Raw genomic sequence first — 142,830 nt, 5'->3', positions numbered from 1 at the left:
TTCTCCAGCTTTAGGTAGTTTCTTTACATGTATTCACTAACCAGTCCTCAGCTGGAAGACTCAAGGAGGATCCTCTGCAGATATCCAGAGCTTTCTCTATATGCAGCCCTCTTCTCTCTAGTACTTTGTCCTGTGAATTTTAGCTGTCTTGTCCTCCCTGGACACCCAGCTCTCTCTTCTCAGCTCACAGAAACTGCTAGGTTCTGCTTAGATTCCACCTCTCTGCACAGTAGCCTAGACACTCTCTAACGATAGTATGCTAGAACAGTCATAAGACTCAGCTTGTTTGTTTCTCCTCTTTCTGTGATCCTTATCATGTCCTGCCTGAGGTCCAATACCTGAAAACTTGTTTAATAGTCTGTCTTTTTGTCTTTGCGGCAGGAGGGTAAATTATTCTATCTTGGCCACAAGTCGAAATCCCTTCTGGCTTTTTGTGAGACTGTGGCATGAGATTTCAGAAGTCTTATTTTTCTAAGCAATGAAGAAGCCCAGGATGTGTCTCTGAGAATGGAGGCTGAAAGGGGATGGAGATCAAAGTTCCTAGAGTAAAGGCAGAATAGGAACTGGAAGGCTGGATTGTTAAATGAGTCATTCATATGGATGCTCAACTGGCAAACTAAGTGGGGGTGGAACTGGCATTACAGACAGAAGGAGGAAGATGGCAAAGGGCCTGGAGGAATAAATTAGCAGTAGCTTCAGAGAACTGTAAAATATTTCTTATAGCTGGAATATAAAGTACCCAAGAAGCCATACCAGGAAATAAAGTAGACTGATGACTATATTTGAAGGATGCTGTCTGTTATACTAAGAAATTTGGATATTTTCTTGAAGGGAATTGAGAAAGGAAATTGGGAAGCCAGGGAGTCAGATGCTCATCCAGATTAATTCAGGAGTTGTCTAGCTGATGACAGGACATGAGGTAGAGAGGAAAACTGAAAGCTGGAATCAAACATTCTTACTGAATAAACGAGGGTGGGATCATAGGCTTCCACCGTGGCTCAGTGGTAAAGAATCCACATGCAGTGCAGGAGTCGGAGGAGGCGCAGGCTGGATCCCTGGGTCAGGAAGATCCCCTGGAGGAGGGCATGGCAACCCACTCCAGAATTCTTGCATGGAAAATCCCATGGACAGAGGAGCCTGGTGGGCTACAGTCCACAGAGTTGCACAGAGTCAGGCACGACTGAAGCGACTCAGCATGTATGCACACTGCTGCTGCTGCTGCTAAGTCTCTTCAGTCGTGTCCGACTCTGTGCGACCCCTTAGACGGCAGCCCAACAGGCTCCCCCGTCCCTGGGTTTCTCCAGGCAAGAACACTGGAGTGGGTTGCCATTTCCTTCTCCAATGCATGCAAGTGAAAAGTGAAATTGAAGTCACTCAGTCGTGTCTGACTCTTCACGACCCCATGGACTGCAGCCTACCAGGCTCCTCCGTCCATGGGATTTATCCAGATACAGCCTCAAAGGAACAGAAATGGTTCACCCATGAGTGGTGGACTTGACAACAGAGAGCAAGGAGAAAGCTTTCCCTCATTTGCCCTACTCCTCCTCACCTTTGTGGTAATCAGAGTGTGAGAGAAGCAGCAGCCTCCTTCTGGAGAGGAAAGCAGGAGCCTCAGGAGACAACCCCAGATCAGTTAAGACAAGGACTGAAAGGAAGAGCTCAGCAGAGAAAGCAGTGTGTAGGGCAGTTAGTTTCTAATGGAATAGGACCTCCAGAGGGCACAGTGGAAAGGGCTCTCAGAAATCAAATGGTGGCAAAAACGTGTTTCGGGTGTATGTGGAAGAAACAGCATCTGGGACTCTAATATTAGTCTTCACCTCTTTTCCAATCTTGCAAAGGTGGTAACACCTCCTCTACTGTCATTTGTTTTTAATGCCCTTAATGTGTTCCATTATAACCGATTTTAGTTTCACTTGAACATATTTCTAACTCTTTCTTTCTGTTTAAAATTCATATGATCAGATTGGTGTATTTCCAAGGAGATACTTTCTCTAGCCCTCATGAAATGTGCTCTCTCTGTAGCAAAAACCTTGTCATTCTGATATCTTAAGTCTTGGTCCAAAAGGCCCAATTGCTTTCTCTGACCCTGAGAATTTGATATCCTCCCTGCTCTTCCCAGAGCCCTTCTTTTAGTGAATGAAGAAATGGCAGTGCCCCCTTTCACTCCCAAGATCTTCAGCTTTTGCCCAAGCATCCTTCCACAGAACTGCTTTGCAAGTTATTTGTAGATGTGCCCTTCAGCCCTGTTGGAGGTACCAGGAGCAGATAGAAGTCAGAAAGTTAGGTGGATGCTATGACATACTCCATATTCATAGTGGGAAGATGGCACTGCTTTCAACATTACTTGACATACAATATTAATTTTTGTATACCTAATAGTACAAAAATTAAAATCTCCAAAAATGTATTTGGTAAAGAGTAAGTTTGACTTCTTTCTGTATCCCCAGTTCACTTCTCCTCCCTGGAGATAACTACAGTTATCAGTTTCTTGAATATGCTTCCAGAAATATTCTATACATTATCAACTTATTTCCTCTTTAAAAGCCACAGATTGTAGCATCATATACCCACAGTTTTGCCTTTTTCACTTAAAACTATATCCTGAAGATCTTTCTAGGTCAGTCCCTATAGAGCTGCTCGTTGTGTGACTGTGTAGTATTGCACTGCTAGTTATACCATAGTTCATTTAACCAGTTTCCCACTGGCAGTCTTTTAGGCTACTTGCAATTTTTTGCTCTTGCAAACAGTGTTTCAGTGAATATTTTTGTACATGTGTCATTTCAAACATACAGTTATAGAGTATATACAGATTAAATATGTAGGTTATATATAGAATACATCCCTTGAAGTGGATTTTCTAGATCAGACTATGGCACTATTGCTTTTGATTGGCCCCTGAGGAAGCTTTATCCAGTGATCTCTTGAACATGATGGCAGCAAGCCATCCACTTCCACAGTCTCCCTTACTGCTGCCAAGGGCAACTGTTTCCACTTTTTGTTTCCACTTACAGAATCCTCCCTCTTCTTCTGTGGAGAATGTGATAAAACATCTTGTCTAGTGAGTGTGCAAAGCCTTCATGGAGAATGCTCTGTTTCTGTGGTGTAATGTGGCTGGTTCAACTTGTTTTTCTTTTCACATTTTTCTACTTATCATCATAACCTTGGTTATGAAACCCTCTGCTGACCTCCTGGTGTCTTCCTTCTCCTTTTCCTCTTTTTCCTACACCTCTTTCTCCCCTCCCCCTTTCTCTCCCTCCTCTTTGTTCTCCTTTTCCTTCTTCTTTTTCTCTTCCACTTCTCCCCTCTTCCTCCTTCCTCTTTGTGATGGTTTATGATGGGTCAAGTTGCTAGGCTACAGTCCCCAGTTATTGAATCAAAATAATCTTGTTGTTTGCAGATGTGAAGTCCATAAGTAGTTGGCTTTAAGTAAAGATTATCCTAGATAATCTGGGTGGGCCTCATTTAATCAGTTCAAAGGCCTTAAGCTGGGGCTTCCCTGATGAAGAAATTCTTCCTGTGAGCAGCAGTTCCAGCCTGCCTTTCTTGACCTACTGTCCTACAGGTTTTGGACTTGCCTAACCAGCCCCTATAACTGTGTAAGCTTGTTTCTTGCAATAAATCTCTTAATATATATCTTCTACTGGTTCAGTTTCTCTGGTTGAACTCTGACTGATACATCCTTCAAAGTATTTTCTCCATCCAGTCTGGGAAGTCCTCATTTCATTGACAAGTGTAAGAAGGTACTCCTCAAACTCTTTTATCTGTTCCTCAGGGTGGAAGATGAACTTCAGTAAGTACTTACCGAGGGCCATCATTGCCTGTGATTGGAAGGAAACCATTCTTCAGGCCCCAGGAAGGGTTCCCCAGCATCAGGAACAATGTGCTTGGGTTGTCTTATTGGTTGATTGGTTGATGTCAGATCACTGTTAATTGCATTAAGAAGAAAGTAAAAATTATTGAACAAAAAAAATGAGAATGGGCAAAGTATAAAATAAATATCTCTGTGTCCATACTGATATAAATAAGTGATTGACTGAATAAACAGATAAATAAATGGAAGAGGCAAATCCCCCAGGCAGAAGAATTTCAAATAATTTACATAGGTAATCTGCCCTCAAGGAGGTGGATCATTACTCTCTATTTCCTAAGATTGGGTGGGCATAGTGACTTTCTTTCAAAAAGTACACTGTGGAAAGAGGGAGGGAAGACTGACTCTATAGTGTAGAAATCTGACAAATGCTACCTCAGTCAGGCTATCAAGTTCAACATCAGTCGTGCAAAGTCATGTTGATACTACGTATCGCAGCTATGATGCAATGAAAAGGCACTTTACCTTTGTGGACTTCTCCCTTAAACCCATAATCCTAGTCTATTCATGAGAAAAACGTCAGAAAAATCCAAATTGAGGGACATTTTGCTAAGTAGTTGACCAGCACTTCTCAGAACTGTCAAGGTCATCAAAAACAAGAAAAGTCTGAGAAACTATCATGATCAAGGAAGAGCCTAAGGTAAGACATGATGACTAAATGTGATGTGGGGTCACGGATGGGATTTTGGAACAGAAAAAGGACATTAGGTAAAAACTAAGTAAGACTGAATAAAGTGTGGACTTTTATTCATGATGATGTATCAATATTGGTCCATTAATTGTAATATGTGTCACACTAATGTAGGATGTTAATAATAGGGATGGATGGATGTTGGGCATATGAGAGTTCTCTGTATTATCTTCTCAGTTTTGCTACAAATGTAAAACTGCTCTGAAAAATAAAATTTATCTCTGGAGACAATAAAAATATCAGTGATTGCCAGAGGTTCTGGGAAAGAAGGAAGAGAGGGTTGAATAGGCAGACTGCAGGGGCGTGTAAGGCAGTGAAATAAAACTGCATGATACTGCAATGGTGGATAAGTGTCATACACATTTGTCAACGCCCACAGAATGTGCAACAAAAGAGTGAACCCTACTGTAAACTATTAACTATTAGACTTTGTAACAGTGTATCAACATGGGTTCCTTAACTGTCGCAAATGTACTACACTGTTCCAAAATGTTCATAATTGGGAAAATTGTGCATGCCAGAGTTGGAGTGTTCAGAGAGGGAGAGGTGGGTGGGGTGAGGATACAGAACTCTATGTAATATCTGCCTAATTATTCTGTAAACCTAAAAACTGTACTAAAACACTGTCTACTAAAATAAATGAAGAAAGAACTTGACTACCATTTCTCCAAAGAAGATATACAAATGACCAACAAACACATGAAAAGATGTTCAATGTCACTAGTCATTAGGGAAATGCAGCTCAAACCTACAGTGAGATACCACTTTGCACCCACTAGGATGGCTATAATTTTTTAAAAGTAAAATAACAAGCGTTGGTAAGAATTTGGTAAAATCGGAACCCTCGTGCATTGCTGGTGGGAATGTAAAATTGTGCAGCCACTATGGAAAACAGTTTGACAGTTCCACAAAAATCTTTTTTAAAGATAGAATTACTGTGAAAAGTGAAAGTGAAGTCGCTCAGTCGTGTCCAACTCTTTGAGACCCCATGGACTGTAGCCTACCAGGCTCCTCCCTCCATGGGATTCTCCAGGCTAGAGTACTGGAGTGGGGTGCCATTTCCTTCTCCAGGGGATCTTCCCGACCCAGGGATCGAACCTGGGTCTCCTGCATTCCAGGCAGACGCTTTAACCTCTGAGCCACCACAGCAATTCCACTCCTAGGTATTAAAATAATTGAAAACAGGTATTTAAACCATAACTTACCAAAACTTGTACACAATTGTATCTATTTCAGTATTCACAATAGCCAAAGAGTGGAAATAACTCAACTGTCCATCAATGGATGAATGAATAAATAAAATGTGATATAGCCATACAATTAAATTTTACTTAATCATAAAAAGGAATGAATTACTGATGTGTGGTACATAGATGAAGCTCGAAAACATTATGCTATGTGAAAAAAGACAGACATAAAAGGTCATATATTGTATGATTCCATTTTTATTAAATATCCAGAATAGATAAATCCATAGAGACAGAATGAAGATTAGTGGTTGCCAGAGGCTGGGGGGCACTGGAGGAATGGGAAGTGACTGCTTAATGGGTATGGGGTTTCCCACTGGGATGATGAAAATGTTTTTGAACTAGACAGAAGTGATGGTTACACAACATTTTGAATATAGTATATGCCACTGAATAGCACACTTTAAACTGCTTAATTTAATGTTATGTGAATTTTACCTCAATTTAAAAACCAAGGAATGTACAAAGTACATAGAGAAGGAAACCACTAGCTGCTTTAGGAGAGGTCAGAAGATGGGAGGATGGGAAGGTTTAAAGCAGTTTTCAAGAAAGTATTGTTTGAATTGAGTTGAGTCAATCAATGTATGAATCAACTATCAAACATTTATCGTGTACATGCAAATGCCAAGCACTAAGGCATTGAGGATATATATGTATATGAATGAATATGAGTTCAGGTCTCATTTGCCCCCTCAGGGAGCTCATAATCTGGTTGGGAGAGACAGACACATAAATAGGCAATTGCAGGGCCTTGTAGTAAGTGCAGTGAGATGTGTGCACAAGGTATTGTTGAAACACATCCTTGGAGTGTTTGAAAGGATAGGTAGGTAGTGTGAGTGAAGAGGGAGAAGGAAAGTAATTTTAGTAGAGGGAACATAACAAGCAAAGGCATGGAACCAAGATAGAAAGGGTGTGTGTGTGTGTGTGTGCATGCGCACATGCGTGTGTGCATGCGTGTGTGTGTATAGTGAGTAATTACAAGTGGTTCCATGTTGTAATAGCAAAAATTTTCAAAACAGGAAGTGGCAAATGAGGTTCAAAGCAAGAGGATGACAATCGGGCTTATATTTTAGATAAATCCCTCTGTTAACAGTGGAGACTGGGATTGGAAGGGCATAAGACTAGAGGCAGGCAGACTAGTAGGCTGTTGCCATAAGTCTGGTTGAGAAATTATCTGGGCCTGAGCCAGGGAAGTGGTAATTGGGATAAAGAGGGAAGATCAGAACCAAGAAATGCTTAGGAGATAAAATGAACAAGACTTGAGGATTGAGTGGATGTTGGTGGTGAGGGAGAATCAAGAACAACTCTAGGCTTCTCTTTTGTGTGATGGTATGATATTTGTCAGAGGTATTAGTTGATAGCTAATAGAGGCTGACTCCAGTTGACTAAAGAGAAAAATCAGTTTTTAAACGAAAGAGTATTGAGGTGCTCCCACAAGTGTTGGGAGGGTTGGAGCTTGAAGGCTAAGCTTCCAGGAACAATGCCCCAAACCATTGTAGAAGCAGTCAGATGATACAGGTAATACACGTAGAGCCCAAAAGGAAACTGCTACTGAAGCTGCTGCAAGAAGTCAATCCTGAAAACACTGGGAAATCTCTGATAGCAAAACTGGAAGCTCTGCGTAGAGCTGGTTTCCCCATGGTGCTCAGTTCTGAATCAGTCTCATGCAGATGCTTCTGAGTGGAGAAGTGAGGGGGGCCAGCAGGTAGTCCTGACTCTTACACAAGGGAGGCAGAACTCATAACGTGCAAATACTTCCATATGTAAAAAGGTATTCCAACAATGAGGACAGCCACAAGTATAACACACACGGTGCTGCTGTCAACTAACGTAGAGGATGCAAGAGTTTGAGATTTCCCCTATGGTCCAGTGGTTAAGACTCTGCCTTCCAATGCAGGGGGCATGGGTTCAGTCCCTGTTGGGGAACTAAGGTCCCACATGCTGTGAGGTGCAGCCAAAACTTTTTTTAAAAAGTTTTTGGGGATGAGGGTAATGAGTTCCATCTCAAACTTGTGTAGTTAGAACACTCAGCTATAGACGTCTAGAAGGTGGTTGGGGTATTTGAATGTCCCAGCATAGAGGTAGCAGTTAAAATAACAAAAGAGGTGGGATGGTCCAGGGAGAGCATGTAGAGTGAGATGAGAAGACAGAGGACAGAATCCTAGAGTGGGAAAGAAAACTTGCCAGGATTTCTCAGTGCCCCTGTAAAAAGCCTGTAACACAGGAATGTATACAATGTAAAGACGGACAATGTTTGCTCTCACTTCCCCTGCATTTCACTTTTTACATACCTTGAGGATATTTCTAGTCATTTGTCTAGCTCACTGCTGTGATCCAAAGGGATGATAAAACCTCTCTTATCTCTCCAAGAGCTCCAAGCAGTGACAGCCTGGACCAGGTCCCCAGGTGAAGTGCCCAAGATTCCAGGAAGACTGAGCACTATTTCCCTAAGTATTAACACTTCAAAAGGGATAAAGCCCAGACTTTGGAGATGTCTCTAGGCTGTAAAAGCTGGAGACACAGGACTTATCTGGCTTTTGGAAGAACATACTAACCTTACAAAAGATTGGTGTAAGAACGAGGACTCTTTCCAGCTCCCCTCCCAGGAACAAAGGGTTTTCTCTTTCCTTTTGGAGGGGAGCAGGATGGCTGTCTCTTTCCAATATATAAATGGAGAAAATCCACTGTTCTCTATCCCTTATCTTGGGGGTGAATCCACCATTCACATAGAAAGTTTCCATCAGTTCTCACCCTGTTGCCTATGGATCTGGGTGTGGTGGATTGACATGGTAATATTACTCTGGCTGTTGACCTGGTTGTGAGTATTAAAAAAAAACTTATCCCTGATCCAGGTGTATCCTGCTTCTTTAGTATCCATACATATATATAATGTACATAACTGTGCAAGTGGGGTAACACCTCAGACCCCTTGACAAAAGTTCTTGGCAAAACATTGGGAAACATAAGCATTTAAATGGTGGAAGGAGGAAGAGATTTTAAAAAGAGAGTACAAATGAAATAATGCCATTTGCAGCAAAATGGATGGACCTAGAGATAATTATACTAAGTGAACAAATAGCATATGATATTACTTATATTTAAGACCTTAAAATGATACAGATGCTTATTTACAAAACAAAAATGGATTCACAGATATAGAAAACAAATTTATTGGGGACTTCCCTGTCAGTCCAGTGGTTAAGATTCCATGCTTCCCATTCAGGGGCCATGGGTTCAATCCCTGGTTGGGGAACTAAGATCTCAGATGCTGTACGGACCAAAAAAAAAGAAAAAAAAAGTTTATGATCACCAAAGGGGAAAGGAGGGGGGATAAATTAGGAGTTTGAAATGAACAGATACACACTACTATATATAAAATAAACAACAAGAATCTACTGTGTAGCACAGGGAACTACATTCAATATCTTATAATAACCTATAATGGAAAAGAAACTGAAAAAGAACATATATGTGTGTGTGTGAATCACTTTGCTATATACCTGAAACTATCAGTTCAGTTTAGCTGCTCAGTCATGTCCGACTTTGCAACCCCATGGACTGCAGCATGCCAGGCTTTGCTGTCCATCACCAACTCCCAGAGCTTGCTCAAACTCATGTCCATTGAGTCAGTGAGGCCATCCAACCATCTCATGCTCTGTCGTCCCCTTCTCCTCCCGCCTTCAATCTTTCTCAGCATCAGGGTTTTCCAATGAGTCAGTTCTTTGCATCAGGTGGCCAAAGTATTGGAGCTTCAGCTTCAGCATCAGTCCTTCCAATGAATATTCAGGACTGATTTCCTTTAGGATTGACTGGTTTGATCTCCTTGTAGTTCAACGGACTCTCGAGTATTCTCCAACACCACAGTTCAAAAGCATCAGTTCTTCAGTGCTCAGCTTTCTTCCATCATAGCTCAGTTGGTACAGAATCTGCCTGCAATTTAGGAGACTCTGGTTTGATTCCTGGGTCAGGAAGATCCGCCTGGAGAAGGGATAGGCTACCCACTCAAGTATTCTTGGGCTTCCCTGGTGGCTCAGCTGGTAAAGAATCTGCCTGCAATGCAGGAGACCTGGGTTCAGTCCCTGGGTTTGGAAGAGTCCCTGGAGAAGGGAAAGACTACCCACTCCAGTATTCTGGCCTGGAGAATTCCATGGACTGTATAGTCTATGGGGTCGCAAATAGTCAGACACAACTGAGCTTCACTTTCACTTTTCAGCTTTCTTTATGGTCCAATTCTCACATCCATACATGACAACTGGAAAAACCATAGCTTTGACTATGTGGACCTTTGTTGGCAGGATAACAACCTCATTATCCTCAATGAGACCATGAGCCATGCCGTGTAGGGCCACCCAAGATGGACAGGTCATGGTGGACAGTTCTGACAAAACATGATCCACTGGAGAAGGGAATGGCAAACCACTTCAGTATTCTTGCCTCAAGAACCCCAGAACAGTATGAAAAGGCAAAAAGATGTGACACTTGCAACTGTCACAACATTGTAAATCAACTACACTTCAATAAAAAGTAAATAAAAGGAAATGCCTGAAAATAAAAATAATATTACCTACAAAACCAACAAGGATCTACTGTATAGCACAGGGAACGATACTCAGTATTTTGTGATAATCTAGACAGGAAAAGAATCTGAAAAGGAATATATATATATATATATATACACATACATACACACACATACATACACACACATATGTATTTATAACTGAATCACTGCGCTGTATACTTGAAACTAACACAATATGGTAAATCAACTATACTTTGATTAATAAATAAAAATAAATTTTAAAAAAGAAAGAGGGACTTCCCTGGTGGTCCAGTGGCAAAGACTCCATGTTCCCCATGCAGGGGGTCCGGGTTTGATTCCTGGTCAGGGAGGTAGATCCCACATGCTGCAACTAAAGATTCTGGATGCCCCAATGAAGACTGAAGACCCCATGTGCCACAAAAAATAAAATTGCCTACAAAAACATAAAAAGAATAGGAATGCTCAGAAAGGGACTTCCCTGGCAGTCCAGTGGTTAAGACTTCATGCTTCCACTGCAGCAGGCATGGGTTCGATCCCCGGTTGGGGAATTAAGATCCCATATGCTATGCAGTGTGGCAAAAAAAAAAATAAGGAATGCCCAGAGAAGTATACAATAACCAGGCAACTGAATGAATTCCATGTGATGGAAACCTAAGAACAAGAACGTTTTGAGGGGGAGGCAATTATATGCACTGTCAAATGCATAGAGAGGTTCGATAACATCAAGACTGAAAAGCTTTGGCAGTTTGGAAGTCACTGGTGACTTTTGCCAAAAGAAAATTCAATAGAAAAATTTTTCAGTAGTTTGAGGCATGAATGAATTTGAGGAATAGAGGCAGCAAACATAGGCTACTACTATTTGGAGAGGCTTAACCTGAGAAGGTAAGGAGAGTAAGTAGCACCTCATAGAGATTTCGGGTCAGGAAACAGTTTTGTTTTGTTTTGTTTTGTTTTTTAACAGGAGAGACCCAAGCAGGTTTAAGGATAAGAAAAGGTATTATAGATAGAAATCAGAGACAGAAGGGATAATTGATGGGGCAAATTGCTAAAGGAGGTTGAAAAAGATGGCACATAGGGCCCAAGTGGGTGTGTGGATCTTGAACAGGAAGGTGGGATGGAGACAAGGATGGTTGAGAATGTAGGGTTTGTCTGTAGAAGAGATTAGACAATGAATTTAATAACTAGGTGGAGGAGAGAAGGGTGGTTGGTAGAACTGACAGAGTGAGAAGTTTGTGGGGCTGGTTTGGCAGACAGGAAAAGGGAACTGAGGCTGCTGGTGAGAGAGTAGTTCAGGTGATCAAGCATGACATTAAGAAAGGTTGGGAAGAGAAGGAAAAGAGGCCAGGAGGGGCTGGGAGATTGGGAGAAAAAATGGAGGGTGCAAAGGACTAAAGGGGTAAAAGAGGTATATGAGGTAAAAGAACAAGTGTCCTGTGAGACCCTTACTCCTGAGGGATCAGGTGGAGAAGAGATTGTCTCAGAATGGAAAAGTGAAGGGTTAAATGTTAGAGGTGAGCAATTCTAGGCCACAGTAAAGTTCAAGATGTGGTGCTTTGGGTGCAGGTGGCTGAAGTGGAATGGGGAAGGTAATTGAGAGGGCCAAGGGACCCAGAGGTTGCTGGTTGTGTCATCTCCATGGACAATGAGATTTCCTAGTATGAGTACCAGGAATTAGGGAGGAGTGGGAGGTCATGGGCGAGGCACCAGTCTCCTTATTTAAGAAGGGAGGAGTGAAGGATACCTAAGAATTTTCTCAGCAGACTGAGATGGAGAGGATGACCAGTCTAGATAGAACAGATTAAGAAAAGGCATGGCTGGAGGTGTGAAACAGCCTGATATTTTCAGGGAACTGAAACCAGTATGAGTGTGAGCACAGAAATGTGGCAGCAGATGAGGCTGGATTAGCAAGTGGGGCTGACATTGGAGGCACAGCCACCGAGAGGTCTTAAGCAGAGCATTGACATCATTCTGATTTGTGTTTTAGATTTTCTAAGGTGAAGTGTGGAAAACTAGAGTCAGGTAGGGTTAGAAACCAGTTAGATATAGTACTGTGCTATTTATAAAATAGATGACTAATAAAGACCTACTGTATAGCACAGGGAACTCTACTCACTATAATTGCCTATATGGGAAAAGAATCTAAAAAAGAAGGGATGTACGTATACATATAGCTGTTTCACTTTGCTGATTTCCTAGGCAAGAATACTGGAGTGGGTTCCCAATTCCTTCTCCAGGGAATTTCTCCGACCCAGGGATCAAACCCATGTCTCCTACATTGCAGGCAGATTCTTAACCATCTAAGCCATCAGGGAAGACCCATGTGCCATGTCACTTCTATATGGGAAAAGAATCTGAAAAAAAAGGGATATATGTATACATATAACTATTTCACTTTGCTGTACAGTAGAAACTAACACAGTATTGTAAATCAACTATATTCGAATAAAAATTTGAAAGAAAGAAAGAAACCAGTTAGAGGGTTCTGGCAATTGCCTGGGCCAGTACCAGGGAAGTGGCACTGACAGAGGAGGTGGAAGATGAATTTCAGAGCTATTTTGATATCACATTTGTGTTTTTGCAGCTCTGCACCCTTTCACCTATTTTCGGCATATGCAGTATGAAGCCTGCTAGGTTTATCCTTTCAGTTTATGTATTTTATGGTCCAGCTCTTCATCATAGAAGCTTTGATATTATCAGTAATGTCTCCATTTTGTCCACTGTATAGGACAGGGTATGCACTTATCAAAGGATTTTGGTCTCAATGAATTTACTTGTCTTTGCTTTCCCCACCCACTACCAAATCTTTCAGTTAATCTGAGGCTAGAATTTGGTATCTTGAACATTATGGGATTGGGCTGTTTCCCTCTTTTGTGCTCTATTGCCTGGAGCTCACATGTGGCGAATACGAAGGGCTAGTATGGTATATGAGAGTTGAACTCAGTATGTGAAACTGACAGCCTCTAGTTAGCACTTTGTCTCCTTTTCCAGGGCTACTCTGCCATTTGTGGCAGGTAGGATTCTAATGTGGTCCCCAGGATTCCTGCCCTCCTGGTGAATACACACTTTCTCCCAGATCTTTGCTCAAAAACTAATCTAGGTGCTTCTGTGAGGGGATTATGCAGATGTCATTCAGATCCCAAATCATCTAACTTAAAAAAAAAAACAAAAACCCTAGATTATCCTATGTGTGCTAACCTAACCAACTGGTCTTTCTTTAGTCACAGAAGACAAATACTGTATGATTTCACTCACATTAATGTAGTCAAATTCATAGAAACAGAAAGTAAAATGGTGGTTTCCAGGGGCTGGGGAAGGGGGAAATGGGGAGTTGTTTAATGAAACTAGAGTTTCAGTTTTGGAAAATTAAAAAGTTATAGAGATCTGTTGCACAACAGTGTGAATATACTTAGCTAGCACTACTGAACTGTACATTTAAAATGGTTAAGATGGTACATTTTGTTATTTTTTATCACAATTTTTAAAAAGTGGGAGAGATGGGGCTCTTTCTGGTGAGTTTCAAAGTGCAAGAGGAATTTGACCTGAGGGAGATTCTCCATTGCTGACTTTGAAGATGGAGGGGACCACGTTGCAAGGAATCTGGGTTGCCTCTACCAGCTGAGAGTAGCTTCCAAGATGACTACCATCAAAGATGTGGAAACTGTGGTCCTATGACCACGAGGAACTAAAATTCTGCCACAACCACATAAGTTTGGAAGAACATCTGAAGTCTCAGATGAGCCTACAGCCTGACATCTTTATTTCAGCTGATGAGACCCTAAGCAGAGGACCCAGTTAACCTGTGCCTGGATTTCTTTCTTTCTCTCTCTTTAAAAAAAAAGTATTTATTTATTTGGCTGCACCAGGTCTTAGTTGTGGCATGTGGGATCTATTTCCCTGACCAGGAATCAAACCCGGGCCTCCTGCATTGCAAGCACGGAGTCTTAGCCATTGGACAACCAAGTAAGTCCCTGTGCCTGGATTTCTGATCCATGGAAACTGAAAAAATAAATGTGTGTGTTCTGTGTGTGTTTGGTATATGTTTTTAAATGAAAATTTTATTTATACACTGTATATAGAAGTAGATACATAAATTCTTGTACAATTTATTTCCAAAAGTGTGCAAGAAATTGCTATTATTTATTTACAAACCAAACCACATATTGCAGTCAGTGGACTTGGGATGATAAGTGAGGTACTAAATACAAATGGTTTTACACACCTAATTTGAAACAGAGAAAAAGTATAAACTACAGCAGTCTGGTTTGCAAGTATTAATCTCATGACACACCATGATTATAAAGTTTCTAACCCAACATGTGTACTTATCACAAATTCCATAAGGATTTTTCATCATGTATAGATGTAGAGTTTGTAACACTTTTCAGAAACAGCAACTAAACATTTTGTCATGTCATAATTGATTAATAAAGGGTGATTATAAAAAAAAAAAACTTTCTTTACCAGATTAAAAAAGTACTAAAAGAAACGAAATTTGTGATTACTAGCATATCAACACTTTATTTTAGAAATGCAAAGTTATTTATGGAACTGGCAATTGTTCTTTATTGAAGTATTCAACAGAACTGTCACTGCTGATAGTATGATTTCATTTTTCAAAGTAAGAGTTCACATTTGAAAACCAAGGACCTACTGTATAGCACAGGAAACTATATTCAATATCTTGTAATAACTTACAATGGAAAAAAAAACTGAAAAAGAATATATATATATATATATATATATATATATGTATGTATGTATAACTGAATCACTGTGCTGTACACCTGAAACTAACACAACACTCTAAATCAACTACATTTCAATTAAAAAAAAAGAGGATTCACAGAGTCCCCTGGTGGCCTAATGGTTAGGAGTCTGAGCTTTCACTGCCGTAGCCTGGGTTCAATCTGTGGTCAGAGAACTGAGATCCCACAAGTGGAGCAGTGCAACCAAAAAAGAAAAAAAATGTTGATGAAAAGCCATTACAATATCCTGCTGCTGCTGCTAAGTCGCTTCAGTCGTGTCTGACTCTGTGCGACCCCATAGATAGCAGCCCACCAGGCTCCCCGTCCCTGGGATTCTCCAGGCAAGAACACTGGAGTGGGTTGCCATTTCCTTCTCCAATGCATGAAAGTGAGAAGTGAAAGTGAAGTCGCCCAGTCGTGTCCGACTCCTAGTGACCCCATGGACTGCAGCCCACCAGGCTCCTCGGCCCATGGGATTTTCCAGGCAAGAGTAGTGGAGTGGGTTGCCATTGCCTTCTCTACATTACAATATATGTGTATAAATACCTATTATTGAATCATTCATAAAGCAATATCTCTCACAACATGAAATGTACAATAATTAAAACCAATTTCTGAAGGCATTTATATATATATATAGTTTATATTTATTTATTTGGCTGCATTGGATTTTAGTTGCAGCACACAGGATCTTTGCTGCCTCACGTGGAATAGAACCCTAATTCTCTAGCCGGGGCATGCTCAGGCCCCTGAGTACTCAGGCTCAGTTGCTCTGTGGTGTGGGGGATCTTACTTCCCCAACCAGTAATCAAACCCGTGTCCCCTGCATTGCAAGGCAGATTCTTAACTACTAGACCACCAGGGAAGTCCCTCTGAAGCCATTTTATAGAGGAAATTATTGTTTTAATTAATTAATTTATTATTTTTGGCTGCCTTAGGTCTTCGTTGCTTTTGTGCTGACTTTCTCTAGTTGCAGTGCACAGACTTCTCATTGTGATGGCTTCTCTGGTTGCAGAGCACAGGCTTCAGCATCTGCAGGCTTCAGCAGTTGCCCCATGCATGCTCTAGAGTGAGGGCTCAGTAATTATGATGCATGGGCTTAGTTATTCCACTGCATGTGGGATCTTCCTGGATCAGGGATTGAACCCTTGTCCCCTGCATTGGCAGGTGGATTCCCAGGGAAGTCTTCTGAAGGCATTTTAAACAAAATGTTTGAACTTCTACCTCTAGCAGAGACATTGCACATAATCTAATTAAGATTTTAGTAACATATCTTTTTATCCAGTTTCAATAATACTGGCCCAGAAATTATATACACACACACACACACACACACACACACATATATATATATATATATACTTTTTTTTTTTTACTTGTTTTGGTCACATAGCTTGCAGGATCTTAGGTTCCCTTACCAGGGATTCAATCTGGGCCTTTGGCAGTGAGAGTGCAGACCACTGGATCACCAGGGAGTGCTCACTTCAGCAGCACATATACTAAAATTGGACCACCATGAAATTCCTTCCCTTCCATTTTTAACTAGACTCTTTGAGTATCATGTAAAATTAACCTTTTACATTCTGTTGTACTACCTATGTTTTCAGTTCAGATCAGTCGCTCAGTCGTGTCCGACTCTTTGCAACCCCATGAATCGCAGCACACCAGGCCTGCCTGTCCATCACCAACTACTGGAGTTCACTCAGACTCACGTCCATCGAGTCAGTGATGCCATCCAGCCATCTCATCCTCTGTCATCCCCTTCTCCTCCTGCCCCCAATCCCTCCCAGCATCAGGGTCTTTTCCAATGAGTCAACTCTTTGCATCAGGTGATCAAAGTACTGGAGTTTCAGCTTTAGCATCATTCCTTCCAAAGAAATCCCAGGGCTGATCTCCTTCAGAATGGACTGGTTGGATCTCCTTGCAGTCCAAGGGACTCTCAAGAGTCTTCTCCAACACCACAGTTCAAAAGCATCAATTCTTCGGCGCTCAGCCTTCTTCACGGTCCAACTCTCACATCCATACATGACCACAGGAAAAACCATAGCCTTGACTAGATGGACCTTTGTTGGCAAAGTAATGTCTTTGCTTTTGAATATGCTGTCTAGGTTGGTCATAACTTTCCTTCCAAGGAGTAAGCGTCTTTTAATTTCATGGCTGCAGTCACCATCTGTAGTGATTTTGGAGCCCAGAAAAATAAAGTCTGACACTGTTTCCACTGTTTCCCCATCTATTTCCCATGAGGTGATGGGACCAGATGCCATGATCTCTGTTTTCTGAATGTTGAGCTTTAAGCCAACTTTTTCACGCTCCACTTTCACTTTCATCAAGAGGCTTTTTAGTTCCTCTTCACTTTCTGCCATAAGGGTGGTGTCATCTGCATATCTCAGGTTATTGATATTTATCCCGGCAATCTTGATTCCAGCTTGTGCTTCTTCCAGCCCAGCATTTCTCATGATGTACTCTGCATAGAAGTTAAATAAGCAGGGTGACAATATGCAGCCTTGACGTACTCCTTTTCCTATTTGGAACCAGTCTGTTGTTCCATGTCCAGTTCTAACTTTTGCTTCCTGACCTGCATACAGATTTCTCAAGAGGCAGGTCAGGTGGTCTGGTATTCCCATCTCTTTCAGAATTTCCCACAGTTTATTGTGATCCACACAAAGGCTTTGGCATAGTCCATAAAGCAGAAATAGATATTTTTCTGGAACTCTCTTGCTTTTTCCATGATCCAGCTGATGTTGGCAATTTGATCTCTGGTTCCTCTGCCTTTTCTAAACAAGCTTGAACATCAGGAAGTTCATGGTTCACATATTGCTGAAGCCTGGCTTGGAGAATTTTGAGCATTACTTTACTAGCGTGTGAGATGAGTGCAATTGTGCGGTAGTTTGAGCATTCTTTGGCATTGTCTTTCTTTGAGATTGGAATGGAAACTGACCCTTTCCAGTCCTGTGGCCACTGCTGAGTTTTCCAAATTTGCTGGCATATTGAGTGCAGCACTTTCACAGCATCATCTTTCAGGATTTGAAATTGCTCCACTGGAATTCCATCACCTCCACTAGCTTTGCTCGTAGTGATGCTTTCTAAGGCCCACTTCACTTATATAGTGTTAGAACCTAATAATTTCAGATTGTATTATAACAGGGCCTATTTCTTTAAAGTATTTTATAATACAGCTTCACAAAGACACAATAAAAATTGTCTTTCTGAATAGAACAGTATTGACATTTTCCCTCTAAAACAACACAAAATTTAAAAAAATTTAAACATTTAAACAAATAATCCATGTAAAAAATGGGCAGGTGACCTGGACAGACATTTTTCCAAAGAAGACATATGAACAGGCACATGAAAAGATGCTCAACATTGTTAATCACCAGGGAAATGCAAATTAAAACTACAGTGAGATATCACCTCACACCTGTCATAGTGGCTGTCATCAAAAAGAACACAAATAAATGTTGGCAAGGATGTGGAGAAAAGGAAACCCTCATACACTGTTGGTGGGGAGAGGGGAGGGGAGAGGCAAGAGGTAGGGGATTAAAAGGTACAAACTACTATGCATAAGATAAATAAGCTACAAGGATATATTGTACAGCACAGGGAATACAGTCAATATTATACAATAACTATAAATGGAATATAAACCTTTAAAAATTGTCACTATATTGTACACCTAAAACCCTATATAATATTGTACACCAACTATGCTGCTGCTGCTAAGTCGCTTCAGTCATGTCCGACTCGGTGGGACCCCAGAGACAGCAGCCCACCAGGCTCCCCTGTCCCTGGGATTCTCCAGGCAAGAACACTGGAGTGGGTTGCCATTTCCTTCTCCAATGCATGAAAGTGAAAAGTGAAAAGTGAAAGTGAAGTCGCTCAGTCATGTCCGACTCCTAGCGACCCCATGGACTGCAGCCTACCAGGCTCCTCCGTCCATGGGATTTTCCAGAGAAGAGAACTGGAGTGGGGTGCCATTGCCTTCTCCGACATCAACTATACCTCAATAAAAAAATAGTAAAGTAAAATAAAAATGTGTTTCAGGGAAGTCCAAAGACTTCTGTGCACCATGGTTTCACACAAAGCACATGTAAATGCTTCTAGAACATGGAAAAGTCATTCCAACAGTTACTATTAATATACACTGGCTCTCTGACAACACGTGCCATCTAATATAGATGCACAAGATTTTTAACTCACTCTAGATACATTTTAAATTGTTTAAAAATAAATAACTTTCCAAAAGAATGGTTTAAATGTATTACATTAATTTGATAACAAGACTGTGTAATAATTCTTAATATGAATAGCTTATAGTGAACACAAGTGGTATTATTATAATAGTCTCCATCTTCTTATTAGGTGAAAACATATCAGAAAATGAGAGATGAGTTTCCACAACAAGGTATAATCAGCATCTGCCAAAACTCAGTATTTTCCTCTCAAGTCAAAAGAAATAGTGCCATGATATTATGGCTTTGTGCCTTTTCTTGGTAATATCTCAATTCTGACCTTAAAGAACAAATAGAGAAAAAAGTAGGGATACAGATATGTTTGAATGACAAAGCAAATAAATTTGACTTAAGACTTTTACCCTTGTGGTTAAATGAGGCTAGGGAAAACTTAGTGACAAAGGAAGAAACATCTTGAATTACATGTGTCATCTTAGATAGAAACATTTTTCTTGTGCAAATGGAAACAGGGCAATTCTAGACAGGGCAATATCAAAAGACTATGTTACAGCATTGTGCAATGAATAAACACTCTGCATTTCAAAATAAAAAAATATTAGGGATAATCACCCCCATGACTACTGAATCAGAGGTAAAATGTTTAATGATTCCAAATTACTCAAGACTTGGCTAAATTTAAAATAAACAAGTAAAAAACTTTCAAAAATGGCAGTACATATGATAGGCAATAAGACTTCCATATATCTCATATGGTTTAATATTTTTCTTACACAGTGCTTCAGAATTTCCACACTTTTTTCCACTAGAGTCTTTGGTGGGAGCAGAGGTCAAATCTAGCACATTTTACTAGTGACTACATTAAGGAGAAATATAAATCCAACGGCAAAACAATGTTTTCTTTTTATCTAAGTCAATTCCAATCCTAATGTAAACTTCAATATTGCAAGAGAATCTGCCAATCCGTTTATGCAAATTAGTGGTACAATCAAGTTCTACCAAGAAAATGTTGACTAAACTGAAGAAATTGAGATAAAGCGTTCACCAGAGGAAAGTACAGATGTAAAAAATTGCTATCATAGGAATCTAAATTCATGTAATATTTATTTAATAATAGTTCTAGTTCCATAGGTCTTTATATGTTATGTCAATTTGTATCAGTGTTTATAAAGACAGAAAAGGCAACAATTTCTAAATTGGCAGGCTACATTTCTTCAAGATTTTTAAATGCAAGGCCATTTTTATAAAATATAGAAATCATTGGATGAAAATGAAGGCAACAGAAAAACTGAACTTTTCACAACCAAAAAATTAGCACAACCTTAAAAACAATCTAGAAAAAAATTGTCATAAAAGATAAATTGCAGATCTTCATTTTATTACCCAATCTATGTCAATTCACAATTCTAAATCTTTCTACAGTATAAGATTAAAGATCTTTTTTAGTGTATATGTAAATTCTACATTTTATCACATGGGTATGTTTCTTCAACGCTATCTTTTGAAAACAGGCCACTTAAATAGACCACAATTTTTATTCTAAAAATTTCTTTCAGCTTAACTTCAGGTTGCACACAGGTGAAATGTGTTCTCAATGCATAAAAATCACAATGAATAGCAGCAAAGGACTTGGAGGGGCATAGATTAAAGAGAATCTGATAATTTACATTGTCATTGTTTTGCATATGATAGAAGACAACTCACACTTCTCAAACCTTTTGGTTCTTTTTAAAGAACCAAAAATAAACTCAAGACATGTTGGCAATACTTCCTCACCCCTAAACAAATTGGCTATTCTTTTCACTTTAATCTTGAACAGGTATGGCAGCGAAAGATTTTGATAGTAATGTAAGTTTATAAACTATAGTCCAGTTTCATTTCTGGAACCCAAAGTGCAAGATGGAGGGTTCTCCTAATCTTTCAATAATCCTTCATTTTGTTTGGCAAAAGCAGTTTTAAAAATAAATCTATTCTGATATGCTGACATATAACAAAACAGCACAAAGAATGCACTTGCAGGAATCTTGATACTGATTGGTCAGTCTGACAGGGTAAACTGCATATCCAGGTAATGGAGACCTTGAATAACAAAAAGCTCTATTTTCCCAGTCTCTGGCTGAATGTTTAATTAGATCAGCAAATTGTCCATCCACATCTGGTTGTTCATAAAAGCAAAACCTAACATTTGAGCGCTCAATTCTAGTGTAAAGTGTTTTACTATGGAAGTGAAAGCTGGAGCTTAAAAGATAACGGTCATCAGAACTAGCTGGAGCAAGAAAAGAACCATCTGGCATTTTTGCTCGATTTCCTTCCTTCTCCCAGCATGTGATTGGTCCCCAGCACTATCCTTATTTCGCAAGTTTTTTCAACTCCTTTGTAAAGCTTGTCACAACCATAAGACCACTACTTTCCATTGAGTCATAACTCTTGCAACCACAGGAGCAGAGTCAGGATCAAAATTCATATGATAGCACACATGCTTTCAGACACATGGACATCTGTGCTGGTAAGTCCACCGATGTTCATTTGGATTTGATTATTCTGTAATGGTGAGTGTGGAGGGACATCATCATGACTCACTCTTGGGCTTTGCAACATGACACCTGTGGTGTCAATGAACAAGCTATACACAGACGGATCCACAAAGTTCTCTAGGGCAACAACTAGGTCCTCCTCTTCTGGATTTTCATTTTGGGAGAAAGAGTTCTCTCTGGGTTGAGAAGGAACTGCAGAAACTTACATGGGAGAAGTATCCAGACAATAGCTAGGCAATCCTTCCAAATCATACATTACCTCATTTCTAGACACAGAATATCAAACGCAGTATTTTTTAAAATAATTTGTTTATTTATTTTTGGTTGTGCTGGGTTTTCATTGCTGCCGAGAGGGCTTTCTCTAGTCGTGGCAAGTAGGGACTGCAGGGTAAGGGAGTCAGAGAAGGTGAGGTTCGGAAAAAGAACAAGAGCGGCACTTTACAGGAACAGATTACTTTTAATGAGGCGAGAAGGGACAGTAGTCAGATTAGTGAGCTGCTGCACTAACCCAAGAAAAGAGTAAGTATGTATAGGCATATATGTGGAAATCTACTGTCTTAAGGGGGCCTGTTCTTCTCCAAGGTTGTTCGGATTAGTTCTCTCTTAAACAGCTGGGGCAAGGAATTTGGAGATACGCCAGAGGCTGGGACGGGCTGGGAGCTGGGCAGCTTAATCAACCTTAATGTCCATTTTTTTCTTCAGGTGAGAGAGTTCTTTGTTTTGCACAGAATGGTGGGGAAGCCGGGAGGGTATTTTGAGCTGTGTCACTTTCCTTCAAGGACTACCCTCCATTGTGGTGCCCTAGGTTCTCATTGCTTCTCTAGTTGAGGAGCACAGGGCTCTAGGTGCATCCGCTCAGTTGTTCGGAGGCAAGTGAAATCTTCCCAGGTCAGGGATCAAACCTGTGTCCCCTGCACTGGCAGGCAAATTCCTAGCCCCTGTACCAGGAGGGAAGTCCCAAGCGCAGCCTTGAGGCGTAAGTCCAATAACTACAGGTTCGTGTTCATTGAGGGAAGATGCAAATCTCCATTCTGAGATTCTGAACTCTTCGATTATTTTGTTCTCAGCATACAGTTTCAGTCTGAAGACTGAAAATATTTTCAGACATCATTCTGTGTTGGATCTGGATTGGAAGAATGAACCAAGACTTTGAATCTTACTTCCTCCATTTTGATACAGGCCTCCTCAGAGTTTGCCAGTCAAGAGGCTAAGGGGTAGGACTATAGTGATGATTGCTAAGGGAAGTGGACCTTATTGATCTTTCAGAAGTCACATCTTTAAAAACTACTGGTGCTGAGGAGAGGAAACCGCATCCTCATCTGGCAGAGCTCCCAGAGGATGTGATCCTCCTGCCTTTTTGCTTTTGTTCTGCAGAAAGCCGCCTTTTTAAGGTACCCATTAGGCTTTCACTCTTTGATCTATTTTGTTCTACCTTTTTCATCTTCCCTGTTGCTATCCCAGCTGGCCATGTCTTTACCATAGCAGCTACCAAATAAGGAATCATGTTTTCCAAACTCACTGGCTAGTGATGGTTGCTGTGCTACCATGAAATCAGTTTCATCCTTTTATTCAGGTTCAACGATTTCTGGAAAGTTTTAAAACAAATTTTCTTCGTTATGACTGGTTAGCTAATCCGGGAGGTGGAGGCCAATCTCTCTCTGGAACAGTATCCACAAACATCTGATGAACCTGCGGTGGTACATCTGTGTATTCTTACAGCTTCATTGAACCGTTTGGCGGCGGTGGCCAGAGCGTGTCTCAGGCTCCCTCACTGATTGCTGGCGCAACTGCTGCGAAATATGTATTTGTTTCAAGCCGCTAAATTGGTGGTAATTTGCAAGACAGTAACAGAAAACTAATACACCATTAGCGGTGTTATTAGGGTGGCAAAGTTTGGGATTGCGGTGGAAGAAGCATCTGGTTTGTTTTAGATGATTCTGAATTTTGAATTGCTACCCATAAAAGGGAGAAAACATAACAAAACACTAAACAGAAATCGGTGTGAAAGAGAACACACAAAAGCACCCCCTTCAACGCCTAGATCAGGCCTTCTTGGTCACCCTTCTCCAGCCTGAAGTGACTGTTCCCTCCTCAGATATTTACAGACACTGATGTATTTTATCACCTTTATAATGCTCTTCTTTTTTATGCTCTAGAGGCTGTCTGTGTCTAACTAACTGGGTTTCAATTTCCTTGAGGGCAAAGATCTTCTCTTGTTGATTTTTCCATCTCCCACAGTGCCTTGCACAGACTCTAGTAAATGTTACTTGATTGGCCAAAGAAGATGGTTTTATCTGATAAGTCCTTCAAACTAAACCCTCCAGGTGCTACTCCTGGAAAGTACCTGGAGGGGGTTCTTGAGATTCCAACGGCGGGGGGGGGGCGGGCGGTGTTTCCTTATTGATTCACAGTGAGCCCCACCACCCAGCTTTCCCCAGAAGCATCCCTTGACTCCTCTCTCAGGAGAAGGAAACTTAGATACAAGTATGGATGGGCCAAATAGCTGGCCCAGCTGGCAACATAACCTGGCATTGAAGGAGAATTTTACTTAATTAGCTAAGCACCCTCTAATCAGGAAGGCCTAAACATCTGCCAGTGGAATTTGAGAAGTCTGTTATAAAAGTTGAAAAGCTGATTTTATTCACCACAGATCAAACACTTGTACTGAGGGTTGGGGCACCAGGGGGGAGTCAGGAGTCGGGGGAAGGTTTTACCAGTTAAATCAAATTAAGAGAAGAAGCTGGTATCCAATTTCCAGGAGAGTTTGTGTAGTGAACTTTTTCACTGCACCTGACTTTTAATTATGGATATAATAGAAGAAACTATCAATATTAACATTTCTTCTGCACTCATATCCATAATTAACAGTATGTGAACTGTCTCAAAGAAATTAAAGCAAAATTTGAGGACCTAAGTTTTTTAAAAAAATAAGTGTGGTCAGATGACTAGGTAGTAGAAACATTTTGAATAAACTCACGGATTTGTTGTCTTAGATCAAGGACTATTTTTTTTGGAAATAAAAAGGCTCTGAGAGACCCAGCTTCTTGCCTTCATTGGTTTGTAATTTCTTGCTAATGTGGCAAGCTACTTTAATCCTTTCTGGAACAAGGGATGCAATATAAATTAATACCAATGTGACAAAACGTCTGAACAGTGGACTTGAAACTGCAGGAGGATCATAAAGAACTGATTTGTTCAAGGAAGCGGAGCAGTTTAGTCTCTATTTAGATGTGTGGTTTAGGTAGATGGCAAATGAATCAATTTATCATTGTTGAGCTGCCTTGAGTTAAATGGTATTACTGATTGTAATAATTTGCAAAGCAATGTGGTGGAAATGAAGTCAACTCGGAAGGGTCATGGATTTCGAAGAATATGAATCTTTAACATTTTTATGGCTGTTGCCTTTGCAGTGCAAACTGTCAGCATGTCCCTGAGTTGTGAAGCATTTGCCATAATACTGTGGGCAAAATTATCGTGAATAGCAAGAGGATTTGGAACTTTCGGGCTATATGGCCAAAATCTGAGATGCTTGGGTTCATTTGGCCCTGAGAAACTCAATCCTTTTAATCAAAGCGCTTAAACCAATGGCTGGAATCAGAACTAAGACGTGTTCAAATTGGAACTCTCCACTGTTTTGAATTCTAGCCTTTGAAATATAACCATTTACATTTACTTGCTCAGAATTGATTCATCATCTTGCAACTATACGAATGAAGTTGATGAAACTTGTATACCCCTTTTGCATTCCTATTAAAATCTATGCTCTTTGCTAGGTAGTAGACTATACCACGGAGAAGGCAATAGCAACCCACTCCAGTACTCTTGCCTGGAAAATCCCATGGACGGAGGAGCCTGGTGGGCTGCAGTCCACGGGGTCCCTGGGAGTCGGACACGACTGAGCTACTTGACTTTCACTTTTCATTTTCACGCATTGGAGAAGGAAATGGCAAGCCACTCCAGTGTTCTTGCCTGGAGAATCCCAGGGACGGGGAGCCTGGTGGGCTGCCGTCTATGGGGTCACACGGAGTCGGACACGACTGAAGCGACTTAGCAGCAGCAGCAGCAGACTATATCACTGGCAAAATTATCATTCAAGTGTACAGTTTCTTTTAAACCATCCGCTTCGCTAGTAAAAAAAAAAACTTGGTCGCTCCCGTCCCAGACAGTGCCCTAACAGCCAGTCGGGCTGACACGGCTGCTCGCATGCGCTCTCGACATAATCGTGTTTGTCGCAATGGGCCCTGCGCGGAAGGTTACATAGGACCGATTGACTTTGATTATAGTCATTTTGTTGGTAGCACTGGTTACCGCGCAACTTCCGCGCTGGTACTTGATTGTAACAGAAAGTAGTTCCGGTCCGTGTTGTTTCGGCCGAGGAGCCGTCGCCGCCATTTCAAGACCGTGAGAGGTAGATGGCCAACCAGAGTTCTAGGGTTCGAAGGCTGTAACTGTTACTGCTGCTTAAGCCTGCCAAAGCACTGGTAGGGCTGCTGCCTTCGTGCTACTACCTCTAGAAACATTGCCAGTAGTGGCGGCTGCAGGATTCAATCACCCACTTCTTGCACTCGCTCTAGAAGCTCCAGATGGCGTCTTCCGTGGGCAACGTGGCCGACAGCACAGGTACCGGTGTCTGTTCTACTTTGGCAGACGCCCCCTTGGGGTCTCGCGCCGTCCTTTGCCTCTCATCACTCCCTCCCCTCTGGCCATCCCCATTGCATCAGTGGCATCGCTAAGCTTTTCGGCGTCTAGCGGCATCTGATCTGGGTTTTCTGCTGTCGTCCGTTCCTAAAACATTTTCTTTCGCTTGCTTGCTTTTTGCTTCCTTTCTTGCTTTGTAATCCTATACATTTTCTAGCCTTCTGTCTCTCGGGACCCTTCTACACCTGCGCGCTTAGACTGTCTCAGAATGGACTGTATTGGAATCCCTGCCCTTCTCGCTGCCTTTCATTCTCCTTCGCAGTCGTTTTCTCCCCAGTTCAGCTCACCGCCCCCTTCTCTTCCCCCTCCACCCCGCTCCCCTTAGCCCGATTTGGTGGTCCTCTGTCAATCGAGGGCGGAGGTGCCGTTCCAGTGTAATCGTATCCTCACTTTGCATCACCCCCAAGGACGAGCGCAAGCTCCTGGGTGCGCTCCGAGTCACCTCTCCAACGGGGGATTTTGAGCAGCACCGCGCCTGGCAGCGCCTGTGTGCTGTGCCTTGGGTTGAGCGGTCCCGGTTTCGATTGGAAATTTCCAGGGGTTCTTTTTGCCATCGCCCAATTCCACTCGCTGCCCCCAGCCTGGATTTCCCACCCTGTCCTCCTCCCTCCGCTCCCGCGGGGAGCCACACCCTTTCCTTCTCGAGGTTGCCAGCCCTGCGGTCCGTTTCCTACCCTCGGGGAGAAACCACTCTAGTGCAGGGGCTTCGGCGTTGACCACCCTGCCCGCCAGATTCTCGCTTTGTGTTACTTTGTCCTTGTATTCCTCCGCCGCCGTCTCTGGGTCTTCCATCCCCATTCTTTAGCCCGGTATTTCTTTATTCATAGAGGGTATATTTTTTTGAGTTTTCATCCCTGCTTGAAGAGTTTGTAAAGCAACTGGAGTGTAGCTGCACAAGTGCAAGGCGGTTGCCCTTTTAGACAATTAGTCTGAGAGCATTTAGTACTAAAAATAAGAAAACTCCAAATTATAGGAGTGTCCTTCAGCTGCCTTTCCGTATTGAGGCTATTTGGGGCGGGAGGGAGGGGGGGATTGGGCTGCGGTTCTAAGGTTTCCCACGAGGTTATTTTTTTGTTGGTTTCTCAGTTGAGATGTCAAGGGTTTTATTGTTCTTGGACATTGTGCACTAAGAGATGAATCTTCAATTGTATCTTATATTTTGACTGTAGGTAGTGAGATTGGTAGTGTTCCCCTCTCGCTCAGGGATTTTTTTTTTTTTTAAAGATTTAAGAGTCTGTCCTAGATTCTCTTGTTCTAGCTTGCCCTTTTCTTTATTTTTTGGCCGCACCATGCGGCTTGCGGGATCTTAGTTCCCTGGACCAGGCATGGAACCTGTGCTCCCTGCATTGGGAGCGCAGAGTCTTAACCGCTGGACTACCAATGAAGTCCCTGCTTGCCCTTTTCTGCCTGTTATTTTATTTGAGAAAGTTGTCATTTCTAGTGTTAAAATAGCAGATAGGCGGCTTTTGAAAAGTTGATAAAGTATGGGTTAAAAATAAAGAGCAAGGAAGGGAGTTCTAGAGACTTGTTTAAAATGTGATTTTCTAGTTCCTGTAAGAGGTATAGTGAATAGTGAGGTCGCTCAGTCAGTCGTGTCCGACTCTCTGCGACCCCATGGACTGTAGCCTATCAGGTAGCCTCCGTCCATGGTATTTTCCAGGCAAGAGTGCTGAGTGGATTGCCATTTCCTTCTCCAGGGGATCTTCCCGACCCAGGAATCGAACTCTGGTGTCCCTCATTGCAGGCAGACGCTTTACCGTCTGAGCCACCAGGGAAGCCCCAAAATAAATGGAACCGAATTGACCAGGAGCAGAGTGAGCTGGGGAACAATAGCAGTCTGGAATTCTCCAGGCCAGAATACTGGAGTGGGTAGCCTTTCCCTTCCCCAGGGGATCTTCCCAACCCAGGGATCGAACCCAGGTTCCCCACATTGCAGGCGGATTCTTTACCAGCTGAGCCACAAGGGAAGCCCATAAGAGGTATAACAGTCCACAAATGTGGATGCAGGTCTCTCTGCTCTTCACATTAGTGGTCAGCTAGCTGTGCCTTGTTAGGAAATTTACTTGGCTTTCCTGAGTATACAGTTCATTTGCCAGGTCTAATGAGTGAGGGTCTGGGCTCAATATGAGCTTCTCACTTGGACCTTGGTAGAATTTAAGTATTTAATTTGTAGAAAGTTTCTTACTCTGTCTCGTGAAAGTACTGTGGTCAAATTCCCAAATAATGTATCATTGTTTAAGTATTTACACTTGAGACTTAGGCAGCTTGTTGTTGTTTTCCATCTTTGGGCCTTAGCTGTATATTCTTTATCTTTTTGTATCTGAACAAAGTTACACACAACAAAGTGCATTCATTTATTATTAATTTAGTTGCACTTTATCAGATGGTTTTATATTTTAGCATTTCCCCATTCTTTAAAAAATTCATTGCAGTTGTAGGTAACTGCTTAGTTTATACAGGGTTGTTCGCAATGTTTTAGTCCCTTTAGTCAGTATCAGAGCTCTTTGGAAAATGCTAGTGTTAAACCAGCGTGGGTGGGATTTAGCTAATTTGGTCTCAGTGTGAGTTTGGAATGGTACAGGAAGAATATAATACAATCTTGGGTTTTGATTTAAAATGTTTGACCGCTTTAAATATTTTGGCTCTTGACAGATAAATTCATCTTGTTTATCAGCTGTTTTAAAAATAGCACCTTGACTTTTAGTTTTTTCTCCTTATGCCTGTTTCTAGTGTCACCCTTTAAATAATTTAAAAATTGAGTTGTGAAATAATACAAAAGCATGAATATAATTTAAAGAGTTAACCACACATCTGGTGTCCCCACCCAGCTTAAGAGGTAGATTGTTACCAGTACCCCCCCTCCCCGCCAAATCCAACCTAAAACATGGGACAAAGTATTAAGTTTCCCAGGAGGTTATTCTGACATTATTACATCTATGTGACCTCGCAAATCACATGTTTTATATTTCGTTTCTCTATGTTAACTGAAGTATAAGGAATAATGTTTAGTAGTGCATCTTTAGATGCTACATCTGATTTGTAATTTAAAATACCAAGTATTTTTGGTCATAAAATATAATCTCATTTGCAAATAAATATTTCTGTCTAGGTGGGGAATTCTAAAAATGCCAATTCTGCACCTGCTGTTAACTTGGGGGTATCGATAATGTGCAGAACATTCTAGTGCTTTACATAGTTTCAAGCGTTTTCATCTTTAAGTTTAATATACCATATTTTTACATTTTTTTGTTTGCATTTCTAACTTTTTGTTTTCCCCCCTCCTTCCCTCAAATGTTTTGATGATTCTCCAGAACCAACGAAACGTATGCTTTCCTTCCAAGGGTTAGCTGAGTTGGCACATCGTGAATATCAGGCAGGAGATTTTGAGGCAGCTGAGAGACACTGCATGCAGCTCTGGAGACAAGAGCCAGACAATACTGGTGTGCTTTTATTACTTTCATCTATACACTTCCAGTGTCGAAGGCTGGACAGGTAGGAGATGTGGGGGTGATGCTGGTGATTGCTGCCTCTGAGTGCTGAGCTTGAAAAATGTTACTTAAATATCTGAACTTGAAATTTTTCCAGTTCTGGGTTTCACCTGGAGCCACCAACGCACATCTGCTCTCTTGCCCACTTGTGATAGGCCCAGCTGCCAGTTTTCCTCCCTTCTTTTGTGGTGGTGGTTGTATTATTGGTATAACTAGGGACCTTTTCTAGATTTTTCCACCTACGTCGGCTGCTTTTTTAGAACTCTTTTTCAGGTAATAAATTATTCTTAGTCTACATCTGAGCATCCAGTCTCACCTTTGTAAGATGTGTCACCTTGAGGGACAGAAGTGTTCAGAGATAATAGTGTATATGTTGTGGTAGGAGGCGCATATGTAGTTCAAGTTGCAAATGCCATCATTAAATCATTATGATGTACTACTTTTAGCTAATCAGTTGAATTAATCAAAAGGGAAGAATCTGTGTTCTTGGCCTTTTAATAAATTGTCACTGGCTTATTTAGACATTTAAAGATGTGCATCATTGAATCTTATCAGCAAATGGAAAATGAGACTCATGCACATAGCATTTTCATTCTTGATCTTATTGATCATTGTTTATAATGAGGCAGTTTGGTAATGAGACTAGCTAAGAATTTTATCTCTTAAGAAAAAAGTGTTCCGATTTGAACTCCAAATGCCTCCACGTCTGAAAAACTTTGATTTCCACAATTTTTCCTTCTGTGAGCTAGTTAAAAGATAATATATTATTATATAATGAGCAATACACAGGATCTTCAAAAACTGTTGCATAAGGGCCATACCTTCTTTCTGTAACATGCATACCCATGCATCAACACTTTTCCCCTTTTCCAGATCTGCCCACTTTAGTACTCTGGCAATTAAACAGAACCCCCTTCTGGCAGAAGCCTATTCAAATTTGGGGAATGTGTACAAGGAAAGAGGGCAGTTGCAGGAAGCAATTGAGCATTACCGGCATGCATTGCGTCTCAAACCAGATTTCATCGATGGTTATATTAACCTGGCAGCTGCTTTGGTAGCAGCAGGCGACATGGAAGGGGCAGTACAAGCTTACGTCTCTGCTCTTCAGTACAATCCTGTAAGTATAATTTTAATGGTTATTATTTTCCTTTCACAAAAACCTAGAAAGAAACATAGTTTGATACTTTAGACACTAAAATAGGTTTTTTTGCGTGGAATAAAGTCAAGAGTTTGGAAATGTTTAGTTTACTTAAAATGATGAAATTGCTTTGACTCAGAGCTGCGTTGTTGTCTTTAAAAAATTCATTTTATCTAGCAAGTTATTAGCGTAAAAATTACCTTACTGCAAGAGAGTCTTACATCTATTTTTAGAATGCCTGTAAAAGTACAGAACACATGATATTGTTTCTTTAGGCTCTTTTGATTAAATTTGGATACTTTCTGCTATAATGTATTCAACAGGTAATTGACTTTCAAGAAATAGTGGTAGCAGGGCCTTAATCTGTAATATAGACTAGTTAAAATGAGATGTCAATATATGGATCCATAACATGAAAACTAGGCTGCAAATTTTTTCCCTCAATATCCTATTCTCTCTTCTTTCAACATAATCAGAGGTGGTAAAATAGAGGTACTAGTATGCACACAAGGCTTTTGATTAGTTCTTAAAATTTTTTTTTATCTAAATTGCAGATGTTTTCTGGGAAGCAAGTGAGGCCCAGTTGGCGGACACGTTCAGTGTGTTAGGGTCTCTGAAAGGTACACAGAAAAAGTAAGACTTGCCCTTAGAACTTTTGATGTAGTTAAGGAAATAAGATAGATATAAATTTAAGAGGAAAGTGATAGAGAGATTATAGGAATCCAGAAAAAAATTTAGGAATATGTTTCTGAGCTATGTCCTCAACTTTTAGCTTTGCAGCAACCCAGGAAGTGGTAAATAGTTAGCTATTATGGCTACCATTTATTTAAAGTCTACTGTATGCTCAGACACTGCCAGTCAGACATTGGTCTTTCTTAATGCTCACAATGATCTTTCAAAGTAGATGGTATTCCAATTTTATCACTTAAAAGTAATGGAGGGGTTATGTAACTTGGGAGCAAACAGAATGATGAAGTGGATATTGAAACCTGAGTCTGAATATCTTGAAAACAAACATTGAAGAGAGAAGACAGACAAGATAAAAAGGGGAAGAGGTGCTCAGAGGGCACTCATTCCTCAAGATAGCCCTTGAGCACAGTGTGAAAACCATTCTGCTGCTGCTGCTGCTGCTAAGTCGCTTCAGTCGTGTCCAACTCTGTGCGACCCCATAGACGGCAGCCCACCAGGCTCCCCCGTCCCTGGGATTCTCCAGGCAAGAACACTGGAGTGGCTTGCCATTTCCTTCTCCAATGCATGAAAGTGAAAGTTGAAAGTGAAGTTGCTCAGTCATGTCCAACTCTTAGCGACCCCGTGGACTGCAGCCTACCAGGCTCCTCCGTCCATAGGATTTTCCAGGCAAGAGTACTGGAGTGGGGTGCCATTGCCTTCTCTGAAAACCATTCTCCTATCCCTTAATCCTTATTTTACAGGTAGGAGACTGAAGCTTAATTTAGTAGTTTATGCAAAGATCTGAAATCACTTTTTATCAGGACATCTATTAACAGTTTTTTTTTTTTTTTGAGTTAATTTTGAGTGTAAAATTTTAAACTTTATTGTTTTTTGTATGAATACAATGTATCCTTGGAGGTAGCTGATACTAGTTTCTTAGGTATCCTTTCAGAGATACTCAATGGATATATATGTAAATTTAAAGGACTTCTTGTAATTTTTATTGCAGTACTATCTAGCTAGTTATAGAAAGTTTTAGGTACCCCTGTATGTGCTGCTGCTGGGGCTTGGACCTTGTTCTTGCGAAGGTTCGGGGCTCACTTGTGCATCTAATTGTGATAGTAAGTTCTTTCCCTTTATTAATTAGGTTGGTCCCATCCTTCACTTGTTGATTGCATACACATTCATTTGTGTCCTCTTACCTAGCCGTGGGCCCAAACGTCTTGAACTCTGATCCCCTTTGCTCAGGTTTCATGTGTGGCAGAGCAGTCATTGCTGCTGACAGTATACCAAACTGCAGGAGTATGATGAGAAAAGAAAACTAAAGTGGGAGATGGAACCATGCATTTCAGTATCTAACCTGTTAACAGAAAGCTTATCATTGTGCCCTACCGAAGAAGTAAGATAATATGAAAATAAGTCATGGGACTACCCTTGAAGGTATTGAACAGCTATGCATTCCCTGGTTTTGTTTCTACTAGTGAAAGGTGCTGCTTTATTTCTCTGTCTTTACCAATGAGAATGAGAAAGAGATTGTGCCTACTGCCTTGATTTCATCTAAATATAAGTGATCATGCTTTAATTCATTTCAGGGTATCTTGTCTTAACTAGGTTTAAGAGCTTCCCAAGGCACTCTAGGCATGCTCAGTTGTGTCCGACTCTGTGATACTGTGAACAGCCTGGAGGCCACTCAGGCTCCTCTGCCCATGGGATTTTCCAGGCAAGAATACTGGAGTGGGTTACCATTTCTTCCTCGAGGGGAATCTTCCCAACCTAGGGATCGACCCTGCATCTCCTGTGTCTCTTGCATTGGCAGGCAGATTCTTTACCACTGTGCCACCTGGGAAGCTCCTAACTAGATTAAAGCTTACTGTCAAATGTCTTTGTCAATTCAGGACTGACAGAGAAACTTGAGTCTGTTCCTAAATTGTGCTTCTATGGCAGTGCATTGCTGGCCTGAATCAGAGTTGTAGTTGGCCTTCTATGAGAAATAGTTAAACTCAGGTTATTTTGGTTTTGCTGTAGTGAAAAAGTAAAATGTTTTGGTGGTGGTCTTGGCAATGTGTTTTTTCTTTTTCATTTGTCTCTTTAGGTTAATGGTATGTCAATTTGGAAGTTATTTTCTGACTTGGTTATAGAAATTACTTTTAAGACATAGAGCTGTTTCATATTTTTACATTCTGAATTGGCTTCCATTATGTTGGATGATTTAATAATTTCACTAAAATTTTAGTCCATCGTATTTGAATGTGCTATTGCAGCTGGTAATCTTCACATGATGACTCACAGAGTTGCTCATACTTGACAGTCCCTTTTATGAATTATGTATAAAATGTTCTTTGTAAAATGGCTGTAACCCTGAGTTGCTATAAGGAGCCCTGTTTCTGATTCTGTAGGTTGTACTTCTGTTTTGATTGTGGATGCATAGCACTGAGATCTGCTGGCATCCTGACCATCAAGTGTTATTGTCTTTTGTTATTTGTTACTGTTGCAAGCCTCACTCATACAGCTAAACTGTAGAAAAACTTATGCAGTCATCCCTTGGTATCCATGAGGGATTGGTTCCAGAATCTGTGGGTGCTCAAGCCCTTTGTGTATGTATACCTTACCACTTATATAAAGTGGTGTAGTATAGTTGGCTCTTCATGTCCATGGCTTCCTCACCTGAAGATGCGGAGGGTTGATTGTATTTCTGTCCCTCTCTGCTTTGCCTTTTTTTAAGTTTGCTGTGCATATGTCACATTTAAATATTTGAGTACTTATTGTATGTACAATACTTTGTTAGGAATTGGGGAGATGTGTTGAGGGGGGTTGTGGATTATAGCATGAGCAGGACCTGACCCATAAAGGAAAAAAGTTGTAAGCTCCTCAGATGATTATTATTAGAGTATTAATCATGAAGTTTTCTCGAGTGGATGCTTATAACCTAAGCATTCTGTAGGAAGGTAAATAGCAAGTAGACTTCCTTGTCTGAAGTGGTGAGTCAAGTAGTAACAAGAAGTAAGCGTAGTAAAGGAGAGTCAATTGGAAGATTTAGAAAGAATAGAGAGGCTGAGGAGTTTGAATTTAATTTGAGAAGCAATTGAGAACTACTGTAGGCTTTTATCCGGAGAAGGCAATGGCACCCCACTCCAGTACTCTTGCCTGGAAAATCCCATGGATGGAGGAGCTTGGTGGGCTGCAGTCCATGGGGTCGCAGAGAGTTGGACACGACTGAGCTACTTCACTTTGACTTTTCACTTTCATGCACTGGAGAAGGAAATGGCAAGCCACTCCAGTGTTCTTGCCTGGAGAATCCCAGGGACGGGGAGCCTGGTAGGCTGCCGTCTATGGGGTCGCACAGAGTCGGACATGACTGAAGCGACTTAGCAGCAGCAGCAGTAAGCTTTTATCAACCCGATTTTATTTCCCATCTACATAGATGTTGCGTGTTGGGGGCGGGAGGCTCTAGGAGGATAGGTGGGAAATAGATGCTATCTTAGGAAGGGTTGTTGTACAGGAAATTCTTATTCATTTCCATCTTACCTTTATTCATACTATTTTCCCTTGTCTACAGTGCCCTCCTCTTTTGTCTGTTAAAACCCTATTCTTCCTTTAAGGCCCAGCTTTTAATTTCTCCTTTGAGTTTATTTACTACTCTAAAATTCTTTACAGTTATGTGGCTGGTTAATATGTATGGTTTTAGTGTTGCATGGGTTTAGTGTTGCATGAACAAAAGTTTACTATAAGAAACATACCAGATTAACCATCATTAGCATTTGTATCTACTTTGTGTTTAAAAATCAGTTGGTAATTCTGAAATACTGTAGAATAGATAAAAATTATTTTGTGATCATAACTCTTTGTTGAACTAGACTATTTTTGCAGCATTCCCTGTAATCAGAAATACTTTTAAAAGTTTAAAACTAGAAGCAGCAGAAAAGTAGCTTGTAAAATTTATCCAAGTAGAGTGAAGGGTAGACTGTCTTGGGGAAATAAAAGTAAAACTCAGAGCAAGGGCTTCCCTGGTGGCTCAGTGGTCAAGAATCTGCCTGCTAATGCAGGAGACACGAGTTCAGTCCCTGATTTGGGACGATCCCACATGCTGAGGAGCAACTAAAGCCTGTGCACCACACCTATTGAGCCTGTGCTCTAGAGCCTGGCAGCTGCAACTACTGAGCCCACGTGAGGCAACTGCTGAAGCCCGTGCACCTTAGAGCCTGTGCTGCACAACAAGAGAAGTCACTGCAATGAGAAGCGCATGCGCCGCAACTAGAGAGTAGCCCGTTCTTCGCAACTAGAGAAAAACCCGTGCTGCAATGAAGACCCAGCACGGCCAAAAATACATTAAAAAAAAGCATTGTTTTACATGGGAAAAAATATGTATGTGTTTGTCTTTCCACATAGATTGTAGGCCCTTTGAAGATAAGGATTCTATATATTTCCCCACAGTTTCAGGCATATTGTTGAATTGAATAAAGGTTTGCATAGAAGATATTAAGTTGGTGCAAAAGTGTGGTTTTTCCATTGTTGAAATTTGCTGTTTGATATTGGAATACATTCTAAATAAATGTGGTTATGTTATATACATCATTTTAATGCACATTTCTTGCATTAATTTTTTTTTGCTAATGACTTGTTAGGTTGGTGAAAAAGTAATTGTGGTTTCAGACCATGGTTTTAAATCATAACTAGGCTCAAACACATTTTTATTAATCAAAATAAGAACAATTATAATCAACACATTTTTGCTAACGAGAAATATGTTTATTCCTGTAGCATAAAAATCCATGCTTTGGGCTTCAGCGAACTCTTGGAAAGCATTTTCTGCATTTTGCTGGTCATGGAAGCATTTTTCCCTGCAAAAAGTTGTCAAGATGCTTGAAGTGGTAGTCAGTTGGTGAGAGGTCAGGTGAATATAGCAGGTGAGGCAAAAGTTTGTAGCCCAGTTCGTTCAACTTTTGAAGCATTGGTTGTGCGATTTGTGGTTGAGCGTGGTTGTGGAGAAGGATTGGGGCCTTTTTGTTCACCAGTGCTGGCTGCAGGCATTGCAGTTTTCAGTACATCTCATCGATTTGCTGAGCATACTTCTCAGATGTAATGGTTTTGCCAGGATTCAGAAGGCTGTAGTGGTTCGGATGGGCAGCAGACCACCAAACAGTGACCATGACCTTTTCTGGTGCAAGTTTCGCTTTGGGAAGTGCTTTGGAGCTGCTTCTCGGTCCAGCCACTGATCTGGTTATTTCCGGTTGTCATATAAATTCCACTTTTCAGCACACGTTGCAATCTGATTGAGAAGACAGCACTAAAAAATCATGATTTTTTCAGTCAACTCATGAGGGACCTACTTAATTGAGCCTTTTCACCTTTCCAATTTGCTTCAAATGCCAAACAACCGTAGAATGGTCGACATTGAGTTCTTCAGCAACTTCCTCGTGTGGTTGTAAGAGGATCAGCTTTGATGGTGGTTCTCAGTTGGTCATTGTCAGCTTCCAATTGTCGACCACTGTGCTCCTCCTCTTCAAGGCTCTTGTCTCCTTTGCAAAACTTCTTGAACAACTACTGCTCTGTACATTCGTTAGGTGATCCTGGGCCAAACGCATTGTTGATGTAGTGAGTTGTCTCTTCTTTATGATCCATTTTGTAGTTGAGTAAGAAAATTGCTTGAATTTGCTTTTTGTCTAACATCATTTCCTTAGTCTAAAATAAATAAATAATACACAGCAAGTAATAAGTTATTAGCAAAAAACATAAATCAGGAAACACATTAAAATGATGTGTAACAAAAAAAATGATGTATAACATAACCAGATTTAAGAATGTATTCCAATATTGAATAGCAAAGTTCAACAGTGCAAAGCCACAATTACTTTTGCACCAATCTAATACTTACTGTTTATTTAATATTTATATTTATTATATACTTATAATTATGGAAGTGATGTTAGAAAGCAAATTAGAGTGATTTTCTTATTTGAGTTCAAAATGGGTTGTAAAGCAGTGGAGACAACTCAAAACATCAACAAGACATTTGCCCAGAAATACCAGTGCAGTGGTGATTCAATAAGTTTTGCAAAGGAGACAAGAGCCTTGAAGAGGAGGAGCACAGTGGTCAGCAATCGGAAGGTGACAATGACCAATCGAGAACCGTTGTCAAAGCTGATTGTCTTAAAATTACACGAGAAGTTGCTGAAGAACTCAACATCGGTCATTCTATGGTCATTTGGCATTTGAAGCAGATTGGAAAGGTGAAAAAGCTCAGTTAGGTGAGTCCCTCATAAGATGACTGAAAATCAAAAAAATTATCATTTTGAAGTGTTGTCTTCTCTTATTCTATGCAACAACAACAAACCATTTCTCAATCAGATTGCAACGTGTGCTGAAAAGTGGAATTTCTATGACAACCGGCAACAACCAGCTCAGTGGTTGGACCGAGAAGCAGCTCCAAAGCACTTCCCAAGGTGAAACTTGCACCAGAAAAGGTCATGGTCACTGTTCGGTGGTTTGCTGCCCATCTGAGCCACTACAGCCTTCTGAATCCTGGCAAAACCATTACATCTGAGAAGTATGCTCAGCAAATCGATGAGATGCACTGAAGACTGCAGTGTCTGCAGCCAGCATTGGTGAACCGAAAGGGCCCAATTCTTCCAGGCCACAGTGCCTGAGCACACATCACACAACCTATGCTTCAGAAGTTGAGCGAATTTGGCTACTTTTGCCTCACTGGCTATATTCACCGACCTCTCGCCAACCACCTACCACTTCTTCAAGCACCTCAATAACTTTTTGCAGGGAAAATGCTTCCACAACCAGCAGGATGCAGAAAATGCTTTCCAAGAGTTCATCAAATTCTGAAGCACAGATTTTTATGCTACAGGAATAAATAAACTTATTTCTCATTGGCAAAAATGTGTTGATTGTAATGGTTCCTATTAATAAAGATGCTTTTGAGCCAAGTTATAATGATTTAAAATTCATAGTCTGAAACTGTAATTACTTTTGTACCAACCTAATATTAACCTAGGAATGGATACAATGGGCCAGGTTTGAAAAATGTGATTCTTCTAGTAGATATTTTTTTGATACGACGAATGGAGCAGAATTGATGTCTTAGGTTTTGAACTTTGGGGGAGAACAGTGGTATCCTTGAATTTTGAATTTTCTAGAAATTAGTTATTCATGCATGAACGTTTGAATTTCCAATGGGAGAATTGGATTTCAGTGTTATCCTTGAATTTTGAATTTTCTAGAAATTAGTTATTCATGCATGAATGTTTGAATTTCCAATGGGAGAATTGGATTTCACTATGATATTTAATGTTTTACCTTCTAAAATTGCTTTATTATTTTATAGTGATCATGAAGATAATCTATTTTAAACTATGGGCACTGTGTTAACTTGATTTAGCATGTTGTAATGGATCTAAATGATGTAACTAAATATTTACATACACTGGGATGTAACTAAATATGACATACACTGTCAGTACTTGGATGGCATCCATCCAAGAGTTTATAGAAACTGGAGGTAAAATTATGCAACAGTTGGCCAAGATGTATAGCCCACTAGGGTCATTGTTGAAGTATTGCAAGACTTCTGATTACTATGTCTCAGAAAAGGCATAGGAATTGGTAAAAGTCCAAAGATGTATAACCACAGTAATCAGATGTAGTAGAAGGAGTTTGTATGAATAGATTGGATTGTTCAGTAATGGTCTGCCAAAACAGAAGGGTAACCCTTAAAGTTTAGGGGGAAAAGTCATACAGAGAAGATAGCAAGGTTATATAATTCATTACTTCTCAGAGTGTAAATAGGGTTAAAAAGTACTTAGACTTATTAGAGGAGGAGAAGTCTGTAATAAGATTAATGATACCTATGAGGATTAGTGTTAGCCTTTTGTGCTTGAGGTCACAGGAGACAACCTTTCTCCCCCAAAACACTGATCATTGTTCAATGGACAGACATACCACGTAGCTCATGGAAGTGACCCGGAATGGCCATCCATAAGGGTTTTCTGTGGCAGCCTATTCTTTGCTGGCTGACTTTTGGTTCACCTGACGGATAATAATATACAGTCACAAAAGCTGTTTATCAGTTAAATTAATCACCTGATTCTGGAAACCATGATATAGTTGCATATAGAATAATATATATGATGATACTTTGGCACAGTTGACTGAATTTCACTTTCTAGGCCTTAGTGTAAGGCTCTTAGTCCCATGAAACAATTTAGAATGATAAGCTTACTCCCTATTGCCATTGCCATTGCTTGTTGACTGACAAGGCAAACAAGAACAAATAAAAATTTAAGCTCACTGTCCTGACGTGTCTTTCATACTGATAAACAGACTGGTGAATCAGATGACTAGTAACACAATTGTGCTGCTAATAAAAAGTGGAGTCAACTGCTTTTCATTATTTGCCCACTCAACTCTAATGGCACTTAATACTAATGAGTAATCTAGTGCCAGGTGCCAGGATTAAAGCTTTGGTTGGATGGTAATCCTTTTGTCTAGAATAGTGAAATGAAGTCACTAAATAAGTTTCTAAATGTGTCTGACAGCCTTAGGGTCAGGTTTGCTGGTAACTAATCACAGCTAAATATTTTTTTCCACTATGGAAAGTTTTTGACCCTTGATATAGTAGTGGTTCATAATAACCTTGAACAAAATAGTTGAACAAACACTTGATGCTTTTTTTAAACATGACTACCATTTGGGGAGAGGAGAACTGTAGCAAGGCCCATAGTCTTATCTGAAACCGCTGGGATCTTACAATTCAGAATTTTTAGGACTTTAGAAAGATGATAATACCATATATAACCCCCAGGTGAGTCTGGAGCAGCACCGTCTAGTACAACACATATTTCTGCAGCAAAAGATATAAGTATTCATACTGAGTGGGACCGGTAAACTCTGTAAATAATTTCATGCCAGTTCAAGTCAGATTTAATCATCAAATGAGTTTTTTAAATTTTTGGAATTTGGAATTGAGGATGAGGGATTGTGGTTCTGTACTGAAATTTGTCAAGCAGCATCTCTAATTGACAGAAAAAAATAGAGCTAGATGAATAAAAGTAATTTCAAGATATCTTTGGTTGATGAAGCAGAGTGTAATTAATGCCAGAATCTCTCTGGGTTTCTAGGATTTGTACTGTGTTCGCAGTGACCTGGGGAACCTGCTCAAAGCCCTGGGTCGCTTGGAAGAAGCCAAGGTAGGTGTTTGATAGAACACATTTAAACATCAGTGTTATGGAAACTTGTACTTTTTGCCAAGTCTTCAACTCTTCATTGAGCTATCTTCACAAAACAGTCCTATGAAACTGAGGAAAACTGACGGCATGAATCGCCTCAGACTAGAGCAGGGCCAGGCTTTGGCATTTCTGTTCTAAATCTGGGGGTAAAGCAAGAACCTGAACATTTTGGAGCCTTTCTGCTGACTAGATCATCTTTATAACAATGGGCTCCGTCATGATCTTATGTGGGAATAAATAACATTCCATTAAATCTGAGGCTTGCCTGCTGGTGACAAGCAGAGCGCCTGTGATTTGGCTCAAGACTCCTATATGATGCAGGTGCCATTGAAAATGCTGCTCTTCTAAGTCCTTTGTGGCTTGTAAGTGGAGAAGAATTTCATCCAAATGTTACCCTATAATACTGGCATTTAAAGTTCTTATTTAACCTTCCTCCCTTCATCTTCCTCACCCTTTTTACAGTGGAAGAAAGGCTGTTAAATGATTACAAATTAATAATTGGAACATCCTCCCCCTTCTTGTTCCCACTCCCTCCCCCAAGTTCCTTTTTCCTCTTTTCCAATCCTAGTTGTTTACCTTCTTTTCTTCCTTACTTCCTTCTTTTATTCTTCCCACCCCACCTCCTTAAAAAAAAGTCAGAAGGACAAAGCTGGTTTGTTTGAGAAATGGACTGATCGAAAGAAAACTTGCCAAAGTGGAAAGGTGGCTTTTAGCATTGTGTTTCCAAATAATGAATTTGAACACCAGGTTGGGTTATTAAAGCTTTTGGTATAATTTTAAATTAAATTTGTAAATGAAATTGTCTTGTTACAAGCCACCTTACGCAACCGCGCTGCAGGGGTGAGGAGTGGGGAGAAACCAGAATGCTTCTGAAACTCCCACCTGTTGCTCTGAGCCCCACGCGCATGCTAATACGTGGAGTGTATGCGCAGCGTAGCTGTCTGTTTGCTTCACCCAGGGAGGGACAAGGCTTTCAGCGCTATCTGATGTTAAAAGGCACTAGTTTTAAGTGCATAGCTCATAAATTCTGCCGACACTTTGGATTAACCTTATGTAGGTTTCCAGCTAATGAATTGTAATTGATTTCAGTCTTAGTTGATAAATCTAATTGGTAATTTATAGAACAAATATTTGATAAGCTTCTATTAATTGTCACCCCACCAAGCGGACAGCTAACATGAATTGCACTTCACTGCAGCTTTAGAGATCGGTTTAGGCTGAGACATTGCGCCTGCCTTAGGTTGCTGACTTCTTTATTTCAGAGCTCTGGAGACACCTAGTTTGAAAAATGTTACTCTGTTTTTTGGTGAGAATTTAGTGAACAAGAAAATACTCTTGAGTGAAATGCAATGTATTTCTTTTGTAATCAGTGCATTTGAAAATTCAAGCCAGCATATTCCTAGTAGATGGAAGCAAAATTCAGTTGTCTTTGTAGAAAATAAAGAGCCTTTCTTCCAGCAAAATCCCTGCTGTATGCAATAGCCCTGATTAACCCTCTCCCTTCTGCATGTTTCCCATATTACAGACTTGAGACTGTCCTCATTCCCATATGTAATAGACATCCAAAGAATTTCAATTGCTTTGTTGAACTTTTACTAATGATCTTGTTTTTATTTTCTCTCTTGTTTTTGGTTTTTCACCATTGATATTGTATTTAGAAGGTTTCAGGTGGGTGAAACCTCCTATTCCATGCGTAAGGTGCCTCGCTGAAGGGAGCTCGAGGCCTGGATCTAGGGCAGACACACACCTCCTCCTCTTCCAGCAAGGAACGCACCGAAAAGTCACATGATGAGAAATATGGTAACGGGTTTGTAACTGCCACAGCAAAACAATTTGCCTCCATGCCTGAATCTTCTGTCTTGTGGCTTCAGAAACAGCTTAAAATAATTTTAATACAAGCAAGTTATGTAAGAAAATGTTTTATACTGTAGCCACAATTCTGTCAAAGATAAGTAAAAGTTAATTGATATTAAAAATTATTAGAGATAATTTACTAGTAAAAGCTTCTAACTCTTCTTGTTGTTCATTTTTTCCTTTTTTCTTCTTTGTTTGGATTGCAGCATTCTGCTCTTCTGATGATGCGCTGTGACCCTGCAGTAGCGCAAAGGCTGCGCAGCGTTAATGCGCAATGCGTGCAAATGAGCCCCTGTGAACGGTTGACTAGATGAGTAATCTGATTGACTGGCTCCCTCAGTCCTATTCTGTAGCCTTTTTGGATAAAATTGGGTTTTAACATACCTTGAGTCCAACTAATCTCATTAAGAAAATATTCTCTATGGGCCTGTCTAGTAGATTAATGGATCTGGTTGGCCGTTTGCTGCGTCTAGGGGTGTTCTATGTAGCGCAGCAGTTCGCAGCGATTGCGCAGTGCGATGCTGTTAGGTTGCGCAAGCGATGTTTGCGCTCGCATTACAGGGACCTCAACCTAGGTGCAATCCTGTCATATGAGGTTTCAGCTTCAGTCCCCCTTGGAGACAAGGGCATTGTGAGGATGTGACTGACAGCTTGGCCTTAATATCTGCCTTGGCAGGAAAACATTTTCCTACTCAGCATAGTTTGATGTTAGTGAGGAACAGTATTGTTTATTTAGAGCAGCATTTCCCAAAATGTGTTTTATAAGTATTATCATGAAATGTCCAATGAAAGAGGAATTCCATGATCAACTAAGTCTAGGGAACCCTCTGTATACTGTTAAAGGCTTAGGGAAGTCCTATAGTCAAGAAACCTATTTTCCGTTTTCTTATTTGATCATGAAATCTTTTTTTCCTGGTAATAACTATTATCACCTTGTAGAACACACTTTGGGAAACTTGGGTAGGGAAGATAGGTGGGAAGAATTTACCCTTAAGTTGTACCTTCTAGATACCATTTGAAAACAGTAGCAGGAGCCCTTGGGTGTTCAGATAAGAGAAGTCTGGCATAGCGTCTTAAGGCAGCTGACTTTCTGGTTAAGTCCCAGTGTAAGGGTTGGTTATCGGTTGGCAGAACTGAACATGGTGGTTTGCACCTGGGTTCTGGTGGCGCAAGCGCAGGAGCAGCCAGCTGTGGCAGCGCATTAGTTTTGGCGCAAGCGAGCCTATGCTGCAGGGTCACTTTTGGCTGGTCAGAGAAGGAATAATGATATCACCTTCTTCCCCCTCCCCCAATCTTTTTTTTTTTTTCCCCTTTACAAATTTTCCCCTTTCCCTTTACCTCCTTCCCCTCCCATCTTCTTCTTTCATTAACCCCTCCTAAGGCATGTTATTTGAAAGCAATTGAGACGCAACCGAACTTTGCAGTAGCTTGGAGTAATCTTGGCTGTGTTTTTAATGCACAAGGGGAGATTTGGCTTGCAATCCATCACTTTGAAAAGGTTAGTCATTAAATTAATAATTGGTATTTATGAAATACTTATGTATGCAGGGTGTTTCTATTAGAACTGAATAATAGTCCTTTACTTAAGTAGACACGTAATATCTTTCTTTGACAGTATTGTAGCATTTGCTGGATGGTATATGGCAGTTTCCAGTTTTGCATTGAAAATGTACTTTAGTAATTAAAAATTGCTTTTTTAAACTGGCAGCTTGAAAAGAAGCAGAGTTATAAAGAAGCAGGGTTTCTTGGTGAAAAGACTGATTGCAGATCTGGGGCAGGAAATGTACAAAATTAATCTGGCGTGCCAGAGTCTGTCATAGCAGAAAGCAAGGAAGTTTTGATATATTTATGTCAAAAGTACTCAGGAGGAAACTGGAAGAGACTTCCACTGTCTAAAAATGGGCGTTGAGAATCAGTGGGAATAATAATTGAAATATTATTGAAACTTATCAAATACTTTAAATTCATGAGTTCATAATTATTCTAAGAAGAAATTCATGGGTCATCTTCAGAAGATAAGGACCAACTCATTATGAAAACTGTTTAAAAAATTGTGCTCTCCTGTGAACTGTACATCAGGGTAACCCAAGAGTTGATAGGAGAAAGTTTCTCTTTATACAAGTGTTCCAGTTAATAAATGAAGTAGGTTAAATGATAGAATCTGAGTATCACCAGTAATAAATTTAGGCATTTATCAGTGGCAAAAAAGAGACCCAACCAAACATTTTTTTTTTTCCAACCAAACATTTTGTACCTTGTGATAGAAGTATTGATACTTCCACTAGCGAAGTAGCCTTTCAAAAAGAGAAAAGAACCCAAATCTGATTAGGCTTGTAGTTCCACCAATTTATAGGAAGTAACATGAGATGGAAGCATAAACATGTTAAAGACACCATAGGAGTGCAGTCAGCAAATTCAAACTATGGGAAGCTGTATAGAACAATGATCTGATCTCTTCAACAAATTGCAGGAATAAAAATGGAGATTGAAGCTTTTAATTTAAAAGATTAAACTCACATGGTTAATTGTATGGGTCTTATTTGGATCCTGAATCAAAGCTAATCAGAAATTGGACCACTCAGTGGATACTTGATATTAAGGAATTGCTGTCATTTTTTAGGTATGATATTGGTATTGTGGTTATGCTAGGAAAAAATATTCCTGTATTGTCCCTGAAATAGATTTTGAAATGTTTTTGAGAGCACTGAAAATTAGCTTCAAAATGATCTGGGAAGAGGTCAAGTTAGGCTGGAATATAGATTAAATATGATTGAACATGATTTTTTAATTGTTGAATCTGGGTAATGGAGACTTGGGGGTTTATTATAGTCCTCTGCTTTTGTATATATTTGAAATTTTCCATAATAAAAAGTTAGTGGGTGGACATCTATCACTATAGATAATCTAACTTAAGTGCAACAAAGTTGCCATCTATGAAGAGGAAGTATTCTTAATGAATCTTAAATATATTCACAGTTTCTTATTACCTTTACCTTTTCAGTGTTTCAGTTCAGGTTTCTACTTTTTACACTATAAGAGTACCTACTGGGACTTCCATGGTGGTCTAATGGCTAAGACTCTGGTCCCAGTACAAGGGACCTAGGTTTGATTCCTGGTCAGGGAACTAGATTCCATGTGGCTCAACTAAATATCCTGCATGCTGCAGAAGATCAGAGATCCTGACTGCTGCAACTAAGACCTGGTACAGCAAGATAAATAAAGTTAAAAAGAAAAAAAGCGTACCTACTCTTACTCAGTGGTTCTCTTTGGTTGCACGTGAGGAGCTTGTAAAAGATACGGATGTCCTGGCCTCATTTTCATTTTTTAAATTTTTATTTTACTTTTTGGCTGCACCCCAAGACATGTGGGATCTTAGTTCCCTAATCAGGGATTGAACTGTACTCCCTGCATTGGAAGGCAGAGTCTTAACCACTAGACCTCTGTGGAAAGTCCCTCAGCCCCGTTTTCAGAGAATCTGATTTAATTGCCCTGTGATAGAACTCAGGCACCATTTAGGAAGTGTTAGTCACTCCAGTCGTGTCCGACTCTTTGTGACCCCATGGGCTGTCTGTCCATGGAATTCTCCAGGCCTGAATACTGGAGTGGGTTGCCATTTCCTTCTCTAGGGGATCTTCCTGGCCCAGGGATTAAACCCTGGTCTCCGATATTGCAGGGAGACTTTTTACCAACTGAGCCACCACGGAAGTCCTACCATTTAGGAGGTAAATTCTGATACACTGCCAGGGTTGAGAATTACTTCTGTGGATATATCTGCTTATATGTTAAGATAGCTTCAGAACTATTTGGATGAGACCATTTAATGGTTAGCATCCCATTGTAGTAATGTATCTTACTGAGTATATGGCTCTAATTACATATGTTACTAATGTCTGAGTATACAGTTGTAGTTACTGAAGTATATATTTCCTTTCTCAGAGTTTGCTGCTGCTTCCTGCCATTATTTTTTTTAGAAAACCTAAGCTTCATTAACTCAGAATAAAATAGGGCCAGCTATTAGAAGTATTGAGCTCAATAAAATTAGAGCAGACCCAGTTTAAAATTTTTTCCTTCAGGACACATTTTACTCATATTACATAGGAAGTTATTTTGATAATATTGAGGTTTGTGAATAATGAATGTACTGAAATAATTGGGTTTTAAAAATGAAAGAAATAATATTGAATTATACTAGAAAATGTAATGGGAGATCTAAAATTATGTCAGAATTAAGAATTGTAATTGGGAAGTGAGTCTGAAATTCTAACTTCCTCTGAGTAACTATCTTGCAATTTTTAGGCTGTCACCCTTGACCCCAATTTTCTGGATGCTTATATCAATTTAGGAAATGTCTTGAAAGAGGCACGGATTTTTGACAGGTGAGAGAATGTTCTATTTGGAGTCTGTTGTATCAACACTTGAGAGTTTGGAGTGAAATTATTACAATGGTTTGTTGAAATGCACTCCTTTTCTACTGTGTTGCTTTCCCTCATCAGATCTGCTGTGTTACCTTTTATTATTGCCTGACTTTGCATTGTTGGCTTTTCATAAAGTCACTGTCTGTCTCACTGGTTTAGTTGAAATTTCCTTTATTGTAAAACTATTGAAATAGTTATCTTTTAGACAAAATTATTCCTTCTGAATGGTTCAAAAAGTAAATCCTGAATTTTAACTTTGTGTTGTTTTCAAAGGAAAGCCTGTTTCTTACGTGGGTATAGAAAAGTTTTCAGTGTAAAAATACATTTTATAAAGGTGCAATATTGATTTTTGAGATTAAGTATAGTATGGCATGAATTGTAATAAAGCATCCACTAAAGGTTAGCTATATTGTGTGTGTGTGTTTTATTTACAGAGCTGTGGCAGCTTACCTTCGTGCCCTAAGCTTGAGTCCAAATCATGCAGTGGTACACGGCAACCTGGCTTGTGTATACTATGAGCAAGGACTGATAGATCTAGCAATAGACACCTACAGGCGAGCTATTGAACTGCAACCACATTTCCCTGATGCTTACTGCAACCTAGCCAACGCTCTCAAAGAGAAGGGCAGTGTAAGGATTTTTATTCACTTTTTCTTTGTCACCTGGTGGGATTTTTTAAAAAGTCATTTTTGTATTTATTGTCCTGTATTAAATATTGAAGTGTCCGACTTCAATATTTTGTTTGACTTCAATACTTGGTTTGACTTCGGAGTTTCGGTTGAGAGGAAGAATAGAAAAAATACCTGTTTCTGGAATATTACCAGCCACTAGGCTTAACTAAGCAATTGTTAGAATAATATCACTGGTGGCTCTTTGATTCCTCTGTATAGGGTTTGAATAGTTTGTTTTGTTTTTTAGGTTGCTGAAGCAGAAGATTGTTATAACACAGCTCTCCGACTGTGTCCCACCCATGCAGACTCTCTGAACAACCTAGCCAATATCAAACGGGAACAGGGAAACATTGAAGAGGCAGTTCGCCTGTATCGTAAAGCATTAGAAGTATGTTGAGGGTGGTGTGACGGGGTATTTCGTGTGATAGAGGGAAGGCAATTAAGTCTGCCATGTCATCTACCTCTTTTGTAAAAATAAATAGTGGTTGAATCATTCATTGAACCAATTAATTGAGTACCTAAAGTATGAGTGAGGTCCTGTGTAACATTCAAGAAAGTCCTTAACATTGAGGTTGTTATTTTATATGTGGATAAGATCTGCATAAAAATTTAAACAGTAAGCGACAGTTCAAGAGGAGTTATCAGTAAGTATATAATTTCAGTGCCTGATGGCTATAATGTTGGTTGGTTAGATGTGGTAGCAATTTCAAAGAGAGAGATGCTAGAGTTACCAGCATAAATTAAGATGTTATGTTTTGAAACATGGAGAGGTATAAAATAAAGAAGTAGAATTTGAGCTCTTTGGCTTTGAAGAATGCATAGACTTGGAGAAGGTAGAGAGAAGTATAGGGAATAAAGGTGCTTGAGCCAAGTTCTTGTTATAAGTTATTACTGCTGTTTTAGCTAAAGTTATTTTTTTAAACCTCAGTTATCATTTTTAATCTTTATAGGTCTTCCCAGAGTTTGCTGCTGCTCATTCAAATTTAGCAAGTGTATTACAGCAGCAGGGAAAACTGCAGGAAGCTCTGATGCATTATAAGGAGGCAATTCGGTAAGAGACTCCCAGCCTTATTTTTTTTCAAGGTTTTAAATGCTTGGTGTTTGGCACATTTGATATATGGCACTTTTAGTAACAGCAGACTAAATTAACATTACAGGGGTTAAAGGTTTTAGTACTAGAGAAATAAAATCTTTGTCCTGTCCTTTAGAATCAGTCCTACCTTTGCTGATGCTTACTCTAATATGGGAAACACTCTAAAGGAGATGCAGGATGTTCAGGGAGCCTTGCAGTGTTACACTCGTGCCATTCAGATTAACCCTGCATTTGCAGATGCCCACAGTAATCTGGCTTCCATTCACAAGGTACTATTCTTTTATATGTATTTTATTATAATATGTGCATCTTAGTAGGTAATGTTTTTAATTTTAGGGAACATTTTAACCATCCCACTTTATTTACTTCCAGGATTCAGGGAATATTCCAGAAGCAATTGCTTCTTATCGCACTGCCCTGAAGCTTAAACCTGATTTTCCTGACGCTTACTGTAATTTGGCTCATTGCCTGCAGGTAAAGAATAATGGGCCAGTAACTGGCTTTCAGGGTTGTAATCTCTTTTTAATTGTTATCTGCCATATTACCCAGGCTTGGTTGGAGACAGTGTTCTCTAATGGGTTATCTGACATTACTTTAGGCCAAAGACACATAAAATGTTAAGTCTTGGAATACAATTTTCTGGATAATATCTTCTTTTTGCCTTCTCTAGATTGTCTGTGACTGGACAGACTATGATGAACGAATGAAGAAATTGGTTAGCATTGTGGCTGACCAGTTAGAGAAGAATAGGTTGCCTTCTGTGCATCCTCATCATAGTATGCTATATCCTCTTTCTCATGGCTTCAGGAAAGCTATTGCTGAGAGGCATGGGAACCTCTGCTTGGATAAGGTGCAAGTCTTTTGTTTTAATCTTTTTGTTGTAAAGTAAGACACGGATACAAAAAACTGAATTAGATTTATGGCTTAGTGAGTTATCATAAGGTGAACACCACCCAAGTTGAGAAATGAAGCTTTGTGAGTGAGCCCAGAAGCTCCTTCCATTGTGTCCTGTCTTTTATTTTTATATTTAGCTGTACCAGGTCTTAGTTGTGGCATGCAGAATCTTCAGTCTTCATTGTGGCGTATGCAGTCTTCAGTTGCAGTACGCAGGATCTAGTTCCCTGACCAAGGATCAAACCCAGGCCTTTGCATTGAGAGCATGGAGTCTTAGGCACTGGACCACCAAGGAAGTCCCTGTCCTATCTTGATCATAATCCCTTCCATTCTATAAGGCAGAATCCTTAACTGAAATACTAGCAGTGGACTGATGTTTCTTTAGTTTTAAAATCATAGTTTTTAGTAATGTGTTTTATACTTACTTTTGAGAATTAGAGCACTACTTGATAAAAGGCGGGAATTTACTTAGCAGAATAGAGTGGAGTGCTAGGTCTAATTCTGTTTTTTGAAAATGTTCCCCTACAGAATTTTCTTCTAAAATGTAGGGTTTGTCATACTCCGTCCACTTTGCTTCCTTCCTATAACTTTTAGACTTGCTTGGGCTATTCATTGGTCTCAGAAACAGGTCACAGTATGAACCATATTATATAAGTTGCTAAGGTTGCATTGAACTGGCTATATGAATTAAAGAAGTATTCTGGGCACAAAACCATTCCCAATAGGTGTGAGTTGTGTTTTTAGTCAGTTTTCCTAGGTGAAAGTTTACGTATAGACTCAACTTTACTAACAAGCCTTGAATTCCATTGTTAGATTAATGTCCTTCATAAACCACCATATGAGCATCCAAAAGACTTGAAGCTCAGTGATGGTCGACTGCGTGTAGGATATGTGAGTTCTGACTTTGGGAATCATCCTACTTCTCATCTTATGCAGTCTATTCCAGGCATGCACAATCCTGATAAATTTGAGGTAAGACTAGTGTTTCCCTAGAGCCGCTATTGTCACCATTAGGTGTTAAGCCCAGTGTCTTTTTAGGAAAGATATGAGCCGAGGTTATTAAATACATATTATGTGCTACCTTTCAGGTATTCTGTTATGCCTTGAGCCCAGATGACGGCACAAACTTCCGAGTGAAGGTGATGGCAGAAGCCAATCATTTCATTGATCTTTCTCAGGTAGGTGTAACTCTTACACTTCAGCTTTATAATTTGAGCAAATAGTGAATAAAACTGTTGACGTCTAGCTTGTATTTTTCCTGACAAATATTTAACATCAGCTGTTTCATGCCTTTCCTGGAAAAGGAAATAGCAACCCACTCCAGTATTCTTGCCTGGAGAATACCATGGACAGAGGAGCCTGGTGGGTTTGCCCATGGGGTCGCAAAGAGTCGGAAATGACTGAGCGACTAACACACATGCACGCACGCACATGCATACTACATGCCTGTGGGCAATTGCTTTGATCTTATTTCCTTGATTGTTTACATTTATTACATTACATGTGTAATCATCATGGATTTTGCTGAGGTTGCAAATTAAATAGAAATATGATATATCTCTGCTTGGACATAGAACTTCTCTGGGGATTGAGCTAGCACTTGTGACAGTAGATATCTAATATTACCTGAATAAGTTGAACAAGATGGTGGCTTGGAAGAAGAACAAACAGGTCATTTAAAGGACCTTTGCCTTTAAATCTTTATTTTTATACTTGGCTCCATTGCTATTTTCTCTAGGAGCTAAAGTTTTATGATAAATTAAGATTGAAACCTGTGAGGGAATGTTGCTGAAGGTATGGACTAGAGTTTTTTCTTACAGGCTCTTTTGGCCACTTTGGTGACTAACAGAGGTATGTGTGGTATATCTAGTAATTCATATAGATGAATCATTGAAATCCTAGTAGGAGAATTGCAAGACTCTTGTCATTTCATAAATAATTTGTACCCAACATCTTTTGCATTATAGCTATTGCTTTGGAAGTACACCTTACCATTTTTGGTGTAGGGTTGGACTCTTCTGTGACCAAGCAGCATACGACCCTCCATCTCTTGAGACCTTTCAGGATTCACTGCTTATTGACTGAAGTCTAAACTCTTTAAAAATATATATATCTTTTATACATATATATTAATTGAAGCATAGTTGACATACAATATTAGTTTCAGGTATGTGTGCACTCACTAAGTTGCTTTAGTTGTGTCCGACTCTTTGAACCCCATGGACTGTAGCCCCCCAGGCTCCTCTGTCCATGGGATTCTCCAGACAAGAATACTGGAGTGGGTTGCCATTCCCTTCTCCAGGGGATCTTTGCAACCCAGGGATCAAACCTGTGTCTCTTGCATTTCCTACATTGGCAGGCGGGTTCTTTACCACTAGCGCCACCTGGGAAAATTTCAGGTGTACTACATAGTTAGTTGACATTTGCACATATTATGAAATCACCATGAAAAGTCTGGTAATCATCTGTCTCCATACAAAGTTACTACAGTATTATGACCATATTCCTCATGTCATATGTTATATCCCTGTGGCTTGTTTTATACCTGGAGGGTTTTTTTAATCTTCATATATGTAAACTTCATATATGAAGTCCAGACTCTTCAGAATGGCTTTCACAACCTTTCTGAGTTTGACTGCAACCTTGTTTGCCAGTGCTTTTCACCCCCCATTAGCCTTCAGTTATACCCTATAGCAAACAGAAGTGATCTACCCAGTTTTTTCAACCTACTGTGCACTTTACTCTGGTTCCTTATTCATATAGTTCTCTGTGAGATTATAATTCTTCCAACTCCCTCAAACTCCTATCCATCTTTGGACACCCATTTCAAATACCATCTCTGCTATGAAGCCTAGTTGTTCATACATTCAATGTAGAATTAAACTCTCCTTCCTCTGTATCCTGTTTTGGTGATACTGTGGGCCCATTTTAATGGCACTTAACCATATTTTTACTCTGCATTAATGTATTCTTAATTTGTGTTCTTGTATTTTTGCGTCTGGGAATTTGAATTCTGTTTAATATCATTAAGGCTAATTGAATCAGTCTGAGATTGTATATAATAAATTTTTATTTTTTTATTCTGTAGATTCCATGCAATGGAAAAGCAGCTGATCGCATCCATCAAGATGGTATACACATCCTGGTAAATATGAATGGTTATACCAAGGGTGCTCGAAATGAACTCTTTGCTCTCAGGCCAGCTCCTATTCAGGTAAAGGAAATAATAATAACAACATTCATTATGTTTATTGGGCTAAAAAGACAGTGATATGTTTTTCCCCCCTCTGGTTAACTGTCCTTTGACACAATAGGATAGATGTGCCTAAGTTATGAAAAAAGTGTAGTTCTTGAAAATGCATAGGGACAAAGAATTAAAGGTAAGGATACAATGCCCACAGGTACATGTTTATGGAGACATGCAGTTTGTAGTTGATGTAAACAGTTGTTCTATGTTATAAATTGGAAAAACCATTTAGCACTTGGAAGTTTAGTTTGAAATATTACTTGATTGGCTAAAGAAGTCCACCCTCGTTTGTTTACTTATTTAATTTTAGACCCTTTTGATGAAGGTTCTTAGTTTTTCATATGATTTTTTTTCTTCTTCTAGGCAATGTGGCTGGGGTATCCTGGGACTAGTGGCGCACTTTTCATGGATTATATCATCACTGATCAGGAAACTTCACCTGCTGAAGTTGCTGAGCAATATTCTGAGAAGCTGGCTTATATGCCTCATACTTTCTTTATTGGTGATCATGCTAATATGTTCCCTCACCTGAAGGTAGGTAGAAAAACAGTGCTATAGGGGAATTGCAAAGAACTGTAGTCATTTATTTCTTACTACTGTTCCTGTGCATTCTAACAGATACGTTTGAAACTTTTTTTTTTATTAGAAAAAAGCAGTTATCGATTTTAAGTCCAATGGACACATTTATGACAATCGGATTGTGCTGAATGGCATCGACCTCAAAGCATTTCTTGATAGTCTACCAGATGTGAAAATTGTCAAGGTCAGAACCTGGTCAATATTGTAATTGAAATAAAGTTATCTGCATTTGGGATCTTTCCCCTAATGATGTATTTTTGTGTAATTATTTTAAGATGAAATGTCCTGATGGAGGAGACAATGTGGACAGCAGTAATACAGCTCTTAATATGCCTGTCATTCCTATGAATACTATTGCAGAAGCAGTTATTGAAATGATTAACAGAGGACAAATTCAGATAACAATTAATGGATTCAGTATTAGCAATGGACTGGCAACTACCCAGGTAAGAAGAGAATAATAGAATGTACTGTGTACCACCAAGTATACATTTATCTTTTTCAAATCTCATAACTCTAGGAGGTAAACATCGTTACTCCTGTTTTATAGATGAGGAAATGAATTTGGGGAAAACTGGCATCTTATATAGGTTTGTTTGATTTTAAAAGTCACTTGTATTCAGCCAGCAGATTACTTAATGAGAGTCTTCTGTGTTAATACCTTGTTATTCCCTGCCTCTGTGGCTTTACTCTTATCAATGGTGAAATATCTGTAGACATCATACAGTTTCTTGCTTCTATAACTCATCCTTTCCCCAGTTAAATCTTACTCATCTTTAAGACTTTCAGTTCAGACAGCTCCTCCGACAATCTGTTTCTCTCCGTATCTGTAACCTCTCCTCCCCTGCTCCATTGGTACCTGTATTCTCTGCTTCTGAAATATTTGGGATGTATCTTTACATCCAGCACAACACATTCTAAGTCCTGGGTTTGAATGCATTTGCCACTGAATTGAATTACTTTAGAGCCTGTGTCTTAGCCTCTGTAATGTAGTATGTGCTCAGTAAATATATATTGCTTGTGTACTTGAATAAGTGAATGTGTAGCTCTGTCAAGAGATGATAAGGCAAGGATCTTTGACCTCTTAGGAGTTAAAAGTTTTAGTGGTATAGCAATTTATACAAGAGGGCGCTTGAAGTGAATTCAGGTTAGGGAATTAATCACCCATAATGTGCATTGGGCTGAAAAGACAGTGATGTGTCCCCCCCACCTTTCTGGTTAACTGTCCTTTGAAACAATAGGGTAGACATGCTTGACTTAAGGAAAAAAAAGTGTAATTCTTGAAGTGTACAAAGACAAAGAATTTTGAATGTAGAACACAATGCCCATTTGTATGAGACATCCATCACACCTGGAATAGTTACATAACAATGTAAGGTAGTCCCCAGATATGTGGGAATTGCAAGATAAGACTATAATTATGTATATAGATACTCAGAAATAGTGGTGAGGCAAGGCACTTTTACAGAGATTGTTTGGTAACTGAAGTTTAGTCCTGAAAGGTGGATGTGACTTTGAAAAGGACATTTCATTCATGAAGAAAAGAGTGAGAAGAAGCTTGCTGTTGGATTTATAGGATTTTGAAGAGAACTCTTTGGCTAGAGTGAGATGTTTCATAGTGCAGTCCACCCCAAATTAAGATAGTGCCCTAACTTTTTTCCTTTAACTTAATGCGTCACAAATATTTTCCCATTGTAGTTTAGTTATATGACTTTTAATGGTTATACCACTTTGCATCATAAGGATTCTTGATTGATTGAAAAATATTGGAGTATGTTGACTTTAAGTATAATCATCATATTCTTTTTCTTGTTGTAGATCAACAATAAGGCTGCCACTGGAGAAGAGGTTCCTCGTACCATTATTGTAACCACACGTTCTCAGTATGGGTTACCGGAAGATGCCATTGTGTACTGTAACTTTAATCAGTTATATAAAATTGACCCTTCCACTTTGCAGATGTGGGCAAATGTGAGTATGTGTAGATTCATTATTAATGTCTAGAGATTCTAGAAAAGATTCTGTATATAGGCCGTCTTGCTGAGGCTGCCTGCCCCTCCCCCACCCCCATTCAGGAACTATTGTTCTCATGTCTAATTTTCAAAAGAGCTGTAGATTTCAGCAGTTTTTAATTTTCTTTCATGTGTCTAAATATCACATTATGAACTTTTAAAATTTACGTGTTTAAAAGCAAACTTCTTCAGGCCAAGTGGTAAATATTTTTGGTTTCTCAGTCCATACTATCTGTCATATCTACTCAGTTCTGCCATTGTAACAGGAAAACACCATACTTATGTAAATGAATGAGCGTAGGTATGTTCCAATAAATTTTTATTTACGAAAGTGGGCAATACGTGAGATATGTCCGATTTGGCTCATAGGCTATATTTGCCAACTCATGGTCTAAGCTGATAGTAAAGCTATTAATGTATATTCATCCGTGTTTAGTAGCATTCTTGGAATATTGTAGAATTAAAACTAGGAAGGAATTGGTTTATGCCATTACCTATCAGTCATTTCATCGTACCATTTCGTGTAAGCAGGACTTCTGAAGGTTCTTAACTTTGCTATCCATATCTGGCTTTTATTCCATAGAGCTAAAATGGAGATAATTCTTGGTTGACTTTTTTTCTGATCAATATTTGCGTTTTTTGGTCTGTTTTGTTTTTCTTTAAAGGAGGAGGGAGGGTGGAGGAGAAGAGGAAGCAGATGAGTTCAGGTTTACTATCCCTTAGTCTTCACTTCCCCATTTCAAAAAACCTGAAAACCAAAAACATGTTCATAAGTTTGCGGTAATTTATTTGGTAGCAAAACTGCCTGAAATGATGTTAAGCTATGATTCTTTATTTTATTCCATTTAGTATGAATATTCCTGCATCTTGATGGAAAGATATTAATGTTTGTTTACAGGAAGTTGCTGCTGAGTACATTATGTAATTTTTTTTTTTTACAATTTTTTTTAAAATTTTATTTTATTTTTAAACTTTACAATATTGTATTAGTTTTGCCAAATATCAAAATGAATCCGCCACAGGTATACATGTGTTCCCCATCCTGAACCCTCCTCCCTCCCCATTACCATCCCTCTGGGTCATCCCAGTGCACCAGCCCCAAGCATCCAGTATCATGCATCGAACCTGGACTGGCGATTTGTTTCATACAAGATATTATACATGTTTCCATGCCATTCTCCCAAATCTTCCCACCCTCTCCCTCTGCAACAGAGTCCATAAGACTGTTCTATACATCAGTGTCTCTTTTGCTATCTCGTACACAGGGTTATTGTTAGCATTTTCTAAATTCCATATATATGTGTTAGTATACTGTACTGGTGTTTTTCTTTCTGACTTGCTTCACTCTGTATAATAGGCTCCAGTTTCATCCACCTCATTAGAACTGATTCAAATGTATTCTTTTTAATGGCTGAGTAATACTCCATTGTGTATATGTACCACAGCTTTCTTATCCATTCATCTGATGGACATCTAGGTTGCTTCCATGTCCTGGCTATTATAAACAGTGCTGCGATGAACATTGGGGTACACGTGTGTCTTTCCCTTCTGGTTTCCTCAGTGTGTATGCCCAGCAGTGGGATTGCTGGATCATAAGGCAGTTCTATTTCCAGTTTCTTAAGGAATCTCCACACTATACTTACTGTACTACTTTTTAAAAATCTGAAATACTCTAAATTCTGAAATCTGTCTGTTCTCATGACTTTCAGTGAAGGGATGGTGAACTTAATTGAATAGATGTAGATCTAAATCAGGTTGACAAACTGTGGCCTTTGGGCCAGATCCAGTCCTCTGCTTGTTCTTGTTTTGTTTGTTTGTTTTTTTGGTTTGTTTTTGGTCACAATGTGAGGCATGCCAGATTTTAGTTCCCCAATCAGGGATCAAACACACACCCCCTATGGTAGAAGCAGTCTTAATAACCACTGGACTGCCAGGAAAGTCCCAACTGCTTGTTTTTGTAAATAAAATTTTATTGACACACAGCTGTGCCTACTAATTTACATATTGTCTGTGGCTGCTTTCCAGTGACGAGGGCAGAATTGAATAGTTATGACAGAGTCCATGCTGGCATCAAAAGCAAAAATATTTGCTCTCTGGTCCTTTACAGAAAAAAATCTGCCGACCCCTGATCTAGATTGTGCAAATAAAGTTTGGCAAATGTGAGCTAACTTTGTTTGTTGTACCATGCTGGGGAATTTGAAAGTTGAAATGAAAAATTCCTATCTTGTGGACAAAAACCACTCCTAGTATCAGTTTCCACAGGACATAGCTGCCTCAGATTATTCTAATTAGTTACTTGTTTTGTGCTTCTTGCATCAGTCTCCTGTTTCTTTGAACTGTGTTTGGGGACAGCTAAGCAGAACACTATAACCCAGTTGATCTAATTCATCTATGTGAAAGAAAAACTTAAGTTCACAGTAGGCTGCTTTCTGGGTGAAAAGCATAGAGTACGGTATATGGTAGAATTACTAGAAATTTATGGGAGCCTTTCTTGAGAAGGGCAGAGCTATTAATACTTATTCTTATTTTCCCTATTTTAGATACTGAAGCGTGTTCCCAATAGTGTACTGTGGCTGTTACGTTTTCCAGCAGTAGGAGAACCTAATATTCAACAGTATGCACAGAATATGGGACTTCCTCAGAACCGTATCATTTTTTCACCTGTTGCTCCTAAAGAGGAACATGTCCGGAGAGGCCAGCTGGCTGATGTCTGTCTAGACACTCCCCTTTGTAATGGGCACACCACAGGGATGGATGTTCTCTGGGCAGGGACACCCATGGTGACTATGCCAGGTGAGTTGCTTCCTTATTCTTTTTAAAATCTCCTTGGAAGAAACACTTCCAGGTGAAATCATATGTACTAGAAGCAATATTTAGGGCAAAATGATAGAAAATGAGACTTGTTGAGGTCTGAACATGCCTCATCTGCATTGTGTGGATATTTATTTTTTTTTGGATATTTAAACATAAATAACATTAATAACTGTGTGCTATTTGTGTTCTCAGATGTGCAATTATTATCTTTTTTTACTGCAGGAGAGACTCTTGCTTCTCGAGTTGCGGCTTCCCAGCTCACTTGTTTAGGTTGTCTTGAGCTTATTGCTAAAAATAGACAAGAATATGAAGACATAGCTGTGAAGCTGGGGACTGATCTAGAATAGTAAGTAAACTTTTCCATGAAAAATTATATGGTATAGTGAAGGAAATAAGGAAAATTTAGAGAGAATTTAGGTGTGAAATCATAAAATAAGGGTAATATAAAATATGTGAATTAGTTGTATGCTCTCTGGATGAGATAAGAACTTTTTCTTTTTTATTTAATTTATTTATTTTGGCTGTGCTGTGAGGAATGCCTTGCCCCCTGCAGTTGGAAGTGTGGAGTCTTAACCACTGGATTGCCAATATATAAAGACTGAAGAATTTTACATTTTAAATCCCTTAATAGGAAAGTAAACAAGGAAATGACAACTGACCAAAGTAGAAAATCAAATAGTTAATAGGAAAAAGTTTCAGCCTCTGTCGTACAAATAAATATTTATGTATATATTTATTTCTTGGCTGTGCCATGCTGCTTGCAGGATCTTAGTTCCCTGGCCAGGAACTGAACCCATGCCCTTGGGCAGGGTAAGTGCAGAGGCCTAACCACTGAACTACAAGGGAATTCCCTAGTAGAAATAAAATAACACTGAGGTATACCCATTATTTGACTATAAAGTCTAAGACTTAATATGATACAAATGATGAGGGAGCATTGAGGTGCTGGCCTTTTCATACATTGGTAAATAAATTGGTGCAATCGTTTTAAAGCTTAAAAAAAAAAAGCTGACTCTTTGACCCTAATAATATCCAGGTACAACTTAAATGCTTAGATAAATGATGCTTTATCCATACAATAAAATAGTGTATTACTTAAATGAGATTTTTCTTTGGGTATTATGGGTGATTTTTTTTTTCTTTTTGTTTTTCTGAGAAGTAGCATATTATGTAGAAGCTTAAAGAAGCACCCTCTTTGAGTTAGATTTCCTGGGTTTGAATCCAGGCTCTCATAATTTTTGTGACTTTGGACAAGTTAGTCTTTATGTGCCTTGGTTTTTCCATCTGCAAAATGGGGATGAATGATAGTACCTACCCTGCAGAGATGTGAGGATTTTAAAAAGGTCCTCCATGTGAAGCACTTACAACAGTTCTTGGTACATAGTAAGCATTCAACAGATGTATGTTAAGTATTTATTTATTTTCAAAATTTTCTCCATTGAACATCACATACAGCTAAGAAAAATAAGTGAAAAATTTGAGACTGGGCATTAAATATGAAGCTTCAGGTCCATCATCCCAGAGATAACTACAGTAAATAATTGAGTGTATTTTTTTTTTTTTTTACATTTTTGGAACTTAGCTGACTTCATATAAATAATGCTTTTCCCCAAGATTTTGTTGTGAAAAATTTCAGTTTTATAATAAACACATACTTACCACCTAGCTTCCACCACTAATATTCTTCTATACTTTTACCACATTTATTTCATCTATTTATATTTCATCTATTTATTTCTATACCCATTTAGTAATCCATCTTATTTGAAGTAAATTATAGACATCAGTGTTTTTACCTCAGAATGGACATCATTAAGAGTTTAATATTTGCTTCTCTTTTGAGGTAAAATTTAAATACAGTGGAATGCACAAATCTTTTTTTAATTAATTTTGTTAATTGAAGTGTAGTTGATTTACAATATTGTATTTCCGGTGTATAGCAGAATTGATTCAGTTATACACACACACACGTTTTTCATTTTCTTTTCCATTATGGTTTATTATGGGATTTTGAATATAGTTCCTTGTGCTATAAAGTAGAACCTTGTTTATTTTATATATACTATATACATGTGTGTGTATGTATATGCTGTGTATAGTATCTGTTAATCCCAACTGGAATACACAAATCTGAAGTGAGTTTTGAGAAATACCTTTATAAGCCAAACCTCCAACAAGATATAGCATATTACCATCACTCCAGAAGGTTGCTTCATACCCCTTCTCAGTTGGTCCACCTCACCAGCTCTGAGATAACCAGTATTTTGAATTTTTTTCCACTGTAGTTTATTTGGGGCTTACCAGGTGGCACTAGTGGTGAAGGACCTGCCTGCAATGCAGGAGATGTAAGAGATGCAGGTCTGATCCCTGGCTTGGGAAGATCCCCTGGAGGAGGGCATGACAACCTACTGCAGTATTCTTGCCCGGAGAATCCCATAGACAGAGGAGCCTACAGTCCATGGGGTCGCAGAGTCAGACATGACTGAAGCAACTTACCACGCACACATGCCTGCGCATAATTTACTTAGTCTTATTAGAACCTCATACAAATGGAATCATACATTATGTACTCTGAAGGCTTCTCACTCAGGATAATGTTTTGAGATTCATCCATGTTGTTGGCTGATATCAGTAACTCATTCCCTTTTATTGCTGAGTAATATTTCAGTGTATGGATGCAGCACAGTTTAACCATTCTGCTGAGATTCAGAATTTTATTTGGAGGATAACATTAATATGGTTATGGTTGGTTTGAGGCCAATGGATATGCATAGCCATTTTACTAGTTTCTGGCACAGCAAACAATAAAATAACATTTTAATTAATTAAAAAAAACTCTTCAGGAGTATTCCACCTTCTGGTTTTAAAGTAATAATTGTCTCTATATAAGAATAGTTTCATGACAAATGATTTATTCAGAACAAGAATCGAGAGAGAATTCTTTCCTGTGTTCCCAGAAGAATTGATTTTTTTTCCTGTTTCTGAACAAGTGATATTAGGAACACTTTTTTAAAAAATTAATTTATTTTAATTGGAGGATAATTACTTTACACTATTGTGATTTCTGCCATACATTGACATGAATCAGCCATGGGTGCACATGTGTCCTCCCATCCTGAACCCCCCTCCCATCTCCCTTACCACGCCATCCCTCTGGGTTGTCCCAGAGCACCAGCTTTGAGTGCCCTGCTTCATGCATCAAACTTGCATTGGTCATCTATTTTACATGTAGTAGTATACATATTTCAATGCTGTTCTCTTAAATCATCCCACACTCACCTTCTCCCACACAGTGCAAAAGTCCTTGAATATAGGATTGTCATTACTGTCTTTCTAAATTCCATATATATATATATATATATATATATATATATATATAAACACACACACACACACACACACACTGTATTGGAGTTTCTCTTTCTGACTTCACTCTGTATGATAGGCTCCAGTTTCATCCACCTTATTAGAACAGACTCAAATACATTCTTTTTCACAGCTGAGTAATATTCCATTGTGTATATGTACAACTTCCTAATCTATTCACCTGCTGATGAACATCTAGGTTGCTTCCATGTGCTAGCTATTGTAAACAGTGCTGCAATGAACATAGGGGTACATGTGTGTTTCAGTTGTGGTTTTCTTGGTGTGTATGCCCAGCAGTAGGATTTCTGGGTCGGATGGCAGTTCTAATTGCTGTTTTTTAAGGAATCTCCACACTGTTCTCCATAGTGGCTGTTACCAGTTTGCCTTCCCACCAGCAGTGTAAGAGGGTTCCCTTTTCTCCACACCCTCTCCAGCATTTATTGTTTGTAGACTTTGATGGCAGCCATTCTGACTGGCGTGAGATGATACTTCACTGTGGTTTTGATTTGCATTTCTCTAGTAATGAGTGATGTTGAGCACCTTTTGATGTATTATTAGCCATCTGTATGTCTTCATTGGAGAAATGTCTGTTTAGTTCTTTGGCCCACATTTTGATTGGGTTGCTCATTTTTCTGGTATTGAGCTTCATGAGCTACTTGTGTATTTTGGAGATTAATTCTTTGGCAGTTGTTTCATTTTGCTTCATTCTGAAGATGCCTTTTCACCTTGCTTACAGTTTCCTTTATTGTGCAAAAGCTTTTAAGTTTAATTAGGTCCCATACTGTTTATTTTTGTTTTTATTTCCACTACTCTGGGAAGTGGGTCATAGAGGCTCTTGCTGTGACTTATGTCAGAGTGTTCTGCCTATGTTTTACTCTATGAATTTTACAGTTTCTGGTCTTACATTTAGACCTTTAATTCATTTTGTTTTTGTGTATGGTGTTAGAAAGTGTTCTAATTTCATTCTTTTACACATGGTTGACCAGTTTTCCCAGCACCACTTGATGAAGAGATTGTCTTTTCTCCACTGTATATTTTTGCCTCCTTTGTCAAAGATAAGGTGTCCATAGGTACATGGTTTTCTCTCTGGGCTTTCTATTTTGTTCCATTGATCTATATTTCCGTCTTTATACCAGTACCATACTGTCCTGATGACTGTAGTTTTGTAGTATAGTCTGAAGTCAGGAAGGTTGATTCCTCCGGTTCCATTCTTCTTTCCCAAGATTGCTTTGGCTATTCGAGACTTTTTGTGTTTCCATACAAACTGAAATTATTTGTTCTAGTTCTATGAAAAATACCATTGGTAGCTTGATAGGGATTGCATTGAATTTATAGATTACTTTGAGTAGTATAATCGTTTTCACTATATTGATTCTTCCAGTCCATGAATGTGGTATATTTCTCCATCTATTTGTGTCATCTTTGATTTCTTTCATCAGTGTTTTATAGTTTTCTATATATAGGTCTTTTGTTTATTTAGTAAAATTTATTCTTAAGTATTTTACTCTTTTCTTTGTAATGGAGAATGGGGTTGTTTCCTTAATTTCTCTCTTTTTTCATATACATTGCAGTGTATAGGAATGCAAGGGATTTCTTTGTATTAATTTTATATCCTGCAACTTTAATTCATTAATGAATTCTAGTAATTTTCTGGTGGTATCTTTAGGGTTTTCTATGTAGAGTATCATGTCATCTGCAAACAGAGTTTTACTTCTTCTTTTCCAGTCTGGATTCCTTTTATTTCTTTTGTTTGGTTGCTGTGGCTAGGACTTCCAAAACTATATTGAATAGTAGTGGTGAGAGTGGGCACCCTTGTCTTGTTCCTAATTTTAGAGGGAATGCTTTTCAATTTTTCACTGTTGAGAATGTTTGCTGTGGGTTTGTTGTATATGGCTTTTATTATGTTGAGGTATGTTCCTTCTGTGCCTGGTTTTTGGAGAGTTTTTTTTATCATAAATGGGTGTTGAATTTTGTCAAAGGCTTTCTCTGCATCTGTTGAGATAATCATATGGTTTTTATCTTTCAATTTGTTAATATGGTGTATCATATTGATTGATTTGCAAATATTGAAGAATCCTTGCATCCCTGGATAAAGCCCACTTAGTCATGATGTGTGATCTTTTTAATATGTTGTTGGATTCTGTTTGCTAGAATTTTGTTGAGTATTTTTGCATTTATGTTCATCAGTGATATTGGCTTGTAGTTTTTTTTGTGGCATCTTTGTCTGGTTGTGTTAGATTAGGGTGATGGTAGCCTCATAGAATGAGTTTGGGAGTTTACCTTCCTCTGCAATTTTCTGGAAGAGTTCGAGTAGGATAGGTGTTAGCTCTTCTCTAAATTTTTGGTAGAATTCAGCTGTGAAGCCGTCTGGTCCTGGGCTTTTGTTTGCTGAAAGATTTCTGATTACAGTTTCGATTTCCATGCTTGTGATGGGTCTGTTAAGATTTTCTATTTCTTCCTGGTTCAGTTTTGGAAAGTTGTGCTTTTCTAAGAATTTGTCCATTTCTTCCAAGTTGTCCATTTTATTGGCATATAGTTGCTGATAGTAGTCTCTTCTGATTCTTTGTATTTCTGTGTTGTCTGTTGTGATTTCTCCATTTTCATTTCTGATTTTGTTGATTTGATTCTTCTCCCTTTTTTCCTTGATGAGTCTGGCTAATGGTTTGTCTATTTTATTTATCTTCTCAAAGAACCAGCTTTTAGTTTTATTGATCTTTGCTATAGTCTCATTCATTAATTTTTCACTTATTTCTTCTCTCTCTTTTTTTTTTTTAAGTTGCTCAGTCGTGTCCAACTCTTTGCGACCCCATGGACTGTAGCCTACCAGGCTTCTCCATCCATGGGATTCTCCAGGCAGGAATACTGGAGTGGGTTATCATTTCCTTCTCCAGGGGATCTTCCCGACCCAGGGATCGATCCCGGGTCTCCTGCATTGGAGGCAGATGCTTTAACCTCTGAGCCACCAGGGAAGCCCTCTTCTCTGGTTTTTATGATTTCTTTCCTTCTGCTAACTTTGGGGTTGTTCTTTTCTTTTTCTAGTTGCTTTAGGTGTAAAGTTAGGTTGTTTATTTGATGTTTTTCTTCTTTCTTGAGGTAGGCTTGTATTGCTATGAACCTCCCTCTTATCACGGATTTTACTGAATCCCATACATTTTTGGTTGTCTTGATTTAATTTTCATTTGTTTCTATGCATATTTTGATTTCCTTTTTTATTTTTTCCATGATCTGTTGATTATTCAGAAGCATGTTGTGTAGTCTCCATATGTTTGTTTTTTTATAGTTTTTTTCCCCTGTAGTTGGTATGTACATTGTGATCAGAAAAAGAAACTTGAAATGATTTCAATTTTTTAAAATTTGCCAAGGCTAGATTTTTGGCCCAGAATGTGATCTATCTTGGAGAATGTTCCATGTGCACTTGAGAAAAAGGTGAAATCCAATATTTTGGGGTGAAATACCCTGTAAATAGCAATTAGGTCTAACTGGTCCATTGTATAGTTTAAAGCTTGTGTTTCCTTACTAATTTTGTTTGGTTGATCTACCCATAGGAGTGAGTGGGGTATTAAATCCCCCACTATTATTGGGAACACTTTTTTTTGTATCTAAATAACCAACTCAGTTCATGTACAAGGGGAAAATTATAGCAGTAGACATTGCATTTTCCCCCTGGAGTGTTTTCCTATTTCATTAAAATATTCATAAAATGAATACTTCCATCTGTTTGTGCCTTAGCTATTGTGAATGGTGCTTCAGTGAACATCTTTGCATGGCCAGATGTGTCTGCATCTCTGATGATTTCTTTTGAATAGATTTAAAAGGTTATTGATAGGTCATAACGGTTATGAACATTTATGGTTCTAACAGACACATTGCTAAATTGCTTATTGAAAGAGTAAAGCAGTTTACATTCTAACCAGTAGTACATAGGAATAGATATGTGTCCTTGCCAAGAATTGTTTTTATTTTAAAGGTAGGAATAAGATGAATGGAGAAAGCATGGTATCTCTTGGATATACTTGTTTAGGAAAGAATTAAATTTTTTCACAGAATGTGGGGGTGAACTCCATTATAGGTGTTTAACATTTTGTTATTCGTGACCTTTCACTTTTTTAGCATTGAGGTAATGGTGGGCCAGTCAGAAGAGAAAATCTTATAAAAATAAGTTTGGCCATGTAATTTACCACAGAGGTGTTTAGGTATTTATGGGAGCTAGTTCTGAGTTTCTGTTGTGATTTATAAACTTGGCTCCTTTTTATTATCCAGCTTGAAGAAAATTCGTGGCAAAGTCTGGAAGCAGAGAATATCTAGCCCCCTGTTCAACACCAAACAATACACAATGGAACTAGAGAGGCTGTATCTACAGATGTGGGAGCATTATGCAGCTGGCAACAAACCTGATCACATGATTAAGCCTGTTGAAGTCACTGAGTCTGCCTAAATAAAGACACCATGTACACAGGAGAATTACCCCTATACCTGAGCCTCAACCTTCTGGTGAAAGGGAACTAGATATGTACTTTTTACTTATCTGTATGGTATCATGTTGCAGATGGGTGACAAATAATGATAATACAATAGCACAGCCAGACTTGCTTCCTGCATGATAGGGAGAGACACAGGAGATGGGAAACTGCTATTCCACAAGGAGTCTCCATAGGATTTTGCAGCAACCAGGTGGTGCATAGGTCTCGAAGGTCTGATCTCCCTTGGTCTTCCATGGGATGGATAGTGTGGAGGGGAGAGAGAGATTGTCCAGCCGTTTTGTGATTCCATGGATTGATGAGTCTTCTGAATTAATTTTTTTCTTTATATTTTGGGTATTGGAGCTTTTAAAAATGTTTGGTTTCAGGTATTTTTATTCATGTGAAGTGTATATGATTCTCTTGAGATAAGGTTTTAAGCTAAATTTTCCTTGTTTTAGTTTCTGAACTCTACGGATTAATGGGAACTTTGCTGGTGTAGTCTTTTTATAGGTTTTATAAACCACTTGAGCCTATATCAGTCGTTTTAGTGTCTGACATAATGTCTGGAGCTATCAGTGCTTTGTTGGTTTAGATGATGATGACAATGACGATGATGATGATGACTTAATATTTTTCCTGGTCTGTTTCCTAGTTCCTTCTTCCCCTCCCCCGACTTTAAAATTTTTCCTGTAACTTGGCTAACAAAACCAAGTCTGATTCAGAACCTCCCAGAGTGTTTCTCTTAAACATATCATCTGGTGCCAAATGAAAATTCTTAGGAGTGATTATTAATTATGAAGGGCACAGTTGTGGTACTGTCATTGATGATAATAATATAGGTTTTCTTGGCCTAGAGTCTTGACCTATTTCACCAGTGTTTTACCTTTGACTGTCCCTCTATGCTGCTTCCAAAAGTGATAATGTGTGATAATATTTTTACCTTCATTTCTGAAGTTTGTTTTTTTAAAGTGAGTCCTGTTCTTCCTATTTCTTTCAGCAGAAATGAAATCCCAGGTAAGTATTCAAATATTTGATCAGTAAGTCACAGTTATCTCTGATACATTAAATAACTTTCATCAAAAACATGTTATAGGAAAAAAGCTCAAAAGGACCAGATAATGTATATGAGTAATTATTTTTCAGACCTTCTAGGGTATCGTGTGTTATAACTGTCTTCTGGACTTGATCCTGAAGTCTTTTCGGACTCAGCCTCAGTAGTAGCAAACTGCACTGCTACTTGGTTTGGAGTACAAATTAGACTTTAGCTCTCCTGGAGCTTGAGTTTTTTGGTATTAAAAAACCATAGGAATAAAATTATTGAATTTCAACAAAGGATCGAGAGCTTGAGGCTTAAATAAGCCAACATATGAATATATGTTTTTGTCTTGCTGTACTGCACATATGCTATCCAGTAACAGGTAATATTTTGTCTGCTAGTAGTGTTCTAGATTATAATGTCTTTCCAAAGTGCTGAGGCAGTGCACCTATTTTGTAGTTGCAGCTGATGCCTGAATGTATCCTAGCTGACAAATTATTGATTAATAAGAACTTTCTGAAATTTCTGAAAGATTCATACTATTAACCAAAATCTGAGCAGAGAGTCTCAAGTGTAATTCTAACCAGAATTACATGTTAATGAACTTGTGTACCTTTTAACAATGTAAATGAAAGAACATCAGTTTAGGGATTTCTTAATTTATTTTTTATCTGATTAAGATACCAGTTAAAGGTTGCCAGCTTGGTTGCAGATAAATTGATGTTTGAAATTCACCAAGCTACTTAATGTGGAATAGGATAATATACTTCCAGTGCCCTCAAGGCTGTGACCTTACAGCCATTTTACATAGCACATCATTCCTCCTATAGGGATGAACCTTTTCCTGGCACGAAAAGTAGCCGCTCTGGTTGAAGTTTTGCTTATTGTAACAGGCTTTTGTTTCCAGGTAACATGTCTGTGGAGGACTTATTTCTGAATAGATATATAGATATTACTGGAAACTACTTGTTTTTTTCTATTATACTCTGCTTTATCAAAGAAGTAAAACATTTAAATTGTGCTACAGAAATTCAGATGTTGTCTTGCAATCTTTAAACAATAAATGAATGATTTGCCCTTAATATGGCTGATGTATTTTGTGTTCTGTTAAATTGAGCGTTGGATGGAATAATAGGGTCCTCCAATGATGAAATCTATATTTCAACAGTTCCCAGCAACAACAGGACCAAATTTCTTTATAGTGCCCCTATGATAGTAAGAATTATTTCATTTTCTCAGCCATGTGTGGTGGAGCATGGGTGAGGTTGGTGTATAACCTATTAAGAATTGAGAAAGCCTGAGACTCCCAGCGCACTCACTTGTGCTTGTTCCTGTTTAGCTTATAACCATTCTGGCTTCTTCATCTACCCTTGTAGTCTCATTCTTTATGTGGACTGTTCCTTCCCACTTTGTATGGTGATTGAACTCAACCACAGGTATGAGGGAGGAGGATATCCATGTATCAGGGACCAGAACAGGCTGTTCAGGTGCCTGTTTTCACAGAGATATAAACAAGAATTTGCTTCCAATAAAATATCTGGTGCTTTACCTCCTAAGTTCTGTGGACTGTAACCCTTAAAGCCCTAATATAGGTTGGTGTTTGTTTCTTGGAAGATGGAACAAGAAAGGTATCCAGTAACTTAGTCATAAATACCTACCACCACCCTCTTGACTATTTATCAGGAATCTGCATCAGTTATTTTCAGTCTGCTTCAGCTCCTTCTGCCTCCAGTCTAAAGGAGTTTATGTACCTTGAATAAACTTGTGTAACTTGTCATTTGATTCCAGTCCTAAATCCACTCTTTACTTGAAGCACGTGCCTTTTAATATTAACTACAGCTAATGTTCAGATTCTTTCCCCAAACCTCTGAGGCACACAGTTATGTAAGCCTCATTTTATGGAAGCAGCTTATAGAGGTAAATTGAAAGTTTCTTGTAAGAGATAAGGTTATAATGATAAACCTTTTTTAACCCAATTTCTTATCAACTCAGAAAGTACCTTTATATATGTAGATAGGCAGTTTGGTGCTTCAGACTAAATTAGTGCTACTGGAATTTGAATTCTAGCTCCTTGCCACTTTTTAGCCACTGATTGCTGTAAAATGAGAGTACTAACATTGCTTTTTAAAAGTGTCTGTAAGGATTAAATCCAAATAAAACGTTTGGAACCATGTCTAACATGAGATAAACTCGTTATTAATATTTTTAAATGTCAAGGACATTTTGTTTGTATTCTGTTGGCCAAATGCTTCAATTATGGGATGTGTGGGGTTTTGCCAGAGAATCGGGCACAATATAGAAGGCATTTGCTTACCTCTGTGTGTGTGTGTTTTTTTTTTTTTTTTAATCTACCCCCGTTTGTTTTTCTTGGTGTCAGGAGTGAGTGCCAAAAAGCTTCAAGTTAACTCCTCTTTATCTGCAGAATTCGGGGGGTTCTGGAAGCGGGCATCACAGTTCAGTGTTGCCAGGCACTTTTGGGTTGCTGCGTCACTCTTATCTAGGGGTTTGGCCCCCGTGCCCCCCGCCCCCATCCCCCCCCGCGGGCCCGCCTCCCGTGCCTCCCGCCCCCACGGGCCCCCGCGCCTCCCGCCCCCGCGCCCCCCCCACCCGCGCCTCCCGCCCCCGCACCCCCCCCACACCTCACGCCCCCCGCCCCTGCACTCCCACGCCCGTGCCCCTGTGCCTACGCCTGCGCCCCATGCCCACGCCTGCGCCCCTGTGCCCACACCTGTGCCCCCACCCCCACGCCCCTATTCCTCAACTTCATGCGTGATTGAGGGAGGCAAAGGAACCTAGAGGCATGGGCAATTCAAGCAAGAAACGGGGCTCGCTTATTCAAATCCTTGCAAATGATGAAACTTCCGGAGGATTTGGCTCGGTTTTTCCCTGTCGCCCCCCAAAATGAAGGATCGCTAAACTACGTTCTCTGTGTGAAATGGCGCATTCACTGTAGAAGTAATGCACGTGATTCCGGAAGCACTGTTCCAGGGCGCCAAATTCATAACCGCAAAAATTTGAATCTGCCTGGTGAACACACTGATAGGTGGGTATAGGGAGGGCGGGAATACGTCAGTTCCTACCAATTGCTGAGCCCGGGCTCTATAAAAGGGCTTGCGCTTGGCGTTTGTTACAGTTGCTCGGGACCTTGCACGCCATCCACTTGTCTGAGGAGAGCAGCGATTGACTAGGCCAGAGGCTGCAGAAGCAGGTAGGTGAACCGAGGGTACCAAAGCGAGAGCAAATCTTGAAACTTGTTGCGGTTGAGCAGACTTCATTAAAGTGAGGACCACCATAAGCCCTGGACACTGATTGTCCGTGAATCTTGAGACTGAGATTTTGGCAAAATATTTTGCCTGTTTGCACCTAATGCTTTTGGAAGAAGGAATTTTTGTGCATGTATTAGTAATATTAACTCCGCTAAAGATGGGGGATGGGCAAGCAGATATACCAGTTTGGGGCATAAGGAAATAGAGGCCTGGGAGGTGGCATGCAACTGCAGCAGGGTGGAAGGCTGACTGGATGGAGGTTGGAGTATGGAGGTAGGGGCGGGTGGAGGCTGGGTAGGGGTGCATGTGCGTTCCTGGGGGAGGGTGGGGGAGGGGTGGGGTGGGTGGGGGAGGGGTGGGGTGGGGGAGGCGTGGGGTGAGGTTTGGGAGGGAGGCAGGGGCGTCGATGCCTGATCAGCTAGGGGTGAGAGGCAAGTGTGGGAGGGGGGAATGGAGGAATCGAGGCCCAACTGGTGCAAGACTTAGTGCGGGCACTGGGAGGTGAGATGGGGGAGGGGTCTAGGTCCCTGGGGAAGAGGAGGTGGGAGTCGAGGCCTGATTGGTGCAAGGCTGGCTCCAGGCAGCAGCAGGAGAAAGGTCTAGACCTGTTTGTGAAGGATCTCCTGAGGAGAAGAGGCAGAAACACGGTGAGTGGAAGTGTGCGTGAGGGGTGGTGGAGGTGTCGAGGTCTTACTGGTTCAAGACTGGAGGGAGGAGGAGTGTAGGCTTGATTGGTGCAAAGGTGGCGGGAGGGGGAGGCAAAGGACGGGGAGAGGAGGCACTATGTTGAGTATGATGGTGAACAGAGGGTTCGAGGCCTGATGACTGCAAGACTGGCTGAGGGAGAAGGTGACAGTAGGAAGATGGAGGTGTGGGGGGAGGGTGACCTGATCCTCTGGGAGGAGGGGGTTGGGGAATTTGTGAGTTGGATTGAGGTGTGTGGGCATGTGTGGCCTGGTCTGTGTAAGTCTAGCTCTGAGCAGAAGTAGGGAGGTGGTAAAGGTGGGGTGTGAAAGCCTGATGGAAGACTTTCTTGGGGTGTGAGGTAGAAGTAGGTGAAACAAAGATGTGGGAAGAGGGGAGAGGGTGGTGATGTGTGTGTGGGTTAGGAATACATTTAAGGGTGAAAGAGCATTGGGCCAGGGACCAAATAGCGCATGCTAAAGCCATATAACAGAGAGAAAATTGATCTGGAGGCTGATGAATGAGTGCTCTCGCCTATTTCTGTAATAGGTGGCGGTTGATGTGACATAACATCAGGAGCCCCCATGTGCTTTGGATGTTCTGACTGACCTTGGTGGGGCAAGGTGGGAGAAAGGTCGACAATAAACAAATTTAAATACTTCTTATTTCATGGAGTGAAGTTTTGGTTTTAAGTTACAGTGAAGAAGCTGCTTAAAGGCAAATGCAGAGTGTAGAAACATCTAATTAGTTTTGGTTTCTTAACAGATGTGGACATGTCCAAAGAAGGGGTTGACGGTTTGAAGACCAAGGATGATAAATGGTGAGATTTGAAAAAATTGTTTTCAAACCGATTTTCTTAAAAAGTATACATTTATGTCATTTAGAGTCTACATAATGTATAATTCGGTTAGTCATAAAATGAGAATTGTGAAAAGAGATTTTAGAATCATGGGAGTCCAGCCTCCTATCCAATGCATAAACCCTCTATATAAGAGCTCTTTTAGCGGCCAGGAGTATACAACTCCATGAAGCAACTTAATGCGTTGTTGAACATAATTTCTAGAAAGCTTGTCATTCTGATGACCATCAAGTCTGTCCTTTTGTTATTCGCACCCCATTGTTCTCAGTACGCCCCTCTAGAAGTGCACAGATGAAGTATTTTTCTTCTCCGTGATAGGTATTTTAAAATAGTTGTCTCATCTCTTAAGTCTTCATTTTCCTGAAAGGTTGCTCTCTTTTTCTTCTTTCTAGGTAAGATAAACATACAGATAAGTGTATGGTGTGGAAGAAAGTAGAAACCATAGACTAGAGAGTCTAGAAATTGACCCAAATGCATATGAAAATTTAATTCATGATGGGGAAAAAAAGACATTTCAAATCAGTGGGGAAAAGATAGATTCACTGACAAATAATTTGAAGATAATTGGTTGACCATTTGGAAAACAGCAAGAATTGGATTCTTACCTCATCACTCCTTATAGCAAAATAAATTACACACGGATAAAATACTTCAAAATTAGAAGTGAAACCATTAAAAATGCTAGAAAATATAGCTGGATTTTATTTCCAATAATTTTGAAGTGAGGAATGTCTTTGTAAATTTAATATCTTAACAAAAACATAAAAATGAACGAACTGACAAAATATTTGTATTACTTATGATAAAAGTCTATCTTCCTTAGTCTACAAAGAAAAAAGTTAACAATTAGGGAGTTCCCTGGTGGCCTAGTGGTTAGGATTCTAGGCTTTCACTGGTGGCCTGGGTTCATTCCCTGACTGGGGAACTGAGATCTCACAAGCCATGTGGCATGGCCAAAAAATAAATAAATAAAAGCAACAATTAAAAGGTGAACAAAGAGAAAATGGGCAAAAGTTTTAGAAGGTAGTTATCTGGGAAAAAATACAAATGGCCTATAGTCATTAAAATTTATTCGAATTTTAATTTTATTATTTAAAGAAATTTTAAACAAGTTACCATTTTTCATATATCAGATTAGCAAAGATTTAAAAAATTTTGATAATACCCAGTGTTGGCAAATCCATAGGGAAATTTCATGCGGTCATGGTAGGACTGTAAATTGGTACAACCTTTTTGGAGTGCAGTCTGGCAATATGAAAATTTTAAATGTCCATGTCCTTTGAGCCAGTAATTCAACTACAAGGACTTTTTCTTTTTAAAAACAAGTGGTTGTTTCATACATGTTCTTTTTGTAGTTCACTCTTACTTTCTCTTGACTCCTTCCCCCTACTTCTCCCATGTCCCTTCTCCCTGTAACTCATGCTCATTGGATCACATACAAACATACACAGACTGTTTTGGTCTTTGTTCAGTTCTGTGGATGAAGGACGTATGATTAATTACTAGTGCACTGAGAAATACATACAAGCATGTTTACTGCAGCATTGTTTGTAATAACACAAATTTGGAAGGAGTTTATATATCCTAAGGGTGTACTTGAAATAAATTATGGATCATCCAAAAAAAAGTGATAAGAACTATATATGCTGATAGTAGAAGTACTAAGATCTATAAAGTCAAAAACTGTAAGCTGCAGAATAATTCATAAAGCATAATACTATTTATAAGAAAAAAGTTTTGTGCACTTGACTTGTAGGGGTATGTGCTTATGCTTGAGACAAAAACTGTAAGCTGCAGAATAATTCATAAAGCATAATACTATTTATAAGAAAAAAGTTTTGTGCACTTGACTTGTAGGGGTATGTGCTTATGCTTGAGAACTTTTCTAAAAGAATAAGAAACATGATTTATCTCTGGGAAGTGGGACTGTTGGAAGAACAGGGACAAAGTGTTTCTCTACTCCTGTGTATTTATCAGTCACAAAACTGTCTGGTAAACACTTTTTCTTGATAGCCTTTAAAATGGGGAGGATTAATAAAAGAATGCAGCAAACAAACATTTGGAAACATATCTTAAGAATTAATAGAAAGAAATGCTAATTTAAAATTATTTACTGCTTAAATTAGCAAATTTTAAATATTTAGTCTTATTATAGTAATATTCCTGACACCGTAAACTAGTACGACCCTTTGGAAACAAATAAGGAAATGTACTTAGAGCTATAAAATTTGTCCTACTTTAGACTGAGTAATTTGACTTCTGGAACTCAATCCTAGAAAAATCCAATTTATGAAAGTAATTAAATGCACAAAGATGCTAGTTGCAGCATTCAACTAAAGAATCAAAGTAATGTGTGTGTGTGATCAAAAATGCACAAGGTAAAGTCCCGGCTCTCTCCATGACCCTCAGTAACATGCCCCAAATAGGGAATTCCCAGGGCACTTGGTTGTCATTAGTTCTCCCCTAAGAAGCAAGCAAGTATATTCTGCTTTATAAATCAGCCCCTTGAAAACTTGGTTAACAGGAATCATTCCTCTAGCATTTGATGAAAAATTGAGAAACCTGAATTCCTGAAGCTATAGATGCAAAGACCAGATGCTGGACTTCTGCTTGGAGATTGCTCTTGAGGCTGGACAGCAACCTGCCAAGCTCTCCACCTGCCCCCGCTGCAAGTTAGGGCCATTATGTCTCAGTATCTGGGCACTGTATTTTCATTAATGCAGGTGATATTGTTAGTTGTTTGTTTATTTTTGCTTTAGGCTGACTCTGTACTTCAAACTGTCTCATAGATGGGTGTATATATGTAATTAATTTTTTTCATTTGGGAAAAATTTTTTTATTGATAAATCTTGAGACAGTATTGAGTAGATATTTTAAAAGGCCCCCCGTTTAAAAATTTATTTATTTTTAATTGAAGGATAGTTATAATATTGTGTTGGTTTTTGCAATACATCAGCATGAATCAGCCATAGGTATACATATGTCCCCTCCCTCTTGAGCCTCACACCCCTCTAGGTTGTCACAGAGCCTCAGTTTGAGTCCCCTGAGTCACATAGCAAATTCCCACTGGCTATCTATTTCATATTTGTTAATGTATATGTTTCCATGCTACTCTCTCCATTTGTCCCACCCTCTCCTTCCTACCCCTCCCCCCGTCCATAAGTCTGTTCTCTATGTCTGCATCTCCATTGCTGTCCTGCAAATAGGTTCATCAATACTGTCTTTCTTGATTCCATATATATGTGTTAATATATGATAGTTCGTTTTTCTCTTTCTGACTTACTTCACTCTATATAATAGGCTCTGGGTTCATCCACCTCATTAGCACTGACTGAAATGTGATCCTTTTTTATGGCTGAGTAATATTCCATTGTATATACTTATCACAGCTTCTTAATCCATTCATCTGTCGATGACATCTAGGTTTGCTTCCATGTCCTAGCTATTGTAAATAGTGCTGCAATGAAAACTGGAGTACATGTGTCTTTTTCAATTTTGGTTTCCTCAGGGTATATGCCTAGTAGTGGGATTGCTGGGTCATACGGTGATTTTATTCCTAGTTTTTTTATGGAATCTCCATACTGTTTTCCATAGTGGCTGTATCAATTTACATTCCCACCAAAAGTGCAAGAGGATTCCCTCTCCAGCATTTATTGTTTGTAGATTTTTTGATGATGGCCATTCTGACCGGTGTGAGGTGATATCTCATTGTAGTTTTGATTTGTGTTTCTTGATGTTGAGCATCTTTTTGTGTGTTTACTAGCCATCTGTATGTCTTCTTTGGAGAAATGTCTGTTTAGGTCTTTTTCCCACTCCCCTCCCCCACTTTTTGATTGGGTTGTTTGTTTTTCTGTTATTGAGTTGCATAAGCTTCTTGTATATTTTGGAAATTAATCCTTTGTTATTTCATTTGCTATTATTTTCTTCTATTCTAAGGGTTGAGTTTTCATATATGTAATTAAATTTTTAAGTGGAAAAATATTACTTAACGAGATCTAATAGACAAAAAATCCTTTAAAAATGAGGTTCAATGGGGATGCGGGTGGGAGGATGGAAAATAATGAAAGGGATCTTTGGAACCACTTTTTGAGATTCATTCATTTATTCAGCAAATATTTATTGAGTACTGACTTTGTACTTAACAGTATGAAACAGACACACTTCGAGATCCATGTACAGGTTACTGTCTGAAATGGGAGATAGATGCATATAAACAGGCAATAAATAGTATAGTGTGTAAATGCCGTGAATGGGGGAGAAGTACATGACCCTATAAGATCTTGTTTAATTTTCATAGTAGCCCTCTGAGATAAATGGTTCTTTTACAACTGAGGCCCAGGTTTGATTTACAGAAATCTAGGTGAGCGGTAATGATGGTTTAGAGTAGGGTAGGGTGGTGATGGTGAAGTTGGAGAGATTTGGGTAAGTATAGAATATATTATCGTTCAGTTCAGAGACTTTCCCCACATCTTAACATTTCTGAGGCTGGGATGCTTCATACATTTGATAGCATGTCATCATTTGATAGTGTTTTTTCCTTTCTTAGAGGTACATATAATAATGTATTAGATTAGATGAAATACACTCTAGAAGTAGAGCCAACAGGTCTTGCTGATGGATTGGATATGAGAGGTAAGAGAGCAAAATCAAGGATGACTCCTAAATTTTTGGTTTGTATTACTGGTTTAATGGTAGTGCCATTAACTGAGATGAGTAAAACTGTAAAGGAACAGAATGGAAGGACAAAATTAAAAAAATCTGTGTTGGCCATGTCACACTTTAAATACTTAGTAAATATCCAAGATATCACATAGATAGGTGGAGTTCAGTGGAGAGTTCAAGGCTAGAAATATAAGACTGGAGGACATGGGGTCTAGGGATAGTCGAATGAATGACCCAGGAGAGGGGTCAGTCCTGCAGCACAGCATGGAAGATGGCAGGAAGCAATTCCTTGAGAAGGCTGCAGGGGAGAGATCCAAAGAATAAGGGAGGGTATGGCCTTAGATAGTGGAGGGGACACTGTGGTCCTTGTTAAGGCAGAGTCGGTTTTAGTTACAGACAGGTCAGTAGATTTGTTGGTGGGAGGATGAGGGTGTTCCTGCGTGATTACCTCTTATTTTCCCAGTGATTTATGGGACAAGGTTGTTGAGGTTTTGGCACTCTGACGGCAGAAATGCTACTGAGATACATAATACAAAGAGTAGGGGACTGGTTTTCACTGAGCAATCAAAGCCTAATTCATACTCTCTGGTGCTCACTGAGTAGTTTTTGTTTTTTTGTTTTTAAGCACAAGATTCTTTGTTTTGTTAATGACTACCACACAATAAGCATGCAGAAATCCCATATTGTAAAAATTGCCCCGTTAGACTCACTTTAAAAATAATTGGATCAGAAAAGCAAATGGGTCACCTAGTGGGCTGGCTATTATAGATGCTAAATAAATGGCTGAATCAATGAATGAATGAACCATAGATGTACCCATCCTTTTTAATTATTCCATATTTATTCAGAAATTACCAATAGAATACAGGCCCATGTTAAAAATAAACAATACAGAAACATCTAAAGTAAAAAGTGAGAGTCAACCTCACATGTACACACTCTCCCATTCTTTTGAAGTAATAATTACTAATAACTTGATATTTATTCTTTTATATCTTTTTCTGTAGTTATAGAAAAGCATAATCTGTGTGGTTTATGGCTTCAGTTTTAAAGGGAAGATCTCTGGGTACTTAAAAGTTTTCAAGGGCTTTTATTTGATGTATCTTCAAAGCTTTCTAATATAATTTCTTAGTCCTTCCATGGTAGAGTTCTGGGTAAGCCAAATGGCTTTTCTTAGGTGCATATATTTTCTAATATGCACCTAGTGACATGAGTCTTGAAACACTTTCTAGGGACTTGTACTCCTGGTCATAAATTTTACTGAAAAGGGTACTACATTCTGCTTTTTTGACCACCTATTTCTTCCTTAGTGCTGTCCTCAGACCTTTTTACTTTTCCTGTTGGTTACCTGCCAACCCAGAATTCGATGTTTTCTCTTTGGGGATTAGAGTGGAACTCTGTTGTATAACTTTTTGTGTCCTGTTTCTGATCCCTGATTCCTTTTGTTTGACCTCTAAAGAAAATGCACATGTGTGTGTGTAACACAGAAGTGTGTGAAAAGATAGATGATGTATGAATCACATTTTAGTTTATATGTAGTGATGTATATTGATAATAGATTTCATATAACCAAAGTCACGTTTTGACCCATACCTAGGAAATCAAGAGATTTCATTCTTGATTGAACAAAAATGACCTGAAGCCTACTATTGAATAAGTCCAGTGTGCAATGACCAATAAATGAATAGAAAACTTAATCAAGGGGGTGAGCCAACGTGTGTGTTTAAAAGGTATATAATCAGTCCAGTAATCAATCTCAAGGCCAAAATAAAAGTCTACAAGAAGTGGTTAAGGCTGATTTTTATATGTAAAACCTTATAAATATTTTGTAAAACCTAATAAATATGTAAAGGAATATAAATATACGTTAAACCTTAGAGCTATGATGCCCAATTTCTTCAGCACTTTACTTTCCTCTGTTAGCTGTATGTCACAATAGTTCATAATAAGATTACCCATGAGTAGGTCCTAGAATTGGAACCTGGCTCCAGCATGGAAGTATGGCTTTTCTGAGCTGGATTTTGAGACTCTCCAAATCATCATGAGTGGCTGATTTAGGGGCTGTCCAGTCACTTGCTATTTGGTGAGCTAAAGAACCCCCTGCTGGAATGTGCTTTGGTGTCACCTCAGATGGTACAGTTGTCCCTCAGTATCTGGGGTAGGGGGGGGGATTGCTTCCAGGGCTCCTCTTGGATACCAAAATCCTTGGATGCTTAAGTTTCTTACATAAAACTGTGATAATTGCATATGTTGTATGCACATCCTCCTGTATACTTTAAATCATCTCTAGATGACTTATAATACCTACTATGATGTAAATGCTACATAAATAATTGCCATCATGTAGCATATTCAAGTTTTGCTTTTTGGAACTTGCTGGCATATTTTTTTTGAGTGTTTTCCATCTGAGGTTGACTGAATCAGCAGATGTGGAACCCTTCAATACAGAGGGCTGACTGTAATGTGAAGCTCAAACAACCAGCCAAGCAGCCTGCTGCTAGCTGGGGTAGAATGAGTGCTAGGGCCTCTGGCAAATTGTGAGGCAGGGAAGCAATGGACCCAATGTCATGGTTCACCACAGGGAGCAGTTGCAAGTTTGAAATCACCCTGTGTTTTCTCCCCAAGAAATGCACTTCAGCATTTGTGCATTTACAAGCAGCAAAGCCCCAAAAGGTGTCCCCCTTGCTCTTTTGCCCTTTTGATTTTTAACTGTAATCTCTGCATCCTCAAGTCCTTTTCCCTGTGGTCCCTTTCTTGGAATTCACTTTCATATCTCTATTTTTATTTTTAACTTTATTTTTTACTTTTTGGCCCTACCTCATAGCATGTGGACTTAGTTCCCCAACCAGGATTTGAACTTGCTTCCCATGCATTAGAATGTGGAGTCTTAACCACTGGACCACCAGGGAAGTCCTCATATCTTTAAATAGAAATATACCACTGGGCAGAAAACAGGCTTCTCACTGATAGCTAATCATACTCAACTAACATTCTTTCCCTGACTTTGTGCAGTAGAGCACAAAGCAGCTTTGAGCAGCTCGTGGCTTCTAATTTTTCTTCTCCTCTACTACTGTGATCTTCACTTCATAAGCCCTTAAAAGCCTTTTTACATTTCAGAAACTCAGATTGGTGGTTCTTTTCAGAGATTTTTGACCTTTGGTAGCTTTCCTTTAAAACAGAATGTATGTTAGTAGCTTTCCTTTAAAACAGAACGTATGTTAGTAGCTTTCCTTTAAAACAGAACATATTTTATTTTGCAGTCCCATTATTACTGTGGACTCAAACAGTGATGAAGATCCTGACTGCTGTAAGTAGAGTCTCCTCAAAACAGTAATTAACAACCTAAAGCGTAATTTAGCCATGTCTTCATAGAGATGACTGAAATGTGATTTTGGACATTTGGTATAAGCTGTTCTAGCTTTGTTTCTTCTAGGGCTCTCTAGATTGGTGAAACAAAGTTTATTTCCCTACTGTGAGGAGCAGAGGATGTCCTCTGTGCTTCTTTTCCAATTTGCTTCCTGTCCTTTTTTTCCATTATAGATCTCTGTACTTTTATCTCCTCTCTGTCTCTCATGGGAGATGACTTAAAGAGTCCACCATAAATTTTAACCAAGTCTAATTTATGGACTTTGGTTTTAGGGAGTTAAAGACATAGGTAATCAGATTTGACCATGCTTCACATGCTTACTAATGCCCTCTTTCTTTGTCTGATTCAGATATAACTGGAGTGAAGATGAAGATCAACAACGTCAGGTGGGTAGGAGAATTGGTGAAAGTTGACTTTTTTAAAGGAATAATGTTTGGGTAAGATGATTTCAGAATAAAAATCACATTTTTTCTGTGAATCCTATGTTCAGGGTTATAATGGGTGTTGGATCTCACAACTGGGTTCAAAATACTAGACTCCTTATCACTGGCCCATTATCTAATTGGTCAGTTTCTTCTTCATGTCTCTTTGAACCATCCCTTAACTTCTAGTCTCCACTACTAAGGCCTTTATCAGTTTTTACCCTTGTATTCATGCAAGGGCTTCTTAAGTGGGCTCCTCACCCTGATTTATTCCTCCTCTGATCAAGTCAGTATTCCGCTTCCAGATTAATCTCGTGAGACACTGCTTTGATCATATTAATTTTCTATTCAAATTGTCTATCTAAGGGAAATCAAATAGGTAAGCCTAGGAGTTAAAGTCCTCTGTGAATTGGCCATAACCTGTCAGCATTATCTACTACTTTTCCTATTTAGGAGTCCTCTGCTACACTACGGGGTGTTGCCCAGGTGCCAAACTATAGTGCTAAATTTACTGGAATGAATCTGAAATAACTTGTTTCCATATCAGCTCCTTGAATCCTGTAGGAATGTGAATTGGTCATTTCTGTTTCCCACACGAAGACAAAATAATGCTGTCAAGTGGGAAAATGTTTTTCTGGCTAGTTCTGATTTATCTCTGTTGATTATTTTTGCAGCATGCAAGCCACCAAGCCTGACACCAATGTGTGAAGTCAGCAGTTGCAATCAGCTGAAATTCTAGATCTGAATAATGCATTGTATAAAGCTATCTATTGGAAATGATCAGTTTTGTTATTTATATTTTTGAAGTTAGGTCTGTTGAGGTATGATTTACATACAGAAAAACTCACTCTTTTTAGATATACAGTTTGATGAGTTGACAAACGTATATGGTATGTATATGGACTAGGTACTGTAAACCATCACCACAAAGATGCAGAATTTCCATCATTGCGATTTACATTTTGAATGGTATGTCATAGATCCTTAGAAATATCCTGATTTTCAGTATTATATGCTATAGAGCCCTTGATTGAAAATAAATTTAAGAATATCCGATTGGTTTCTTCCTGTCTCCACTAGATAGATGTTGAACAAATATGTAAAGAAAATCCATTTCGAGGTGTCTTCCTGGAGTGACCACAGATCTTGATCCAGTTCTGGGGCCTTCTATCTGTGGGATACTGTAGGAAGGGTGGATTTGGGGAAGAAGGTGATGTGTTCAGTTTTGGGTATGCTGAGATTGAGGGGCCTACAGGCAGGGCTGATATTAAAAACATTTAACAACCAAGAGATACAGACAGGGATTAGTCAGGATGGCTGCCTGACTGGTTCAAACAGACGCCACCAATAAACAGTTGGTGAGGCTGTACCTGTGTAGACTGACTAAAAATTGACCCTACCCATAGGACATCCAGGTAGGACATTGGCACTATGGAGCCAGAAGTCAGAAGCAAAGTTGGGCTGGTGGATAGATAATGTTTACCCAATCCTTAGGGATTGATTGGCTTGGCATGAAAGGGATATGGATAAAACCTGGGGACAAGCAAGGAAGGGAAATGAGTGAGAAGGAGTGGGCAAACAGGTGAGAAGAGAACCAAAATCAAATAGTGTCCCAGGAGTCAAGAATTTTAAGGATGGAATGAATGGTGAACAAGAGAACAAAGGTCTATAAACTTGGCAGCTTAAAAGTGGTGAATATGAAGGAAATGGATGAATAGATTTGTGTCTGTAACGAGGGCAGACAAGTTCTCTAGCAGCATTTTAGGTAGTTTTCTCTCTCATCATAAAGGTATATCACACTTATACACCGTGTAGGAAATAAAGGTCATGAATTTCAGCCTTCTGGAACATGTGACCCAAATACCTGGGACAGCTGAGAATGACAGTCCCAGAGGTGTGCCCACAACACCCGCATCCTGGGTGTCACAGGGATACTGCTCACTTAGAGAGGTGGTGCTGGCTTTGGGCTGCAAAGAGTAGCACCCGGGAGAAACCTCCCCACCGAGGCTGCCTCTCTGCATCTGTGGTAGGGGGATCTCAACGTGGATAGAGAAATGGCAATTAACTAGACTTTTCCTTAATCATTTTCCCCTCACACCAAAACCATTTGAACACATACCCTCTGACAGCCCACTTCAACTCTCAATACTAGACAGATTCCTCCCTTTGAAAGGATTCAGACAGATGGAAAGGTTTGGTAGGAAGGTAGGAAAGATGGAAAATCAGGAACAATGATTGAGTAGTTCCAGAGGAGGGGAACAGAGTTACTTTGGGAAACCAACAAAATCATTTCAAAGTGATTTTGCTCACTGGAGAAAAGTATAATAGAAAATGCAATGAAAAGAAGAATGTTGCTTTCATGCTTTTGTTTTTCTCTGTCCGGTCACTCAGCTACGTGGTGATTGACTCAGACTCTGATAATGAATACATCCCTGTGAGAAAGAAACCTAAGATACGTGAAATGAGACGCAAAGGCAAGTATACTACTAACTTAGAGAAAGAGCTGTGCAGTGCAGCCTCACCACACACAGTCATCTCAGGATGAGAGTTGGCAAACATTCTGTTTTGAATCATTCCGTAGTGAGTGCCACTGTTTTTCCTTCCTATGTGCTGGATGTGGATATGGCTGGGTCCTCTGCACTCCCTGGTTAATTTCCTAACAGAGCAGCAGCTGTTCCTGCTACCATAGAACCCAGGCATCACCCTCTGTAGGGTTCTTACCTACTCAGCATTATGTTGCAGGAGCAGAGGAATTTAGGAACTCACCCTGAGCAACATGAATGTTGCGCTGCTCTTCTGCCTTCCACTCTTCATCTCTGTGTGTGGATGACAGGGAGGAGGAAGGGACGCATTCTTTCCAGTCTGATGGAGATCAGGATGTGTGAGGCTTACAGGCTAGCTGGCGGTGATTTCTCAGGGGTACACTTGTTTTCTCTGTCTAGCTGTTTGTCTTTGCCTTTTGCTACCCTCTTTATATTTTCTAGAGAGTCCTGTTTTTCTTAGTGTGTATTTGCCATAACAGATCCTTGCCTCTGAATTCAGAGGCCCTCATCACCTTCAGGAGGTATGGAGTTTTACTTGCAATTCAGAACCTGTTCAGTGGGTTTGAGACATAGGAAGACTAGGAGCTTCTTAAACCTTTGGGATAGTATTTTACTGATCTCCGTTTGCTTAGGACCTGACATAGGGCAAGAGACACAGGCACCTGCTTAAAGTACTGGCACCCGTAAAAATTCTGGCTGCTACTTTGGTAACTACCCCCTGAGATAGCATTGGCCAGATTCTGCTAGTTAACCTGGGATATCAGAGCAGGGAAAGGATAGGTGGCTTGGAACCCTCATCTCCTACTGTTTCATCACCTGTCCCATCTGATTTCTTTTTTCCCCTCCTCTCTAGCTCTGAGTGGATTGCCTGAATAGGGCGGAGGTCCAGGTGCAGAGTAGGGGGTGTAATATGACAAGCTTCTGCAATGTACACAGAGCCCCAGGGGACGTAGCTTTAGCGTAGGGGCCTGAATGACAAAGCCAAAGTCAGTTGCTGACTCCTTTAATCAGAAGATCCATAAATCGGGTTGATTTACAATATTTTGTCAGTTTCAGGTGTGTTAGTTACATAGCAAAGTGATTAGGTTACGCACACACATATATTCCTTTTTTCTATTATTTTCCATTTTAGTTTATTACAAGACATTGAATGTAATTCCCTGTGCTATACAGTAGGTCTTTGTTGGTTATCCATTTTACACATTGTAGTGTGTATATGTTAATGCCAAACTCCTAAATTATCTTTCGTCCCTCGCCTACCTCTTTCCCCTTTTGTAACCAGAAGTTTGTTTTCTAGGTCTGTGAGTGTTTCTGTTTTATAAATTTGTTCATTTTTGTCCCTACTTTTTAGAATTTAAGTTGCATGTGGGAAATCTTTAAATCTTTTAGGAAGGATGACTTTTTTCCGATAGGAATACCCACTGCTTTTTCCTTCCTTACTGCATATCTGCAGTTCTTTTTTTTAAGTTCTTTGATAATTTAAATCATAGATGAAACTCAAAATATATTATCCCAAATATGGAATTTTAGGATAAAGAGTTTTTGCACCATAAATACATTTTTATAACTTGTCTGTGCTGTGATTTATATTTTTTACATCCAGAATCATAGAAATCTAGATGCTGAACTCTTGAGCAGAACCCAGACAGCTTGTGTCTTAGGCATACTGCCCCTTGTTTCTAGATGAATGGATGGGTCCTCCGTGAGGCTGGGGACCATCCCAGTGTTCCCAGGGCCTCTTGGTGCTGGCATCAGAACTTCTCTCCTCATTTTCACATCAGTGTTTCTGAGAGCTTTGGACTTATGGACTAGTTTAAGAAAGAAATTTTAGGGGATAACAAAGGATTGCCAATTTTTAATTTGTCTAATGATGGAAATAAACTCCAACTATCATCTGTCAGCATAATTTCATAAAATAAAGAGCACCAAAAGTTTAATGACGACATAATCTCAAAATAAAGTACAGTCCTTTAAGTTACAGAAACCAGGCTTAATTCGCAGGGAGAACCCACTTTATTATTCTCATTTCTTTTTTTTTTTTTTTGCTTTGGCCCAGTGAAAATATACAAGTTTCAGACCTGTGGGAACCCCTGAGCACCTCCATGGTGCTACTCAGAGAATGTGATTTGAAAATTGCCTCTGGGTTTGAATTGCTATTTTATCTGTCACTGTTCTCAGTAAAATAAAGTAGCAGAGGGAAAACAGTCTAAAATAACTGATTCTTAACTATGATTCATTATACCACAGTTCCTGGCTTGTTTAATTTGTGCTCAATAATCTGAAGTTGAGGGGGGTGTGAGGGTGGGGGGAGTATGTTTATACATGATTGTGTTTCAAATTTCAGGTAAGAGTCAGAAAGTGTCTGATACTAAGAAGCAGCTGATCAAGGAGCCTCCAATAGTTATCAGTGATGATGATGATTTGGAGAAACCTGCGGTGATAGATAATTCGTATGATTGGGACAAAATTGTCAAAATTGACGAAAAGGATGAGATTGTTGTCCTCCAGCACAAGTTCTCTTCTGCAACTGGTAATCAGAGTCTTCAGAAAAATCTCTGCCAGCTGCAAAATGATGATCCTAAAGATAAACCAGAGATTTTAGACGGAAAGTTGTCAACTAATGAAGATCCTGTACCTGTGGTGGAACAACCAAGGAAAAGGAAAAATAAAACCAAAAACATAACTGTGCCACCTGGTAAGCCAATCAAACCAAGTGTGTCTGTCCCACTGACTAAGCCTAGTGCAACAAGTGTGCCAGCCAGGCTCGCTGTTCCCTTTCCCCCAGATACGTCTGTCTTGTAGAGTCTGTCTTGCTTATTAACCCTCTGCCATGTTTCAGCAGCTCTCTAGTGGCCAAGAGTGGCAGCCATCACAGTGAAAAGGCTCTTTCTGAGGAGGGGGAGGGATGGCCTTGTTGTCCTCATGCTCCCAGGCCTAATTGCCACTTTGCTGTAGGAAGCTGTAAGTCTGAGCTTCTCCTCCCTCCCAGGTTCCCAAAGTTCCCAGACTTCATCAGTAGTAAGGGCACTTACATAACTGTGTTAAGTATCTTTATGAATCTGTCCCCCTAGTCGATGGTGAGCCTTCTTTCTTTTTTCTTAGCTGCACCGTACAGCATCCAGGGTCTTAGTTACCTGACCAGGGATCAAACCCATGCCCTCTGCAGTGGAAGCACAGTGTCTTAACCACTGGACCATCAGAGAAGTCCTGATAGTGAGCCTCTTGGTGAGAGGGTTCTCACTCATCTTTTAGTCTCTCCCAAAGTCTAGCCTGGTAGTTGGCATGTAATAGATGTTTAATAACTTTTAGATAAATCAATGAAGGGCAGGGTACTACCTCCTAAATACATGAATTTCTAGCTAGTTCAGTGTAGTCGCTCAGTCGTGTCTGACTCTTTGTGACCCCATGGACTGCAGCACGCCAGGCTTCCTGTCCATCACCAACTCCTGGAGCTTACCCCAAACTCATGTCCATCACGTCGGTGATGCCATCCAACCATCTCATCCTCTGTTGTCCCCTTCTCCTCCTGCCTTCAATCTTTCCCAGCATCAGGGTCTTTGGCAATGGTCAGATCTTCGCATCAGGTGGCCAAAGTATTGGAGCTTCAGCATCAGTCCTTCCAATGAATATTCAGGACTGATCTCCTTCAGAATGGACTGGTTGGATCTCCTTGCAGTCCATGGGACTCTCAAGAGTCTTCTCCAACACCGCAGTTCAAAAGCACCAATTCTTTGGTGCTTAGCTTTCTTTATAGTCCAACTCTCACATCCATACATGACTACTGGAAAAACCATAACTTTGACTAGATGGACCTTTGTTGGCAAAGTAATGTCTCTGCTTTTTAATATGCTGTCTAAGTTGGTCATAGCTTTTCTTCCAAGGAGCAAGCATCTTAATTTCATGGCTGCAGTCACCATCTGCAGTGATTTTGGAGCCCCAAAAAATAAAGTCTGCCACTGTTTCCCCATCTATTTGCCATGAAGTGACAGGACCAGATGCCATGATCTTAGTTTTCTGAATGTTTAGTTTTAAGCCAACTTTTTCACTCTCCTCTTTCACTTTTATCAAGAGGCTCTTTAGTTCTTCATTTTCTGCCATAAGGGTGGTGTCATCAGCATATCTGAGATATTGATGTTTCTCCTGCCAATCTTGATTCCAGCTTGTGCTTCGTCCAGCCCAGCATTTCTCATGATGTATTCTGCATATAAGTTAAATAACATGGTGACAATATACACCCTTCACGTACTCCTTGCCTGATTTGGAACCAGTTTGTTGTTCCGTGTCCAGTTCTAACTGTTGCTTCTTGACCTGCATACAGATGTCTCAGAAGGCAGGTCAGGTTGTCTGGTATTCCCATCTCTTTCAGAATTTTCCAGTGATAAATGAATTTCTAGCTGGAGCAACTAGCAGTATGGGTGCTAGACAAAGGAAGAAAATTTGGCTTGCATACTGGATAAAGGTGCTGCCTAGGATGGGAACCACCCTCCTCAAAGCAAGTGTGTGAGCTATGCCACGCCATTTCTTTCTTTTTTTTTTTTTTTATTTTTAAACTTTACAAATTGTATTAGTTTTGCCAAATATCAAAATGAATCTGCCACAGGTATACATGTGTTCCCCATCCTGAACCCTCCTCCCTCCTCCCTCCCCATACCATCCCTCTGGGTCGTCCCAGTGCACTAGCCCCAAGCATCCAGTATCGTGCATCGAACCTGGACTGGCAACTCGTTTCATACATGATGTTATACATGTTTCAATGCCATTCTCCCAAATCTTCCCACCCTCTCCCTCTGCAACAGAGTCCATAAGACTGTTCTATACATCAGTGTCTCTTTTGCTATCTCGTACACAGGGTTATTGTTAGCATCTTTCTAAATTCCATATATATGTGTTAGTATACTGTATTGGTGTTTTTCTTTCTGGCTTACTTCACTCTGTATAATAGGCTCCAGTTTCATCCACCTCATTAGAACTGATTCAAATGTATTCTTTTTAATGGCTGAGTAATACTCCATTGTGTATATGTACCACAGCTTTCTTATCCATTCATCTGATGGACATCTAGGTTGCTTCCATGTCCTGGCTATTATAAACAGTGCTGCGATGAACATTGGGGTACACGTGTCTCTTTCCCTTCTGGTTTCCTCAGTGTGTATGCCCAGCAGTGGGATTGCTGGATCATAAGGCAGTTCTATTTCCAGTTTTTTAAGGAATCTCCACACTTCTCCATAGTGGCTGTACTAGTTTGCATTCCCACCAACAGTGTAAGAGGGTTCCCTTTTCTCCACACCCTCTCCAGCATTTATGGCTTGTAGACTTTTGGATCGCAGCCATTCTGACTGGTATGCCATACCATTTCTTATACTGCTTGTGCCTCTGTTGTCCCCACAATCTACCCTATGGTATATTCATGTAGCTTCATAATAGTCCTCGGTGCCTAGGATAGAATCCTGCCCCACTTACTCTGCCTGCAGCTCTGTGACTCATGTAGGTAAAACCTTTCATGCCCCCTAATAGAGTAGGATGCATGCTTCAGAGAGAAGCTTTTAGTTTATCCTTTTTAGTTTTTATCAACAGTAAAATGTTACTCTGGGCTTGTCTGTGGGGGCCTCTCCTGGGTTTACCTTCCTGTTAGTTGCCAGTTGGTACCAATTTTCAGGGTATGGATGAACTATTATCTTTTCAGCTGTTAAAGAACGGAAGAAGCGTAAGCCTTCAAAGAAGAAACCCAAGACAGTGAAATCTGAAAAACCCGAGCCTGGGTATGTACTGCTCACAGTCAGTGGCTCAGGAATTGACTGCACAGTTGTCACATGCGAAGCCATTCACTGGTCACGTGGGAGGGTCTTTGAGGGGGTGAAGAGGTCTGGTGGGCAGTGTGGGACAAGTTTTACATCCCTGAATTGGGAGGATAGACTCAGCAGCAGGAGGAAGGTGGGGAGAGGAGGAACCTCTGTGCCCCCTTCTTCCCTGTCCCTAGCAGAGCTGGTGTGGGCACTCCACACAGAACCCAGCAGTTCTGGGCAGACTGGAGCTTTTACCCCCACAGCAGCTCTGGCCTCTGAGATTTCCTTTGTCTTTAAACTCAGATTGTTTAAATGATGTGTAGCCAAACAAGATCAATTTTTTCAGTCTAGATACAGCCCTATGGCCACCAGTTTTCACAGAACTAAAAGGCAGTAGGAATGCTGAGAAGGCAGAATGAATGTGTTCCCATCCATTGGAATTGGGGGGAGGCAGTCAAGATTATCTTCCAGGGTTTCAGATGAACCCTTTAAAAAGTTTTTTTTTTAAATTGAAGTTTAGTTGATTTACAATATCATCTCAGTTTCAGGTATACAGCATAGCAATTCAGTGTGTGTGTATTTTCAGATTCTTTCCCCTTAGATGTTATTACATAATATTGAGTATAGTCCCCTGAGTTGTATAGTAGATCCTTGTTGATTATTTATTTTATATGAACCCTTATTCTTACTACCTATATATTCTTGCTAATTTTTGTATCTTAAATGTTAGGGTGAAAGGGATTGCTTGCAGTCCACTTATCGTTATTAAGCTATGTTACTTATATATTGATACTGGTATTATATTGTTATATATTATATTGATAGTGAAAACAGCAGTTTTAGAAAACAGTCATTTAGACCAAAGACATATTAATGCTCAAAGGAAGCAAAAAAAAATGCATTTCCTCACTTAGATTCCAAGAACTTCACTTTTTCTCTTAAAAATGTGATAGAGTGAACATACTTTTTTTTTTTAACTTGCATTCAGGAATAATGTATACTTCCATCTGAATTATGTTACAAAAGAAGGATTATATTTGAAGGACTGTATGTTTCTTTTTTTACCTGTATTTTAGGGCAATAAATGCATCTTAAGGGGAGAAGAAAAATGATATGTCAGGCGTGAGGGCAACAGAGAAACTGGACTTGAGTAGAGAGGCTCTCTGTTTCTGTGTTTCTCTTCAGTTTGGTGTAGCCTTTCTTAGATGGGCCCCCTTTTAGCAAAGCTTCTTGTCTGGATTCTTAGATCCATATTTAAGCTGCTTTGCTTCTAGGGACATGTGTCTTGGGGTAGGTCCCAGGTTGCTTTGCTAGAGAATGAGATGAATGAAGGAAGAAGCTGCTCCTTTGTGTCTTTGTCCTCTGCCTCATCCAAAGAAGGCTGGCCTGTTTGGACTCTTCACTGTTGCCTTGCTGCTTCCTGTTTTAGTCTGTAGGCTTCCTGTTCTCAGCATTGTTCCCATGGAGGCTGCTGGCTGGTCATGGTGTCTGATGTACCCGTCTGGGGTCTTGTTGGTTCCTCTGATGTGGAGATGCTCAGCCTGCAGTAGAGTGGCATCACCACTGAAGTGAAGGCTTGCTAAGCCACAAGCTGCTTGACATGAGCACAGATACATGCAGGGGTCATGCTCTCTGCTGAGGTCTGTAGAGGGTTTAGGTTTTTATCTGCCACCTTTTCTGATGCAAATTTGCTTTCAGAGCTAAATAATTGGAGGCAGAAATGTTAGTCACCCATATCAGGTTTTGGGGTGAGAGATTCTTACTTTAGCTGCCTTTGTCTTGTCTGGTAGTTTTCCCCCACCTGTAACCCGGGTACCTCTCATAGGGTTTTATTTTGTGACTTAAGGAGTAACAAGTGTCTTGGCAAAATCTCTGTTTCAGGAGTTCTGTTAAGTCAGAAACACTTCCCTATGTTTGCTAGTGGTTTATCTTTTCAGCTCTGTGGGCTGATCTTTTTGGATTTGTGGATTGTCCAAGCCAAGATTAAAATGCTTCAGTTTAAATAAATAGCTATTACAAGTGTGTGTTTTTATGGGCTCTGCACTATTCTTCTTCCTTTTTTTTTTTTTTTTTGCACTATTCTTTGTGCATTTGAATTATGCCTTGAAAGATGGGACAGCAAAAGTGGTCTAATGGAAAGACCACGAGATTTGGGTCGGTATATTCAGTGTCTCTGAACTTTGGGTAAGTCATTTAACTTCTGAACTTTTGTTTTGTCATGTGCTAAGTGGAAATGGAAAGAATAGTAGTGGCTTCTTTAGAGGATGATGTGACGATTAAATATGATGATGTAAAGAAGAAATTCTTGGCAATTGATGAAGCACTCCACAGAGGGTGGGTCTCTGGAGAAGTGGGGGTGTGACTATTCTAGGCCATGGACAAATACGTTTTGCCAAGGTATGAATGAACTATGTGAAATGTTAGTCCATGTCCTGGGAACATTTAAGTTGCTCGCTTTGGCCAGAGTGGAAATGGTAGCTAGAAATAGAGGTTGGAACCAGGTTGACCTGGGCCTTAAATGTTAGGCCACACAGAGAGGGACATCACTGGAACATGGCCTAGGAAAATTAATCTGAAGGTATATGTGTGTGGTTGGATTAGAAGAAAAAGAGCCTGTAGGTAAGGAACACAGTGGGATGTTGTAGTAGCAAGGCATAGAGAAGAGGACAGGAACTTGACCTAGGGTGATAACAATAGGGTAGAAAGGAGAGGCTGGCTGGAAAAGATGATGTGAAGCAGACAGTGATCTGTCTTTGTGCCTAGTTGAATATGGGGTGAAGGAGAAAATGGATTTTAAAATGTCTCGGGTTTTCAGCCTATTGTAACAAAAGTTGGACAATTAAACACATTTAGCTGGAGACATACTCAGGTTAGTTGGTTGGAAATTTGCACTGGGCACTTGTAAACTCAAAACTAGATCTTAGGAGAGAGGTGGAGACTGCAGATCCAGGTATGGGGTCGCTCCTTTTGGGGTTGGAACCATGGGCTTCACATCTCTGACAGTGTGCGGGGAGTGAAGGCAAAAAGGCTATGAATGGAACCTTATAGGAGATGCCCTCGTAGCAGGAGCTGGAAGGAAGAGAGACCAGCGAGTCTTCTAAGTCTCTCTTGATGTGACCTGTATATATGCATTTCTTCTATTGATTTCTTTTGCTCAATAAAACTCAGCTGAATTTACTTTTGCAGGAATTCTCAGTGCAAAATACCTGGATGTTTCTTTCATGGCCTTGAAAACTTAAAGGAGTATTCTGGAAGGAATTACAAACGCAATAAGGATGAACTGATTCAGAAAATCTATGCTCTGCTTAACAGATCTGTCTTTGATCAAAAGGTAGAGTCAATGAATAAGCACCTATTGAACACTTGCTGTATGCCCAACTCTCTTGGGTGCTAGGAGATGTGCTGATGTACTAACTGTATATTTCCTGCCCTTGAGAAGTGTGAGTTTAGATGGGGAGGGGAGATGAGACATGCATATGTGAAAGAAACGGAATGTTTTGTGGGTTATAGTATGTGGTCCAGACTGTTCCTACCACAGGCGATCAGCAGAGGAAGAAATCACTGAGAGCCTGAGCAGTTGGGAAATAGGATTGCCTGGAGGAACTGAGACTTGTTTTGGGTCTTGAAGGATGGTAAGGGGAGAGAACAGCAGTGGTTGGGGAGATGACAAGTGTTGAGGCTTGACTATCTGGAAGAGAGGGTTTGTGTTAAGGATACTAGGAAAGAGCTATGGCAGCTTGGGTGTTACTGAACCTCTGTTTGCTCATCTGTAAAGCAGGGGCAGTAGTAGTATACCTCCTGCCTACTGCACAGAATTACTGTTAGGCCTGGTAAGTGAATCCCCCTGAAGTACCTAGAACAAGGCCTATGATATGGTGAGCAATACATGTTAGCTGATGTAGGCCTGGTTAATAGGGGGTCTTGGGAATCAGGTTGGAGGAACTTAAATTGAAATCAGTAGGCACCACTGCCCAGGAATATGATATACCATGGAGTGGCTGCTGAAAGAAATGGTTTTGTCAGTAGCATGGGGGTGTGGACTGGATAGGAGAGAGTCTGGAGGCAGAGAGACCTGTGGTCATTAGGTTTTTCAGACTTTATTGTCTCTGGTGACAAAACTTTCTGCATGGAAAGTTCTTAGATCTTTCTAAAGGTTCCCCAACCTTTGGAGCCCTTCCTGATGACACTGATATTACATCAGATGACTCTGATGAGTGGAACCTTAAGTGTTCTGAGTTGCACGGTCTCTGTCTCCTAGCCCAGCAGAAGTGTCCTTCTTTCCTTGGCTGCCCCTGACTTTTGTCTCCATGCAAGGGAGCAGAGATTCTGCATTCATATTCTTGCAACAATCTTGTCTTTACCTGGGCTTCAGTTTACATTTTATTCTCCCCGGAATGTTAGATTTGCAAAACTCTTGAGTTGTTACTTTCTGGTCTGCTTTAGAACTGCTTTTTGATTTGTTCTTGTTTGCTTTTTGTTCTCAGTTGCCGGAGAAAATCGACATTGTCTGGAATAATAAGATGCTGAGAACTGCTGGCTTATGCACCACTGGCAAGCTTCGATACCCTAAGAGAGAGCGTTTTGCTAAGATTCAGATTTCTCTGAAAGTCTGTGACTCTGCAGGTGATGGTGGGAGTAGGGTAGCTCCTCCACCGTGCTTCCTTCCCACACCTGAAGGGTTACTCTTGGGTGCTGGTGTTCTCTGGCTGCCTGTATCACAGCTTTCCCTATCACTCCTGGGTGGACAGGTCTACTGTGTGTTGCTTGGAGGACATTATTATTGGATGTCTCACCACCACTGAGAGTCTAGTTTGTCCATATTTCTGCCGGGCCTAACTTAATTTCTGCAGCTCCCCATTGCAGGCGGCAGCATCTCCATTCTCCCAATAACAAGTTCAAGGGTCCCTATATCTAGCCTATCACTGGATGTTCATAATGACTCTCCTATTATCATTCCTTCTCTGTCTTTGCCTTTGCCCAGCTATGGACCCCTATCACCTCATTTTTCTCCCTGCTCCGTGTGATTTCCTGATAGGAAACCTCAGGCTTGCCAATGCCTGGAGTATGGCTTACGAGGCCTTTGTACTTTGCCCTCCTCCATTGGCTAGTCTTGTCTCTCACTATTCCACCTGTGCTTTAGCCAGACTTTCTTCATGCTGGCTTTGAAAATAGACTGCACACTTTCCTGACCCCAACCTTGGCTCACTTTTCCCACCACATCTAGAAAGGCCTTGATAATTTTGCCAGTCCAGCCAATTGTTAATTGCCCAGCTTTTCCATGGAGCTTCTCCTGACTAAACCCTACTGATGTTCTTGGAGGGTGGCGACTGGGTCTCAGCTGGATGTATTTGTAGCAGTGTCCCATAAAAAGAGCACACTGGAGCTTTTCTGAATGCACTTGCTCACCTGAGGCTCTCTGCCATTAACAAAATTGGGTTGAAGTAGGTTGAAATTTCACTTTCAGAATCCTGGGGAGATAACACTTCTTCCTGCCCACATATGCTTGTGGGTCTGGTCGGGTGGAGAGTCTAGGGGTGGTTGGGTAACAGACCAGGGGTAATTGGTTTAAGGCTCAGGATTTCTTTCCATTCCTCTCCTAAGACCGACTCCGAGACACTTTGACCCATGAGTTATGCCATGCAGCCTCCTGGCTGCTCGATGGCATCCGTGATTCTCATGGTGACATGTGGAGATATTATGCCCGAAAATCGAATATGGTGCACCCGGAGTTGCCCAAGGTCACCCGTTGCCATAACTACAAGATTAACTACAAGATTCATTACGAGTGTACTCAGTGCAAATACAGGTAAGACCCTTCTCCTTAGACTTTTCCAATTATGTTTTTACTGTGGCCTCCACATGGCTCTTCAGGAAGTACATAGCTATCTGACTTGAGTAAAACTTCTCTACACCTTTCTGTGTCTTCTTTCTCCATTCTCTTCTGCTTTGAGCTGGCCTGACCATATTCCCTTCCTGGTATCCCACTTTCTGAGATCCCACAGAAAACGTCTGGCTTTGGACCCAAGGCCAGCAGCTCTGAGAAGATGTGGAGGTACAGTAACTGATTCCTTTGCTGTGTGGTGTCTCTTTTCTCCTTAGGGTCGGGCGCTATAGCAAATCATTGGATACCTCCCGCCTCATCTGTGCCAGGTGCAAGGGCTCTCTGGTCATGTTGCCACTAACTCGGAAAGATGGAACCCCCATTAAGCCCCACGTGAGGCCATTTGCCAAATTTGTACAGGAGAATTACAGAAAAGTCAAGAGGGAGACAGAAGGGATAACTCATGGGGATGTGATGAGAAAGCTCAGCAAGGATTTTTTTGCCAAAAAACAAAGTCAGGGTATTTGAGGTTATCTGAGAATGTATTTGTGTAAGATGAGTCATCTTTGGCTTCATCTATTAGTAAGGAGTTTTAAGAAGATATATTTGATGCTGTGAAACTATGAATATTAGAATTTAAATTGTTTGAAAAACGCTTCCTGTTGTTAATGATGATTGTGCTTCACCAAGGGTTCTGTTGCTAACCATTTTGTGCTGATACTCAAGAGCCCTTTGGATCTACCTTGGGTCTTATATACTATTCTTAACATGTAGAACAAAATGTAAACTTGTAGAACGAAATGCAAAACATGTAGAACGAAATGCAAAAGAGAAATAAGTTTTTGAGAGTGGCAGGTTGAGAGAAGGAGAGACATGCTGCAAAGAGAACATGTTTTAAAGTCAGTATTTCAAAACCAAGGCTTCTGTCTGATGGAACCTGTTACACCTACATAGAAATAAGAGAAATGTGCTTCACGAGTTGAGTTGTTCTTGACATTGTATGAAGTCATCTGAAGCAATGTATTTGTTCGTAAAATAAAGAAGCCACCTAAGCAATGTAATTGTTCATGGAATAAAAATAAAATGTTTTTTGCTGTTTACTTGTTAGCAAAGTCTGTTCATTGACAACCCATGTCCAGAGCGGAACAAACCCTTGGGTCTTTTGTCCAAGACCCCTGATTTCATAAGCTTTCCAGGATGTGTCTGGAAGAACAGCCTCCACTTCGGGTTTCTCTTGGATTTTTGTGACTGCCCCTAAGCACTTAAACAACCTCCCCACTTTGGGGAGGTGTCTGGAATATAGACTGAAATCAATGTTGTACTTTTTTGTTATTTCTGCCAAAACATTACCAGGAGGTTAGTGACTTAACACAAATGTATTATCTTCCATCTCAAGAGGTCAGAAGCCTGGTGTAGACCTCAGACCTCAAGGTGTGGGCAGGGCTGCATTCCTCTCTAGAGGCCCTGGGGGAATCAGTTTCCTTGTCTTCCCTGCGTCCAGGGGCTACTTGCATTCCTTGGTTTATGGCCCTCTTCCTCTGTCTTGAAAGCCAGCAACATCTCTTTCTCTGACTCTCTCTCCTGCCTCCCTCTTTCCCTTTTAAGGACCCTTGTGATAATATTGGGCTCACCCAGATAATCCAGGAAAATCTCGATTTCCTTTTGCCAAATAAGGTAACATACTAACACATTCACAAGTTCTAGGGATTAGAGTGTGGACATTTGGGAACTTCTTATTCGGCCTACCCCAAACATCTTTCCTAGTCTAGCATCACTGATGCTTTTTATAGGCAGGATGTGTTATTCTGTCATCTTTCCATCTTTCCTTCGTTTTACAGATGCTGAGGGTGTTCTTTCAGTGGCCACAAACTGAAGTCTTAAGCCCAAGTCTAGATGGGATTGGGTATATGCACAGGGTAGTGCAAGTTTCCCTAGCTAAATCCTTGGGTCCTTCTCCAGTCCCACCTCCAGCTATATCGGCAGTCTCAGCAAAGGCCCAGCTGGCCTGTGAAACTAGATCATGGCACACTGGTGACTTCATCAGGGAGAACTAACAGTACAGTGGTTCTACCCCTGCCAAAGAAGGGTCCAACCCTTTGCTTAACTCAGTAGCCCTGTCATCTGCCTTCCTGGGGAGCCCTGATAGTTTCCTCCACTCCCACCCCAGCTATAGCTACAGGAAGGTGCTCCATGCAGCCCACACATGTGTTGTTAAGTCATTGCCCTTTTTTTTCCCCCCAATCCCCCTGCTGTTTTTCTTAGTAAAAGCCTGTGTCATCTCTAACATGAATAGCCACTACAGCCTTGTAACCTGTGATGCCATCACCTGGGTCCCAAACTAACTTTCAGTCTTTTCAATCCTTTCTCTATCTGAACCCTTAATTCTAGCCAGTTTGGACCACTTACCATTCCTCCAATAAGCAGCACTGTTTTTAGCCTTCCCACCTTTGGTATACTACCCTCCCATCTGCCTGGAAATACCATCTTTCCTTCTCTTTGCCCTGGAAATACTACTTGCCCTTTAAGTTCTGCTCATTTCTCTGTCTCCAAGAAGTCTTCCCAAAGGGCTCCAGCTACAGTACTCTGAACATGTGCCACACATTAGCCTCGTGGCATAGACTGCTTGGTAGTCACCTACACATCTTCCTTGTCAGTCTAAGCTTCTGGAGTGCGGGGACTCTTACTTATGTCTGAAAGCCCCTTCCCCAAATTATGCTTGCTACTGCTGCTAAGTCGCTTCAGTCGTGTCCGACTCTGTGCAACCCCATAGACGGCAACCTGCCAGGCTCCCCCATCCCTGGGATTCTCTAGGCAAGAACACTGGAGTGGGTTGCCATTTCCTTCTCCAGTGCATGAAAGTGAAAAGTGAAAGTGAAGTCGCTCAGTCGTGTCCGACCCTCTGCGACCCCATGGACTGCAGCCTTCCAGGCTCCTCCGTCCACGGGATTTTCCAGGCAAGAGTACTGGAGTGGGGTGCCATTGCCTTCTCCAAAATTATGCCTAGATGGTGTCTAGCCAGCTGGTCAACTAACTGCTTACCCTGCACCCACTCACCCTGTGAGTGAGTGGTATACCCAGGAGGTCAGAGGAGGGGAGACAGGCAGCACTGGTTGGCACAAACCCAGGGCCAGACAAGGAGAAGCAGGAAGAGCATCCCCAGAGGTTGGGCAGGGCTGGCTGTAATGATGCACTAACACGGTGTGGTCCTGTTTAGCTTGTTTATTGAAAAGTTTGAAGCAGTCTTACATGTAAAAGTCAAAGTGAGCAAATACAGAAGTCTCAGAAACCACTGCCAGTCACTGCAGAGCGTTAGGCTGTTTGCCTCATGCTCCCTGCATATGGGGAAGGCTGAGGCCTAGTTGACAGAGTTGGGAGGGTGGTGGGGTTCTGTGCAGCCAAGGTAAGAAGGGCCTGAAGGCAGCCACCCCTCAAGCAGTGGGATGGGGCTGGGCAGCTAAGGAGCAGTGATGGCAGAACCCTCAGAGCCAGGAGGGCAGCTCCTTGGGAGACTAGGGCCACAGGGGACTCCCAGGAGTGTGTGTTGGGGAAGTGAGTGAGGGAACAGCCTGGAATGTGGCAGGTGGAGAGGGATCCCTATCCCAGCCTCACAGGCCTGAGTAGGAGGCCTCTGTGGTCTCAGACCAGGATGATTCCCGGCGGGAAGCTGACGGCTGCCGCTGGTGGCACCTCTGGTCAGGGCAGCCCAGACGCACGAGTAGCACCCACATCCGCTCTCGGAACTTGACACCCACAAAGGCATAGAGCAGTGGGTTGAGGCAGCAGTGCATGTAGCCCATGCCCGACGTGACCGACTTGGCTATGTCCACACTGCTTTCTCTGCCGCAGTTACGGGCTAAGGCCCCCAGGTCCATGAGGGTGTCCACCAGCACCACCAGGTGGTAGGGGGTCCAGCAGAGGGCAAAGGCCACCACCACCACCACCACCAGCCGCATGGCTCTGAGCCGCCGCTGGCCCCTGGAGACCAGCAGCACAGCCAGGATGCGGGCATAGCAATAGGCCATGACCAGCAGGGGCAGCAGGAAGCCTGCCACCAGCTGCAGGATGCGCAGAGCCGTGTGGCCCTCCTGTGGGAAGTTATACTGGCAGTGGGTGGCATTGAGGCGGTTGTCATGGTGGGAGGACAGGAAGATGAAGTCTGGGAGCGCAAAGAGCAGACAGAGCCCCCAGACTGCCACACAGGTGAGGGCCACGCGAGTCGGGGGGCCCCGGCGGTAGAGCTGGGTGGCGTGCACAATGCTCAGGTACCGATCGAAGCTGATACAGGCCAGCAGGAGGGCCCCTGCGTAGAAGTTGATGTTGAAGAGTGCACCCGCCACTTTGCAGAGGCCAGAGCCAAAGACCCACTGGATGGCTGCATCCACTGCCCAGAGAGGGAGTGTCAGCACCAGCAGTGCATCGGCCACAGCCAAGTGCAGCAGAAAGGTGTCGGTGCTGCTCAGGGCTGCCCTCTGGCTCAGCAGCACGACTGCCACGATGCCATTACCCAGAAGCCCCAGCACAAAGAGGAGGCTGTAGAGGACGGGCAGGAAGGTGCGGTCGAAGTTGAGGCTGAAGTCCTGTGGGCAGGGTGGGGAAGTACAGCAGAAGTAGGTCTCATTTTCTCCGTAGTCATAGGAAGAGTTTTCCAGGAGGTAGGCAAAATCGGAGGCTTGGAACTCTTGGCGTTCACTCATCTGTGGAGGGAGGGCATAGAGCGTGTGAAGGCCTTGGAAGTTACTCTTTTGAGTAGGAATTTGGGATGAACAGATACACGCTACTGTATATAAAACATATATAACAAGGGCCTACCACACAGCACAGGGAACTAAGTAGCTTGTAGCTTATCTATAATGGAAAAGAATCTGAAAAAGAATACATATTTATGTCTGCATAGCTGAATCACTTTGCTGTATACCTGAAACCTTGTAAATCAACTATACTTCACTTAAACAAGTCACTCCTTGAAGATTTAGTCTGAGGAACCTTTTGTAAAGCAGCTGGGCTTCAGGCTGCCACTGTCCTGCGTTTCCTTCCAAACCCGCCCCCCTGAGCTCCATCTGCCCGGCCTGGGTGCTGGGCTGATAACTTCCCTTCTCAAAGCCTGCTTCTCTCTCTCCCTTCTGGGTCATCCCATTGGCACGGGATTGTGAACCAGAGGGAGAGCTTCCCTTCTGTCCCGAGCCCTCCCTGCCCCTTCTCTCCTCACCCTTTCTTTATGGCTTATGGTCCTCAGTTCCTGGCCACGCCTAGTTCCACCACCTTCCTCCCCAGGCACCTCCCCACAGTCCCCTCTCCCAGTCACTGGCCCTCCTGTTCCCTCCTCAGCCCTTGCCTGGGGACCCCAACTTCCTGTCCCCCATGGGGCCCCTCTACAAATCACTGCTGCCCCCCAACACAAGTTTCTGCCCCTGTCTTTCCCCTCCCCTACACTGAGGCTTGCCACCCACCAAGTTGGGTGGCCCCCCCACCAAGCTCCAGTAGAAATATTTCTTCTTCCCTTCTCCCACCTCCCCGCAAACCATCCCAGAGCTGTGGGTCTCCCAGGTGCCAATTCAGTCCAGCACGGAAGATCTAAGTTCCAAGTCAGAGCTGAAGGGAGCCTTGGGGGCCGTGAGGGGTGAGCCTCAACCTCATGCATTTTGCAGATGAGGCACCAAAGCCAGAAAGGGGAGGGACTTGCCTGTGGTCATTCGCAAGTCAGTGGCCAAGGTGGTTTCCGAATACCCCGTCCTGTGCTGCTTCTATACAGTCCCTGCATTCTGTACCTGTTCACCCAACCCTCTGGTGGCCCTGACTTCTGGGCCAGTCCTGACGGTCCCCTCATGTCCTAGACTCTCCACTCATAGCTATGGTCTGGCCTGGTTGGGCAGCGGCACTTACCTCAGGGACCATAGCTGGGCTGGTACGCTGGCTGCTGGGCCGCGTGCTGCCTGCCCCTCTGCTTTGGTGCTTGTGGTCGGGAACCTGCACTATACAGAGGAAGTGAGGGTTTCACGCGGTTCTCAGCAGCAGCCTCTTCCATGGGGTTATCTACACCAGACCTCCTTAGACCTAAGGCCATGGGGTCCCTACTCCACTACGCCCCTGGCCCAAGGTAGCCGCGCTGGGAGTTGGCCACAAGCCTGGGACCAGAAAGGCTGGGGCAGCAGGGCATGGGCAGGTGCTTTGAGGAGAGAGATCTGAGGGAGAAGCAGGTAGCTGACAGGGGCAGGGCAGCCCTGCTGCCAGGGGTAAGATCCGCTGCTCATCAGTCCTGGGCTGGAGTTCATCTCACATGACTGTAGACCGGCTTGCTAAATGTATTAACTGTATAAAGGAGCTTAACCTTCTTAAAAACTGAAGATATTTGAGAGCAGTCCAACACACAAATTCTAGTCCTTCGCCATTGCCCCTCCCCGCTAATCAACAGGAGCAAGGAACGGGAACTGCTAGTAATGAACTGGCTGTGTGCTGGGTGTTGCTTCAGGCACGTTCTCTGACACTGCCTCATTTCAGCCACACAAACCCCTTGCATAGGCAGTATCCCCATGGCTAACCCAGAAAGGGGAGAGGCCTTTGTCAGACACAGCAAGTAAGGTTAGGTGCTAGGATTGAACTCACAGTTGTCAGACTCTCCTTTTACTCTGCCTTTACTCTGCCTCACACTGCCTTCAGCTGTTTTTTGATGGATAAACAGTGATGTATTCATGCAGGTAAAAACAAATGAACTAAAAGCTAGATATTTTAACATGGAGGCATCTAGAAAAGCCAATGACCAACAGTGGAAGAAGCAAGTGATAGAATTCTGTGTATCGTTTGATACCACTTATGTAAATTTGAAAAACCACACACACAAAACAATACCATCTTGTTTTGGATACAGCTGTTTGTTTTAGAAGGTTAAAGTAGGGAATGAACACACCACAAATCCATGAGAGCAGTTGCTTCTAGGGGAGGAGAAGGGTTGGGGAAGAGTACATGGGGATCTCTTTTTTTAAGGAAAAGCTGTAAAAGCATTTGTGGAGCAAACCAGTCTCTTGATAGCTGCGCACTGCAAAAGTTCCTCCCCCACCTAGCCTGGTGCCCCCTCTGCCCTCTTCTCCCCTCCCTGCTCTCATTAACAGAGGGGAAAGGTGGCCCTTTGCCTCACCAAGCAGTTTCCCTTTCTCCTCGTAGACGAAAAGCAGAGAGAGAGAGGGAGAAGAGAGAGATTGAGACAGAGACCACGGCTTTGGGGTCCAGTTTTCAGTCAGAATGTGTCACCTGAGCCTCCAGGCTCAGGCCTGGAATTCAGCTCAAACTTTCTGACAAAACGCACACTTGGGAGGCAGCAAGGCCCTTCCCCACCTCCCGTGGTCAGAAGATGTGACTATTCTCTCTCTAAGCAGCTTGTCACTTGCAGGATCCAGGCCAGAGGGAACTAAAGGCTTGGAGGAGGTCAGGAGCAACACAAATAGGGGAGCATGGGAGGATTCCAGAAGCCTGGCAGTTAGGAAAGACAGGACTTGGCAGGTGATGGCCTGCGGGTGGGGGCGGGGGAGCTGGGACCATGGTTTGCAGTGCCATCCCATGAAGAGTTTCCATTCCCTGGGCTTCCACACATGATAGAAAGGAGGAAAACAAGGAGCTCTATCTGTTCAACTGAAAGGGAGTTCTTGTATTCTGCATTCATACCCTTCGCCTGCTTTTTGGTATTAGAAAGATCTTTTCTTTATGAATTGATGGTGACAATAGTTAACGGTTTTGGAAATATCTTGTGTTGGGAGAAGTTGACAACCTGATGTGGGTCTTCCAGGCACATGTTGGAGCGTACAGGCCCATGTGACATTTCAAAGTCTCTGAATCTCTGGCCTCCTTCCTGTGTCCTAGTCTCCTCATTTGCCACATGGGGACCACTATCCCACCTTCATGGGTTGCTGGAAAGGAAAAACAAGAGAAGTTCAGATAAGACCATTGGAAAGGGGCAGAGAGCTTTCTTTTCTGAGTTGGGCTATATCCTGAGAGGCTAGCCTGGGCTATGGGGCAGGCTGTTTCCGCTGCTCCCTGTGTGGCCAAGATGCAGTATGTGTGTGTGGGCTCATTTGCTCAGTCGTGTCCGACTTTTTTGTGACCACGGACTGCAGCCCACCAGGCTCCTCTGTCCATGGAAATCTATAGGCAAGAATACTGGACTGGGTAGCCATTCCCTTCCCCAGGGGATCTTCACAACCCAGGGATTGAACCTGCTTCTCCTGCGTTGGCAGGTGGATTCTTTACCACTTCCACCACCTGAGAAGCCTGTGATGAGGTGGGAAGAATGGAAAAAATGCTGAATTTGTTTGGCTCCAGCTCTGACTCAGCCTTGCTCAAGGTGTGTGACCTTGGACCAATGACATAACAGTTTTGAGCTGGTCTCGGCAGGGTTGTTACAAGATGATCTGAGATGACCAAGGCTGTGAGGCCCCTGCACAGGGTCAGCCATTAATAGAAGCAGAGCTGAGAATGTTGAGTGTGAGGGATACTGGCCACAAACCCAGAGGTACTGGGAGCCCTTTCACATCAGGGACATGGTGGAGGATGGATCCTTCTGAGAGGCTGCCCCTCGCCTTAGCTGGGAGGGTTTGACTAGTCCTGCTCTAATCCTCTGGCTATGCCAATATGTCAGCTTAGGAGAATCATTTTATCTCTCTACCTTGGTTCCCTCATTTGGAAAGTAGGGATTAAAAATAGTAAACATGTGTCAGGGCTGTTCTGTGAACTGTAAACAATACATGTGGCACAGAGTAAAGTACCCAGTGAGCAGCAGTTTCCTCCCCTTCTAGTAACTTTCCAGATCAGCCCCTCCCAAGGCTGCAGAAGGTCAGGTCTACAGTGGGCTGCTGCTCTCTCTCACAGCTCACCTGCCTGAGAAATTGCCTGGGTCATTGTGCCAAGCCAAGTTCTCACCTGGCCCTCGAATTTGGCCCCTTGTGTCCCAAGAAGCCCCCAGACCAGGTCCCAAGCAGACCGAGTCCTGGGGAAGACCCAGCTAGCCAGGGGCCTGCACCCTGAGTTCTGGTGGCTATGCCCTTCTGCTTCTGGCCTTCTGAGCCGCCAGGGGGGAAGCTTTAGAAGGAAGTTAGTCAGAGTGAAGCTGCTCCGGGCCCCACCTGTGGTCAAGGTGTGAAATGTGCACCTGTCTCTTCTCTGCCACCCCTCCCCCTGTTTTTTTTTTCTCTCTTTCACACCTCTGGGCTGTGGTTTGGGGAGCTGGAAGGCTCAAAGATCTGAGCTCTGGGCCTGGTCCCTCACAGGAAGGAGGGCCTCCACAGCTGTCTGTCAGGCCAGCCAGGGAAAGGGGCCACTTCCTCCTCCTCCCCCTCAGTGTCTGCTGTTTCACAGCCTCTCTCGCAGCTTCTCCAAGTACCGCTGGAAGCCCTGCTCCCAAAGTCCTTTGGCTGCCTGTCCCCAGCCCTCAGGGGAGCAGGCTCAGTGAGGCCCAAGCTTTCCGTGGGGTTCAGGCAGTGGGCTAGGCTGGGGCAGAGCCTTTCTTACACGAAATGAAGAAGAATGCTAATCCCAGGAAGGAGTATAGGAGGCCCAGGCAGTGCTGGGACTCTGCTTCCTTCTGCCGGCTCTGGATTTCAGAGAAGGAGAGCTTAAGTCACATGGAGGCCCAGGGATTGGGAACCACTCCTCCTTTGCCCTTTTCCCTGTAGCTCTGAGCCTGATGGAGGCAAGTCCTTCCTAAGGGCTGGGGCCGTGGGCTGGAGCCTCAGCAGTCCAGGCCCATGAGACTAAGCCCCCAAGCTATAGGAAGGAGGATGTTGCTGCCATTTGTCAGGTGGCAAAGGGAGACAAGGCATGTCAGGCCATGGGAACAGGAGATGCCAAGGCCAGGAAGTGAGGAAGAGCTTGTCAGCCCAGGGGCAGGCAGTCTGGTTGGGAAAGAAGGTATGTGTGAGAGTAGGGTGAGGGCTGGAGAATAGTTCAGGACCCAAGCCATGGGAACAAGCACAATGACCTTCCTGTTATCCTGTCCACATATCAGCAGTGCCTGGGAACTGATAAATACAAGTTATCTTCTACTTGGCAAGCTCTTGGCTTTGTAATACATGATCTCCTTTAAATCTTTCAGCCTCCTGGGGAGGCAGAGCTTGCTGTACTCATTTTGGAGAATGAAGTGAAGGTTCAGAAAGACGAAGCAACCTGTCCCAAGCTAGTCAGCTAGAAGGGTTTGTCACAACATTCCTATCCAGGCTACTTTCTAATGTGCTCTCCCAATACTCACAATCATGCCCAAGGATTGGATCTTTCAGGAGCCACACCTTATTCACCACGCAGCTTCACCCAGGCATCTTGTGTAAGGGCAGGTGTTCCCCTGTCGGGGCTCACGCCCTAGAGGGAGCTTTGGTGGACCTCACCAGATCTCCATTCTTCTTCCCTGCTTCTCCTCATTTACCAGGGAGAGGAAATGTCAGTCTCCAGGATGAGGAGCCCAGAGGACCAAGCAAAAATCTGCCAAGTGCCAGACCCCTTTTGTGATACCTGAAGGAGGATCTCTGGTACTTCTGGGAGTCTCCATTCCGCTGCAGGTTCCTGAAGACCCGACTTGGAGAATTCCCCACATCTGCAGTCAATGTGCATCTGTTCCCATCCCGCCTTGTTCTTGGGATGCCAGCTCTGTTCTGGGGCCTGTCCAGACTCTCCAGAGGTGCAAGTAGCAACATTGGGAACACACAAAATTTCTATCATGGAAGGCTGACTTTGATGAATTCTTTTTTTAAATCTAAGTATTAGTTGATTTATAATGTTGTGTTAGTTTCTGGTGCACAGCAAAGTCATCCAGATATATATGAATGCATGCATGCTGAATCACTTCAGTCACGTCCAACTCTTTGCAGTGCTATGAACCATAGCTCACCAGGCTCCTCTGTCCATGGGATTCTCCAGGCAAGAATACTGGCGTGGGTTGCCATTCCCTCCAGAATATACATATATTCTTTTTAAAATATTCTTTTCCATTATAGTTTATTACAAGATATTGAATATAGTTCTCTATGCCATACCAATAGGACCTTGTTGTTTATCTATTTTATCTATAGTAGTTTGTATTTGCTAATCCCAAATTCCTAAATTGATGCCTCCTCCACCCCATTTCCCCTTTGGTAACCTAAGTTTGCTTCTATGTCTGTGAGTCTGTTTCATAAAAAGTTCATCATATTTTAGATTCCACATATAAGTGATATCAAATGGTATTTGTCTTTGTCTGACTTACTTCACTTAGTATGATAATCTCTAGGTTCATCCATGTTGCTGCCAATGGCATTATTTCATTCATTTTTATGGCTGAGTAACGGAGCCTGGTGGGCTTCCGTCTATGGCGTCACACAGAGTCAGTCATGACTGAAGCGACTTAGCAGCAGCAGCAGCAACATTCCATTGTATACATACACCTCACCTTTATCCATTCATCTGCTGATGGACATTTAGGTTGCTTCCATGTCTTGACAATTGGAAACAGTGCTGCTGTGAACATTGGAGTGCATCTAACCTTGATGGATTCTTGAGTCCCCATCACTCCCACAGTGAGCAGGTAGAGGCTATTCTCCTGCGCTGCTTGGCTGTGCCACCCCATGGAACAAAGTCACTGGCAGGCCCAACGTTTGCTTCTTAAACTTCCTTGGGTCACCCAATGGAGTGAGATCAAATGGGATAATAAGACAAGCTGACATCTACTGATTACTTAATTATGCACCAGGTGCTATTCTGAGAGCTTTATTGGGATGAGCTCATTTAATATAACTGTGTAGTAACTATGACATTACTACTATTATCATCCCCGTTTTACAGACAGCAGAAACACAGTTTAAGCAACATGCTCAAAGCCACATAGCCAGCAAGCAGCAAAGAACTCCTGCTCTCACCCATTACACTATCATGCCTTTTAAGGTGAGAGGGACTGGGATGGAGAGTGATGTTCAAAGAGGACAACTTTGGCCTTCTTTGTAACATTTTACAAGGAGATCAGATTCACTATTAGCTGCGTGATTAAAAAAAGAAATCCAAAAGGAAAATAAAATTAAGCTAAAAACCTGGGACAATTGGTGAAATTTGAACATGTTCTGGAGATAAGATAAAAACCTTATACCCATGCCATTTTGCAAAGTTTGATAATGCAAATGAATATCTTTGTATAAATTATGACTGAGGAATTTAGGGGCAAAAGGCTATCACATCTGCAACTTTCTTTCATATAACTTGGAAAACAGATATGCAGAGTGAGAGAAAATGCACAAAGTATAAAGGCACTGGGTCAGCGTGCTAATAATTGGTGATACTGGGAAAGGGTATAAAGGAGGTCTTTGTACTATTCTTGAAACTTTTCTGTACATTTGAAACTATATCAAAATAAAAGTTGCTGAAAGGATCTCTGTCATGCAGGATGGGTTTGGTATCAGATGCTATTCCTAGGATAAGTTTAGAGGCCTTGTGAGAAGAAGGTGGGTCTGAAGTGGCCTGGGAGCAAATACTCACTGGCTGGGTCCTTTGGCCTCATCCCTGGGAACTCCCTTCTGTGGCTCAGTCCCCTTCCCTCCTCTCCTCCAGCCTCCATTTGCTTCTGGCTTCTCCCTTCCCCTTTCCCACCATCTGGCTGCCTCCAACCTCTCGGCCTGGAGGTCCAAATTTCCCCACTGCCTTCTGAGCAGTGGCACTGGCTCTCGGGTGGAGGGCACTGGCAGCCCATGTACTCCTCCAAGCCCTTCACGATCTCTCAGAGAATATAGCCTGTGCCTGAGGCTGTCAGGGTGACCCCACTCTTGGCTCAGGCTGGTTGAAGAGAAGGGACTGGGGCTTGGGTCCTTCAGAGGGTGTCACCAGCTGAGAGCCTGGAGTTCTTGTTCCCAAAAGAAGTGGTCCTGCCATGTTGGGTGAGGACCCTGCCTGGGAGGCTGCTCTCCCTGAGGAGCCAGTGGTCTGGGCGGGGTGTTTGGCTGCTATTGGGCTCGCACGAAGAGGAAAAGGCACACCCCGGAAACTATGGTGCCTGCCACTAAGGAACTCCACTGAGCAGGAGCTGCTGAATGGTAGCATCTCTCCCTGGGTCCTTGTCTTGAAGGGAACCCAGCTGTGTATTAAGTTGGCCTCCCAGGAAAGCCCCTTGCTGATGGGCCTGACTCTGGTCTGAACTCTACCTGCCTGGACTCTGGTCTTCTAGAAAATTCCTCAGCTAGCCAAACTAATTTCCAAAAATCCCATGTGATGGTGGCCTGGGGGACTTTTTGTCCACATGTCCCGAGAAGGCTGCCACATGTTCTGGCCTTGCCGCTCATTTGTGTTGGTTCCATATTTCTCCAACTAGGGAGCTTCGCAGGTGGTGCTAGTGATAAGCCAATGCAGAATATGTAAGAGACATGGGTTTGATTCCTGGGTCAGGAAGATTCCCCTGGAGGAGTGCATGGCAACCGACTCCAGTATTCTTGCCTGGGAAATCCCATGGATAGAGGAGCCTGGTGGGCTACTGTCCATGGGGTTGAAAAGAGTCAGACATGACTGAACGACTTAGCATGCGTGCAGGCGCTAAGTCATCTGCACAGGTACAGGCATTCGGGTTCATCTGGCCAGAAATGAACCGGCTCTGTGCCACGCAGTGTGGCAGAGCAGGTGAGCAGATGGACTCTGGAGCAGCCTGCTGTCCAGGCTGTCTGGACTGGATTCCTGGCTCTGCTATTTGCTAGCTGTGTGACCTTGCACTGGTTACTTCACTTCTCTGTGCTTTGGTTTCCCTCTGTGGATGAACAGAGTTAGTATGCTGCATATGTCAAGGTGCTCCAGTCAAGGCCTGCTGCACGGTCAGTGCTACCCTCCTCACTATGGCTGCTGAGGTCCTCCCAGGACTCGGTACACCCTGGGGGCAGCTTCATTTAAAAAAAAATTTGTATTTATTTAGCTTTTTTGTTGATGTATAGTTGTTTTACATTGTGTTAGTTTCTAGTGTACAGCAATAGTTAGACATATATATCCTTTTTCTTAATCTTTCCCATTATGGTTTATTGCAAGATATTGAATATAGTTCCCTGTGTTATACAGTGGGACCTTGTTTATCTATTTTAAAAATAGAGTTTGTATCTGCTAATACCAAACTCCCTCCCTCCTCATTTCCCACTTTGGTAATGGTAAGTTTGTTTTTTATGTCCGGGGGCAGCTTCATTTGCATTGAGGTACTGCACACCCCAAACTGGAAAGCCTAAGCCTTGGTCCTGAGTTGCTGAATTGGTCAGAGCGCTGACGTCTTTGTTTGTGGGCCCAAATGACAGTTTGATCCCAGTGCCCAGGTCTTCTGGTGATGGGCTGAGTTTCCTTCTAGATGCAGAGGGGACTAGGTGTAGAAGGTGAGCCTTGTTCTGGACTAGGGACTTAAAAGGAGCTTGAGGAGACACCAAGTTGAAAACATGCTTTCCCTTGCGATACCCCCAAGTTCCTCACACAGAATACCATGTTAATTGCCGACTCGGCCAAAATGTCTGTTGATGAGGGGACAGACAACAACAATAATACTAATCAGTAATGCTTATATAGCACTTACCATGCCATTTGAAGCACCTTTACACATACATATCCTAACAACTCTTTGAGAGATTCTATTTTTATTCCTATTTTAAAGGTGAGAGAACAGACTCAAATAGGTGAAGTAACTCATATGAGGTGAAACAGCTGGTCAGTGACAGAGCCAGGCTTTCAAACCCAGAAGTCTGGCTTCAAAATCCACATTCTTAACAACCCTGCTCTACTGTCTTGAGTTTGAAAAGGCTATTACGTGATTTTAAGAGAAGCAGAGGCTCCTGAAGCTGAGCTGCAGCTGGGCCCAGGATGAATGTGCAGCTCAATACGCAAATCCTAAACCTCAACCAAGGTTCCAGAGTGGCGAGGCCAGTGCGGGGGCTGCTACAGAAACGAAGGCAGGGCCACTCCTGCGACAACAGAGGCTCCTCAGGCATATTTCACAGCCAGTGCCAGAAGGGACGTGAAGGACAGGAGTCTGGAACTGCGAGGTGGTTACCATGGAAACCCACAGTGTGCTAAAGCTCCAAGCTCAGATGAGCCTGTCTGGGTCTTAAAAAAAAAACAAAACAAACAATTGATATATTTGTTTAAATTCTAGACTTTTTTTAAGAGAAGGGCTTAGAACAAACCCTCTGTGAAATTCAGATGAATTTTTAGCATATTTGCTAGTGACTGCAGTCTTGCTAGTGACTGCAGTCTTTCACATAAATACCCAGAGGATTTATAAACTACTATAGTGGCTCAGCTGATAAAGAACCTGCCTACCAATGCAGAAGACACAAGAGATGCACGTTCAATCCCTGGGTCCAGAAGGTCCTCTGGAGGAGGAAATGGCAACCCACTCTGGTAGTCCTGCCTGGCCAATCCCATGGACAGAGGAGCCTGGTGGGTTAGAGTCCATAGGGTCGCAAAGAGTCAGACACGGCTGAGCATACGTGCACGTGCACAGTGGTGTATCGTGTAGCTAGAGAAGTGCTTGCATGTGAAGAGGCGTAGGATAAGATGGTTGAGGAGAATGGGTGTGAGGAGACAGTTTGGGGCAGGTAGGTGTAAGGAGACAAGTTAAAGGGAGGGATAGTGTTTGTTCACTTTCATGCATTGGGGAAAGAAATGGCAACCCACTCCAGTGTTCTTGCCTGGAGAATCCTAGGGACAGGGGAGCCTGGTGGGCTGCCGTCTATGGGGTCACACAGAGTCAGACATGACTGAAGTGGCTTAGCAGTAGCAGTAGCAGTGTTCGCTGAAGTGTGAGTAGCAGGGGTGGCAGGGAGGGGAGAAAGAAGGTGATTTACAGCTGGAATCCACAGCACTGATTGGCCACCGCTAGCCCAGTCTGCCTCTCCTGGATTTCCATTCATCTTTGCTGTGAGGACGGCATCCACTGTGGCTCCTGAGCTGGTCCCCTACCCTCATGTCAGGTCTGGGAAGTTTGGCATGAAAAGGGTCTGTTTAGCTTCTTTGAACTCCAAATTAGTGACAAGGAAACTTCACTTTCTCACATAATACCTCTTCCCGTCCTGCGATTGTTATCCCCAAACGCGAGTTATCTGTAGGATGCACTTTGGCAAATACCAGTACAGAGAACGGAGGCTGTTCTCTTGGCCTGCTTTCAAAGCCTTCTGTGATCTCAGCCTCCTGTGCAGCCTGATTCTCCTCTCTGCTTTGTGCATCCTATATGGTAACCAAACTGAGCCCCACACTGTTGCAAGCATACCCCAAGTTTTCATGCTTGGTTCGTCTCTACCCGAGGCCTGCCCACTGTCTAGGACTCAGAGGTACAGCTCAGAGACAGGAAGGCATTACAGAGTCCCTTTATTTGGACACCATGGCTCTGCCCTGAGGGCCCTAGGTGATAAGGCTGACAGAAAGGAGAGGCGAGAAGACCCAAGGCAAGAAGTAGGAAGTTTCAGTACCCTCTGCCTACCTTCCAAAGATAGAAATGGGTTGAAATTCTTCTGTGGGGCAAGTCTCTGACTAGAAGTGTCCTTGGCCATCTGATCTCTCTCCTCCAGCCTTCTTCCCCTTGGAACCACTCACTTCACTGGGAACCATTGAACAAGTATAGAAAGACCAAGACAGGCTCAGGAAGACCTCAGCAGGAGTCCTACTGAGGATAAGAACTGTGCAGCATTGTGGTAGTAAATGGGCTTTGTTTGGTGTCTGACAGGCCTGGGTTTCAATCTCGTATTGGCCACTCAACAGCTATATGATTTGGGTAAATCACTTCGCTTCCCTGATCTCAGTTTCCACATCTGCAATGTGGAGATGATATCTACCTCGTATGAAAAGGATGAAATGTTTGTTTAAAGGATTACATGAAATTGAACATTTATTTTTATTAAAATTTGTTCAATTTTAATAAAAATAAATGTCATCCAGGAAAAAAAAAAATAAAGGATTACATGAAACAAATTTAGGAAAATCACCCAGTGAAACACCTGGCCTTCTTTGACAACCACTCTAAAGTAGCCACCCCATCCCTTACTGTCCCTTTCAGTTCAGTTCAGTTGCTCAGTCGTGTCCGACTCTTTTCGACCCCATGAACCACAGCATGCCAGGCCTCCCTGTCCATCACCAACTCCCAGAGTTTACCCAAACTCATGTCCATTGAGTTGGTGATACCATCCAACCATCTCATCCTCTGTCATCCCCTTCTCCTCCTGCCCTCAATCTTTCCCAGCATCAGGGTCTTTTCCAATGAGTCAGCTCTTCACATGAGGTGGCCAAAGTACTGGAGTTTCAACTTCAACATCAGTCCTTCCAGTGAACACCCAGGACTGATTTCCTTTAGGATGGACTGGTTGGATCTCCTTGCAGTCCAAGGGACTCTCAAGAGTCTTCTCCAACACCACAGTTCAAAAGCATCAATTCTTCGGTGCTCAGCTTTCTTTATAGTCCATACTCTCACATCCATACATGACCACTGGAAAAACCATAGCCTTGACTAGATGGACCTTTGTTGGCAAAGTAATCTCTCTGCTTTTTAATATGCTGTCTAGGTTGGTCATAACTTTTCTTCCAAGGAGTAAGTGTCTTTTAATTTCATGGTTGCAATCACCATCTACAGTGATTTTGGAGCCCCCAAAATAAAGTCAGCCACTGTTTCCCCATGTATTTGCCATGAAGTGACGGGATCAGATGCCACGATCTTAGTTTTCTGAATGTTGAGCTTTAAGCCAACTTTTTCACTCTCCTCTTTCACTTTCAGCAAGAGGCTCTTTAGTTCTTCTTAGTTTTCTGCCATAAGAGTGGTGTCATCTACATATCTGAGGTTATTGATATTTTTCCTGGCAATCTTGATTCCAGCTTGTGCTTCTTCCAGCCCAGCATTTTTCATGATGTACTCTACACATAAGTTAAATAAGCAGGGTGACAATATACAGCCTTGACATATTCCTTTTCCTATTTGGAACCAGTCTGTCCCTTTAGCTTATTTGATATTCATTATCACCTGCTGTTTATTTGCTTATTTGTTTATTGATTGATCACTCCATTACAGTATACTTTTCACAAGAGATACAGTTTTATTATTTTAATTACTATATTCTTAGGGCCTTCAATAGTTTCTGACTCATAGTAAGGGCTCATATATATTTATCGAGTGAGTGCATGTATTTATATATAGATGACTATAACTCTCAAGCATACGACCTGGCATTGCTGCTGTCAAGCAAGTGACCTAGCACAAGCTGTATTCTGGGGAGTACTTTTCTAGGACCTGTGTTTGGGAAGGAGAAGGCAATGGCAACCCACTCCAGTATTCTTCCCTGGAGAATCCCATGGGCGGAGGAGCCTGGTAAGCTGCAGTCCATGGGGTTGTGAAGAGTCGGACACGACTGAGCGACTTCACTTTCACTTTTCACTTTCATGCATTGGAGAAGGAAATGGCAACCCACTCCAGAGTTCTTGCCTGGAGAATCCCAGGGACCGCAGAGCCTGGTAGGCTGCCATCTATGGGGTCGCACAGAGTCAGACACAACTGAAGTGACTTAGCAGCAGCAGCAGCAGCAGCAGTGCTTGGGAAATAATGCATATTAGCATAGAGGTTTGGGGAGCTTCTGCTGTAAAGACAAGAGTACCCAAACTCATTTGGTTATCATATTAGTTTACTAAGGCTGCGGTAACAAATCACCACAAACTGGGTAGTTTAAAACCCCAGAAATCTATTCCTTCACAGTATCTATAGGCCAGTCATCCAAAATCAAGGTGCTGGCAAGGCCACACTCCCTTCAGAGGCTCTAGGGGACAATCTGTTCTTGGCTCTTTCAGCTGTTAGCCCACTTTCCGTGGTGGCTCAAGGGGTAAAAAATCCGCCTGCAATGCGAGAGACCTGGATTGGATCCCTGGGTCAAGAGGATCGCCTGGAGAAGGGAATGGCTACCCACTCCAGTATTCTTGCCTGGAGAATTCCGTGGACAGAGGAACCTGGAGGGCTACAGTCCATGGGATCACAATGACCTGGGCATGAGTGAGTAACTAACACTTTCTTTCACTTTTCCACATGCCTTGTCTTGTAACCATGGCTCCAATATCTGCCTCCATCTTTATATGGCCTCTCCCTCATCTATGTGTCTAATCTCCCTCTATCTCTCTCTTATAAGGACAATTGTGATGGCATTTAGGGCCCACCCAGATAATCCAGGATTGATTCCTCATCTCAAGATCTTTAACTTAATTATATCTGTCAAGACCTTGTTGCCAAACAAGATGACATTTAACAGGTTCTGGGGCCTAAGGACAGATCTTTGGGAACCATTATCAGCCAACTAGTCACTGTCTCCCCTATTTCCCACAACTCCTCTACTATTTTGAGAAATGGTGAGCTGAGAAAAATGGGTTTTTAGAAAGAATAGAAGCGGATATGGGAGTAGAGCACAGGAAGAAACAACTTGAAAACATAAAAGGATATTGTAATTGTCAGGCTCTCCTCAGGGTGGAAGAATGAGGCTGAATATTGACCAAGATCTCCTGCTGATTCTTTTTGTGTGTCAAGGACTAGGACCCACTGTGTACAAAGACATGGAGAGGTAATTACTCCAGATAGAGAGTGATGACTGCGCTGTACTTATTTAATTAGGCCAGGGAGGGCATCTGGGTATGGGTGGTTTTCAAGAGCTCTCCAGGTAATTGTAACGAGTAGCAAAAGTGGAAAACCACTTGGACAACAGTGTCCGTATGATGAGAATGTAAAAATAGAGCTGTTAGTGAATATTATCTATAAGAATAGTAACAAGGTTCATAATGTTGACATCCATAATTAACCCTCTTGACCTTCTCAGGGAGATAATAAGGAAAGTGCCAGGAACATTGGCTGCCTCTGTACGGGGAGGGTGGGGAGATGCTCAGTAAGTGTGAGGGACAGAGACAAAGCAGAAAGTGTCTCTGGAGCTACAGATGTGTGAGAACCTCAGCCCCCAGCCAGAGTCCACAGGACTAGGGCTGGCAGGACAAAGGGACCCAGCAGAGAGCTGCCAAAGATTGTGGGAAAGAAAGAGGAGGTGGTGTTTATTTAATAAAAGAAGGGAAAGCCCTTGGTCTGGGCCCACTGGTCAGCAACCTTTATTCCCTTCTGGCCCAGCTGGAGGAGGTAACTCTGCCACAACTGCTGAGGCTGAGGCTGGGGGGTCTTCAGCAACCCTGCTGACCCTCTGAATGAGAAGTTGGCCTTTAGAATGGGCCAAGTGTTTTTGGTAGCAAAGTATTAAATGTAAGTTTGAGGTTTAAGCTAACTGGTATGAGGCTTTATAATGATGGACTAAATCTTTTTGATGTTGGTGCTTCCAAAAAGGAATACTTCCTTTTTTCATGGGGGTCTTTTTAAAAACATTAAAAAATTTTTATATTGGAATATAGTGAATTAACACTCCATGGGGTTTTATCCAGGTCTTTTCTGTCCACTATTTCCTTAATCCTCTAGCTCCCTGAGGAAATAAGCCAGGCAGGCATTATTGCTAGTTTTTCCTCGTTTAAAAAATTGTGGGAAAATACACATCACAAGGGGCTTCCCTGGTGGCTCAGACAGTAAAGAGTCTGCCTGCAATGCAGGAGACCCAGATTTGACCCCTGAGTCAGGAAGATCCCCTGGAGAAGGAAATGGCTACCCATTCCAGTATTCTTGCCTGGAGAATTTCACGGACAGGGGAACCTGGTGGACTATAGTCCACGGGGTTGTAAAGAGTCAGACACGATTGAGCGACTAACATTAACTAACTATATATCATATAAAGCTTACTATTTTAACCTTTGTTGGGGACAAGGAATCATAGATACATTTTTATGATAGGTAATAGATTCTTCACATATAGAATATCACATTTAGCCTCAAAATCCCAAATTATTTCAGTCTACTGAAAGGATAAGATGGTGGCTTTGAAGCTGTCTTTTGTAAACTTCAAAGTTCTAAATTATTTTGAATAATTATAAATATCAGGGGGCTTCCCTGGTGGCTCAGTCAGTAAAGAATCTGCCTGCAATGAGGGAGACCTGGGTTTAATCCCTGGGTTGGGAAGATCTGCTGGAGGAGGGCATGGCCACCTACTCCAGCATTCTTGCCTGGAGAGTCCCCATGGACAGAGGAGCTTGGAGGACTACAGTCCATGGGGTCGCAAAGAGTTGGACATGACTGAGCGACTAAGCACAGCACATAAATATCAGGAAGAATACTCTATTTACTGCATTTTATGTCTGACTCTCAGCCTTCTCCTCCCACAGTGATGGGATGGAGTAAGAACTATATGTCAACGTGGATTCAGACTCTTTGTTTTGAGTCATTTAATTTAGACATATTATTTTAACATGGACTTCTTTAGTGGCTCAAATGGTAAAGCATCTGCCTACAATGCAGGAGACCTGGATTCGATCCCTGGGTCAGGAAGATCTCCTGGAGAAGGAAATGGCGACCCACTCCAGTACTTTTGCTCGGAAAATCCCATGAACGGAGGAGCCTGGTAGGTTACAGTCCACAGGGTCATAAAGAGTCGGACATGACTGAGTGACTTCACTTCATTTTTTAAGTGCTTTTACTTTGGCAGCTGGCATGCAACTTTTAAAAACTGTGGCAAAATACACATAAAGTTTACTCTCTTAATTATTTCTGGGTACAGTTCAGTGGCATTAAGTATATTCGAAGTTTTGTACAACATCACTACTATCTCCGGAGCTCTTTTCATCTTTCTCAACTGAAATTGTTCTCATGAAACACTAACTCCCAGTCCCCTCTCTCTCTAGCCCCTGGCAACTACCATTCTACTTTCTATTTCTATGCATTTGACTACTCTATGTACCTCATGTAAGTGGAGCCATATAGTATTTGTCCTTTCTTGACTCGTTTATTCCACTTAACATAATATTTTCAAGGTTCTTTCATGTTATAAGATGTGGCAGGACTTCCTTTTTAAGGCTGAATAATATTCCATTGTATGGATATATCATATTTTATTTATCCATTCATCCGTCAATGGACATTTTGGTCTTTTCCATCTTTTGGCTATTGTGAATAATGTTGCTATGAACAAGGATTATTATTATTTTGCAGGAAAAGAAAGCGAGGTTCAGAAATGATGATATAGCAAATAAGTGATAGGACCAAGATGCAAATGCTGACTTGGCCCAAATCCATACCCATGGTCTGGTCTAGAGAAAGTGAAAGTCGCTCAGTTGTGTCTGACTCTGTGTGTCCCCATGGTCTGTATGGTCCATGGAATTCTCCAGGCCAGAATACTGGAGTAGGTAGCTGTTTCCTTCTCCAGGGGATCTTCCCAACCCAGGGATCAAACCTGGATCTCCCACATTGCAGGCAGATTCTTTACTAGCTGAGCCATCAGGGAAGCCCTAGTGGCTTTTGTCTGGGTTAGACAGCCTCCAAAGAAACAGTTGCCCTGCTCTCCCTCTTCACCCTTCCACCTCCAACAGCACTTAGTACCCTGCAAGCTGGCAATTCACACTCCCTGGAAGCTTGGAACAGGCCCACATAGCAAAGAGTCTCATGGGGAATGAGAGTCTCATGGAGAATGAGGGGCTTTATCTTTCACAAACCCCGGGGGCCAAGTGGCAAGACTTTTCTGCTTGGGTGACATTTGTGCCTGTTTCTTACCAAAAGGAAGATGTTGAGGTCTCTCCTTTCCTAGTCTGTGTCCTGCCTCCCAGGGCACCCTGACACCCTGGTCTCCTATAGGGCACATTTATTCTTGAACAAACATCACCACTAAGCCCCCAGAAGAGCTGGAGGAAGAGACTGGAAAGTTCCTGCCTGGAGTTTTCTGTCTTGGTTAGGTCTGAGAAACAAGTCTCTTACAAGCTGTATGGCCTTCACTTCTTTCATCCTCCAGCTGCTATCGACATTTAGAAAGGAAATACCTCATCAAAGCTTTGCATGACACTTCTGAAAACGCCTCTGCATCTAAGCATGTGGGAAAATCCCTGAAGGTAACCCTGTCTTTCTTGCCTGCTTCTAAGGAAAGCCAGCCCCTCCAATAAGCACAAAAGATAGAGGAATCAAAATTCCCTAAGGACGGGCATTAAACCTTCAAGTGGTATTGCAGCCACAAGGCACACTCCGTTTTGTGTTTCAGCTATGCTGTAACCCAGGCAGTCATCTCACCAGGAGTGTGGGAAGGAACAGAAGAAGCAAACCGCACAATCCAGGGAATCCAAGTGTCACAGCTGGTGTGGGAGAGAAGCAGGCTATAGCTTGGGCAGACAGTGGTTATGGTAGACTCTGTTGGTTTCTGTTTGACAGCCACGTCCCTCCCCTTCTTTCCTACAGGGGAGCCTTTCTCCCACAAAAGAGGTTGGAAATGCCAGGTACTCAGTTTCCCAGTCTCCTTTACAGGTAGGAATGGTCATGTATGATGACTAATTTCTGAACCATGGTACATAAGGGGAAATCAGCTAGAAGGTTTTAGTAAAAGGGTTCCCTGTCTTAAAGAGAGAAATTGGTGAGGTCTGTTTCTCCTGTAGCTTCTTGTCTTTTGATATGGTTGTGTGAAGCAGCCATCTTACAGTTATGACAAAGCCAAGGACAAATGTCAACATGCTTAGCAAATTGGAAGGATAGAAAAAGTCTGGGGTCCTTGATGAAGTCTTTATGCTCCTGAATAATCCCCAAGACTACTCTGGGTTTATGAAGTGAGATGAAAAAGTCCCTATCTTGTTTTACTTGCAGCCAAAAACTTCCTCACTTGCACAGTATCTCAGAGTAGACCATGGGAAAGCAGAGGTCAGTTTGTATCAAGTGAGGCAAAGGGCATGAGGCTGGGGCCAGAGTCCATGTTGCCCAAGTTTGTGCCTGAAGTGAAGAAGGCTCAGGCTCCACCTCTTGTAGCCACTTAAGAGGTAGCCTAGGAAAGAGAGCTACTGATAGGACCTAGGTCTGTGAGCGCAGGCAAGACTAGGCTATCCGGTGATAACAGCAAAAATATCCAAACCTCAGAGGGTTAACCAAACAGAACTTTATTTCCCACTCACATTAGACATGCAACACATGTTGACCACGGCTTGGCTCACCATAGCCACTCAAGGACCCAGGCTGATGGTGGTCCCATCTCAGCCCGTGCTCTCATGGTTACTGCAGTCATGGGATGAGAACGACATGAACTGCAAACTGTCTCCTGAAACTTCATTGGCCAAGGCAAGTCACACAGCCACATCTAATTTCAGTGGGGACAGGATGTGCAGTTCAGCCATGAGCCTGAAGGAGGACCCATTTGTAGACCTAGCTGCCTTTAACACTCGTCTCTAGTCAAGGCTTGGTTTTTAGATGGATTGGAGGGCAAGGGGAAGATATTGATTTCTCAGGGTCCACGTGGCTAGGGCCAGAGGTGGGCCATCTGTTCTACCCACCCTCTAACATCCAAGTATAGAAGCGAACATGATACCAGTCTTGCCCAGTGCTATCTTAGAGCCCCTCGGGATGGAAACAGTTAAACTGGAAACAATGTCAAGACATTCAAAAAGCATTGTTTTCCTCTGTCAGGCTGTATTTATTCCCTATTGCTGCTGTAACAAATTATTATTAACTTAGTGGCTTAAAATAACACAAATTTATTCTCTTACAGTTCTGGATGAACTGTAAGAAATGGGTCTCACTGGACTAAAATCAAGGTATCCGCAGGATTGCATTCTTTCTGGAAGCTCTAGGGAAGAATTGGTTTCCTTGCCTTTGCCAGCTTCTAGACACTGGCTGCATTTCTTGGCTCACAATCTTTTCCTCATCTTCAAAGCTGGCAGCGTCAGGCTGAGTCCTCAGGCTACCATCTCTCTGGTTCTTTCACTCTGGCTCCCTCTTCCACTTACAAGGACCCTTGTGATTATGTTGACCCACCCAGGTAATGCAGGAGAATCTTCCCATCTCAAAGCCAGCTGATTAGCAACCATAATTCCATCTGCAATCCTTAATTACCCTTTGACATATAATATTAATATAACATATTCACAAGTTCTGGGATTAGGATGTGAGCATCTTTGGTGGGGTGGGGAGGGGAATCATTCAGCACCCACCCCCCCCAACAGGCCTAGGAAGAAAGGAGTCTTCATCCTAGGAACAAAAGTGTCAACATCGTCTGGGAGATGCCCCATGAATATGTGGGCTATAGCCCCATTTAAGTGTTTTAAAATTAGATCGGACATTGCCATTTTCACATTATTTTTAAACCATAAGCTCTAAGATTGCTTTACTCTGATATTAGATCAGTTTTAATAAACCTACTCAGCAGTGAATTAGTTCATCCTTTTAGGTGTCATAGGCTGAAGGCTGTGTTCTTCCTTCTTGTATTTTCCTCTTTCTCCCCACAACCCACCAAAATGAAGTTGACTCTGCACTTAACTGTCTCAGGAGAGGTACATAGCCTGGTAGTGGGAGGAGAGAGAGAACTGTGGGTCTCTAGACCCTGCTTCCTAGTAGTGCTCTGAGGAGCTGGGAATTCTCCAGAGTGGAGTGCTCCTCCCTTCACCCAGTTCGTCCAGAAATACCAGGGCTCCCAGCTGTCTGGAAGATTTCCTCAGCTTTCTACAAGAGCAGCAATGGGCAGGGGACAATGAGGACAATTAGTGGCTTGGTAGCAACTTACGTACTATGGATGATTGATGACCAGATGGGGCTCCCTCAGATGTCTGGCACTGTGGAAATTTCCAACATCTAGTCTTGGTCTCAGGGAGGCAGGAACTGCAAGAATGACTCAGGTAGAGTTTCCCAACCCTTTACTGAGATGGGGTGAAGAATCGAAATTAAGTTGATTTAGAAAAACAATAAAGAGAAGTACTATTTCTTGTAAGAAGGAAACACACTTTTCAATCTGCTGAGGAGCTTGGGCGAAGTGGGAGTGAAAGCAAAAGGGAGCCACGCAATTGCTTGGGAAATCACATGCTTAAAATGAAGGTTTTAGTTTTCTTTATCCACAATCAGAAAATACAATCTCTTCTATGGAGCATTTTATATGAAATAGCATTATAGGAAGACTGAGAGAATGGAAAATGGTTGGGGTACCCTTAATGAATACCACCTACATAAAATTTTCCAGCCTTTTTGGAGAGAAATTGGGTAGTATCCAAAAAACAGATGCATCTTCTTTGAATCAGCAACCCCAGCAAAAAAAGTGCTCAAAAATCTAAGTACGAGGATATTTTCAAATAGATTTCCTCCTCTCGAGCCTTCCTCCCGGGGCTCAAGCTGGCACCTTTCAGCTGGCCCACTGTAACAGACTCCTATCTGATTTCCCAGTGCCCAGTTCTGCCTCTCTATGGAAAGGCTGCTCAGAAGACAAACCTAATCATACACTTCCCTGTTTGGAAACTCCATGATGGTCCTCTCCACTACTTTCTGTACACAGACCAATGCTCTAAGCTTGCCACACAAGGCCCCATTAACCTGGCTCATTAACAGCGACCCCACTTTTCAAGCATGCTGCAAAGTTCATTCACCAAACCGATCAACAGGCCCTTTGTGCCTCTGTGCATGCTGTTCTTATCTGCTCTGCTCTAACTCAGTTGCCTCCTTACCCGTTGAGAAGCTCTTCCTTTCAGAAGCTGGTCTTGAATGCTCTCTGTAGGTGTTTCTCCCTTGGGCTCCCATAGTACCGTGTGCATCAGGAACGTACATTAGCACTTTGGATCGTCATTTTAAAACCATTTCTTTCTCCTCCATGGATGAGTTCTTTGAGTGTACAGGCTAAGCTTGTTATCTCTATATTCCTGCCATTTAGTAAGGTTCTCAATAGTTCTCTCTGAGGATATGGTTTCAAACTTGCGCAGTTCCTCATTCTCCAGAGTCACCTCCCTTTGGTCTCAATCACCTAAGGCTGGAGGGAGGGCTAGAGGTACTGGAGCTAGAGATTTCCCCAATACCAGTGAGATGGTGGGGGGCAATAAAGTCTACTGAGATGGCTCAACAAAAGAACCCAATATCTGTCACTCTGTGTGATCATGGGCAAATCATAGTTTTCCAGACTGTTTCTTCACACTAAAACGGACATAATAATAATGGCTACCTCCAGAGACTGTTGTGAAGGTACTGAGGGATGAAGTCATGTATTAATGACTTCCAAAGGATCACTTTAGCTCAAAGTGGCACAGAAAAAAGGAGATATAAAAAATTACGTCCCTAATTTAGGAACCTGATTCATACAGATGAAACCCTTCTTATTCCATTCCCACTGTTCAAACTAAGCACATGCTTAATTCTGCCTTTACCTGTGGGAATTGTCCTCCTCTCTCCATGCTATCTTTTATTTTGATTTTTTTTTTTTTTTTGGCTGCACCCTGTGGCATGTGAGATCCTAGTTCCCAATCAGGGATTGAACCTGTGCCCCCTACATTGGGAGTATGGACCAGCAGGGAAGTCCCCATGCTTTTTTATTCTATCTCCAGTGATAGAAAATTATCACATCTCTCCCATGACATGGTCAACTGGATATTGGAGCCACAGATCCGGACTCCAATTTCAACTCTGCCATTTCCTAGCTGCATGAATTGGGGCTGGCTACTTAACCTCTCAGTGCCCCAGTTTCTTGGCCTTCTATTTCCTAAGTATGTGATAAGGAATAAATAAGACCATGTAACTTGTTCCTTTCATTTTCAGTAATCTCCAAGTCTACTTTTATTCAGCCTCCCACACATTCAATCACACCTAGGATGTCTTCTTCATTCAACCAGAGTTTCATTTTCAAGATTTTAAATGTAGAAATCCACTTTTCTGAGTATAGCCTCTGTTTCTTTCAGTTCTCTTTCTTCTGCCAGTCAGTCTGTCTTCAGCTTGGCTTCTGGCCCCTCAAGCCATCCTCATTCTCCCAGGCCACCTTAGTCTGGTCTCAGCCACCCCTCTGCCAAGTCAGAACCCTGTGTCTAGCCATGTCACCATGCTTTCACCACCTCCTTGTGCTTCCACACTCCTTTCTCTGGATGCTTTCTGGGCCTGGATAACTGTCTGCTTACTGTTTTAGTTTACAAATGTCCAAATTTGCAGGAGAGAGTGTTTTACTCCTATGCTGTGGGAGTAGAGGACTCATCACTGAAAAGTCTGTCTGCTTCTCCTTGATCTTCTTTTGCTATGGCTGGGGAAGAATTGTCTCCTTTCATGCCAACAGTCTCCTCTCACGGGTACCCTGGCTCCTACCCCGTATCGTCTCCTCAGGACCTTGCTCCAACAGTGATCCTTTGTATCATTCATTTACCTCTGCGTTTGTTCTTTCTACATTTCCCTCCAGCATATAATATACTCAGATCTCTTCCATTCTGAAACCATCTTCTCGCCCTCCACTCCAGAGACCACCCTACCCTAGTCGCTCCCAACATGAAATGTTTTCAGAGACTAGTCTACATGAGCTCCCCACCTGATCATAACCTACTTACTTGTTATCTGCTTCTGCCACTTTATTTTGTTGCCAACCTGATGACCACTAACAATCTCCTAGCTGCCAAACTCAAATGAAAGTTGTCACTCTCTGACAGCCCTTGACACTCTGGCCTAGCTGTCTTTTTGAAGCACTCTCCTTTGTGGATCTTTGCTGCTGCTTTATTATGGTTTTCCCTCTGTCTATTCTCTTTATTACCCATGAGGCACTCCCTAGACACGACTCACTCAGTGAACACCTTTACTCTTATGATTTCAGCAGGGCGTTGGCAGACTTTTTCTTAAAGGTCAGAGAGTAAACATTTTCAATTTTGTGGGCCAAAAGGCAAAATCAAAGTGATTATGTAGGCACTTACATAAACATTTAAAATACAAAAATTGTTTTTAGTTCACAAGCTGTACAAAAGATGGTTGTGGGTGTGATTTGGTCAGTTGGCTATAACTGACCTTTGGTTTCAACCACCATCTCTGAGCAGAAAACTCCCCAATTGATACCTCCAGCTCCCATCCCTCTGGAGGGAACTTCTAGAGTTCCAGACTTGTGTTTCCAATTGCCTACAGAATATCTATACTTTGCTATCCCCCACACACCTCAAGTTCAATGTGTTTTTTAAAAAAATCCATCTCCCCCAAATTGCTTGCTTTTCCTGAATTCACTATTATTGTTAATGGTGTCATGATATCCTCAGTCACCCAGTCCAAAGGCTTTCACACAGAAGGAATCTTCTTATATGAGGAAAGTTTGCCATTTTGTTTTATTCAGGCTACCAACAGATTAGGTAAAACACACCCACATTATTGGGGGGCAGTCTGCTTTATTCAGTTGACTGATTGAAACATTAATTTCATGAAAAAGCACTCTACTGAAATACCCAGATAATAATATCTAGGCACTCTGTGGACCAGTCAAGCTGACACATAAAATTAACCATCACAGATAGTATGGACTTCTTAACAATATTTAGTATTCCAGTTTGTGCACACAGATGCCTTTCCATTTATTTGCGTCTTTTTTAGTTTCTTTCAGCAATGTTTTGTAGTTTTCAGTATGGAAGTCTTTTGACTCCTTACTTGAGTTTATTCCTCAGTATTTTATTCTTTTTTGATGCTATCATCAATGGAATTGTTTTTTTAATTTCCTTTTCAAATTGTTCTTTGTTAGTGTATGGAAATACAACTGAATTTTGTTTGCTGATTTTCTGTCCTACAACTTTGTTGAATTTGTTTATTAGTTCTACCAGTTGTGTGTGTGAGTGTGTTTGTGTGTAATCTTTTGGGTTTTCCATGTACAAAATCATGCTATCTGCAAATGGAGATAATTTTACTTATTTCTGGTTTAGATGCCTTTTATTTCTTTTGCTTTCCTGACTGCTCTGGCTATGACTTTCAGTATGTTGAAAAGTAATGGTGAGAGTGGGCTTCCTTGCCTTGTTCCTTATCTTAGAAGAAGAACTTTCAGTTTTTCACCACTGAGTATGATGTTCATTGTGGACTTTTCTTATATGGCCTTTAGCATGTTGAGGTAATTTCTTTCTACTCCTAGTTCTTTGAGTGTTTTTATCATGAAAGAGTGTTGAATTTTTATGTGATTTTTGTCCTTCATTCATGTTAATGTGTTTTATTACATTGATTAATTTTTGTATGTTAAACTATCCTTGCATCCAAGGGATAAATTCCATTTGACCGTGGCACATAGTTCTTCTAATGTGCTGTTGAATTCATTTTGCTAGTATTTTGTTGAGGGTTTTTGCATCTGCATTCATCTGGGAAACAGGCCTGTAGTATTCTTTTCTTTTGGTGCCTATGATATCACAATACTGCTGGCCTCATAAAATGAGTTTGAAATTGTTCTCTCTTCTTCAACCTTTTTGGAAGCATTTGAGAAAGATTGCTATTAATTCTTTAAATGTTTCGTGGAGTTTTCCAGTGAAGCTATCTTTTCCAGATTGTTTTTTTTTGTGGGGAGGTTTGTGATTACTGATTCTATCTCATTATTGGTCTATCAGGTTTTCTATTTCTCCTTGATTCAGTTCTGGTAGATTGTGTGTTTCTAGAAATTTATTCATTTCTAGAAGTGAAATGTCCAGTTGTCTAGGTTGTTCAATTTCTTGCCACACAATTGTTTATATATTCTCATATAATCCTGTTTGTTTCTGTGGCGTTGGTTGTAATATTCCCTCTTTTATTTCTGATTTTAGTTATTTTAGTCTTTTCCTCTTAGTTCATCTAGCTAAGTATTTGTCAGTTTTGTTGATCTTTAAAAAAACTAAATCTTAGTTCTGTTGACTTTTTCTGTTCTCTTTCCTGTTCTTTATTTCTTTTATCTCTGCTTTAATCTTTATTATTTCTTTCCTCTGCTAGGTTTAGGTTTAGTTTGTTCTTTTTCTAGCTCCTTGAGGTGTAAAATTATGTATTTGATTGGCGATCTTTCTTCATTTTTAATGTATGCATTTATAGTTACAAACTCCCAGCATTGCTTTCATTGTTCAGTTCAGTTCAGTTCAGTCGCTCAGTCGTGTCCGACTCTTTCAGACCCCATGAATTGCAGCACGCCAGGCCTCCCTGTCCATCACCAACTCCCGGAGTTCACTCAGACTCACGTCCATCGAGTCAGTGATGCCATCCAGCCATCTCATCCTCTGTCATCCCCTTCTCCTCCTGCCCCCAATCCCTCCCAGCATCACAGTCTTTTCCAATGAGTCAACTCTTCACATGAGGTGGCCAAAGTACTGGAGTTTCAGCTTTAACATCATTCCTTCCAAAGAAATCCCAGGGCTGATCTCCTTCAGAATGGACTGGTTGGATCTCCTTGTAGTCCAAGGGACTCTCAAGAGTCTTCTCCAACACCACAGTTCAAAGGCATCAATTCTTCAGCGCTCAGCCTTCTTCACAGTCCAACTCTCACATCCATACATGACCACAGGAAAAAACATAGCCTTGACTAGACGGACCTTTGTTGGCAAAGTAATGTAGTACCCCATAACTTTTGGCATGTTGTGTTTTCATTTTTTCTGTCTCAAGGTATTTTCTAATTTCCCCCGTGACTTCTTTTCTGACCCATTGATTAAGAGTGTGTTGTTAAATATTCATATATCTGTGAATTTTCCCACCTTCCTTGTGTTGCTGTTTTCTGGTTTCATTTACCGTGATTGGAAAAGACACTGTGTGTGATTTCAGTTTTCCTGAAGTTGTTAAGGCTTGTTTTGTGGCTTAACATGTAGTTTCTAATGGAGAATGTTCCATTTATACAGGGGGATGTGTATTTCACTGTTGTCGAGTAGGGTGTTCTGCATATGCTAAGTTCAGTTGGTCCATAGCATTGCCAGGTCTTCTATTTGCTTGTTGATTACTGTCTGGTTGCTTTATCCATTACTGAAAGTGGGATATCGAAGTCTCCTACTATTATTGTGCTGCAATGTATTTCTCCCTTCAATTATGTCAACATTTGCTTCCTATATTTAAGAGCTCTGAGGTTTGGTGCCTAAATTTGTGTAATTGTTGTATCTTGTTGATGAATTGACCCTTTTAGCATTAAATAATGCTTGGTTGCTTGTTACTGTTTTTGATTTATAATCCATTTTATCTGATATTTGTATAGCCACTCCTACTCTCTTTTTGCATGGAAAATCTGTTTCCATTATTTCATTTTCAGCCTGTGTGTGTTCTTAGACCTAAAGCAAATCTCTTGTAGACAGTGTATATGGACCCTGTTTTTTTCTAATCCATTCAGCAAATCTATGTATCTTGGGAAGTTTAATCCATTTACATTTAAAGTAATTATTGATAGGAAGAACTTACTATTGCCATTTTGTTAATTATTTTCCATATGTCTTGTAGCTATTTTGTCCCTCCTTTCATCCCTTATTGCTTTTCCTCCTGTTTCATTGATTTTGCTTTTTGTAGTGATATGTTTTAATTCCCTTCTCATTTCCTTTTGTATATATTCTACAGATATTTTCCATGTGGCTACCTTTGCAGTTATATAAAACATCTTTAAATTATAACACTCTATTTTTAAATGGCTAAAAAAAGCTTCAGTTACATATAAAAACTGAATTCTTTCCCAGATCACTGCATTTTTACAGTATTAAAAACATACATCTTTCTTTATTGTATACCCATTAATATAAGTTTATAATTATTTTTATGTTTTTCTTATTTAATTCTATTCACCAAAACTATCATTGTGTTTGGTGCATGTATTTGCCTTTACCAGAGAACCTTATGTTTTGACATGGCTTTGTATTGCTGTTTACCATCCTTTTGTTTCAATTTGAAGGACTTCCTTTAGCCTATCTCGTGGAGAAGGTCTAGTGGTGTAGAACTCCATCAGCTTTTGTTCATCTGGGAAAGTCTTCCAGTCTTGTGGAAGTGGGGCCCAGTATCTGAGATGGCTGTGCAAGGGCAAGAGTGGACAGCTGTGTGGGTGAGGGTATCTTCCTTTCATCTCTCTCTGTCTCTGCCTCTCTTCCTTGTTTTCTCTTGCATGATAAAACTTCCTATGTAGAAAGATTAAAAAGCACATATAAATTTACACAAATTTAAAAATAACCTAATTGCCCTAACATACAGTTTTGGTTGGTACAGAACCCACTTTCTAAAGTACCACATACAACAGTTTGACCAAATGTTTCATCACCACATGCCTAAGAGTAACAACTTTTAAACCTGCTATAGCTTTACCATTATGGCTCCAAGTCCAACCCTTCCTATTCAGCCAATTCTAAAACTTTATTCTGTAACTTACAGCTTGCACTTTGAGGTACCAAATTCTAAATCAATTAGAATCTGAATTTAGCTCCAGTAACAGGGACTCCAAAAACAGTAGCTTAAACAAATTAAGTAAAATTTTATTTCTGTTTAAGGAAAAATCTGAAGATGGGCAATCAAGGGCTGAAATAGTACTTCATGATGCTTTCTGAAATTCAGACTCCTTTTGTATTTCTGCTCAATGTTAGAATGGTCATTTAGCCTTCACAAAATGGCTGCCTGATCTTCATCTTTCACATCTGTCTTCAAGGCAGCAGAGAGGAAGAGAGGGTAAGAACAAAAGGAGATTGGTCAACTGATTCAGCTCCCCATCATGTTTCTTTGCCATAAAATATATTTGTTAAGCATTTAGGTACTTTTAGGTAGGAAAGATGATACTCTGGCTTCACTGCTAGTTTCAGCAGAGTATACTGTCAAAGAATGATATATCCAGTGTGGAGTTGGCAGTGGCACATCAAAACAGATTTTAAACAAAGAGCACTCAATCTGCAAAGAGATTTATAACAATAATTTAAAGCTTCATGATCTAGGATCATTACAATTTAAAACACTATGAAATGAGACCATCATGAAAAGTAAAATCAACTTCTGATGGTAAGAAAAGGAATGTAGAGCAAGAAGAGAACTAGCACTTGTTGAGTTAAGAGTACGAGCTTTCCATAAGATAGAGATTATTCTTCAGTGGGAAACCTTGCAGATACAAAATAAAATCCAAATATTTGGTCATGTAATACAAATTTTACCTGAAATAAAACCAAAGCCATAGATTCTGGTTCTGGCTTGTCAGCTATTCCCTGCACTAACATATCTGCAGACACATCTGGCCAATTTGAACCTAGTGACTCTCTATGCATGCTGAATGGGGCTCAGGTAAAATAACTCTAAAATGACAGAGATGAAGAGGATTCTGCACCCTGGGGGAGTTATCAGTATATAATAGGAGATCTGGATTTCATGTTTTTGTTTCCTTATTATAATTCAAATGCATTTCTGGGTGTGATTTTATTTTTGAAAAGGAATCTGTGTCCTCTGCTTACACTTAACAAGAGTAATTAAAAAAAACTACTCTAGCTTTAAGGAGCTGACATACGCATGACATACACACAGTCCCAGCCACGGGACATGCTGAGGTCACCTTGTTTCCTGAGGAATTCTCCCCAAAGCTCTATGGGCTGACTTCTACTTATGTCTCACTGGCCAGAATTTAGTCATATGCTTATCCCTCTTTGAGGAGGACTGGAAAATGTACCTTTGTAGCCTGCACATATTGCTGCCCCCAACAAAATTAGAGTTTGTTAACATGCAAGAAGGAAGAAAAGATCTCATGGGGGCTATTCTAACTAGTTGGGACAGAAAGGAATTTATCCCTTGCAGAATTGTTAGAAGAGCTATAGAAGAAGCTCTAGGCAAAGCTCTCAGAACCACTGCTACTTAATTTGTCTTACTAACCTCAGAAACACTGCCTCTATGGTTTCCATCCATGCCAGGGAAACCATGACCTCTGCCCAGCAGTTTCCTAATGTCACGTGCAAATCAAAGCCTTCCACAGAAGTACCTTACTGGGGAGAACCAAATCACAGGCTTGCAAGGGATGTTGGAAAATGTAGATTAAGAAAATTATCTGAAGAAGATAGGATTCATCTTCTAGTGGTGAGTAAGCATATTTCACTGATTCTAAGACAGGCTTTTTTTTTTTTTTTTTACATTTTCATGTTTCTAAAATGAGCATACTTTTGACAGTGCCAGCTGTTGGTGATCTGCCAGTTTTATGATGTAGTTTTCATTACTTCTATGTACATGAAACCTGCTTCGAAAGCATCTCCTTTGACAGGGTGCAGATGGGGGTCTCAATTTTGGGAGGAAATCCTGGACCCAACAGTGAAGCACTCTTTATAAGTGGTGTCCCACCAAAGAATTGCATGGGGTGCAAAACTAGCAACACTGATAATTCTGAGTTGAAAAGGGACTAATAAAATTCTATACTAAATAGTAAGAACTGCTGGAAATATTATAAATTTATTTTGCTTTTCTGTGTATTTCTATGAGATTTACACCTAAATAAATGTAAATGATATGTTTCAATAAGAACAACATAAGAACATCTAAATGATAAGGGATTGACTCATTGCACCACTCTTGGGAATTGAACCTGAGGAAATAATTGAAAAGAAAAAATATTCTCTGAGTGTAAAGAAGTTTACTCACAACAGTGTTGTTTATACAGGCAAAAAACCCTGATAGATAGGTATATTTTCATCACAAAAGCGACTAATATCTGTTGAAATTTTACTGTGTGCCAAGCCCTCTACATACATTATGTCATTTGATTCTGACAACAGCCATGTAAGGTAAATACTAATCTTATCCTATTTCATATATGAGGCACATGTGATAACTTGTCCAAGGTCAAGGTGCCAGCAAGTTCAATTCCTGGTGAAGGAACTCCTCTTGTATTGCAGTTGGCCACCATGTTTCCTCACATGATGCTTCCTCTGTGTGCATATGCAGAAAGAGAGAGAGAAATCTCTGGTATCTTTTCCTCTTATAAGGATATCAGATCCTATGGGATTAGGGCCCCTTATAACCTCTTATAACCTCTATATGTGCTGTGCTTAGTTTCTCAGTCATGTCCGACTCTTGGTAACCCTGTGAACTGTGGCCCACGAGGCTTGCATGTCCATGGAAATTCTCCAGGCAAGAATACTGGAGTGCCCTCCTCCAAGGATCTTCCCAACACAGGGATCAAACCCAGGTGTCCTACTTTGCAGGCGGTTTATTTACCATCTAGCCACCAAGAAAGCCCAAGAATACTAGAGTGGGTAGCCTATCCCTCATCCAGGGGAAATTCCTGAACCAGGAATCAAACCGAGGTCTCCTGCATTGCAGGCAGATTCTTTACCAGCTCCCTCAATTAACCCTAATTACCTCTCTAAAGGCTCCTTCTCTAATTCAGTCACATTGAGGGTTAGGGCTGTAAGATAGGAATTTGGGGGCAACACAATTCAGTCAATGATAAGAACTCATTTGAGAATCTAATGAAAGCTCCATACACCCTCCCGATAAGACATTGCCTCCCACAACTCTGCACACAATTTCAGGAAGTTATTGGACCCCAGGTTGAGAGCCACTGTTCTAGGTCACCTTCCTCTTTTCCCAGATGGAGAAACAAGAGGTTCAGAAAGGGGAAGTGCTTTTCATCAGGTTAGGAGAGAGACAGGTCTCCTGATTCCTCATCAAGTGCTTGCCCCACCTTACTCTGCCTTGTGTTAGGCCTGTTAGGTCAGCAATCCAAGGTGACCCCAAAACATGAGAGATTCTGTGCGTGCAGTGAGGGGGAGTGCTTCACCTGGGATGCTCAAGTGAGTGAACAAGGCTCTAGCTATAACTGACAGTAAATGGGACCGATTTCATTGTTTCAAATTAGTCAGGAGGTTGGGAAGAAGCTGCACCAGCTTCAACATACATCCACAAGAGTTCTGAGTGTGAGGTGATGCAGGTGCTTCTGTCCTAATGAACAGCCAAGTGGGGACTGAACAGGTAGAGTTGAACTGCCTGCTGGCCTGGACATGTGGCACTGTCCCTCTACTCTCAGATTCCTCATTTGTACACCCCTCAGGAGTAGACCTGTTAGATTTCTACATGAGATTATCTAGCTCTAATATTCTGTACATCTGTGATTCTGGGGCAGGAACCATGCGGGAAAAATCAGCTGAGGCATTTGGGTCTTAGAATCAAGGGCAAAACAATTTTTTTCCAAAATGTCTTCTGATGGTGTCCAAGAATTAGCAATAAAGCACATGTAGTTTAAAGACATGAAAAATCCACAAGAACCTGAGAAGCCCTTAACACACTCAATCATTTAAAGTAAAGTCTCAACAATAATGTTTCCTCAATTTTTGCTTCAGGCCTATCCTTAAAAAGGAATTATGATAGCTGGAATTCTAAGCAACAAAGTTAGAAGATGGGACAGTATTTATAGTTGGAAATGTTATTTTATCTTTAGGCAGAGGAGTGGCCCCAGGGAATGACTTTTGTTTCATTTCATCAATCAATGAGATTTAAGAAAACAGGACATTCTTCCTATTGACCCTATCAATGCCACGAACCAGTGTGGAGCCTTCACTTGGGCCACAAGACTAGAAACAAAAGCAGGGGCACTCACTGCGGGGTGGAGGCTAACATTTCAGGAAAATTCTTTCAGCTTTGCTCCCTACAAAGAACAAGGGAAGGGCTTGAAGGGCTGTGCACACCCACCTACTGCTTCTGTGCCAGTGGAAGGTGGGAGCACACCCAGTCTAGCACATCAATGGTCTCAGTTTCTGTCTGAGGAGAAAGAGGAAGAAAAGAGCTGCTGATGCGGAGAGGAGGGGTGAAGGCTGGTGTTGAGATAGTGTCAAAAGAGCAAGGGAGATGCAGCGCATCCAACCACCAGCACCATCACCATCATCACCATATTGGCACAAATAAGCTCTTCAGTCTCAGGGATTAATAGACGAATCACAAAGAACAGGAGGAACTCCAAAGGCATGGCATCTGGCCCTTCCCAACAAACAGCGTTAAACGATACTGCCCTCGCCTGGTCAGATCGGTGTATTACAGCGCAGGCACATTGCTTTGGATTTTTGGCCTTCATTTTCTCAGGTTCTTGGTGCTCCACCTCTGAGAGGAAGTGGATGGGGAGGGGAGAAGTCTCTGAGAAATTGTAACCAATTACAGCACTTCTGTGGGTTTCAGCACAAATTCACAATTAAATTCTGAATGATAATGTACTACCCAAATATGGAATATTTATTAAAAACTGAGATTGATATTATAATTATGTATGCATCATTTTATTATTTTTAGTGAAAAGCTATGAATTCTTAAAAATAAAGCTATTAATATAAATTAAATAAGATTAGTAATCTCAATTAGATATGTTCAGTTCAGTTCAGTTCAGTCACTCAGTCATGTCCGACACTTTGCGACCCCATGAATTGCACCGCGCCAGGCCTCCCTGTCCATCACCAACTCCTGGAGTCCACCCAAACTCATGTGCATCGAGTTGGTGATGCCATCCAGCCATCTCATCCTCTGTCGTCCCCTTCTCCTCCTGCCCCCAATCCCTCCCAGCATCAGTCTTTTCCAATGAGTCAACTCTTCGCATGAGGTGGCCAAAGTATTAAGGTTTCAGCTTTAGCATCAGTCCTTCCAAAGAACACCCAGGACTGACCTCCTTTAGAATGGTCCTAGAATCATGGGCAAAACAATTTTTTTTTCAAAATGTCTTCTGATGGTGTCCAAGAATTAGCAATAAAGCACATGTACTTTAAAGAGATGAAAAATCCCAAATAAGCACGAGAAGACCCTTTACACGCTCAGTCATTTAAGGTAAAGTCTCAACAGAAATGTTTCCTCAATTTCTGTTTCGGGTCCATCCTTAAAAAGGGAGGCGAATTATAATAGCTGGAATTCTGAACAACAAGGTTAGAAGATGGAACAGTATTTATAATGGGAAAAGTTATGTTATCTTTAGGCAGAGGGGTGGCCCCAGAAAATGACTCTTGTTTCATTTCATCAATCAATGAGCATTTAAAAAACAGGACATTCTTCCTATTGACCCTATCAATGCCACGAACCAGTGTGGAGCCTTCACTTGGGCCACAAGACTAGAAACAAAAGCAGGGGCACTCACTGCGGGGTGGAGGCTAACATTTCAGGAAAATTCTTTCAGCTTTGCTCCCTACAAAGAACAAGGGAAGGGCTTGAAGGGCTGTGCACACCCACCTACTGCTTCTGTGCCAGTGGAAGGTGGGAGCACACCCAGTCTAGCACATCAATGGTCTCAGTTTCTGTCTGAGGAGAAAGAGGAAGAAAAGAGCTGCTGCTGCGGGGAGGAGAGGTGAAGGCTGGTGTTGAGATGGAAGTGTCAAACAGGCAAGGGAGATGCAGCGCATCCAACCACCAGCACCATCACCATCACCACCATATTGGCACAAATAAGCTCTTCAGTCTCAGGGGTTAACAGACTAATCACAAAGATCAGGAGGAACTCCAAGCCGTGGCATCTGGCCCTTCCCAACAAACAGCCTTAGCCGATACTGCCCTCGCCTGGTCAAGTCGGTGTATTACAATGCAGGGACATCGCTCCGGATTTTTGGCCTTCATTTCTTTTTCTCAGGTTCTTGGTGCTCCACCTCTGAGAGGAAGTGGATGGGGAGGGGAGAAGTCTCTGAGAAATCGTATCCAAATACATCACTTCTGTGGGTTTCAGCACAAGTTCACAATTACATTCTGAATGATAATGTACTACCCAAATATGGAATATTTATTAAAAACTGAGATTGATATTATAATTATGTAAGCATCACTTTATTATTTTTCGTTACAAAGGTATGAGTTCTCCAAAATATAGCTATTAATGTAGATGAAATAAGATTTCTAAGCTCAATTAGATATGTTATAAACAAAGAAAGTAACTTTGGTTCTACTTCTGGTTAGAACATAATTACAATATGCTTATACTGGGATGTTATTTCCCTAAGCATTATCTTTTTCCTCAATTATACTGAAATGTAACATAGAGAAGAAGTCACAATATATATGTGGAGTGTAATAATTGATTATCAAGTGTATACCCCCAAGTCACAGAAGAGGATAGTGTTGGCTTTCCCCAGGACTCCTGAAGTTTCCCTGTCTTATCTTAGCCTTATTTCTTATTCAAGGAGAATAGGCACACTCTTCCTTATATACCATCCTTTCTTCCCTTTTCCTCAAAATTTTATAGAGTATAAACATGTTCAGTTCAGTTCAGTCGTGTCCGACTCTTTGCGACCCCATGAATCGCACCGTGCTAGGCCTCCCTGTCCATCACCAACTCCCGGAGTCCACCCAAACTCATGTGCATCGAGTTGGTGATGCCATCCAGCCATCTCATCCCCTGTCGTCCCCTTCTCCTCCTGCCCCCAATCCCTCCCAGCATCAGAATCTTTTCCAATGAGTCAACTCTTCGCATGAGGTGGCCAAAGTATTGGAGTTTCAGCTTCAGCATCAGTCCTTCCGATGAACACCCAGGCCTAATCTCCTTTAGGATGGACTCGTTGGATCTCCTTGCAGTCCAAGGGACTTGCAAAAGTCTTCTTCAAAACCACAATTCAAAAGCATCAATTTTTTGGTGCTCAGAGGTGGAGCGCCAAGAACCTGAGAAAAAGAAACGAAGGCAAAAAATCCGGAGCTATGTCCCTGCATTGTAATACAACGATTTGACCAGCCGAGGGCAGTATCGTTTAAGGCTGTTTGTTGTTTGTCCTCAAACAGAAACTGAGACCATTGATGTGCTAGACTGGGTGTGCTCCCACCTTCCACTGGCACAGAAGCAGTAGGTGGGTGTGCACAGCCCTTCAAGCCCTTCCCTTGTTCTTTGTAGGGAGCAAAGCTGAAAGAATTTTCCTGAAATGTTAGCCTCCACCCTGCAGTGAGTGCCCCTGCTTTTGTTTCTAGTCTTGTGGCCCAAGTGAAGGCTCCACACTGGTTCGTGGCATTGATAGGGTCAATAGGAAGAATGTCCTGTTTTTTAAATGCTCATTGATTGATGAAATGAAACAAGAGTCATTTTCTGGGGCCACCCCTCTGCCTAAAGATAACATAACTTTTCCCATTATAAATACTGTTCCATCTTCTAAACTTGTTGTTCAGAACTTCTGTTTTCGTGCCAGTACCACACTGTTTTGATGTCTGTACCTTTGTAGTATAGCCTGAAGTCCTGCTCTGGCTATTCACGGTCTTTTGTGTCTCCATACAATCTTTGTTCTGGTTCTGTGAAAAATACCATTGGTAATTTGATAGGGATTCAATTGCATCAGTAGGTTGCACTGGGTTGTATAGTCATACTGCCAATATTGATTCTCCCAATCCAAGTGATCTCAGAGAGGCAGCCAGTGAGCTGTGGCTTTAAGTTTGCCCCTTTGAAAAAAGCATTTCTCAAGGAGGCAAAATCTGTAAAAAAGAGGTACAGAGTTTATTGTTAGAGACACAGCACAACAAGTAGGAGAGCACACAGAGAAACAGTTTGCTTAGTTAGGACAGAGAAGGCAATGATACACATTTGGAGAGAAAAGGTGTGGGCATCTGTCCTAATGAGGAGTGCAGTAAGAGGCAGTTAAGTCATTTATATAGGACAGTCCTTTTGGGTCTTTGTTTACGTTTGGCCAGTTATCCTGTTTCTTTTCTCACACCTGACCTGCCCTAGGACCCTCCACAACATGCATGAGCAACTCTATTCCAAGATGCATGCCAGCCCAGAGACCTACAGGGGAGACGTTGCATCACATATTATGGGGTGGGGCCCCTTTGTTTTTGACTCCCAAGGAGCCTTTCTGCCCATGTGCAATGTCTCTCCTGCCCTGAGAATGGGACATATGTGACCTCTTGATCTTTTACTCAAACAGAGAGTAGCTCCTCTGTCTCTGCCAGAGCTGTTATCTTAAAGCATCCTCAGGAGACAAAGCCTGACTATTTACCCTGTTACTCTTATTCTATTTCAAAGTGCAAGCCGGAGGCTGATTGTAAACACCTGGACTCAAGCCCACTTCCTCCTTCCTTGCTGCTGCTGCTAAGTCGCTTCAGTCGTGTCCGACTCTGTGCGACCCCATAGACAACAGCCCACCAGGTTCCTCTGTCCCTGGGATTCTCCAGGCAAGAATACTGGAGTGGGTTGCCATTTCCTTCTCCAATGCATGAAAGTGAAAAGTGAAAGGGAAGTCGCTCAGTCGTGCCCAACTCTTAGTGACCCCGTGGACTGCAGCCTACCAGGCTCCTCCATCCATGGGATTTTCCAGGCAAGAGTGCTGGAGTGGGGTGCCATTGCTTCTCCAGCCTCCTTCCTTAGGAAATGTAAAGCAGAGGCTAGTTGTTAATGCTTGGCCTCACAAGAATACGATATTTCTTTCCATCTGTTTACGTCATCTTCAACAGCTCTCCTTAGGATGTTATAGATTAGGATCTTTATCCCTTCCCTACCTCTGCCTTTCCGTTTTGGTAATCATAAGTTTTCAAAGTCTGTTTCCATTTTGTTAATAAGTTCATTTGTACAATTTTTTAGGTTCCGCATGTAAGGGACATTTGTCTTTCTCTTTCTGACTTTCTTCACTCAGTATGGCAATCACTATGTCCATCCATGTTGCTGCAAGTGGCATTATTTCATTCTCTTTATGGTTAAGTAATATTCCACTGTATATATGTACCACATATTCTTTATCCATTCCTCTGTTGATGGATATTTAGGTAGCTACCATGTCTTGGCAGTTGTAAATAGTGCTGCAATCAACATTGGGGTGCATGCATCTTATAGATTTGTGAGTACAGCTCTTTTGTCTCCTTAGGTTTATTCCTTGGCATTTTATTCTTTTTGATGTGATGATAAATGGGATTGTCTATTTAGTCTCTCTTTCTGAAATTTCATTGTTAGCATGTGAAAATGCAAGAATTTTCTGTGCATTCATTTTGTATCCTGCAGTTTTACTGAATTCATTGATGAGCTCTTAATAGTTCTCTGGCAGCATCTTTAGGATTTTCTATGCATAGTATCCTGCAAACTGCAAGCAGTGACAGCTTTATTTCTTTTCCAACTTGGATTCTTTTATTTCTTTTTCTTCTCTGATTGCTGTGGTTAGAACTTCCGTGACTATATTGAATAAAAGTGGCGAGAGTGGCCATCCTTCTCTTCTTCCTGATCTTAGAAGAAACACTCTTCTTTTTACCATCGAGTATGATGTTATCGGTAGGTTTGTCAAATGTGGCCTTTTTTATGTTCAGGTAGGGTCCCTCTATGCCCACTTTCTGGAGAGTTTTATCACAAATGGATGTTGGACTTTTCTCTAAAGCTTTCTCTGCATCTATTGAGATCTATGGGTTTGTGGCTATTGAAAAATTCTTGCATCACTTGGATGAATCCCACTTGATCATGTTGTGTGGTCCTTCTAATGTATTGCTGGATTTGGTTTGCTACTGTTTTGTTGAGAATTTTGTGCCTATGTTCATCATTGATATTGCCCTGTAACTTTCTCTTTTGGTGGTATATTTGTCTGCTTTTGGTATCAGGATGACGGTGGCCTCATAGGATGAGTTTGGGGAGTGTTCTTTCCTCTGCAAGTTTTTGGAATAGTTTCAGAAGGATGGGTATTGACTCTTCACTAAATGCCTGATGGAATTTGCCTCTGAAGTCATGTGGTCCTGGCCTTCTGTTTTCTGGAAAATTTTAAGTCAGAGTTTCAATTTCAGTACATATGTGTTTCTTTCATATATGATGTGTTTCTTTGTATTTTCTATTTCTTCCTGGTTCATACTTGGAAAATTGTACCACTCTAATAATTGGTCCATTTCTTCTAAGTTGTCCATTTCACTGGCATATACTTGCTTCCTGTATTCTCTTACAATCCAGTGCATTTCTGTGATGTCAGTTGCAACTTACTTCTCCATGTCTAATTTTATTGAGTTTAACCCTCTCCCTTTTATTCTTGATGGGTCTGGCAAAAGGTCTATCACTTTTGCTTATCCTCTCAAAGAACCAGCTTTTAGTTTTATTCACTTCAGTTCAGTCACTCAGTTGTGTCCGGCTATTTGCAACCCCATGGACTACAGCACACCAGCTTTCCCTGTCCATCACCAACTCCTGGAGCTTACTCAAACTCATGTCCGTCGCATCAGTGATGTTCTCCAATCGTCTCATCCTCTGCCATCCCCTTCTCCTCTCACCTTCAATCTTTCCCAGCATCATGGTCTTTTCCAATGAGTCAATTCTTCACATCAGGTGGCCAAAGTAGTTTCATTGACTTCATCTATTGCTTTCTTAATCTCTATTACATACATCTCTGCTCTGATCTTTGATTTCTTCCCTTCTGCTAACTTTCCATTTTATTTGTTTCTTTTTTTTTCTCTCATTGCTTTAGGTGTAAGATTAGGTTGTTTATTTGAGGTTTTTCTTGTTTCCTGAGGTAAGATTGTATTGCTATAAAATTCTCTCTTAGAACTGCTTTTGCTGCATCCCACAGGCTTTGTGTTTTCCCTTTCTTTTCCCTATAGGTATATTATGGTTTACTCTTTGATTTCTTCAGTGACTTAGCCTCCACATGTTTGTTTTTTCATACAGTTTTTTTTTTTTTTTTTTTGCTGCAGCTGATTTCTACTTTTTACCATTGTTTAATAATATGGGTTTGTTGTTGTTCAGTTGCCCAGTCGTGTCTGACTCTTGGCGACCCCATGGGCTTCAGCTTGCCAGGCCTCCGTGTCCCTCACCATCTCCCGAAGTTTGCCTAAGTTCATGTCCATTGCATGGGTGATGCCATCCAGCCATCCCACCCTCTGACGCCCTCTTCTCCTTCTGTCCTCAGTCTTTCCCACCATCAGGGACTTTTCCAATGAGTCAGCTGTTCGCATCAGATGACCAAAATACTGGACTTTCAGCTCAGCATCAGTCCTTCCCAATGAGGATTCAGAGTTGATTCCCCTTAAGATTGACTGGTTTGATTTCCTTGCTGTCCAAGGGACTCTCAGGAGTCTTCTCCAGCACCACAGTTCAAAGGCATCAATTCTTTGGTGCTCCGCCTTCTTACATGCCCACTGGGAAGACCATAGCCTTGACTATATGGATCTTTGTCAGCAGAGTAATGTCTCTGATTTTCAACACACCGTCTAGGTTTGTCATAGCTTTCCTGCCAAGAAGCAAACGTCTTCTGACTTCATGGCTTCAGTGACCATCCACAGTGATTTTAGAGCCCAAGAAGAGGAAATCTGTCACCATTTCCACCTTCCCCCCTCTATTTGCCATGAAGTAATGGGGTGGGATACCGTGATCATTCTTTTTTTTCAATATTTAGTTTTAAGCCGGCTTTTCCCACTCTCCTCCTTCACCCTCATCAAGAGGCTCTTTAGTTCCTCTTCCCTTTCTGCCATTAGAGTGGTATCATCTGCATATCTGAGGTTGTTGAGGTTTCTCCTGCCTATCTTGATTCCAGCTTGTAAATCATCCAGCCCGGCATTTCTCATGATGTGCTCAGCATATAGAGTAAACAAACAGGGTGACAGCAGACAGCCCTGTCGTACGCCTTTCTCAGTCCTGAACCAGTCAGTTGTTCCATACAGTGTGTGTTTCTTCTTGACCCACATACAGGTGTCTCAGGAGACAGGTAAGATGGTCTTGTAGTCCCATCTCTTTAAGAGCTTTCCACAGCTTATTATGACCACACAGACAAAGGCTTTGGTGTAGTTGATGAAACAGAGGTAGATTGGTTTCCTGAAATTCCCTTGGTTTCCTTATGATCCAGCAAATGTTGGCAGTTTGATCTCTGGTTGCTCTTCTTTTTCTAAACCCAACTTGGACATCTGGATGTTCTTGGTTCACATAACGCTGAAGCCTAGCATGCAAGATTTTAAGCATTTCCTTACTAGCATGGCAGTTCAGTTCAGTTCAGTTGCTCAGTCATGTCTGACTCTTTGCGACCCCATGAATCACAGCACGCCAGGCCTCCCTGTCCATCACCAACTCCCGGAGTTCACTCAGACTCATGTCCATTGAGTCAGTGATGCCATCCAGCCATCTCATCCTCTGCTGTCCCCTTCTCTTCCTGCCCCCAATCCCTCCCAGCATCAGAGTCTTTTCCAATGAGTCAACTCTTTGCATGAGGTGGCCAAAGTACTGGAGTTTCAGCTTTAGCATCATTCCTTCCAAAGAAATCCCAGGGCTGATCTCCTTCAGAATGGACTGGTTGGATCTCCTTGCAGTCCAAGGGACTCTCAAGAGTCTTCTCCAACACCACAGTTCAAAAGCATCAATTGTTCGGTGCTCAGCTTTCTTCACAGTCCAACTCTCACATCCATACATGACCACTGGAAAAACCATAGCCTTGACTAGACGGATCTTTGTTGGCAAAGTAACGCCTCTGCTTTTCAATATGCTATGTAGGTTGGTCATAACTTTCCTTCCAAGGAGTAAGCGTCTTTTAATTTCATGGCTGCAATCACCATCTGCAGTGATTTTGGAGCCCCCCAAAAATAAAGTCTGACACTGTTTCCCCATCTATTGCCATGAAGTGATGGGACCAGATGCCATGATCTTTGTTTTCTGAATGTTGAGCTTTAAGCCAACTTTTTCACTCTCCTCTTTCACTTTCATCAAGAGGCTTTTTAGTTCCTCTTCACTTTCTGCCATAAAGGTGGTGTCATCTGCATATCTGAGGTTATTGATATTTCTCCTGGCAATCTTGATTCCAGCTTGTGCTTCTTCCAGCCCAGCGTTTCTCATGATGTACTCTGCGTATAAGTTAAATAAGCAGGGGGACAATATACAGCCTTGACATACTCCTTTTGCTATTTGGAACCAGTCTGTTGTTCCATGTCCAGTTCTAACTGTTGCTTCCTGACCTGCATACAGGTTTCTCAAGAGGCAGGTCAGGTGGTCTGATATTCCCATCTCTTGAAGAATTTTCCATAGTTTTTTGTGATCCACACAGTCAAAGGCTTTGGCATAGTCAATAAAGCATAAATAGATGTTTTTATGGAACTCTCTTGCTTTTTCCATGATCCAGCAGATGTTGGCAATTTGATCTCTGGTTCCTCTACCTTTTCCAAAACCAGCTTGAACATCTGGAAGTTCACGGTTCACGTATTGCTGAAGACTGTCTTGGAGAATTTTGAGCATTACTTTACTAGCATGTGAGATGAGTGCAATTGTGTGGTAGTTTGAGCATTCTTTGGCATTGCCTTTCTTTGGGATTGGAATGAAAATGGACTTTTTCCAGTCCTGTGGCCACTGCTGAGTTTTCCAAATTTGCTGGCATATCAAGTGCAGCACTTTCACAGCATCATATTTCAGAATTTGAAATAGCTCAACTGGAATTCCATCACCTCCACTAGCTTTGATTGTAGTGATGCTTTCTAAGGCCCACTTGACTTCACATTCCAGGATGTCTGGCTCTAGGCATGGCAAACGAGTGCAATTGTCCAATGGTTAGCACATTCTTTGGTACTACTCTTTTTGGGAATTGGGATGTGGATTGACTTTTTCCAGTCCTGTGGCCACTGGAAGGTCTTCCAGGTTTGCTAACATATTGGATGCAACACTTTGATGGCATCATCCTTTAGGGTTTTGAGAAATTCTACTGGAATTCTGTCGCATCCATTAGCTTTATTAAGAGCAGTGCTTCCTAAGGCCCACTTGATTTCACTCTCCAGAATAGGTGGCTCTGGGTGGTGACCACACCATTGCAGTAATCCAGTACATTAAGATCTTTTTTGGACAGTTATTCTGTATATTCTTTCCATATCTTCTTGATCTTTTCAGCATCTACTAGGTCTCTTCCGTTTCTGTCCTTTATTGTGCCCATCTTTGGGAAAAATATTCCCTTGATATCTCCAATTTACCTGAAGAGATCTCTAGTATTTCCTCTTGTGTTGTTTCTTCTAGTTTTATACACTGCATTGAAGAAGGCCTTCTTGTATCTGATGGAACAGTATTTGATGGGGACGCTGCAAGAACTGAGACCTACTAACCACACTTGCCATAGAGCATGATGGGCCCATTTGCACTCAAGGGTATAGAGAGGCTCAGGCTGGAGGTGAGGGTGGTCAGCTGGCTAGGGCAGGAAGGATGTGAAAACACAAAGGACTGCACCATCCATCTCTAGCTGCCAGGGTGCACTCTGACCCAGGTTGGCACCAAACAGATGAGTCTCCTGACCTCCAGGCCAGAGACTCGCCTGTCTCCTGTGTTCCCTGTATCTTCCCTCCTGCTCCCCAGCTCACTGGGTCCAGGCTTCATCCTAAGCCCTTTATTGAATCCAAAGAAGGAGA

General features: G+C 41.5%; 3 protein-coding genes and 1 pseudogene across 5 annotated transcripts; 2 read left to right on the top strand and 2 right to left on the bottom strand.

Moving 5' to 3' along the window:
- Nucleotides 1-21,195: 21,195 nt before the first annotated feature.
- LOC133242614 (suppressor of cytokine signaling 6-like) lies at nucleotides 21,196-26,210 on the bottom strand (annotated as a pseudogene).
- Nucleotides 26,161-68,567, top strand: OGT (O-linked N-acetylglucosamine (GlcNAc) transferase). Of its 2 annotated transcripts, none has more exons than XM_061409731.1 (22): nucleotides 26,161-26,438; nucleotides 29,858-30,008; nucleotides 30,878-31,121; nucleotides 40,937-41,005; nucleotides 44,280-44,396; nucleotides 47,195-47,274; nucleotides 47,748-47,943; nucleotides 48,232-48,372; nucleotides 48,935-49,035; nucleotides 49,193-49,346; nucleotides 49,450-49,551; nucleotides 49,748-49,927; nucleotides 50,785-50,943; nucleotides 51,060-51,149; nucleotides 53,060-53,185; nucleotides 53,582-53,752; nucleotides 53,865-53,981; nucleotides 54,073-54,243; nucleotides 55,616-55,768; nucleotides 58,350-58,602; nucleotides 58,846-58,969; nucleotides 66,250-68,567. In XM_061409731.1, the coding sequence occupies exons 1-22, from the start codon at nucleotides 26,402-26,404 to the stop codon at nucleotides 66,422-66,424; spliced, it is 3,111 nt and encodes a 1,036-aa protein (XP_061265715.1). In that variant the 5' UTR covers nucleotides 26,161-26,401; the 3' UTR covers nucleotides 66,425-68,567. The 2 variants fall into 2 exon arrangements, with proteins under 2 accessions (XP_061265715.1, XP_061265713.1); XM_061409729.1 differs by having other exon boundaries at nucleotides 26,174-26,438; nucleotides 29,828-30,008.
- Nucleotides 68,568-70,541: 1,974 nt separating this feature from the next.
- GCNA (germ cell nuclear acidic peptidase) lies at nucleotides 70,542-95,992 on the top strand. 2 transcript variants are annotated; one of them, XM_061409732.1, is made up of 11 exons: nucleotides 70,542-70,693; nucleotides 72,201-72,255; nucleotides 80,217-80,263; nucleotides 80,673-80,709; nucleotides 83,137-83,219; nucleotides 85,633-85,983; nucleotides 88,972-89,047; nucleotides 92,258-92,402; nucleotides 93,556-93,694; nucleotides 94,673-94,877; nucleotides 95,171-95,992. In XM_061409732.1, exons 2-11 carry the CDS (start codon nucleotides 72,209-72,211, stop codon nucleotides 95,418-95,420), a joined length of 1,380 nt encoding a protein of 459 aa, XP_061265716.1. In that variant the 5' UTR covers nucleotides 70,542-70,693; nucleotides 72,201-72,208; the 3' UTR covers nucleotides 95,421-95,992. The 2 variants fall into 2 exon arrangements, with proteins under 2 accessions (XP_061265716.1, XP_061265717.1); XM_061409733.1 differs by lacking the exon at nucleotides 70,542-70,693 and adding an exon at nucleotides 71,664-72,058.
- Nucleotides 95,993-98,096: 2,104 nt separating this feature from the next.
- On the bottom strand, nucleotides 98,097-101,617 carry CXCR3 (C-X-C motif chemokine receptor 3). Its single transcript, XM_061409734.1, has 2 exons — nucleotides 100,773-101,617; nucleotides 98,097-99,586 (listed from the first exon to the last, which is right to left on the bottom strand). The coding sequence occupies exons 1-2, from the start codon at nucleotides 100,782-100,784 to the stop codon at nucleotides 98,498-98,500; spliced, it is 1,101 nt and encodes a 366-aa protein (XP_061265718.1). The 5' UTR covers nucleotides 100,785-101,617; the 3' UTR covers nucleotides 98,097-98,497.
- Nucleotides 101,618-142,830: the final 41,213 nt, after the last annotated feature.

The sequence above is a fragment of the Bos javanicus genome, chromosome X (assembly GCF_032452875.1).
Source record: "Bos javanicus breed banteng chromosome X, ARS-OSU_banteng_1.0, whole genome shotgun sequence".
Classification (NCBI taxonomy): Eukaryota; Metazoa; Chordata; class Mammalia; order Artiodactyla; family Bovidae; genus Bos; species Bos javanicus.
The sequence above is the reverse complement of the archived record's forward strand: the minus strand, read 5'-3'. Positions and strand labels throughout refer to the sequence as shown.

Coding starts and splice junctions, on each gene's coding strand:
- OGT (XM_061409729.1), top strand. CDS start 26,402: ATGGCGTCTTCCGTGGGCAACGTGGCCGACAGCACAG. Junction 30,009..30,877: donor CAGTGTCGAAGGCTGGACAG/GTAGGAGATGTG, acceptor CCCCTTTTCCAG/ATCTGCCCACTTTAGTACTC. Junction 48,373..48,934: donor TGTATCGTAAAGCATTAGAA/GTATGTTGAGGG, acceptor TAATCTTTATAG/GTCTTCCCAGAGTTTGCTGC.
- GCNA (XM_061409732.1), top strand. CDS start 72,209: ATGTCCAAAGAAGGGGTTGACGGTTTGAAGACCAAGGATGATAAATG. Junction 85,984..88,971: donor AAACATAACTGTGCCACCTG/GTAAGCCAATCA, acceptor TTATCTTTTCAG/CTGTTAAAGAACGGAAGAAG. Junction 89,048..92,257: donor TCTGAAAAACCCGAGCCTGG/GTATGTACTGCT, acceptor TTACTTTTGCAG/GAATTCTCAGTGCAAAATAC.